The sequence below is a fragment of the Bubalus kerabau genome, chromosome 4 (assembly GCF_029407905.1).
Source record: "Bubalus kerabau isolate K-KA32 ecotype Philippines breed swamp buffalo chromosome 4, PCC_UOA_SB_1v2, whole genome shotgun sequence".
Taxonomy (NCBI): domain Eukaryota; kingdom Metazoa; phylum Chordata; class Mammalia; order Artiodactyla; family Bovidae; genus Bubalus; species Bubalus kerabau.
In genome coordinates, this window is record NC_073627.1 from 166,708,479 (window position 1) to 166,852,657 (window position 144,179).

Sequence of the window (144,179 nt, forward strand, 5' to 3'; positions counted from 1 at the left end):
GTCATGTCCGAATCTTCAAGACCCCATGGACTGCAGCCCACCAGGCTCCTCCGTCCATGGGATTTTCCAGGCAAGAGTACTGCAGTGGGGTGCCATGGCCTTCTCCAACCCATCGCTAGCTACAATAATTACCAATTTATGGCTGATCTTGTTTCATCTTTGCCCCGACCCCCTTTTCATTCATCCAACCCCACACTGAATTCCTGAGAGCTTTCAAAGCAAGTCATGGAATCTTAGCCTGTGGTGATAACAACTGCTCACATTCTTTCCTGAAGACGCGACTCTCCTGTAACCTTACAGTTTGAGCATAGCCATCAAAGAAGGAATGGACGCCTTTTCCAAGGCATTCTGTTTGCAGGCTCAAGGCTGTTCATCAATCATATAAGAGGGTGATATTTTCTAGTCAAACTAAAATGACTCATCCAGCCAGAGGGATGGGCTATTGAGGACACATGACACCTTCCAGTTCAACAGGCTCTTTGGCTGAACACCTGTGTAGTCACTGTGTCATAAATCTCTCCCTAACCCTTTTGTAATGAGACCCTGTTTACCCAATCCTGAGCCTTACCATACAGTAAGAAATTATTTCAAAATTTATTGCAGGAAACCTCAGTTTTTGGAAAGTATAAATTTACGTAAAATTCAAAAGCAGGTCTTTAAAAGTAAAGCAAGCCATGTGGTAAAGGACTGGGATGGAGAGAGTGTGACTCTTTCAATCAGTAATTTTTCTTAAATAAGCAATCAAGCAGTTCTCCAAAAATATATGTGTTAGGGTGTTGAGTGCAGGAAATTGAATATTAGAAAAATATTCAAAACAATTAATTATCCAACAATTAGAGGATTTTGGAAATAAACTATGGAACATCCACACAGTAGAATATTATGAAGCCTTGTAGTATTATGGGGAAATGTTTGTGATATGTTATGTTAAAGAACATGTTATCTTTAAGAAATGAAACGGAAAAAAAAGAGATGGAACAACTTAGAGATTAAAAGAAACAAGAGAAATATTAATTAATTGCATTGAATTGTATTGCCTTTATAAGTCCAAGCATACACACCTGTGGGTGTAAGATTGAAGAAATCTGCATAATGACCAGTTTTGAAAGACACTATGGATTTTTTAATTAATTTATTTATTTTAATTGGAGGCTAATTACTTTACAATATTTTGGTGGTTTTTGACATACATTGACATGAATCAGCCACGGGTGTACATGTGTCCTCCCACCCCGAACCCCCTTCCCACCTCCCTCCCCATCCCATCCCTCTGGCTTTTCCCAGTGTACCGGCTTTGAATGCCTTGTTTCATGCACTGAACTTGGACTGGTCATCTATTTCACATATGGTAATATACATGTTTCAATGCTATTCTCTCAAATTGTCCCACCCTCGCCTTCTTCCACAGAGTCCAAAAGTTTGTTCTTTATATCTGTGTCTCTTTTGCTGTCTTGCACACAGGGTCATCGTTACCATCTTTCTAAATTCCATAAAAATGCCTTAACATACTGTATTGATGTTTTTCTTTCTGACTTACTTCACTCTGTATAACAGGCTCCAGTTTCATCCACCTCATTAGAACTGATTCAAATGCATTCTTTTTAATAGCTGAGTAATATTCCTTTGTGTGTATGTACTACAACTTTCTTATCCATTCATCTGCTGATGGACATCTAGGTTGCTTTCGTGTCCTAGCTATTATAAACAGTGCTGTGATGAACATTGGTGTACATGTCACTGTGGATTTTTTATCACTATTTTTTAAATGTAACAGTGGTATGTTATTTTTTAAGTTCTATATTTAGAGATGAACTGCTATGCTGATGGGATATAAGACTATAGATGAAACAAGTTAACAAAGTTTGAGAGTTCATTACATTCTCTAAGTCTGCGCAAATTTAAAATTATGCATTGCAGAAGGAGTTCCCTGTTGATCTAGTAGTTAGGACTCCATGCTTTGACTGCTGTGGCCCAGGTTCAATCCCTGGTTGGGGAACAGATCCTGAAAGCCTCAATTCATGGACAAAAAATAATAATAAATAAGACAAAACACTGTAAAAACATGTTTACATTTGAAAACAGTATATATGATCCTATTTATTAGTTTTAGCTATTGTTTTTCTTATTCTTCAATATGAAACATGATAATCTTTGAACACTTTTTGTCATATTTGATTTAACAATTTGAATGCATGAGACAAGAAGGAAGGCAGCAGGCACAACCATGAAAAAAGCTGTTGAGAAAAACAGGATTCAGCAAAGACTGGTAGGAACCCCCTAGGGCCAAGATGGTGGAAGATTTGACTTTCAGGAGACCTTTAGCCTCAACACCTGATCATTGTAACAAGACAGCTAAACGGCGTACTAAAGATGCCATGGCAGCTCCGAGGCCTACCATAAAAGGCCAAGAAGTGGGCGGTGGTCCGATTCCTGGAAATCCCCACTCCTTCCCCAGAATAGTTAGAATATTCCTCCCACTCCTTAGAGTATAAAATTACCCAGCCCATAAAAACTAACATCTCCATACCCCAGGGCCAGTCTCACTTTCAGAGACAGACTGCATTCTGCCTATGGAATGTGCATCTCTCTAATAAACCTGCTTTCACTTTACTTTGACTTGCTCTTGAAGTTTTTCCTATGTGAAGCCAAGGACCCTCAGTTAGCGGCCCATCCCAGGAACTCACCTGAGACTTGAAATATTCTCTTGCCCCTGCCCCTTCTCTTGCAATACTAATTTATAACGGATATTAATCATCAAAAAAAATTTTTTTCTCATTATTTCTAGTAAATCACTGTGTTCATAAACTGTTAAAAATAGCCATGTAAGATGATGTCAGGTACTTGTCACAAACTAAATTTGTTGGTCTTCTATTGACCTAAGGCGCATACACTAGTTATGAAGTGACTTTTATCTTATGGCCTGGGAGCATTTTATGCCTGAAGCAAGAAAAGAGAAGAGCACAATGCTTTTGAAATCCTGGGCTTTCACGTTTCAATACAAAGCTGCTGCTGCTGCTGGGTCACAAACAAAATAAGTCAGCAATCTGAATCTTCTAAAAGACGAGTGTAGACAAACAAACAATATATATAAATATATACATATATATATAGTTTGCAAATATATAATGTGTGTTTTATATATATATATGCAAACAAAAACTTACATATTTACATATATATATATATATAAATGATTTGGATAGTCTATAACATTTTAGAGACAGTTCTGCCAAAATCGGTAAGAAAACGCAATTTTTCCAGGTACCAGTTTTGCTTTTGCTCTGTTAAGGCAGCTGGCTTTATCTTAGTTAGGAAAAAGTAAATCACCAAGACATTACACTTCCAAGCTCCTGAAAGAGGCCTTTAAGACTGAAATGGGCTTTCCAGAAAGTGACTGTACGAGTAAAAAATGGAATGAGGAAAAATCACATCTAACATACTTCCCATACCAGAGCCCCTGTGGATAGATGTGTGGTGCTGTGTAACTTGATTTTGCTTAAAAGCTCAACCACAGACCTTGTACGGAGCAAAGGGAACAGTCTGGAAACTGGATTTTTGTGATCCTGCTTGAGTTCTCCAAGGTTCCAAATTGTTTAACTGACTAGAAAGTTCTGCTTTGCTTCTAGTACTGGTCTCTCCTCCCTGACCCTCTCAACTACAGGCCCCGGAGCCCCATTTGGGGTAATTAAGTTCTGTCCTGCTCCAGCTCCTGAGCCCAGGTTCATCCTCTGACTTGAGTGAGTCCCACCCCCACCCACCCCTCCAGCCACCAAACCCTGCCCCACAAAAGGGTCTGGAGGGGGCCTTGTTGCCCTGTCGCCAGATGGATGCAAGGGGTAGAAGTCTTCTCCTCTCACTCTGACACAGCGCAGGGCTTGGTGGGCTCCTGGGCACAAGGCTTTTCTGTGTTCCTCATTTATTTGATTGTAGGAAACAGCCTTCCCTGAGTTCCCACAGGCAGATTCAAGCAGTTGTTAATTATGGAAAGGAGGGGATGTGAGACCAGGGTGAAATAGTCAAGAGCAGCCTTGGGGTAAGGTCCTATTTCTCCATCAACAGACAGACACACAAGACGATATCTTTGAGATTTTCTACATATATACTAAAACTCCTCCAGGTGAGAGGAGTTAATGGTATGCTGCCCACAAGCCTGTAGACCCCTGACCAGTTCGACCTGAAGTTTAACGCGGACTCCCACTTACCTCACCACTAACCCATCAGAGGAATGTCTATGAGCTGATCACACCCTCTTTGAACAATTACTATAAAATGTCTATTTTCCCAAGTTGGGACATGTAGTTTTGAGGGCATTAGCTTGCTGTGTCCCCCTTGACCTGGCAAAGCAATAAAGTTATTCTTTTCTACTTAATCTAAACCTCTGTCTCTGAGATTCGGCACAGAAGTACAGAGAAGCTGAGCTCTCAGCATCAACTCCTTCTCTTATCACCTCAGGATTTCTGTTTTCTTTTCCTGATTGCTACCCTGGTCAACAAAAAGGGGACGACAGAGGATGAGATGGTTGGATGGCATCACCAACTTGATGGACATGATGAGTTTGAGCAAGCTCCAGGAGTTAGTGATGAACAGGGAAGCCTGGCGTGCTGCAGTCCATGGGGCTACAAAGAGTCAGACACGACTGAGTGACTGAACTGAACTGAACCCTGGCCAGCACCCAGAAGACAGCCCTGAGTCTCCCCGACTCGTGACATCCTTCTTCCTCTAGTAAGGGCAGGAAGGGCTCTGGCTCTCTATGTAAGGGACCACTTGGAATCACACTGCCCCCTGGTGGGTACCATTCTTCCTGCCTGAACATCCCTGCAGCCAGCCCACCCCTCCCTAAGTGTAGTAACCAAATATATCCTCAAACGAGGATTAAACTGTAATTTGCCACACCTGTAAAAAACATAATTAGAACTGTGGGATATTCCTGGATGGTGTGCCAACTGATAAATTTGTAGGCTTTTTACAAGTTGGACTATTAACACTGTCATTATTAAAATTTAGTAATGTGTAGACAAAATTAACTTACATTAAAAACAAAGGCCATAAATACTCAAAACTCATCACTTTTTCATAATCTTACTAAATTTTAATATTTTCTACACTTATGAGTTACTTATATCTATTGTTATCTGGATGGTGGAAATTACTCCACTTATCAAATCATGGTTAAACTGCAACCATAGGCTGGCTATGGATATAAGAGTTCAGCAAAAATGAGTGAAAGCATTCAGTGAGAATCAGCTGGCTATATGGAATTTAAAATAAAGAGTATTGTATATTTTATTATTGTTTATAAGTCGTGTGCTACACACCCTTTATATCAGTAAAATTTATAAACTGATACCATTTTTTATTCAGAGAGTTGTTCAAAGTATTGAAATGGGCCAGTTCTAGAGGCCCATTAATTCTCCTAGTTCTGCAAATGTCCCGCTGCTGACTTTGAGAACTGGCTGGATGGTGGGACGCTTGTGCCCCAACTCCTCCTGATTGACCTTATCCAGGTGGAAGGATGTCATCAGCATAACAGACCTGGCCTCTTCAGCTTCCTGACCCATCCCTCCCCCGGGGGAGGTGAACTGACTTCCCTCGGGGGGAGAGTTTAGGAGGAGAAAGAAATCATGCATGGCCTAGCTCCTGCTTCTGTTCCTCTTCTTAGAAGCCACCCACAGCGGGCATCTCCCTCCACCTGAGGAAGCCTGCCGTATTCTGGCATTGCCTGAGACTGATGAATAAGTTGGTCAATTCCCGGAGTTTGGTATTAAGAACCCTACTTGCTCAAAGATAGAAGCCATGCTCACAGAATGTCTTGCGTCAGATATTGTACATACCCAACATAAACCATGGAAAACAAATATTAATGACCTGGAGTGTTTAAGTAACTTTCCCAAGGTCACAGAGTAACAAGCTAGTTGTCTGATTCCAAAGCCTGTGCTCTTTCCAGCACCTTTTCCCTCATTCCCCTTTCCTTTCTCTTTCCTCCCACCCCCAGCCCTCTGGGCTTCTCTCCACTCCTTTCCTCTCTCTCCTTCTCTCTCTCACCCATCCTTCCACCACTACCTTCCCCCACTGCCACATTTTCTAGCCCTTGGACACTACAGAAAATCTGAAATCTCAGAGGTTTTTATACATACATATAATTTTAGAATTTATATATAATATGTATGAGCTGTATATTATATATAAATTTTAAATAATAATAATAAATAAATACATCAAAATTCTGCAACATCTTATCCCAATAGCTGGGCCCTCAAGAAACTTGGCAGCAGGCAGTAGGAAAACTGTGGCCGTCTTGTGAGTGTCCGCCTTGGGTTTCTCGCGAGGAATGGCTAGCGTCCCGTTCAAGATCCTGGAGGAGATCACGAAGAAGTGAGTGTGAGTCGAGAGGGCCCACAGGACTGCGCCAAACCAGGGTCTGTGCAGGCTTGACCTGGGGGCTGGACTTGCTGCGGAAACATGGCCTTTCCTCAAATAGAGTGCTTCCTGTTAGCGCCACAGCGAGGTTTCTTTCTCAGGGGCCAATGGTTGTGTAACAGGTTCAGAGATTGAGCAGTTTAGAAATTATTCAGGGAATGATTATGGGAAGGGGGAGGAAAGACTATATGCAAATTAGATATATTAATCAAATGCATTCTCAATTAGCATAATATCCTCAAGGGGGTGAAAACTGGTTCTCAAGGGAGGGGATGAAAAAAACCTCTTTTTACTTATAAAGCATAGATAATAAAACTTAAACAAATACACTGTATGTCTTTGGCATTAAAATTTCATGAAGGGGATATTTAGAAAAACACTAAATGGCTCCTTAGGGGAGCAATAGTTTTTTTAAATGGTTGAAAAATAGTGATGTCTATACAGAGCCTAGCAGACCATGTGCCACATGGTAGGTATTCAGAACATGAGAACTGCCCGTGCTGTTATCACGGATGGTTTTTCTTACGATGGTCCTACAGGCTAACTAGAGAGCTAGGCCATTCCATCATGATGAGGGTGGAAAAGGGGGTACTATGGCCCGTTCCCAGGTGAAGTTAGCTGAGGATGGGGCCTGCATGAGCCAGAGGCCCAAACTTCCCAGGGTTCTGGACAAAGAGCAGATTCTTCTCTGGGATGACCCCTGGGATGCTCAGGAACATGTGTGCAGGATGGTATTAGAAGCCAAAGAATAAGGGACAGCACAGATGTTTGTGAGCAGTGTGAAGCCCATCCCAATGCCCCCACCGTCCTCTGGGGAAAGGACGCTTGCCCAAATTCAGTTTCCTCCTGCCTGAGAACTCCACTGCTGAGTTGTGTGCACCTGCCTCTGTTTCTCCTTAGAGAACCTTGCTTCTAGGAGGCACTCAATATTTGAGTTAATACAAGGCTGGAGTAAATATTGAGCAACCTCTCACGCCTGCTTCACGTGCTCTGCAGGTTCTAGGAAAATGAAATTACCCAGTGATTATTCTTGAAGTCTGTATTTGTGTTACTTTCAATGTACAAAGTGTTTTCATAAATAGTATCTTATTAAATCATCATAATAACCTAGAAAGGTCAGTATTCTATTATCACTTAAAGGGTAAAGAAGCTGAGGCTTGGAAAGTTGACTCCTTGTTTTAGTTATTGCACTCTTTTTTATTTTTTAGGCCATGCTGCATGGCATGCAGGATCCTAGTTCCCCGACCAGAGATCAAACCCATGCTCCCTGAAGTGGCAGCATGGAGTCCTAACCACTGGACTTCCAGGGAAGCCCAGTTATTTGTCCTCTTTGTGTGCTAAGTCACTTCAGTAGTGTCCAACTCTTTGCAATCCTATGGGCCGTAGCCTGCCAGGCTCCTCTGTCCATGGGATTCTCCAAGCAAGTATACTGGAGTGGATTGCCATGCCCTCCTGTAGGGGAACTTCCCAACCCAGAGATCGAACCTGCGCCTCTTACATCTTCTGCATTGGCAGGTGGATTCTTTACCACTAGCGCCTCTTGGAAAGCCCAATGTCCTCTTTAGCTGCCCAGTAACAAGTGGCAGAGCAAACCTCCTTTTTACTACTCTGCACCACCTCTGATATTCCTTTCCCACAGAGGATGGTAAAGCTATGGAGGAAAAGTCATACACTGGAATTCTGGGACTCCCAGAGAGGGATATGGTAATATCTGAATTGACACAATCAAGTTGTGCCGGAAGGGGAGTTATCTTCATGGAATATGAATCTAGCATATGGCAGAGCCTGCTGAGGCTGGTCAAACTATCAACTGCCAAGTTACATGGAACTGAAAAGCCATCAAAATAGCGTATGGAAGCATCTCAAGATGCTCTGAAATTTGGAACATAAAAGACTTAGGGCACAATGCAGAGAATAAAAATATGATACAAGAAAAAATAAATGACTGGGTACACAGTTGGTGCAAATTTTCATTTCAGGGCCACAGCTTCAAATGTAGGAATGATGGATATTTGACTAAGAATGGAGAACATTTTTCAAAGACTGAAAAGAATGTGTTTAGTCAGAGACCAACTCATCTGGCCAAAAGGGCTGTAAATGGAAAACAGATGGGAAGGGAGGAAAAAAAAAATCACCTAGATAAAATGAAATGGGTTTCCATGGATGACATGAAGGAGGGCCTGGGAAGGATTTCAACAGTGAGGGAAACAGTGAGGCAGGTGCTGAGTGATTCAATGAGAAAACAATTGGGAAGGACATCAGAAACAAAACGTAGGCAGCAGATGTCCAGATAGCATACCCAGAACATAGTAAGTAACCTTGAGATTACAGCACAGTGTGACAAACAAGACCTCACAGATACCGGGAGAGTTGGCGGGGTGGAACCGGTCCATGGGAACACAGTGATAGAAGGGTGTGCTGTACACAAAAGACCCGTTGACAGGAGACGGAGCAGCATTGTAGGCTGTAATAACAATAGATGCAGAGGAATCCCTGAACACTTGGATGAAGATGAAAGGAGAGAGGAACAGAAATGAGGTTTTTATGGAAACTGAGCTGAGACACATGGGGGAAAGCCACAGAATTGGCAGAGCACACACGCTGGGGATAACATTCTGGATATTTCATTCAGATAAAAGCAGAGTTTTTCACTTGCCTTCCCAACAATTTCACATCCTAGATGGTAGAGGAAGGAATAAAAATAACTCTGCTCTGACTGATTCCAACCAGTGGGAAGAAGCCATTTGTCAGAGAGGAAGGACTGAGACCCTGGGAGACCATGTCATCTTCAAGGGAAGACAAGGATGAGCTAGATAAAATGTGTATAGCAGACTTTAGGAAGCTAGACTTTAAAATATTTTTTAAAAAATAAGCATAATTCCACAAGTTTCCAAAAGAAGACAGTATCAGGAAGTGCTCTGAAGCATGACTTGGGGCAATTCCAATGAAGAGAAAAGAGGCGGGGAGATTCTTAAACAAATTAGAGCAATGGCACAGAACCCTTTAAACTAGAATATAGAAGGAACATTCAAAAAGATGAAGGCAAGTGATAACTCTACGAGAGTGACATAGAACCACACAAATAGTAACAGAATGTTAAAGTCTTGGAGCAATCAAAACATGCAAATCTGGTAAGGACCACAGAATGTGTTATGGGACCAAAGGAATTGTGATAACGGATGGTAGAAAGGATGTACTGTTCCTCAAAGTTCTCTTTTGGGCCGTGAAAAAGACTGTAATTGTGGGGCTGAAAAGACAGAAATGGGTAAGAATATGTTGAAATCCAAGTTTGGGGAAGATGTTACTGATCCCTTTTGGAATCTGATCTGGGATCAAACTTGGTTGTCTCTGGTCTGTGGATCAAGTGGCATTCTTTTGCCTATCTGAACACTTTCTTTCTTCTTCCTAAGTTAGCAAGTTGATCTTCAAATTCTTCTAGGAGATTGTGGATATTATTGTTTTGGATCAGAAGAATTGATTCCATTTGGGTCATCTTCGTACTCTCACTATCAGAGTGTTTTTAACTATTAAAATATGTCTAATTCAAGATTTTAAAACTAGCTAATTACAGAAGGACAGTTTCTAACATCCTTAGCAGGATACTGTTTATAATTTGAGGCCATGAAATCTTACTTAAGGTATTCCACCTTTACCAACCCAAATTGAAATGTTTTGGAGTTTTGTAAGAGTCTAGAGTGGTTCATGGGAAATAGATGGAGAAACAGTGGAAACAGTGTCAAACTTTGTTTTTTGGGGCTCCAAAATCACTGCAGATGGTGACTACAGCCATGAAATTAAAAGATGCTTACTCCTTGGAAGGAAAGTTATGACCAACCTAGATAGCATATTCAAAAGCAGAGACATTACTTTGCCAACAAAGGTCCGTCTAGTCAAGGCTATGGTTTTTCCTGTGGTCATGTATGGATGTGAGGGTTGGACTGTGAAGAAGGCTGAGTGCCGAAGAATTGATGCCTTTGAACTGTGGTGTTGGAGAAGACTCTTGAGAGTCCCTTGGACTGCAAGGAGATCCAACCAGTCCATTCTGAAGGAGATCAGCCCTGGGATTTCTTTGGAAGGAATGATGCTCAAGCTGAAACTCCAGTACTTTGGCCACCTCATGTGAAGAGTTGACTCATTGGAAAAGACTCTGCTGCTGGGAGGGATTGGGGGCAGGAGGAGAAGGGGACGACAGAGGATGAGATGGCTGGATGGCATCACTGACTCGATGGACGTGAGTCTGAGTGAACTCCGGGAGTTGGTGATGGACAGGGAGGCCTGGTGTGCTGCGATTCATGGGGTCGCAAGGAGTTGGACACGACTGAGCGACTGAACTGAACTGAACTGAGAGTGGTTTCTCTTGAAAGAACTTAGAAAAATGAGTGTCACTGTCTTCTGTAAAAATTATGGTGTTCCCTCATAGTCAATACATCATTTTATGGATTTATAAAACAGGCAAAACTGATCTGCAGGGAGAGAAATCATAAATAGTGGTTGCCAGGATGGACAGGGGCAGGGAGAGAAGGGAAGAGACCACAGTGAACCTCGTAGGGTGAAGGTATACTCAGCTGCAGTACTGGTTATATGGATATCTATATTTGTCAAAACTCATGAAATTGTCACTGGTATGCAATTATGCTTCTATAAATATATAAAAAAATATATAATAAATCTGGGCAGTGATATACAGTGGAAAGAAGAATGACATTCTCCCATGACTGGACAGCAATCAAAAGAAGTTAAGAACATCAAGGAATCACAGAAAAGCAGTGTCAGAACTGTGGATTAGCTGTGCTCTATCAGTAGATTTAGTGAAGTCAGTCTTAGCAACACTTTTGCCTTGCTAATTTTCTATTGGCAAAGACTTCTATAGCCACCACTACCCTTTCTCCTTGCTACTCTGGAACCCTAACCCCTGGTTCGCAAACTTCCATGCACATAAATAGCATCTTGGATGCTTGCTCAAAGTGCAGACTCTGACTTCATACCTGGAGATTTTGATAGAGTAAATTTAGGTTCGTGTTTAAAAACCTCCATCTTAGTGAACGTCGTTGGTGAGACTGATATACGTAGTCAAGGGACTCATGCTTTGAGAAATATTTTAAATAATCAAGTCATGACACTAGTTCCTACTTCTCCTAATTTCAGGTTCTCCAGGAAACCTTCTGATAATATAGCCTTTTCCCATGACTTCACAAAGAAAAGACATTGCTTATGTCCATACGTGTATTCCAGCCCATGTGACAGAACTGTCATTCTAAATAACAAAGTCATTGGTCTTATACCTCAATCTGATGCGCTTAAGAAATAATGGTTTGCCCCTTATAAATGGATATGCTAACCATGTGAAAAACCATACTTTTGGCATTGAGGGACAGAAACATGCCAAATTTATGCCAAATTTAAATAAAGAGTATTTACAAAATTTCCTCCTTAAAGAAATCCTATGCCTGACACCATTATGGCTGCTATGTTCTTTTTTTTTTTTTAATAATGAACTTAGTTTTTTTAGAGTAGTTGTAGGTTCACAGCAAAATTGAATGGGATGTACAGAGTTCCCATGTATCCCCTGTCCTCTCCCACATACAACTTTCCCATTATGGACATTCTGTACTACAGAGGTGCACTTGTTATGACCAATAAAACTACACAGACACATCATCATCACACAAAGTACACGGTATAAATTAGGGTGCACTCTGTGTTGGACACTATGGGTTTTAAACAAGTACTATGCTCTAAGTAATTAAGCTTAACAACAGACATGTAAGTATAATATTTTCATTTTAAACTTAATTCACAAATGTTCAAATAATTTGTGTCGTGGTTTATTTTTCTAATTCTAAATAAAGCTGATTTATTGAAATTTTGGAAAAATGAAAACACATTCATAAATTGCAACTTATTACCCTGGGCTAACCACTGCAGATGACACCACCCTTACGGCAGAAAGTGAAGAGGAACTAAAAAGCCTCTTGATGAAAGTGAAAGTGGAGAGTGAAAAAGTTGGCTTAAAGCTCAACATTCAGAAAACGAAGATCATGGCATCTGGTCCCATCACTTCATGGGAAATAGATGGGGAAACAGTAGAAACAGTGTCAGACTTTATTTTCTTGGGCTCCAAAATCACTGCAGATGGTGACTGCAGCCATGAAATTAAAAGATGTTTACTCCTTGGACGGAAAGTTATGACGAACCTAGATAGCATATTCAAAAGCAGAGACATTACTTTGCCAACAAAGTTCCATCTAGTCAAGGCTATGGTTTTTCCTGTGGTCATGTATGGATGTGAGAGTTGGACTGTGAAGAAGGCTGAGAGCCGAAGAACTGATGCTTTTGAACTGTGGTGTTGGAGAAGACTCTTGAGAGTCCCTTGGACTGCAAGGAGATCCAACCAGTCCATTCTGAAGGAGATCAGCCCTGGGATTTCTTTGGAAGGAATGATGCTCAAGCTAAAACTCCAGTACTTTGGCCACCTCATGTGAGGAGTTGACTCATTGGAAAAGACTCTGCTGCTGGGAGGGATTGGGGGCAGGAGGAGAAGGGGACGACAGAGGATGAGATGGCTGGATGGCATCACTGACTCGATGGATGTGAGTCTGAGTGAACTCCGGGAGTTGGTGATGGACAGGGGGCCTGGCGTGCTGCGATTCATGGGGTCGCAAAGAGTCGGACATGACTGAGGGACTGAACTGAACTGAACCACTGTGAACATTCTGGTTCTTTTCTTTTCTTCAAGTCATTGTTCTGTCTTTTTGTGCATGTATTTATTGCAGTGGTGGTAATGGCGGTTGTTTATTTCCTTACAAGACCAGGATTGTAATACATAAATTATATACATATATTTTCCTAACACTGTATCATTGCATCATATTTTAATGGTATCACATGTGCTTTTGTTTATTGCTGTCCATATCATTTGGCAAACTTTCTATTAGACTATTTAACTTTTTCTTATCAGTTTGTAAGTGTGCTCTATTAACTAGAGATATTAACAGAACACATGGTTTCTTTTTGTCTTCATTTGAATTCTGCTCTATCTTTTCAAGAATGAAGTACAGCCGGAGCACTGGCCCCTTTCTATAACTACAGTACAAATTTACTATTATTGAAACATCCTTCTCCCATTGATCTGAAAGGGTCACTTTGATCACATTCTGTTTATATAGACTAGTGGTTAATAGTGAAAACCCTGGGATCGGATGGCTGCTGTCCTCTTCGTCGTCGTTTTCTGTGAGGTTGCGAGTGATCGGGGGCAGTGGCCTTCAGTGTGTAGCAAATCGTGCAGAAGCGACAGCTGTCAGTATTACACTGGCTAAACGCTCTCCCCTGTTGTGGTTTTTGTTTGTTTTCACATCCTGCTTCATTTGCTGAGATCAGTCTCAGGAAGCTTTGACCTTTGCTCTTTGAATATTTTCAACTACTTACCTCCCTAGAAACAGTTTGGAAACTCTCTCAAGATAAATGGAGCTCTCCAAATTATTTGCTCCACCAAAGAATGGGGTGCTCCACCCTCCCCACCACCCTTAAAAAATTGCCAAACATTCCAGCCTCTTTCCTGGGATATTAAGGATACAGCAGGTGGTTACCATGGAAGTGACATGCTGGACTCCTGCATGCTCAATTCACCATGGTAACCTGAAGGGGCACTGCAGCCATGAAACTCGGTCCCGCCCAATCCAGGAGCTGGAGGTGGCAAATTCCACCCTCAGCTAGCACACCTTTGCCAAATCAACACTCCAACATCCCGAGGTCCTTCAGTTCACAACCCCACCCAATTCTTTGCATCTCAAGGCTAACTCTTTTTTTTTTTTCCCTAAGGCTAACTCTTGATAGCATTGCCTCTGCTCTGAGCTTGCAACTCACAGAAAAATCTACCTGTGTTTGTTTCTGTCAGTCCATTTCCAGATGCTATAGATACAAAATCTATGTATCACAGGTTTAGATACAAAATGGTCCAGCACCACTCTTGGGATTCTGTTGGCTGAAGTTCAACTTCAATATGGGAGGGGAACCACATAAGGCCCTAAGTACCAATGAGCTGGTTCACTGGGAACATTTTTGTGTAACTATCACATCACCTCCTTGGTTTTCCAGAACTCTTATGTTAGCCTTTTTTTAAAAACTGGATTATTTTAAAAAGATTTCAAGGAGAAAAAAATGATGAATTCTTAGTTACAGTTTATCTTCTTCAAAATGGAAGTTAAGTATTTATTTTGAAGGTGGCTATGGAAATTATTTTTGCTATTTATGTCATTCTCTTTTTATATATATGTATTATGCATTTATAATAATTTACTGATTCTCCAATCCTCTGAATATCACTTAATTGAAAGAATAACTTTTTTGACCATGAGATCCTTCAGAATAAGTATATATGTAATTCCTTAATTTAATAAACATTTTTAAAATGCCACTTATGTGCTAGGTCCTACAATAAGGTGCAGACAGTTTTGATTCAATAGTCAGGAACCACAAAGCATTTTTTTAAAGTGCATTAAGCTCTTGTTAAATGCCTGGTACTATAAGGGATATAAAGGATTATAAGACACAGTGCCGTCCTCAAGGGGTCTTAGGAAAATCAACAAATGTAATAAAAATGAATATCCAACATCCTCATGCAAAAGAATGAAACTGGACTCTTACCTAACACCATATACAATTAACTCAAAATGGATCAAAGACCAAAATGTAAGATCTAAAACTATAAAACTTTTAGAACAGGGGAAAGCTTTATGACACTGGATTTCATGATTTCTTGGACATGAGACCAAAAGCAGAGTCTACAAAACAAAAAATAGACCAATTGGACATCATTAAAATTTTTAAAATTTGGTATATCAAAGGACACTGCTATGGTCTGAATGTCTATGTCCCCTCAAAATTCGTATGTTGATCCAAACCCATAAGGTGATGGGTTACTAGGGGGTGGGCATTTGGGAGGTGATGGGGTCATGAGGGCACACCCTCATGACTGAGATCAGTACCCTTACAGAGATCCCTTCCCTCCCCACGTGAGGACACAGCAAGAAGATGCCATCTATGAACCAGGAAGTGGGCCCTCCCCAGACACTGAAGCTGCTTGATACTTGAAGTCCTTGATCTCGGACTTCCCAGCCTCCAGAGTGGTGAAATACAAATTTCTGTTGTTTGTAAACTACTCAGCTTATGGTAATTTTGTTACAACAGTCCAAATGGACTAAGACAGACACTATTACTAGAATAAAAAGACAACTCACAGGAGAAGATATTTGCTCTCATTTATCTGACAAGGGATTAACATCCAGAGTATATAGGGAACACTCAGAATGCAATGACAAAAAAAAAAACCAAACAACCCAACTCAAAAATGGGTGAAGACATATTGGACAGACATTTTTCCAAAGAAAACATACAAATGGCCAGAAAGCACGTGATTAAGAAGTTCAGCATCATTAATCATTAAGGAAATGCAACTCAAAAGCACAATGTGATACCACTTCAAACCCATTACGATGTCTATTATTAAAAAAAAAAGTTTTTGCAAGGATGTGGAGAAGTTGGAACCCTAGTGCATTGCTGATAAAAATGTAAAATGGTGCATCCACTATGAAAAACAGTATGGTAGTTCTTAAAAAAATTAAACATATAACTACCATTTGATCCAGTGATTCCACTTCTGCTTATATCCCCAAAAGGACTCAAAGCAGAGATTTGAACTGATATTTGCACACCTATGTTCACTGCATTATTCACAACAGAAAAACCCAGAAACAACCCAAATGTCCCTTGGCAGATAAATGGATAAACAAAAGGTGGTATATACAAATAATGGAATATTGTTGTTGTTTTTCAGTCGCTCAGTCACGTCTGACTCTTTGCAACCCCATGGACTGCAGCACGCCAGGCTTCCCTGTTCTTCACCATCTCCCAGAGTTTACTCAAACTCACATCCGTTGAATCAATGATGCCATCCAACCATCTCATCCTCTGTCGTCCCCTTCTCCTCCTGCCTTCAATCTTTCCCAGCATCAGGGTCTTTTCCAATGAAATATTACTCAAACTTAAATGGGAAGGAAATTCTGATACATACTGCAACATGGATGAACGTTGAAGAAATTATCCTAAGTGAAATGAAGCAAACACAGAAGGACAAACACTCTATGGTTCCATTTAAATGAGGTACCTGGAGTAGTCAGCTAAAGAGCCTCCTGATGCAAGTGCAAGAGGAGAGTGAAAAAGTTGGCTTAAAGCTCAACATTCAGAAAACGAAGATCATGGCATCCGGTCCCATCACTTCATGGGAAATAGATGGGGAAACAGTAGAAACAGTGTCAGACTTTATTTTTTGGGGATCCAAAATCACTGCAGATGGTGACTGCAGCCATGAAATTAAAAGACGCTTACTCCTTGGAAGGAAAGTTATGACCAACATAGATAGCATATTCAAAAGCAGAGACATTACTTCGCCAACAAAGTTCCGTCTAGTCAAGGCTATAGTTTTTCCAGTGGTCATGTATGGATGTGAGAGTTGGACTGTGAAGAAGGCTGAGCGCCGAAGAATTGATGCATTTGAACTGTGGTGCTGGAGAAGACTCTTGAGAGTCCCTTGGACTGCAAGGAGATCCAAGCAGTCCATCCTAAAGAAGATCAATTCTGGGTGTTGATTGGAAGGACTGATGTTGAAGCTAAAGTCCAATACTTTGGCCACTTGATGTGAAGAGTCGACTCATTGGAAAAGACTCTGCTGCTGGGAGGGATTGGGGGCAGGAGGAGAAGGGGATGACAGAGGATGAGATGGCTGGATGGCATCACTGACTCAATGGACATGAGTTTGGGTAAACTCCGGGAGTTGGTGATGGACAGGGAGGCCTGGCGTGCTGTGATTCATGGGGTCGCAGTCGGACACAACTGAGCGACTGAACTGAACTGAACTGAGAGTAGTCAAATTCAGAGACAGAAAGGTGGGTGGGAGAGCAGAATGGAGAGTTATAGTTTAAGGGGATACAGACTTTCAGTTTGGGATGATGAAAAAGTTCTGGAGGTGAATGGTGATGGCTGCACGACTATGTGAATGTCCGTATACTTACTGTCATTGTATATATTTAAAAATGATTAAAATGATAAATTGTATGTTATATATTTTACCATAATAAAATTAATATAGACTAGAAAGTGGTAAATGCTGTAAGAAAGGCACAAGCAACCTTTTGCTAGGATTTCCTCTGTCATTGTACCTAAAATTTCAATTCTATTTCTATCCTGATACTTTCTTTCTTTTTTTTTTTTTTGGTAAGAAACCTGAGATTTTATTCAATTTGCAAACGAGAAATTTAGCATGCCTCAGTTTCATGGATTATGGCAGAAGACAGGAGACTCCTTGGTTTTAGACCCAGGACATTGTTATGACAAAATAAGGTGTCAGCATTGCATAAGCAGCAATCTGACTTCCAGTTCCCACAGGGTGACAGCAGAAGGGTCAGGTGACATCTGTATTGATGTATACTGTATCATATGCAAGGAACCATGAGCTTAGGAACTCAGGTTCTTGATGAGCCTAACTGACCTAGTTTTTCTAGAGAAGATGCTATCTCTATCAGCTCTATTAATATTATTTAAAATAGTCCAAAATAAAGACAGTGTGTGAGTGTATAAAGGGAGACCCGGGAAAAATGTCTCCCAACCCAGTGATGTGGGATGACGCAGGAAGAAGCCCATATTTACTGGTTACTATTTCCTTCAGAATTTCCATGTTGAGAAAAATTCTCTTTACACATTATATATTTCCCTTGATTTCTGAATCCACTTACCTCATTTTCTATTATGAAATTGGACTCAGAAAGGCTAAGATCACGCAGGATTAAAAGCCAAATGGTTCATAATCTGAACTCTGTCTCAGAGCACATTCTTTTATCTTCAAGCTGCAAACCCTGATCTGAGTCCACTGCAACCAGAATGGATTCCTCTTTTAGTAAATGGCCTCATCATCCTCTTAGTCACAAAGTCTGAACCTTGGGTAGTATCCTGGATACATAATTTCTTTTCCTCTTATTCTTTAGGTGAAAATATCAATAAACTTTCCACATTCATGAGCTTCTTTCATATGTCAATGCTACCACCTTGGTTCAGGCTTCCCTTCTATCTCAAAAGGACTTCCGTAAATAAAGCTTATTTGGAATGCTATCTTACTGCAAACCGTTTTCAGCATTCTTTTCAGAATTGAATTAATATTTCTAAAAGAAAGACAAACTAGGCTATGTCCCTGAGGAAACTGTACCATTTCTCTTAGGATGACTTCAGCTTATTTTTGACATGAAGGCACTCTGTGATGTCACATTTACTTCATTCACTAACCCCATGTCTCTGCTCTCCTGGACTCACTCTTCATTCCAGCCGTTCTTATTTTCTTGCACTTACCCTGCTGCTGCTGCTGCTGCTGCTGCTACTAAGTCGCTTCAGTCGTGTCCGACTCTGTGCAACCCCATAGACAGCAGCCCACCAGGCTCCCCCGTCCCTGGGATTCTCCAGGCAAGAACACTGGAGTGGGTTGCCATTTCCTTCTCCATATCCTGATACTTTCTTAATCCCCACATCAGCTTTCTTTGTTCTTAGCTATTTAAGATTCTATAAATTTACATTTATTTTTATTGTCTGCCTTCCTCCTTAGAATGTAAGCTCCATGAAGGTAGAAATTGTTGCCTGATTTATCTGTTGCTTTATCTGCACTGACTAGAACATATAATAAATGCTCAACAAATATTTGTTGAATGAATGAAAAGTGATGAGGGAACTGAAAGGAAGGAAAAATGTTTTACTGGGCAGTTGACGGGACTCTTCAAAGAAAACGTGGGTATTAAATCTGGCTTTCAGGATGAAAAGGACTTGAATTCTTGAGAGGCAAGATTGATATGCCCATTAAATTGACAAAAAAGAAAAGTACAGAACTTATTCAGTGTTGGCTGGAGGGTCAGGGAAACTGGTACTTTCAAACTGTGTTGATAGGAAGTTGATAAGAATATATGTGGCAATTTGGATAGAATTTTGGTAAGATTTGTTATATTGAAAATCCACATTCTCTTTTGACCCAGCAATCTCACTTCTTTGCATCTTTCATGGAATAATTCTCAGACATGTTCACGGAGGAGGGAAACTGAGGCACAGAAAGGTTAAATAACTTGACCCGAGTCATTTCATAATGGATATAAGGATTAAAAGTTAATACATCACACATTTAGAAAAGCACTTAAACACATAATAAGCACTCTTCAAATGATGACCCACATTATTATTTATTGGCTAAATGTAATTTTCCTGTGAATTTTCTGTGTAAACCTAACTGGATTGTAAGGCTTTCCTTTTCAATTTGTATGACTAATTTATATAGTAAGGATATTCAATTTGTCACATCTTGGGAACATTTTTCAGTTTGCTGCATGCTTTTCATTCTGTTTACACTGTTACTATAATGAGACAATGAAATTTTTATGTAGTCAATTCCATTATGGGTATTTTTTTAAGCTCGAATATTTGCTGCCAATTGGAAATTTGACAAACACTTGCTTCTTATTTATTCTATTTCTGTAGTCTGATTTTTTATATTTACTAATCAATTCAACCAATTGTGGTGCTGGAGAAGACTCTTGAGAGTCCCTTGACTGCAAGAAGATCAAACTAGTCAAGGCTAAAGGAAATGAACTCACACTCATGCCCATTGAGTTGGTGATGCCATCCAACAATCTCATCCTCTGTCACCCTCTTCTCCTCCTGCTCTCAATCCTTCCCAGCATCAAGGTCTTTTCCAGTGAGTTGGTTCTTTGCATAAGGTGGCCAAAGTATTGGAGCTTCAGCTTCAGCATCAGTCCTTCCAATGAATATTCAGAACTGATTTCCTTTAGGATGGACTGATTTGATCTCCTTGCAGTCCAAGGGACTCTCAAGAGTCTTCTCCAGCACCACAGTTCAAAAGCATCAATTCTTTGGTGTTCAGCCTTCTTTATGGTCCAACTCTTACATCCATACATGACTGCTGGAAAAACCATAGCTTTGACTAGATGGACCTTTGTCAGCAAAGTGATGTCTCTGCTTTTTAATACGCTGTCTAGGTTTGTCATGGCTTTCCTTCTAAGGAGCAAGCGTCTTTTAATTTTGTGGCTGCAGTCACTGTCCATAGGGATTTTGGAGCCCAAGAAAATAAAATCTGCCGCTGTTTTCATTTTTCCCCATCTACTTGCCATGAAGTGATGGGACTGGATGCTGTGATCTTAGTTTTTTGAATGTTGAGTTTTAAGCCAGCTTTTTCACTCTCTTCTTTTACCTACATCAAGAGGCTCTTTAGTTCCTCTTTGCTTTCTGCCATTAGAGTGGTATCATCTGCATATCTCCTGGCAATTTTGATTCTAGCTTGTGATTCATCCAGCCTGGCATTTCACATGATGTACTCTGCATAGAAGTTAAATAAGCAGGGTGACAATATATAGCCTTGACGTACTCCTTTCCCAATTTGAAACCAGTCCATTGTTCCATGTCTGGTTCTGGTGATATATCTTATTTTAAAATTTATTTATTTATTTGGAGCCTGTGCTCTACAACAAGAGAAGCCACTGCAATGAGGAGCCCATGCACTGCAACTAGAGAGTAGTTGCATTTGAGGCAACTAGAGAGAAGCCGTCATGCAGCAATGAGACCCAGTGCAGCCAAAAATTAAAATAGTTAAATAAAAATTATACATATATATATATTATATATATATATATATATATATATATATATATATATATAGTGTAACAGCTCTGCAAAACACATATTGCATGTATTGCAGAAGCACAAATAATAAACGGGTCTGGGAAAAGGAAAACATGCTTTCCATTTAAAGTAGAAAAAACTTTTTAAATGCTCTAAAGTTTCTTTAGAGAAGCCCATAGGATTACACTAATTTATTCAGTTTCATTTATGACAAGATACTATAATTTTTAGAACATGTGACCAATACAGAGATTAGATGACCAGCTGTGAAAGGGAGATAGAGAACTGAAAAGATGTTGGATGCCTGTGTCCATCTCCAACCTCATTAAAAGCCAATCAGGCTTTTTTGCCTTCCTGGAATCAGCCTCGGTCCCGGCACATGGCAGAGACCTTTGTAGTAACTTCCTGAGGGCAGAGATTCAGACAGCCATCAAACATAGTTCAGTCAGTCACTTCAGTCACTCAGTCGCGTCCGACTCTTTGAGACCCCATGAATCGCAGCACGCCAGGCCTCCCTGTCCATCACCAACTCCCGGAGTTCACCCAGACTCACGTCCATCAAGTCAGTGATGCCATCCAGCCATCTCATCCTCTGTCGTCCCCTTCTCCTCCTGCCCCCAATCCCTCCCAGCAGCAGAGTCTTTTCCAATGAGTCAACTCTTCACATGAGGTGGCCAAAGTACTGGAGTTTCAGCTTGAGCATCATTCCTTCCAAAGAAATCCCAGGGCTGATCTCCTTCAGAATGGACTGGTTGGATCTCCTTGCAGTCCAAGGGACTCTCAAGAGTCTTCTCCAACACCACAGTTCAAAGGCATCGATTCTTCAGCGCTCAGCCTTCTTCACAGTCCAACTCTCACATCCATACATGACCACAGGAAAAACCATAGCCTTGACTAGACGAACCTTTTTTGGCAAAGTAATGTCTCTGCTTTTGAATATGCTATCTTGGTTGGTCATAACTTTCCTTCCAAGGAGTAAGCGTCTTTTAATTTCATGGCTGCAGTCACCATCTGCAGTGATTTTGGAGCCCAAGAAAATAAAGTCTGACACTGTTTCTACTGTTTCCCCATCTATTTCCCATGAAGTGATGGGACTGGATGCCATGATCTTCGTTTTCTGAATGTTGAGCTTTAAGCCAACTTTTTCACTCTCCACTTTCACTTTCATCAAGAGGCTTTTTAGTTCCTCTTCCCTTTCTGCCATAGGGGTGGTGTCATCTGCATATCTGAGGTTATTGATATTTCTCCCAGCAATCTTGATTCCAGCTTGTGTTTCTTCCAGGCCAGCGTTTCTCATGATGTACTCTGCATATAAGTTAAATAAACAGGGTGACAATATACAGCCTTGACGTACTCCTTTTCCTATTTGGAACCAGTCTGTTGTTCCATGTCCAGTTCTAACTGTTGCTTCCTGACCTGCATACAAATTTCTCAAAAGGCAGATCAGACACAGGTAGGGCCTGGCATATAACTGCTTCCCAATAAATACAGGAAAATAAATGACAATAAAGTAATTAACACATAAACATGATTTCAACAAAAAGCCAGCTACGCTTTTTAGCTCAAAAGACAAGTCAGGTATACTTGCAATATATCATGTATTAAAATCAGCTTTAGCTAGTAATAAAAAAAAAACCTGCTAAATGAGAAAAGGAATGTTAAATTGGAGAAAAAACAAAAGAACCAAAACTATTTAAACATATTGAACTTTAGCAAAAGGTCTATTTCACAACTTGTTTTGTGAAACAATTTTTCTACTCTCTTGCAAAATTAATGAGAAATTCAGTTGAAATGAAAAAAGAGAGACTGTTTGGTTATATAAACGATACTGTTTAAACATAAAACATGTGAACCTTGAGCCCCTGACCCCGTGGCCAGCTGACTGCACCACTGCATCAACTTTTCTAATCACAGTTAGATAGCTAAGCTGAGAAAAGTAGTTTCAGAGGTATTCATGTAATGTGTATAAGAGTTAATGGGCTTCCTAGGTGACTCAGTGGTAGGGAATCCACCTGCCAATGCAGGAGACATAGGTTCAATTCCAGGGTCAAGGAAGAAATGGCAACCCATTCCAGTATTCTCGCATGGGAAATCCCATGAACAGAAGAGACTGGCGGGCTACAGTCCATGGGGTCACAAAGTCATACACGACTTAGTGACTGAGCACGCATGAGCACACATACAAGAGTTGAAATTCCAAGAGTTAAGAACACCTATGGACTTCCCTGGTGGCTCAGATGGTAAAGCGTCTGTCTACAATGTGGGGACCCGGGTTCGATCCCTGGGTTGGGAAGATCCCCTGGAGAAGGAAATGGCAACCCACTCCAGTGTTCATGCCTGGAAAATCCCATGGACTGAGGAGCCTGGTGGGCTAGTCCATGGGATCACAAAGAGTCGGACATAACTGAGTGACTTCACTTTTATTTTCATAAGGCTAAATGGCTTTCCAAAAGAATGTAACAAACTGTAAAGTCACCAGAAAACTATGAAGACATTTTTTGTCATACAGTTTTATTATTTATAATTTTATAATATTATAATAATTTATAATATTATTGGAGGTGAGTCTTACTTGCTCATTTTAACACATAACAATATCACCTTGTTTTAATATGCCTTTTTTTTTTAACGAGTGGCTGAATTTTCCTTTCACCGTTGAGTTCTTTCTCTGTTCCTGGCACTCCTCCTGGTGCTTACAGAATCTGAACAAGTAAAACAGACAAAGATCCCTGTCTTCTAGCATGGGAGAGAGACACTAAAGAAACATAATAAATAAATAAACAATATAGTGTCTTCAAAGAGGAGGAGAGCAGGGTAAGGAGTATAGGGAGTGTTGATTGGGAAATGGACATTGTCATAGCAAATAGGGTGGTCAAGCGGTCAGAGCAGGGTTCATTGAGAAGTTGAATATTTGAGCAATAATTGGAGGATGTGAGGGAGAGAGCCAGTACAAGACTGTCTTGGGAAGAAGAGATCAAAAGACCAGATTACAGTGGACCTGGTGAACTCAAGGGACAGCAAGGCTGCAGCGGATTGCACCTGGGGAAATATATAGCTGATGACATCAGAAAAGTAACAAAGAGGATGGAGAGAGAGGAGCGATGTAAAGATTTGAGATTTTACTGATTGAAATAGGAAGCTAGTACAGGGTTTTGAACAGTAATGAACTGATCTATATTTTAAAAAGAATATAGCTATTAAATCTAGAATAGACTATAAGGAAGCAAGAGTGGAAACATGATAGGCACTTGAGTGCAGTGACCGTGGTGGCAGAGGTGAAGACAACGCATGGCCTCTCGGCATGACCTCTCGGTAACGGTGGTCTAGCCACGATCACCTCTGAATGTCCAACCTGCCAGAAAGAGAGACCAGAGATGAATTCCCAATCTGGTACTATTCTCTGAGGGACCTACTGGTCACATGGCAACAAGTTGACTTCATAGGATCCTTTGTATCCTGGAAGGCCAAGCAATTTGTTCCCACAAGAACAGATAATTATCCTGAGTACAGGTTTGTATTAAGAAGTACAAGAGCTTCAGCCTCTACCATTCTGCAGTTTACAGAGTGCCTGACACGTAGACCAGAACCCTACCCATAACAGCATCCAACCAGGGGACCCGCTTCACAGTGAAGGAGGTTTGGGAGTGATCCCATGTTCACGGGATCTATTGGTCTTACCACACACCACCTTCCCCAGAAGTGCCAACCTGAGAGAGTGACGGAACAAGCTGCTGGTGGGGCAGATGAAGTACCATCTCAGGGGCAATCCTTTTGGCTCAGCTGGTAGAGAATCCGCCTGCAATGTGGGAGACCTGGGTTTGATCCCTGGGTTGGGAAGGTGCCCTGGAGAAGGGAAAGGCTACCCCCTTCAGTATTCTGTCCTGGAGAATTCCATGGACTGTATAGTCCATAGGGTCTCAAAGAGTAGACACGACTGAGCACCTTTCATTTTCACTATCAGGGGCAATACTGTGCAAGAACAAGGCCTTCTTCTCCAGGGTAGAACCTACAGACTGAATAAAAGTGTCCTACAGGGTACTGTGTCCCCAGCAGGAAGACCAGATGGTCCAGAAATCAAGACAGGAAAGCAGGAATGGGCCCATTTACCACTCCCAGTGACCCACTGAGGACCTTTCTGGTCCCATATCTTTGAAACCTGTGCAGTTAGAAGTCTTGGTCTTCAAAGGGGGAGTACTCTGTGAGGGGACACAGCAATGGTCCCAATGAACTACAAGCTGCAGCTGCTACATGCATGCCTGCATTCTCAGTTGCTCAGTTGTGTCTGACTCTTTGTGACCCTATGGACTGTAGCCCTCCCAGCTCCTCTGTCCACGCGATTTCCCAGGTAAGAATCCTGGAGTGAATTGCCATTCCCTTCTTCCGGGGATCTTCCCAACTCAGGGGTCAACCCAGGTCTCCCGCACTACAGGCGGATTCTTTACCATCTGAGTAACCAGGGAAGGCATGTGGGATCAGACACTAACTCCAGGTAGTGCCAGGACTGAATCACACTGTAGGATGCCCAGCTGGTGTCCACAGAGAACTGGAGAATTACTTGGTGTGGAGAAAGAAAACCCACCTATTTGGTGATCACCTCAGATATGCAGATGAAACCAACCTTATGGCAGAAAGTGAAGAGGAACTAAAGAGCCTCTTGATGCAAGTGAAAGAGGAGAGTGAAAAAGTTGGCTGAAAGCTCAACATTTAGAAAACTAAGATTGTGGCATCTGGTCCCGTCACTTCATGGCAAATAGATGGGGAAACAGTGGAAACAGTGGCTGACTTTGTTTTTTGGGGCTCCACAATCACTGCAGATGGTGATTCCAGCCATGAAATTAAAAGATGCTTATTCCTTGGAAGGAAAGTTATGACCGACCTAGACAGCATATTAAAAAGCAGAGACATTATTTTGCCATCAAAGGTCCATCTAGTCAAGGCTATGGTTTTTCCAGTGGTCATGTATGGATGTGAGAGTTGGACTGTGAAGAAAGCTGACCACTGAAGAACTGATGTTTTTGAACTGTGGTGCTGGAGAAGATTCTTGAGAGTCCCTTGGACTGAAAGGAGATCCAACCAGTCCATCCTAAAGGATATCACTCCTGGGTGTTCATTGGAAGGACTGATGTTGAAGCTGAAACTCCAATACTCTGGCCACCTGATGCGAAGAGCTGACTCATTTGAAAAGACCCTGATGCTGGGAAAGATTGAGGGCAGGAGGAGAAGGGGATGACAGAGGATGAGATGGTTGGATGGCATCACTGACTCAATGGACATGGGTTTGGGTGGACTCCAGGAGTTGGAGATGAACAGGAAGGCCTGGCGTGCTGCAGTTCATGGGGTCGCAAAGAGTCGGACACAACTGAGCGACTGAACTAACTAATAATAATTTGGTGTTCAGAAGAAAATATTAAAAGTAGTAATAGAGCAGTGAGTAGAGGAGACACAATAAGAGTTTTTCCTATTCTGTTCCTGTCCTTATAAGAAGAGACAGAGGGACAGATATACAAGAGGAGAACATCAGATGATGATGGAGGCAGAGATCAAGGTGGTGCAGGAAGCCACAGAATGCCAATGATTGCCAGCAAGCCACCAGAAGCTAGGAGGAAGCCACGAAGAATCCGTGTGTCAGGTATCAGAGAGAGCATTGCCTTACCAACATCTTAATTTTGGACTTCTAGCCCCCAAAACTGTGAGACAATAACTTTTTGTTGTTTTAAGCCACTCGGTTCGTGGTACTTTGTTTTAGCAGTCCTATGAAACTAACAAGGTGTAATCCAGGGAGATTCAATAAAGGGACTCTTCACAATGATGTAGGGAAGTGTACAGGCACACTACAAGGGCAGGACAGCACCCTGCAGTGAGAAGTAGGGCCCTCTAGGGAGCACTCACCAGAACCTGGAAGGACAGTCACATGGAAGGCCATACAGAAGCAATTATCCTGTATCAAGAGCACTGCCAACTACACACCTAATTTCACTCTCCTCCCTCAGTCCTCTCCTGCTAAGACTCCCTGAGAAGCCAACTGTGGAAACCCATACAGGGTAGTCTTCTTGGGACCAACTGCAGGGTGAAGAAGGGGTAAGAAAGAAGATGGGGAAGGGGGGACTTCCCTGGCAGCCCAGTGGTTAAGAATCTGCCTTGCAATGCAGGAGGGCTTCCCAAGTGGTTCAGATGGTAAAGAATCTGCCTGCAATGTGGGAGACCTGGGTTCAATCCCTGGGTCAGGAAGATCCCCTAGAGAAGGAAATGGCATCCCATTCCAGTATTCTTGCCTAGAGGATTCCATGGATAGAAGAGCCTGCTGCGGCTGCTGCTAAGTCGTTTCAGTCGTGTCCAACTCTGTGGGACCCCACAGACGGCAGCCCACCAGGCTCCCCCCGTCCCTGGGATTCTCCAGGCGAGTACTGGAGTGGGGTGCCATTGCCTTCTCCGACAGAAGAGCCTAGGGGACTATATAGTCCATGGGGTCGCAAGGAGTCAGACAAGAGTGAACCACTAACACTGACGCTGACTGACTTTCAAGGCAGGGGCTGTGGGCCTGACCCCTGGGTGGGGAACTACGATCCCACGTGCCACAACTAAGCCCACGTGCTGTAACTACTGAGGCCATGAGCTACAACCAGACAGTCCTTGTGCCCCAGTGAAAGATCCTGCATGAGGAAATGAAGATCCTGCATGAGGAAATGAAGATCCTGCGTGCTGCAGTTAAGACCTGATGCAGCCGAAAAAATATTTTTTAAAAAGAAGGTGAGGGAGGGGAATGAAAAATAGCTGGCACATTCTCTGTAGCAAGTATATCTTTTTTCAGCACTATTGATCTTCTTCATGTTCTTTAAAAAAAATAGTACTTATCAGTACCCCCTCTGTTATAATTTTGATTTTTAGTTTATTATCTATTATTCCACTAAAATACAAACTCCATGAGGGCAGAGACTTTTCTCCTTATTGTATCCTCAGCACCTAGAACAGCTTCTGGCATGGAGAAAGTCTCAAGAATTACCTGATGAGTGAATGAATGGCTTGGACTCTGGCATTTTCTACCCCAGTATTTTCTAAGTCAGTAGCTGTTGCATCTCTGCTTGCTCATCTTCTTCCCTGAAATCATTTGACCAACTTCCAAAAATGCAAGTAAAATTCCCTGGCTTGTTATCAAGTATTTGGAAGTAATGACAGCCTTCCATCTTTATATTTTGGCTCAACAGCTACTGAAGAAGCTCAAGGCCTATCCTACAAGGCTTTGCTCATAAGCACCCTCACCTTGGTGGCCTTTGCACTGGTGAGTTGGAGGGGGTCCCATCATCTGTTATGTGAACTGTGGGACTCTAGGCAAACACACCTATATCAGACATGGAGGCATATAGCCTGCCCAACTTGTACTATTTAGCCAAGATAATAAAAAATAATAATTTCAGGTAGAGCCATGAAAAAATTTAAACAAGGGTTCTATTGTAGATGGAATTTGACTGTGTGGATCACAACAAACTGTGGGAAATTCTTCAAGAGATGGGAATACCAGACCATCTCACCTGCCTCCTGAGAAATCTGCATGCAGGTCAAGAAGAAAGTTAGAACCAGACACGGAACAATGGACTGGTTCCAAATTGGGAAACAAGTACGTCAAGGCTGTATATTGTCACCCTGTTTATTTGACTTATACGCAGAGCACATTGTGCGAAATGTTGGGCTGGATGAAACTCAAGCTGGAATCAAGATTGCCAGGAGAAATATTAATAACCTCAGATATGCAGATGACACCACCGTTATGGCAGAAAGCAAAGAAGAACTAAAGAGCCATTTGATGAAAGTGAAAGAAGAGAATGAAAAAGCTGGCTTAAAAGTTAACATTCAGAAAACTAAGATCAGGGCATCTGGTCCCATCACTTCATGGGAAATAGATGGGGAAACAATGGAAACTGACTTTATTTTCTTGGGCTCCAAAATCACTGCAGATGGTGACTGCAGCCATGAAATTAAAAGATACTTGCTCCTTGGAAGAAAAGCTACAACAAACCTGGACAGCATATTAAAAAGCAGAGACATCACTTTGCCGACAAAGGTCCATCTAGTCAAAGCTATGGTTTTTCCAGTACTCATGTATGGATGTGAGAGTTGGACTATAAAGAAAGCTGGACACCAAAGAACTAATGCTTTTGAACTGTGGTGCTGGAGAAGACTCTTGAGAGTCCCTTGGACTGCAAGATCAAACCAGTCCATCCTAAAGGAAATCAGTCCTGAATAGTCATTAGAGGGACTGATGCTGAAGCTGAAGCTCCAATACTTTGGTCACCTGATACAAAGAACTGACTCACTGGAAAAGACTGATGCTGGGAAAGACTGAAAGCGGGAAGAGGAGGGGACGACAGAGGATGAGATGGTTGGATGGCATCACTGACTCAATGGACATGAGTTTGAGCAAGCTCCAGGAGTTGGTGATGGACAAGGAAGCCTGGTGTGCTGCAGTCCCTGGGGTTGCCAAGAGTCAGACATGACTGAGTGATTGAACTGAACTGAATTATAGATGGGCTTCCCTGGTGGCCCTAGTGATAAAAGAAACCACCTGCCAATACAGAATACATAACAGGGTTGATCTCTGGGTTGGGAAGATCCCCTGGATGATGGCATGGCAACCCACTCCAGTATTCTTTCCTGTAGAGTCCCATGGACAGAGAAGCCTGGCAGGCTATAGTCCATAGGGTAGCACAGAGTCGGGCATTGCTGAAGTGACTTCGCACGCACGCACTACTGCTGCAGATACCACATAGTTTGGTGGGGCTCAGATATGAGGTTCCATGGAAAGTGCCTTGAATGGTGCCTTGCCTAAGGGTTAATGTATGTTTATTATATATTCTTAAAGTTGCTGGAGAAATTTGAGAAAGTTAATTATGACTTGGGCCTGAATGATGAAAAGTTGGTCATTCAAACATCTGGGAAGAGAATTTCAAGCTGAAATAAACTCAAATGCAAAGGCCAAGAGATTAGTACCAGCCTGGTCTGTTCGGGGTATGAAAGAAAGGTGGTGCAGAGGGATGATGATGAATGAGAGGGAGAAGGGAAGAGATAAGGCCAGAGAGTTTGGCAGATCATGTGACCTCCCCAAGGTCAGGTCAGTTAGGTTCAGTCGCTCAGTCCTGTCCGACTCTTTGCGACCCCAGGGACTGCAGCACACCACACTTCCGTGTCCATCACCAACTCCCAGAGCTTGCTCAAACTCATGTCCATTGAGTCAATGATGCCATCCAACCATCTCATCCTCTGTCGTCCCCTTCTCCTCCTGCCTTCAATCTTTCCCAGCATCAGGGTCTTTTCTAATGAGTCAGTTCTTTGTATCAGGTGACCAAAGTATTGGAGCTTCAACTTCAGCATCAGTCCTTCCAATAAATATTCAGGGTTGATTTCCTTTAGGATTGACTGGACTGATTTCCTTGAAGTCCAAGGGAGTCTCAAGAGTCTTCCCCAACACCACAGTTCAAAAGCATCAATTCTTCGGGGCTCAGCTTCCTTTATAGTCCAACTCTCACATCCATACATGACTACTGGAAAAACCATAGCCTTGACTAGATGGACCTTTGTTGGAAAAGTAACGTCTCTGCTTTTGAATATGCTGTCTAGGTTGGTTATAACTTTTCTCCCAGGGAGTAAGTGTCTTTTAATTTCATGGTTGTAGTCACTAACTGCAGTGATTTTGGAGCCCCCCAAAATAAAGTCTGCCACTGTTTCCACTGTTTTTCCATCTATTTGCCATGAAGTGTTGGCACCAGATGCCATGATCTTTGTTTTCTGAATGTTGAGCTTTAGGCCAACTTTTCCACTCTCCTCTTTCACTTTCATCAAGAGGCTCTTTAGTTCTTCTTCACCTTCTGCCGTAAGGGTGGTGTCATCTGCATATCTGAGGTTATTGATATTTCTCCCGGCAATCTTGATTCCAGCTTATGCTTCATCCAGCCCAGCGTTTCTCATGATGTAGTCTGCATACACGTTAAATAAGTAGGGTGACAATATACAGCCTTGACGTACTCCTTTTCTTATTTGGAACCAGTCTGTTGTTCCATGTCCAGTACTAACTATTGCTTCCTGACCTGCATTCAGATTTCTCAAGAGGCAGGTCAGGTGGTCTGGTATGCCCATCTCTTGAAGAATTGTTCACAGTTTATTGTGATCTACACAGTCAAAGCCTTTGGCATAGTCAATACAGCAGAAATACATGTTTTTCTGGCTCTCTTGCTTTTTCAATGATCCAACAGATGTTGGCAATTTGATCTGGTTCACGGTTCACATATTGCTGAAGACTGACTTGGAGAATTTTGAACATTACTTTACTAGTGTGTGAGATGAGTGCAATTGTGTGGTAGTTTGAGCATTCTTTGGCATTGCCTTTCTTTGGGATTGGAATGAAAACTGACCTTTTCCAGTCCTGTGGCTACTGCTGAGTTTTCCAAATTTGCTGGCATATTGAGTGCAGCACTTTCACAGCATCATCTTTTAGGATTTGAAAGAGCTCAACTGGAATTCCATCACTTCCACTAGCTTTGTTCGTAATGATGCTTCCTAAAGCCCACTTGACTTCACATTCCAGGATGTCTGGCTCTAGGTCAGTGATCACACCATCGTGATTATCTGGGTCGTGAAGATCTTTTTTGTACAGTTCTTTTGTGTATTCTTGCCACCTCTTATTAATATCCTCTGCTTCTGTTAGGTCCATAGCATTTCTGTCCTTTCCTGAGCCCATATTTGCATGAAGTGTTCAAGGTCAGGTAAATTTGCAAGGTCAGGTAAGGAGTTTGAATTTTATTCTTAAGTATAATTAGGTTTTAAGAACAGATGTGACATGATTTGTATCTGAAAAAGACCACTCTGACTGCTGAGGAGGCTGAAAAAGAGTAGAAGCGGAGAGACCACTTTGGAGGCAGGTGAAAGATGTTGAAAAGACCCTGATGCTGGGAAAAGTTGAGAGCAGGAGGAGAAGAGGATGGCAGAGGATGAGGTGGTTGGATGGCATGAGTTTGAGCAAGCTTCAGGAGTTGGTGCTGGACAGGGAAGCCTGGCATGCTGCAGTCCCTGGGGTCACAAAGAATAGGTCATGACTCTTGGAAAGATGAACTGAAATGAAAGATATTGATGGACTAGCCTAGGGTTTTAGAAGTCGAAATGGTGAGAAATGGCTGACTTGGGGATATAACTTGGAGAATAAAGTTGATAGGACTTGGTAATGGATTAGATGTGGTGGCTGGTGTGGGGAAGAAGAGAGGGAAGAGACTTATCAGGCATGATGACTAGATTCTTGGTCTGAGCATGTGGGTAGATGGCGGTGCCATGAACTATGATGGGGGGAAACTGGGAGAACAGGATTCAGGGGGAAGGGAGGCCCAGAGGGGGTCAATGGTTCTGTTTGGCCATGTTAAGTCTCAGAGGCTAATTATATTTCAAGTCAAGATATTGTGTTGGGACTTCCCTGGTGGTCCAGTGGTTAAGAATCTGCCTTCCAAATGAGGGGGCGAGTTGGATCTCTGATCTGGGAAACTTAGATCCACATGCTACAGGGCAACTAAGCCTGTACACTGCAACGAAAGATCCCATGTGCCGCAGCTAAGACCCAGCACAGCTAAATACATAAATATTTTTTAAAAAGATACTGTGCAGGCAATCAGCTAACGATAGCTAAGGGGAAAAGTCCAGGAGAGAGGTATTTCAAAACAAGGGATAAGATGAGATCACCTGGTGACTAACAATAGATATAGGGAAATACAGAGGGTGGAGGGTTAGATGCTGAATTACAATACAGGGAGACGTGGTCTGAACAGGACAACAGGAGGTTAGTGGAGAGGGAGGCTGGTCAAGCAAAGTTCCATGGAAGAATTAGATCTGAGCTCCTAGAATCCACAGAAAACCAAGCAGTGACATTTTATCAGTGAGGATGCTGGTATAGTGGGGGTAATTTGCAATTAGTCACACAGCTAGTGACAGAACTGTAACTTTGCATTTGAATTACTTTAAGTTAAATGTGCAGCCGAACCCAAGGCTCCCACATTGCAGGAGGTTTCTTTACCAGCTGAGCCAGAAGGGAAGCCCAAGAATACTGGAGTGGGTAGCCTATCCCTTCTCCAGGGGATCTTCCCGACCCAGGAATCGAACCCTGGTCTCCGCATTCCGGGCGGATTCCTTACCGCCTGAGCTGTCAGCTGCTAAGTCACTTCAGTCGTGTCCGACTCTGTGCAACCCCATGGATGGCAGCCCACCAGGCTCCGCCATCCCTGGGATTCTCCAGGCAAGAACACTGGAGTGGGTTGCCATTTCCTTCTCCAATGCATGAAAGTGGAAAGTGAAAGTGAAGTCGCTCAGTCCTGTCTGACTCTTCGCGACCCCATGGACTGCAGCCTGCCAGGCTCCTCCATCCATGGGATTTTCCAGGCAAGAGTACTGGAGTGGGTTGCCATTGAGCTATCAGGGAAGCCCCTAAATGTGCAGCAGGGTACGTAATTAAGAGAGAGGAATGCCAGGCACCTAGGAGCATGGACTTTGGAGTCATTCTGCTTGGATTCAGATTCTGGACCTGCCACTTAGCAGGTGGGTGACTCCAGGTACCTTTTTCATCATCTCTGTACTTCAGTTTTCTTATCTGAAATGGGTGTACTACAAACAGCTATGTACTTATGGGCTACTAACTCTGTGCGTTCTCGTACAAAGATTTTACATACATTATTCAACGCTCCCCTCCAATAATCAATGAAGTTGAGGCTTGTTTCTTCGTGCTAGGGCTGCATCACGCAACACAACAAAATCTTTGCCTTTGTGCAGCTTGCCTGTGATTTATTGAAGGGAGAAAGATGATAAACCCAATAAATATGTATTAATGGGACGACAGAGGATGAGATGGTTGGATGGCATCACCGACCCGATAGACTTTAGTTTGAGTAAGCTCCGGGAGTTGGTGATGGACAGGGAAGCCCGGCGTGCTGCAGTCCCATGGGGTCGCAGAGAGTCGGACACGACTGAGCGACTGAACTGAAGTGCTATAGAAGACACAGCAGGGTAACGGAACTCGGGAAGTTGCTGTTTTAAGTCCGGTATCCAGAGTCGATCTCCCTGAGAAGGCGACATCTGAGCAAAGATTGGAAGGAAGTGAGAAGTCGAGCCACCCAGGTATCGAGGAAGAGGACTCAGAGCGGAAACAGCAAGGGTGAAGGTAGACTCTCAGGTTGAGAGCATTTGCTGAACATCCACCAACAACGTCTAGTGCAAGCCGAGAGAATAAGATGCAAGAGGTAGGGGCTGTGTATCCAGTTCTAGGAACTTTGACTTTTACTCATGAGGCGCCATTGGACACATCTGCCTGGGGAAGTGATATAACTTGATCTTATATTTAGGCGCAAGGTCCATTAACGTGGTCTGGCGCTGAAGTCAGAGATCTCAGGATAAATGAATCCCAGCATAAGGGTTCAGCCACATAGCAAGCGCCCTGCAAGCGCTGGCCCACTACGCTGGTTGCCCGCGACCCTCTCACTTAAACCTCGCCTCGACCTACCGTCCTCTAGTTCCCCAGTTCCAAGGCTCGCCAGCCACTCTGTCGTGTCTCCACGTAGCGCTTCCCCGGCTACGGATTGCGCAACTCAGGCAACCGGGCGGAGTCTGCACGTAGGCGGAGCGACAGCGAGCGGGAGAAGGCCCCAGAAACAGACGAGACGAGGAAGCCCTGAGCGCCCCCACAACAAGACGCCCACTGACTGCGCCTGCGCACGCGCCATCCAGGCGGCCGGCATTCCAGAGCGGCAATCCACCCCGCCCCAATTCCGGGGCGGAGTTCTTGGTTGCGCCTGCGCACAGCCTCGCCGCACCCTACGCCTGCGCGCTCCGCCAGCCCGGCCCCATCCCCCCAGGTTTTTAGGGTGGTGGGGGGAGGGCGAGTCTCGGCGAGTCACGATGATGGCGGCCACCAGCCTGTGGTGAGCTAGCGGATTCTCTGCTGTTTTCGCAGAGCCCCTCGCGCTCACGACAGACCCACTGGCTGGTAACCGGGCGCGTGAGGAAGCACGGTGGCCCGAGCTCGCGAGGAAGGCCGCAGTCGCGGAGGCAGCGGCGCGGCCGGGGGCCAGGGCTGGGGGAGAGGCCGCTCTGCAGGGCGAATGTGACAAGCCCCCACCCCCACCGCCTTCCTCCCGAGTGCGCGAGGAGCGCGGGCGACCCCGGGGCCCCGCCAGGCCACAGACCCCGCCCAGCGGCCAGCACCCGGAGCAGGCCCGGCAGCGGAGCTGCGCGGCGGCACCATGCTGGTCACCCTGAAGACCCTCCAGCAGCAGACCTTCAAGATCGACATCGACCCCGACGAGACGGTGAGTGCGGCGGGGCGCGCTGGGCCCGGCCCCGAGCGGGGGCGGTCCGCGCGAGGGGCCGGGAGGGCCTGGGCTGGGGATGGCGCGGCGGGACCGCGTGCGGGGCCTCGACCTCAGCTTCGAGCGGAGCTTGAGCAGGTAGAGCCGCGGTGCACCCGAGACGGCATGGCGAGCGGAGGGTCTAGGGACCCGGGCGCTTATGAGGCCTGCGGGCTCCGGGCGCGGGTAGGGCCAGGGACCTGGCAGTGTGCGGCCCACTGAACCTTCAGGGTGGGCTGTGGGCTTTGTGGCAGGAGTGAGGGGAAGCAGTGGTCGGACACTGAAGCCAGGGTGGCATATGGCGTGAAGCACACGTTAGCGGGGCACCGGAGGCCTCGGCCTGGGCGCTCTCGGTGGAGGGGCCAGAGGGGGAGGGGAGGTCAGGGTGGCCTGGGCGGTCGATCTGGGCTCCCGGGTGTGGGTGCACAGGTTAGGGAGGGAGAGGTAGGCGTCGCCACTATCCCTGCGTGGACCTGGTTAGGCGGTGAGGTCTTGGAGGTGGTAACTGGAGATAATGAGCCTTAAATAAAATGGTATCAGGTTCCGTCAGCCGCAGAGTGTGAGTGTGAGGGGTGGTGAAAATGCCTTTTTTGACCTCTTCGCCGCAGAATTGGTGACCCTTTTATTTGCATAAATCTTGAATCGTTTCTCTGCAGTTCTCCCGCCACCCAGCCCACACCCATACGTAGATTGCACTTCGAGGCCTTTTTGGTGGTGAAGGTTGTTGCATTAGAGCCCTTCCAATAAAATCCAGGCGCAAACTTAACTCCAGATTAGCAAGTTCCTGTGTTAGAAGCCTTGAAATTGTAGGATCGGAAGTCTGCACCCAACCCTCAAATAACAGCCTTTCAGAAGAGAAATAAAATAAAAACTCTGAATCTCTTCTGTAAACTCTTGAACGACTCGAACTTCACGTGTTAAATTTTCATGTCATCCTCTGTATTTGTGACTGCAAAAAGCCATTGTGTTGAAATCAGTACAACTTTATGCCAAGATCTAAAAATTGCCATTCAGTGTAAACTGACTTCTTGTGTGAGTCTGTACACCTTTGAGGTTGTCACAGTGCTGTATTTACAGCAGCAACTTTCTGCCCGTCTGTATTTTTCAAAATAATTGATTCAATTTTGGTGGATGTCGGGGGCCTTCAGTTCAGTCGCTTAGTCGTTTCCGACTCTTTGCGACCCTATGGACCGCAGCATGCCAGGCCTCCCTGCATCACCAACTCCCGGAGCTTACTTACTCATGTCCGTTGAGTCGGTGATGCCATCCAACCATCTCATCCCCTGTCGTCCCCTTCTCCTCCTGCCTTCAATCTTTCCCAGGATCAGGGTCTTTTCCAATGAGTCATTTTGCATCAGGTGGCCAAGTATTGGAGTTTCAGCTTCAGCATCAGTCCATCCACTGATATTCAGGACTGATTTCCTTTAGGATGGACTGGTTGGATCTCCTTGCAGTCCAAGGGACTCTAAAGAATCTCCAACACCACACTTCAAAAGCATCAATTCTTCAGCGCTCAGCTTTCTTTATAGTCCAACTCTCACATCCATCCAGGTCTACTTGGTGTTGGTTAATTAAATAAACCTGAGCTCCCATTTGCGGCTCTAACATAATTTGCTATGTACCTATTTTACAAAGACGTGAAGATTAAATAGTATTTAATTGGTGGTCAGTAAATGAAATCGATTATTAATCAATGGGTACCTTTGAGGGAGGAAGTTTTCTACATCTTGAATTATTTAAAAATGTAGTTCCCAAGCTTTTTGAAATTGTGGCACAAAATGATTTTAGTTCAAGGCACTTAATTATATGTGTAAATATGCTACATTATAAATTCTTAAAAGGTGCAAGAGATACCAAGTTTTGATGAGAAATTCAGTGTCCTCAAAATTGACAACACCTGTGGATCACTGTTACTAACATCAAATTCTTCCTGAATATTCCTTTACTGCTTATTGTGTACTTATAAGTTAAAGGATGGAAGTGAAAATGCAGCTGTTTAATGTTTTCAGCCAAATTTTTCCATAAAATAGCTATTGACTTTAGTTTTTTGTAATGTTGGTGCTGCAGGAACTTTACCAACTGGTATTCACAATTAGTTCCAGAATTATTGAAACCTAAAGGTTTGGGGGGGGGGGTGTGGGGGGTGTTTTATATTTCTGGGTTTATTGAAGATATGCAGTGACTTTCTACAGCTCCACTGAAACATTTATGTTCTACTAGATTTGTATTGCTCTTTAGGCATTTTATGCATTCATTATCTTAGAGCCAATATTGTGTTTGTATAGATAATTAGCTATGTTACTATTTGTGTTTGTATAGATAATTAGCTACGTTGCTATTTTCCATTTTATTTATATGAATTATAAACATACTTCTGAAGGTAGATTTTCAGAAAGCTTAGTTACAGAGTTGCTTCTTCAGTTTTTTGTTGCTGTTTGTCCAAGTATAATTGTGCCGCTGTTTATATAAATGTAAAACCTAACATTGTTAGTCTGGGACAAGAAATGAAAACATTTAATTGGGATATTCTGGAACATTTACTTTAAAATGACTTGTGGGTTTTTACTTTAATGGACTTAAATTTCAGAAATGGGGAAAACATTAGAGCTATTTTAATTGCATCTTTATAATGATTTTTAAATTAACATTTATTTTTAATACCGTATTTGAGAGCTTTCCAGTAAGAAAAGAAGCAATGAAAATTATATAATTATCGGCAGACTGTAAGTATCCTGTTTGTGAAAACTAGATAGCCAAGGATATTAAGAAAATAAATTTAAAATAAAGGGGAAAAAAATAGGATTTTAGTGAGACTTTTAGGGAGATTCACATAAAATGAACAGATTTTGGTGTCTGAAACCTATGTGTAGGCCACTCAGAGGTTTGATTTTTTACCTAGAAGTAACTAAGGAACCTTAAATTACTTAAGTAACTTGAAATGGCTGGTGTAGAAACTCTTGTGAGCTTGAGAGGAGTAGGAGCAAAAATGAGTGAAAGAGGACTGAGAGATAAGAGGAATCATGGGAGTGATTCGTTTGCTGAACAAGTAAATGTTCAGTGAGCTTTGACTGGCAGAACCAGAGGAATGCAAGGACACGGGAGACATGGTCTGGGGCTTTTGGGGAGACATATTTACATAGTCTTAGCTCAGTCAGTGGCTATAGCATAGGAGACGGACACAGTAGAAAAAGCAAGATTTGTTTTTAAGGTGTTCTTACTTGCTTTGGTTTTTGAATGTTAAAAGTCCTCCCCTGCCTTTTTGTTTAAAACCAGTGAAACCTTAACGTTGCCATTTTGTGCCATTTCCTTGACCATTGCCCTTCACTGCCCTTCGTGTTAACCATTACAAAAATCTTTTTATTATTAGAATAATAATTCATCTCCTCTTATAAAATAACTGGGGGAAAAACAACAGTAAGTTTGAGGTGAGACATGAAGTGCACAAGCTGAAATACTACATAAGTCACAACAAAGCTATGTGTATACATTGGAAGTTTTTGATAAGACAGTTACTAAAGTACAGTAGTTTTAATTAGTATAGACAGTGTATTTGATGTTCTGTACAGTACTCTGCAAAGAATTATCTCACTTTGTGATACATTTGTGCTGCAAAATACTGCTTGAGTACTAGTTCTGTATATAGGATTTACTAGCCATCATTTTTTAGCACATTGTTCCCATTGTGACTAATTGTATTATAATAGAGTTGTGCTAGAGATAGTGCCTTATTATGGAAGTTTCCTAGATTATTAAAACCTTTAAGTTGTTAACGTATTAAAATACTATATCACAGAGGTAAAACTAAGGTTTCTTGGTATTTTGGTAAAACAAAATACTGGAAGTACCTGGGAAACCTGGCATGGCTTGCATCTGTACTTAGCACACAGGAAGCATTTAAGGGAGCTTTCCAGGTGGCTCAGTGGTAGAGAATCCATCTGCTGATGCAGCTGATGTGGGTTCAATCTCTGGGTCAGGAAGATCCCCTGGAGAAAGAAATGGCAACCCCTTTCAGTATCCTTGCCTGGGAAATCCCATGGACAGAGGAGCCTACAGTCCATTGGGTTGCAAAGAGTCGGATATGACTTAGAGACTAAACAACAGCAACAACAGTTTGGTAAAGATCTTTTGAATGAACTAAATACATTTTTTGGTGAATTGCCAAGTCAGTGATCCCTCAATCTTTGCATGTTAATTTATTTAATATTGGTTGAATACTTACTAAAAATGTCAGGTCCTGCTGTCATGGTGTGTACGTTATAGTGGGATAAATCAGTTCAAAAACAAGTTTTCAAAACCAGATAATGGTAAGAGTTATGTAGAGAATTGAAATAGGGTGAGGTAATGTGATAGTGCATGACTGGGTGGCTACTTTTAAATTGACTGGTCACAGAAGACCTTTCTAAATAAGGTGACATTTAAACTGAGATCTGAATAATAAGCACTCAGAGATGGGGAGAGTGTTTTCTTTAGGGAAAGACTTTCAAGGGTGTGCGTTGGGAATCAAAAAAGGCCTGTTTTGTTGTTCTAGTAGGTGAGGGGAAAGAGAGGTGAGGGATTAGAGTTAGGCAAGAGGCCAGGGCCTGTAGGGCTTTGTAATAAGCTGGAGATTTTCATTGTAAAATAGAAAGCCTTTGGGGGCTTTTAAGCAGAGCAGAAAAAATATTTCTTTTATGATTTGGAAAGGTTACTTTGCTGTCTGGAGAACAGACAGTACGAAGAGCAGTGAGGCTTGCACAACAGTCTCAAGAGTTGAAGTTTTGACGAGGGAAGTAAGAGTAGAGATATAAAGAGAGTTGGAGGGATTTGAGATATGGTTGGAAGGGAAGAGCTGATGATGGGTTGTAGTGGGGGAAGTAGAGAAATCAAAGATTAAGTAAAGGTTTTAGTTGTATAACTTGTGTGAACACCATGTTCTTTGCTGAGACATGGAGGGTTGGGAGAGGAACAGGTTTAGGGATTGGGGTAGGAACTCAAAGACTTACATTTAAGATGCCTGCTAAACATTTAGGTGGAAATGACAAGGAGATTTGATACGAATTTCAATTCCAGAGGGAAATTTGGGCTGGGGTTAGAGACATGACAAGCCACATGTGTGTTTGACCTCAGTCCATAGGAATGGATGAGATCATCTTGCCTCAACCTTTTTCAGTGCCCATTCTGGACAAAATTGAGCCCAAGAGCCTAAATTACCCCTTATAGCTACTAGAGTTGAGGAACCTTGGTGAGAGTGGAATGGGATGGGGCTTAGGGCTGAAACTTGGGGTGCTGTTCCATGTGAAGACTGAGTAGTGAAAAGGTCAGGCAGTCAAGGAGCAACCTTTGAAGGAGGAAGAATCCAAGAGAAGAAAAAAGTTTCAAAGACAAGGAAAGGGTCAAGTGTATCTGCTACTTGCAAAAATGTAAGATGAAAACAAGGAACATGACTTTTGGTTTTGGCAACTTGGAGGTCATAAGTGACCTGGGTGAGTAATCTCCTTGAAGCGGTGGGGCCAGAAGTTAGATTTGAGTGAATTGAGGAATGCATGGGAGACACGTGAAAACAATTGCAATAATTCTGAGTGTCACAGCCTGTGGTAGGCATTGTTTAAAAAAAACAAAAAAAAAACAAAAAACCAGAATTGTGAAAAATATGTAATAATGTGTGTTTTAAAAAGAATTGGAGACCAGCATGATTAGTAACTTCTCTGGCCTTGGTAGTTTCACTGTCTTTGAATGATGGTCTTGTCCACAGTCTGATCTCCATTCATTAATTGCACATCTGGTGACCTTTCCTTCTACTTAACTCATTTATTCAGACCCAGGAGTGGTAACTAGCTCTTATCACAGCAAGTAACTGGAGCTCTTCCTCTTGTCCACAGTAATCTGTTTTTGGTACCTCACTTTAACGTTCCTCTGTTTCCAGTTCTTAGGAGACTTAGAATCCATTTGATCCATACTGCTTTTCTCTGGCCCTCCCCTCGTGTTACTGCTTCCACTTTTGCCCAGCTAAAATAGAGCCAGTGGTTATAATCTCTCCCTTGCAAGGGTCAGGTGTAGCATGTCTCTTGAGCCAGGCCGCCTAACTTTCAGTCCTGGCTGTAGCACTTGCCATGTGATGTGACCTTTGGCAAGTTACCCAGTTTTGTGCCTGTTTCCTCATCAGTAAAGTTGAGAATACAGCCACAGAAATACTGCCGTCTCAGGATCGTTTTGAAGGTTATGTGAGTTTGAGCTAACACACAGTATGCTTGGTGACAGTGCTAACAACATGGCCCCACTCGCACTCCACCCGACAGCCTCTCTTGATTGTGGGGATAGCTTTGTATTGTGCATAGTGCTATCTAAGGCCAGTTCCTTCACTTTCCCACGACATCCTAAACTCATTTATAAAGGACGTCACTCCATCGGGTCTCCTTTTCTTCATCATTGATTTTTCCATTTCTAGAGTTATCTAAACACTGTCCTTGTTTTAATAAAACCCTCCCTTGTCTCCACATTTGTCTACTGTCCCGTTTCCCCCTCTTCCTTATAGCAGAACTTAAGGGTAGCTCTTGAATCTGTTTGCTTTTTTTTTTTTTAACATCTTGCTCTTTCAAATACATCATACTGTTCCTAAGCTAGAGGAGAGCTTTTCCCCACTTTGTAGTTGCCTTGTATCTTTGAGTGTGGTATACTTAAATCTGTTTTCTCATGGGTAAAATGGGAGTAATAGTAATTTACGTTCCTCATAGAGTTGGTGTGAAAATCAGGTGAGATCATGGATCTGAAAATTTGAGTAAATTGTGAAATCAGAAATCTATGCAATTTTTAAAAAAAACATCCTGTTTTTATCAGTTTTCCATTCATTGTGATCAGTGTTTTCACTGTCCTTTTTGAACATGGTTTGTGTGAGATATCTTTATTTTCTCAGCTTGATGTAGTCAGCAACTTCAGTGTTGAGAGCAGTATTCTGCCATTTTAGTCCTGGAAATTGAGATTATTTGATAGATAGTATATAAAATTTCTTTTGCTTTTGGAAAGAAATGTTATAAATTTAAACTTGGTATAGAACAGTGAATCCTGCTGAGGGACACCACACGTCTGTTCCCTATAAGTTTGGATAAATACATTCCTTGTATTTGGCTCTCTGACAGCTAATTTTATAGCGGAATGAACTTTATAAACCCTTTAACATTATATATACCTATTCCAGCAGAGGAAGTAGACCAGCTACAAATGACTAATATGTATGCATAGGTCCTCGATGCTTGAGCAGTTGGATAACAGTTGTTGTCTCTCCCTCTGTCCTGTCCTCTGCATGTCTGGTTGTATTAGATGGGTGGCTTTATTTGTCATGTATTAGATCCGTTCTCTGCCTGTATAGGGACTTTAAAATTTATAAGTAACTTGGGAATTTCTGCTTTACTGTCTTCAAAGTCTGTGTCTGTTTTGATCTTGATGAGACCATACTGTTAGGAATGTATTTATAATATTGTAGAATAGATTAAACTGGCATAAATAGATAGGCTTTTTTAATTTTTTTTAAAAAAAAAGACAAAAAGAAAAGACATTAGTAGCTGCTGTTGGTTACCAGGGGCTTCCCTGGTGGCTCTGACAGTAAAAAGTCTGCCTGCAATGCTGGAGACGCAGACTGGGAAGATTCCCCTGGAGAAGGGAATGGCTGCCCACTGCAGTATTCTTGCTGGAGAATTCCACGGACAGAGGAGCCTGGAGGGCTATAATCCAACAGCTTTCCGTTGTAGAGTTGAACACAACTGAGCGACTAACACTTTGAGTACTTTGGCTTTAGGAGCCTAATTATCATAGTTTCTGTTGGGGGAGAATGGATTATGAATTTCAAATTATACTTAAAATAGTAACTTTTAGATCGTAACCCTAATTTGAAAATTAGGGTTACTGCCTTTGTTTACTGTTATCCACACATTGTTAATACTGTAATCTGAATTATTTTTTCAGTTAAAAAAAAAAAATTGTACCACATTTTTTCTTTCCTTTGGTCCAGTGGGAAGAAGTTTCCTGCTGCATTAATGTCAGCTGACATCTTCATAATCAGTTCTGTTTTTAGAATTACCTGAAACCCGCTTTGTGGGAAGGATTCAGGAAATACTCTCGGGTGCCTGCACTAGTCTCCCAAATGGAAGGATACCACCCAGGGAACCAAAAAGGAAAAGTTTTGCCCATAGTGTAAATGTATGAAATCCTTTTGTAAACATATTTTGCTTTAGGTCTCTGTTTCCTTTTGCTAATGGAGGCTTCACTGGTGGCTCAGATGGTAAAGAATCTGCCTGCAATGTGGGAGACCCAGGTTCGATCCCTGGATTGGGAAGATACCCTGGAGAAGGGAATGGCAACCCATTCCAGTACTCTTTTCTGAGAATTCCATGGACAGAGGAGCCTGGCAGGCTACAGTTCATGGGGTTGCAAAGAGCCAGACTCGACTAAGTGACTAACACATACATAATGGTTAATGGCTAAAACTTACTTGCTGTTACTAATTTTTAATTTGCTAGGCTATGTAGTGTTCAAACTATCCAGAATTTTCAGCTTTAATGAGATCTCATAAATTGCAGTGTATTCTTGTATAATATTAGTAATGGTTGGAAGAGGGTACCAGGAGGTGTTTTTTCTTTTAAACTACTTACATTTCCCCTCATTACTAAAAACAATCGAGACTTGTTATAGTAAGTAAAGTGTATAAAGAGCAAAAGGCTTTAGGCCCCTGGTCTAAGTAACCACTGTTGAATTCTGTATATGCTGCTTGTCTTTTTTTTTTTTTTTTTTTTTTTTTTTTCAGAAAAATGTGTGCGTATAATACATAAAAACAACAACACTATGTATTTAAAAATCCATTGCTTTTGTCCTTAAGGTGAAGGTGAAGACGCTCAGTCGTGTCTGACTCTCTGCGACCCTGTGGACTGTAGCCTACAAGGCTTCTCCGTCCATGGGATTCTCAAGGCAAGAATACTGGAGTGGTTTACCATTTCCTTCTCCAGGGGATCTTCCCTATCCAGGGATCGAACCCGGTCTCCCGCATTGGAGGCAGACGCTTTAACCTCTGAGCCACCAGAGAAGCCCTTTGTCCTTAAAGATAATTGTAAATATTCCTTCCAGTCATTTTAATGTACATGCATTCTGTTAATTTCTCTATATAGTCACTGTTCTTATTGAATTGTATAACAATACAGCTGTATGCATGAGCAATAATGTATTTTACCATTTCACCGTTGATGGATATTTAGGGTTGTTTGCAGTATTACAATAAGTAGTGTACTACACATATTTCATTCATGTATCTTTGAAGTATTTCTGTGAACATCCCTTTAGTATTGATTCTTAGAGGTGGAATTTTTGGGTCAAAGGATGGCAGATTGCCTCAAAAATGCTTGCATCAGTGTTCACAAATCTCAACAGTATTTGTTGTTTTCAAATACTAAGTCTGTCTGAATAACCAGCCAGGATTCAAATAGAGATCTAACACAGAGTAAATGAGTTAAATATTGTGAGGCTCTTTGTACACTGCCTGACACATGGTAAGTACGTAGCACCCATGAACTAAGTGATGTGTAGGAAGACTGACTTGTAAAATGTTATACTACTATGGAGATAAGATTTAAAAGACATTACTTTTATATCTGAAACATACAACTTAAATTCGTGGAAATAACTACTTTTAATGGTGGTTGGCCTGAACTAAGATAGTGTCATGGGATACAATATAGTGTTCACATTGGAAAGTAGTTAGATGATAAGTTGGAACCACTGGATTTAATGTGAGGAATATTGGAGAAGTGAGAGATAGCTACCTCAGAACAGAATGGGATGAAAAGGATAACTGATCTGCTTTTGTGTTGGCCTTTTTCAGTAAACTATTATGATTGTCTCCTTTTGGGTAAAACGATGTTAGCTATGTCTAGTAGGTGTTGAGTATGTTTTTCTTTTAAAATGCACAGTTTCATAAAAGAGAAGTATGTGGCTAGGAAAAAAAACTAGATTTATTGAGTCTTAACCATATTCTGTCTCTAATCAGTGGTAAACTAACATCCTTTATCTAGGGGGAAATAAGCAGCAAAATGAATATCCCTGCTTCAGCCAGGAGAAACTTGTTGTTTACTCTGATCGTAGTGCTTAGTATTAGGCCCATCCTTTTGAGATAACTTACTGGAAGCATTGACACGGGGCTCAGCACAGTTTAGTGCAGTCGCTCAGTCATGTCTTAACTCTTTATGACCCCATGGACTGCAGCATGCCAGGCTTTCCTGTCCTTCACTGACTCCCAGAGCTTGCTCAAACTCCTGTCCATCAAGTTGGTGATGCCATCCAACCATCTCTTCCTCTGTTGTCCCCTTCTCCTGCCTTCTCTTTCCCAGCATCAGGGTCTTTCCCAGTGAGTCAGTTCTTTGCATCAGGTGGCCAAAGTATTGGAGCTTCAATTTCAGCATCAGTCCTTTCAGTGAATCTTTAGGACTGCTTTCTTTTAGGATGGACTGCTTTGCTTTGCTTTCTTTGCACTCCAAGGGACTTTCAAGAGTCTTTTCCAACACCACAGTTCAAAAGCATCAATTCTTCAGCACTCAGCTTTCTTAATGGTCCCACTTTCACATTCATACATGACTGTTGGAAAAACCTTTGCATTGACTAAATGGACCTTTGTTGGCAAAGTAATGTCTCTGCTTTTTAATATTCTGTCTAGGTAGATCATAGCTTTTCTTTCAAGGAGCAAGTGTCTATTGATTTCATGGCTGCAGTCACCATCTGCAGTGATTTTGGACCCAAGACAACTCCAGTCTCTTCAACTCTTCCCATTGTCTCCCCATCTATTTGCCATGAAGTGATGGGACCGAATGCCATGATCTTAGTTTTTTGAATGTTGGCTTTTAAGCCAGCTTTTTCACTCTTCCTCTTTCACTTTCATCAAGAGGCTCTTTATTTCCTCTTCACTTTCTGCCTTAAGAGTGGTGTCGCCTGCATATCTGAGGTTATTGATATTTCTCCTGGCAGTCTTGATTCCAGCTTGTACTTTATCCAACCCAATATTTTGCACAATGTACTCTGCATATCAGTTAAATAAACAGAGTGAAAATATACAGCCTTGCCATACTTCTTTTCCTATTTGGAACCAGTCTGTTGTTCCATGTCCAGTTCTAACTGTTGCCTCTTGACCTGCACACAGATTTTTCAGGAGGCAGGTAAGGTGGTCTGGTATTCCCATCTCTTGAAGAATTTTCCACATTTTGTTGTGATCCACACAGTCAAAGGCTTTAGTGTAGTCAGTGAAGCAGAAGTAGATGTTTTTCTGGAATTCTCTTGCTTTTTCTATGATCTGATGGATGTTGGATCCATTAATTTGATCTCTGGTTCCTCTGCCTTTTCTAAATCCAGCTTGAGCATCTGGAAGTTCACGGTTCCCATACTGTTGAAGCTTGGCTTGGAGAATTTTGAACATTACTTTACTAGTGTGTGAGATGAGTGCAATTGTGTGGTAGTTTGAGCATTCTTTGGCATTGCCTTTCTTTGGGATTGGAATGAAAACTGACCTTTTCCAGTCCTGTGGCTACTGCTGAGTTTTCCAAATTTGCTGACATATTGAGTGCAGCACTTTCACAGCATCATCTTTTAGGATTTGAAATAGCTCAGTTGGAATTCTGTCACCTCCACTGGCTTTGTTCATAATGATTCTTCCTAAGGCCCACTTGACTTCGCATTCCAGGATATCTGGCTCTAGGTGAGTGATCACACCATCGTGATTATCTGGGTCATGATGATTTTTTTGTATAGTTCTTCTGTGTATTCTTGCCACCTCTTCTTAATATCTTCTGCTTTTGTTAAGTCCATACCATTTCTGTCCTTTATTGAGCCCATCTTTGCGTGAAATGTTCCCTTGGTATCTCTCATTTTCTTGAAGAGTTCTCAAGTCTCTCCCATTCTGTTCTCTATTTCTTTTCATTGATCACTGCGGAAGGTTTTCTTATCTCTCCTTGCTATTCTTTAGAACTCTGCATTCAGATGGATATATCTTACCTTTTCTCCTTTGCCTTTTGCTTCTCTCCTTTTCTCAGCTATTTGTAAGGCCTCCTCAGACATTTTGCCTTTTTGAATTTCTTTTTCTTGGGGATGGTTTTAATCACAAGCCTCCTGTACAATGTTGCGATCCTCTGTCCATAGTTCTTCAGGCACCCTATCAGATCTAATCCCTTGAATCTGTCACTTCCACTGTATAATCATAAGGAAATTGATTTAGGTCATACCTGAACGGTCTAGTGGTTTTCCCTATTTTCTTCAATCTAAGTCTGAATTTTGCAATAAGAAGTTCATGATCTGAGCCACAGTCAGCTCCTGATCTTGTTTTTTGCTGACTGTATAGAGCTTCTCCATCTTCAGTTACAAGGAATATAATCCATCTGGTTTCGACATTGACCATCTGGTGATGTCCATGTGTAGAGTCGTCTCTTGTGTTGTTGGAAGAGGGTGTTTGCTATGACCAGTGCATTCTCTGGGCAAAACTCTGTTAGCCTTTGCCCTGCTTCATTTTGTACTCCAAGGCCAAACTTGCCTGTTACTCTGGGTATCTCTTGACTTCCTACTTTGCATTCCAGTCCCCTGTGATGAAAAGAACACCTTTTTTTGGTGTTAGTTTTGGAAGGTCTTATAGGTCTTCATAGAACCGTTCCACTTCCTCTTCTTCAGCATTAGGGGTTGGGTCATAGACTTGGATTACTGTGATAGTGAATAGTTTGCCTTGGAAATGAACAGAGATCACTCTGTCGTTTTTGAGGTTGCACTCAAGTACTGCATTTTGGACTCTTTTGTTGACTGTGTTAGAGAAGTTGTAACTACATTGGCTGCTGGACATAACCTTTCCCAGAGAAGCCATGTGCAAGAGTTGCTACCTTTTCCTCCTTCACGACATCTGAAAAGAAGGCTTTTCTGTATAAGCTGTTTCAAAATGGTGCTCAGCTTGATTGGGTTATAGAAGACTTAAAGTAGTCTAGAAACCATCCTTCAGCAAATACATTCTGGTTGAAATGCCTATAGGATATCCAGTGAAGATTTCTAGTAGAGTTGGATATGCAAAACTGAAGGTCAAGGGAGAACTGGGCTAGAGATACAGGTGACATCCGATTGGTCCTTAAAACTAGAAGTAGATGAGGTAGATTATCCTGGAAGAGTGTGTAAAAGAAAATTCAGTCAAAAGCACAGCCTTGAGTAACACTTAAAGGTCTGGGCAAGGGAGGGGATTTCAGAATGAAGGGAACAGAGGTAGGAGGAAACCTGGAGGAGTTGAGTGTTACGGAATCCAAGGTAAGACAGTGTGAAAGGGCGAAATGGGTCAGTGCTGGCAGCTGTGGCAGAGGGCAAGGAATACTGTAGAGAAGGATTAAGACGTGTTGGGTGCTGATGCTGCTAAATTCAGGGGTACTGGGGAGGGCCACCTTATTGTCATTGTAGGAGTAGCGCTGCTGCAGAAAATAGGCAGCAAAATGAGAACGAAGTCCATGCTTCAGTTTATCCGCATTGTATTGCGCTCTTGAGTAAGAAGTATGCAGTTGTGAGTAAGTAAAAGCAACGTGTAGTTAACTTTTTTGAAAATTGCTTGAGTCTAAGGGGAGGAGAGTGTAACTAGCAGGGGACAGATTGGGGGAGGGGGTTGTTTTTAAGAGGATAGAGAATTAGGTCTGTGTAAATGTGAATGGAAATGAACTGGCCTTGAGGGAGAGGTTGAAAATAAAAGTGGATGAGGGGATAGGAAACATAATGAATCTAGCAAGGTACTGGAGAATACCGGAGGGACAACAGGAATTAGATTTGAAGAGAGGGATACCTTTCATTTAGTAGAGAAGAAAACGGAGATTAGGTGAATGGATGGAAAAAAACCCCATGTGTCAGTTTGGAAACAGCGAGTTGAGAGTGTGAGCTCCTGGGGTGTTGTCTTGAATGTGTCTTGAATGAAATAGGATTCAAGTGGTCATCTGCGGGGAGGGGGCAAGTGTCGGGAATCAGATTTAGAGGAGAGTATGGATTTGAAACACAACGTCGTGGAGGATGGAAGAGAGGGTTAACCAGGGGAACAGAAGGATTGGGGATGTCTTTCCTTTTCTTCAGTAACATTTAGAAGACGGTGAATGTGGATAGGTAGCTGGTTAGGTATTAAAGGTGAGATTTGTTAGCTAAGTAACGTAGAAGTGTATGACACCACAGAGTGGTTGAAGTCAATTTTGAGTACTGAAAACTTCAGCTGCGTTGGCCCACATGTGGAAATGTGCCTGGCAGGAGCAGTAGGAAGACAAGTGTGTCATGTTAGGAAGTGACAGAAGCAGTGGCATTATTGTCTAAGCTGAACAGAGCTGGAATGAAAGGAGAGGCTCAAGGGACCAGAGTCGTAATGAAGTGCAAGACCAGGTGTGGTGAGCAGTTACTGAGAGAGTTGATGGGAAGAGATTAGCACTTTTATTATGATTTTGAAGAGCATTTTGGGGATGATGAGATTCAACCTGTGTTCTAAATGGCTGTGAGTAGATGACTTAAATGGATTGGAAGTGAAGATCATTGGGTTGAGGTAAAGGAATAATGCCAGAAGCTTGAATGGGTCAGTGAACCTGGTTCCAAAGTCTAGCTCTGTTTTCTTTGATGCATGACCCAAAGTGGTATTGCCAGGTTGAATCTACACAGGCACTCCCACACACCCTCTGCCAAAATACTGAGACATTTTGGCATATTGTCCACAAAACATTATATCATTTGATACTCTCATTCTGAAAGTTTATCCCTCTCTTCACACTTAACACCAAAAATTATTCAAGACAATCTTTTCCAGTGTGACCATTATTGGATTAATGATAATCTGACATTAAACTTTGTGCTTCTGGTAATTAATGAGGTTCAGCTTTTCTTTTTATTGGGTGTATAGTTGTGAATTGCCTGCCTTGTCATTTGTGCATTTTTCTATTGCTATGGGAACCATTTTCTACTATTTCTCTTAATTTGTTTTATGCGCATTTTCCTTTCGGTATGTGTCTTGTTATTTCTGTTTGAATTACATGCTTCAGTTCAGTTCAGTTCAGTCGCTCAGCCGTGTCTGACTCTTTGCGACCCCATGAACCACAGCACACCAGGCCTCCTTGTCCATCACCAACTCCCGGAGTCTACCCAAACCCATGTCCATTGAGTCAGTGATGCCATCCAGCCATCTTATCCTCTGTCATCCCCTTCTCCTCCTACCCTCAGTCTTTCCCAGCATCAGGGCTTTTCAAATGAGTCAGCTCTTTACATCAGGTGGCCAAAGTATTGGAGTTTCAGCTTCAACATCAGTCCTTCCAATGAACACCCAGGACTGATCTCCTTTAGGATGGACTGGTTGGATCTCCTTGCAGTCCAAGGGACTCTCAAGAGTCTTCTCCAACACCACAGTTCAAAAGCATCAATTCTTCGGCACTCAGCTTTCTTCACAGTCTAACTCGCACATCCATACATGACAACTGGAAAAACCATGACTAAACGGACCTTTATTGGCAAAGTAATGTCTCTGCTCTTTAATATGCTGTCTAGGTTGTTCATAACTTTTCTTGCAAGCAGTAAGCGTCTTTTAATTTCATGGCTGCAATCACCATCTGCAGTGATTACATGCTTAGTTTGTTAATTTTCATTCAATAATAAATGTTTAGTGTTAGTCTGTGATTACTTTTTAAATCACATCATATAGGTATTAATGTATATAGAGTTCTCATTGTTATTTCTTAATATTCTTAATCACAGTTTTGATTTCTTTGAAGCAGTGTTATTTAGTAATAAAATGATTGGAAGGGTGTTTTGTTGTCGTTTGCCCTACTTTCCCTCTTGTACTCATATATATTTAGTGGTTGAGATTCTTGTGACTGGTTTCCACTTTGGGAAATAACAGAATAGCAGTGATGCTACTGACCCACTTCAGGAAGATGATAAGTATAGCAAGGGTGATTTATGTGACATTTGCAAAATACTCTGCTCTAAAGCTTGGAGTCAGAAGATCTGGGTCTGGATTTCAGCTGCTGCTTTTGCCAAGTCACTTCAGTCGTGTCCGACTCTGTGCGACCCCATAGACGGCAGCCCACCAGGCTCCCCCGTCCCTGGGAGTCTCCAGGCAAGAACACTGGAGTGGGTTGCCATTTCCTTCTCCAATGCATGAAAGGGAAAAGTGAAAGTGAAGTCTTTCAGTCGTGTCTGACTCTTAGCGACCCCATGGACTGCAGCCCACCAGGCTCCTCCGTTCATGGGAGTTTCCAGGCAAGAGTACTGGAGTGGGGTGCCATTTCCTTCTCCAGTGCATGAAAGTGAGAAGTGAAAGTGAAGTCGTGTCTGACTCTTCGCGACCCCATGGACTGCAGCCTACCAGGCTCCTCCGTCCACTGCTTACATTACAGTAACAGTGTGATTTGGGGAGGAGCCCTCCCTTTTGTATCCATGATAGTTTTCCACGTAAAGCTTAGAACTATCAACTTGTACAATTTTCAGAAGTATTCTGGGAATTGGAAGAAATGACATTTTCCCCCTTGATTCTTGGGCATTAAGTGAAATTTAGTTTTATGATGTCTCTCTTTTTTTAACTTCTATGCCACCCTACTTAGGAAATAGTTTACATTTGTTTTCTGAGTACTTTATGATGAACCTGTTGTCATGTAATTTTAGAGATAGAAAACCATAAATATCATCCGTTCCAGTCCCTCTTTATAGATGAGACTGATGCTGAGAAAAACTGAGCAACTTGTTCGAGATCAGTTAAGTAATACAGTGGTTCTCAACCTTGGCCAAACTTTGAAATCATCTGTGAAGCTTTTACAAAATAATGATGTCCAGACCCACACTCAGAAATTATGTTTTAATTGGTCTTTATAGAGCTCCCACAGGTGATTATAATGAAACATTAGCCACTTTTAAGGTAAATAATTTGCTTTTTGACATTCACATTTAACTTACTTTTTATCATTGTAGACAAGACCACCTTATTTCTTAAACCTTTTAGATTAGAGAGCTTTACTTTCCTACTCTGTGGGAAATAAACCCATAAACTTTATAATGAGAATCATAGTTTCTGCTTTTGAAACATTTATTTTGAATAGATTTTTAAAGTCAATTAAAGTCTTTTAAGGAAAAAAAACCTGTGTAACAGATGGTAAAACAGTTTATACTTAACCATATCTAATAGTATGGGTTATCAATAGAATTTTTTAAAATAATATTATGAAGACATGATCTTTTAAGTTTTTGGAATCAATAATATGTATAAAATTTTTATGTTGCATCACTTGTTCAGATTCTGGATTTTCCTTTGTTTATATTTTTTTCAAATATTTTAAAATTTTTCCCGTAGGTGAGAGCACTGAAAGAGAAGATTGAATCTGAAAAGGGTAAAGATGCCTTTCCTGTAGCAGGTCAAAAGTTAATTTATGCAGGTATGAATTAAGTACTGAAATTAACATGCCATTTTCATGTGTACTGTGATATCTTTTAGTTTTAGAAATTGCCATCTTAAGAATTGTAGCATATAAAAATTGATTGTCAGAAACACTGTAGAGATAAAAGCAGAGAATGAACAGTCATTTGAATGTTCTTTTATTAATATTCAGTCCTCTATTTTTCACATTTGCTTTATGTATTTCTCCATCCAGTAATGCTAGTTTTGCTTGTTAGTTTTTTCTTCTGTAAGCATTGTGTAACTGGCTGTATTTGTTTTGCTTTGTTTTTTGAATTAAAAAATGTTATTGGATTACTTTGTGTGACATTGTTTAAGTGTAAAGTATACAAAGTGTTAACTCTGATACATATTGTAATATGATTGCTGTTGTAGTGATATCTACCACATTACAGAATTAACAATATTATTGTCTGTATTCATTATACTGTGCATTAGATCTTTATGGCTTATTTAATACTCATTACACGTTTGTACTCTTAAACACAATCACTCTTATCTCCCCCATGCCCCAAACCCTTGGTAACTACCAAGGTAAAATAACTTTTTTTTTAAAGTTCAGAGTTTTAAATTCCACATACATTTCCACATATAAGTGATATCATACTGTGCTTGACTTATCTTGCTTGGCATAATGTTCACAAGGTCCATTCATGTTGTTGCAGATAGGAAGTTGCTGTCTTTCTCATGGTTGAATAATATTGTATATACCCAAAGAAGTGAAAAACGGGATTTTGACAAGACATATACACTCCCATGTCTATAGCAGCACTATTCGCAATAGCTAAGATACGGAAACAATCCAAAATGGCCATCAAGGGATGAATGAATAAAAAAGACATAACTCATACACACAATGGGTCATACAGTAGATCTATTTTTAATTTTTTAAGGAACCTCCATATTCTCCATAGTGGTTGGACCAATTTACATTCCCACCAACAGTGTGTAAAGATTCTTTTTTCACCATAACCTCACCAGCCCCTCTTGTCTCCTTCATCAAGCTATTCTAACAGATGTAAGGTAGTATCTTGCTTTGGTTTACATTTCCCTGATGCTTAGTGATGTTGAGCATCTTTTCATCTGTCTCTTGACTATTTCCACATCCTCTTTGGAGAAATGTTGATTTATATTTAATCTGCCAGTTTTTAAACAGATTTTTTTTTTTTGTTATTAAGTTCCTTATGTATTTTGGATATTAGCCACATAACTGACATGGTTTTTGAAATTTTTCTCCCATTCTGTAGAATTCTTTTCATTTTGTTAATTGTTTATTTTGCTATGCAGAAGCTTTTGAGTTTGATGTAGTCCATTTGTTGAATTTTGTGTGTGTGTGCTTTCTTCGTGATTCCCAAAAAATTGTTGGTAAAGCCACAATTGCTGGCTTTTTTCCTTATGTTTTCTTTCAGGAGTTTTATGGTAACAGTCCTTATGTTTCAAGTTAATCATTGTGAGTGGTACGAGATAGGGGTCCAGTTTTATTGTTCTGCATGTGTTTTCTTTAGTTTTCCCATCAAACTGAGCACCTTTTGTAATCTGTTGAAATGTTGTTTTATTTTTCGTCTATGGTAGGTCTTGGTTGTGTGCGTGGGCTTCCTCTGGTTGTCGGGAGCAGGGGCTGCTCCTCGTGGTGTGTGGGCGTCTCGCCGCAGTGGCTTCTCTCGTTGTGGAGCACAGACTTCAGGCTCAGGGGCCTCAGCAGTTGCAGCGCTTGAGCTCAGTAGTCGCAGCTCGCAGGCTTAGTTGCTCCGTGGCATGTCAGGTCATCTGGGACCAGGGATCAACCCAGTGTCCCTTGCACTGAAAAGTGGATTCTTAACCACTGGACCACCAGGGAAGCCACAAGTTTATCTGTTTTTAAATAAAATGCCAAAATTGACTGAAGAATATAGAAAACCTTATGTCAAAAGACACTACAATAAATGACAGGGGAAAAAAAAGATTATTATTCAGATTATATGAAGAGCTCTTGACAAATCAGTAGGGAAAAGGATGACCCAATTAAAAAGCAACAAAGGATATGAATAGGAAGTTGCAAATTAACTAGCCTCACTGGTAACCAGGAAGATGTATGTTAAAAATAGATTTAATAGGTGAATTTTATGGAGAAAATTCTTATCTGTGTTATTTAGAAGAAATACTGAGCACTTTGAGTGCGGATGTCAGTAAGATGGATCTTGACTTACCCCTGGATTCTTGTCTGTTTTTGGATAGAGATTTTGTAGTACTTTCTTAACTGAGGTAGTTTAGAGGAAACACCAGCCCTGTGATGAGGACTCAGAAGCCTGAAGAGGCATGGGTAGTTGGTGGCAGATATAAAACTAGAATTTCTGGTTCCTACTCTTGGCTGTTTTTTTCATTCCTATGCAGACAAAGACACTATTCCCTTTTGTCTTAATGCTTGCAGCTTTTAAGTCAATAACTTTAAAAATGGAAAACTAATTTCAAGGAAAAGGAAGCCTGAAGGAATTGTGACCTTACATCTGTCATTCTGCATGACTGAAGTCATACAGTCCATGTGGCTTACTCAGTTCTGTATCTTGACATTTCTGTGTCCCAAGTCATTATGAGTATCTTACTTTTTATGGCAGTGAAACATTTCTGTGTTGCAGGTATCCAGTATTTGTGGGAGTAAGGAGTACTTTTCTCCCTCCATCAAGAAGGTTTATAGGTTATTCCCAGTCCGGGTTGGGGGTGGCTCTTTGAGCGTCTCAAAATTGAATTTTATTTGTTTTCATGATCTCCCATTTCTCAGGACCTAGTTAATATCTCCTTACCCAGCAAGTCTTTTTTTTTAATTACAAATAATTTTTAAGAAGTGCTTGGGATTCAGTTATCTACAGACAATGTATGTGTTTGCTGTCTTTTAGTCAGGTGCTCATGTCTTTTTAACTAATCTTGTATCCATTTATGTATATCTTGGCTGATTGGTTAATGTTTTTCTTTGGGGAAAGTTTTAATTGATAAAATTAATGTTTATGATTGTTTTAACCTCAGTGTAAGACAGTTTATGGTGCCTTTAATAATATGTTTTTTTCTTAATGTACTAGGCAAAATCCTAAATGATGATACTGCTCTAAAAGAATATAAAATTGATGAGAAAAACTTCGTGGTAGTTATGGTGACAAAAGTAAGTTTCAGCCTCCTTGTATATATCTTTATCCATGTGAGTTTAAAAAAAAAATCCCAAGTCTTTCTTTACACTTACTTTTTAAGTGAAAACAGTATATATACATCCATAGTGGCATGCACTTAATAGTTATTAAGTGTGTTAACAGTTTGCTTTGAGTCAACCATAACATTAATAGTTTTATGTACTTGTAGTTTGAGCATAATTTTAAATATGTTGATACATGTGAAATGTCCTGTTAAACATCATTAGGTATTGTTGGATTAGTAAAATCACAAAATATGTAATTAGAGAATGTGATTTTTCAAATGTTTCGTATTTTATAGTTTTTATTAAGAATGCCTTAAAAGGACTTGGCTAAATGATGTACTAAATCTAACAAATGCCTCAAGGCCAAAAAGGCATATAGACTAAAAATTTCAGTGATATTTTTTAGTCAATGAGATAGAGGGAAAGACAGAAAGATAAATATGCAGTAGAGTGTTAAGACAATAGAGGAATGGTGGTACTTATGACGCTCATTTTTAAGATTGAATTATGATCTAAATTCTGAGCTCCTAATAATCTAGGAATAATGTTACTTGTAAGCACCCAAACTAAATTTAAATAGGTAATTGAAAACCAGTTTGTCAAAGACTTTTTAAATCTCAAAGGAATATATGCAGTAGAAAATAAGAGTTGAACAAACTAATTTTGTAGTAAGAAACAAAAAACAGCTAAACATTTCATATGTATTGGGGTTAATTTTTAAAATATTTTGTTATATATATTTAAGCACTTAATTATTAAAATATTAAACATTAAATACAGATTAACAGAATCATATGAAGAAACTTTGTCTCAACTAGTTTTTTCGAAAACTGATAAAATGCACAACATAAAATGTACAAACTTAATCATCTTTAAGTGCATGGCTCCTTGGCATTAACTACATTCACATTGTTATGTAGCCATCACCACCATCCATCTCTAAAACTTTTTTCATTTTCCCAAACTGAAACTCTGTACCTGTTAAAGAGTGAATAGCCATGCCGTGCCCCAGCCCGACACCACTGTTAGCTTTTCTGTCTGTGTATTTGACTACACCTTATACCTCATATAAGTGGAGTCATACCGTATTTTTCCTTTTGTGATTCCTTTTGTGACTTGTTTATTAATATTTTCCTTCATAAAATGTCTTCAAGGTTTGTCCGTATTATAGCATGTGTCAGAATTTGTCCTTTTTAGGGCTGAATAATATTCCCTTATTTAATTTTATCATACATAGTATGTCTGGTAGCCACAGACATTTGGGTATGTATTTGTTATGGTTTTATTTCCTTTAGTATTATGGTAACCTTGACTGTTAAGAGCATAACTAAGTAAGCAGGCTGCGTCTCAGAATAGGTGCATGCGTTTGAAAAACAGCTACTTGGAGCCAAGCAGATTCTTATTTTACATAGGCCAGCTTTTAGAAGGGGAAGAAGACTGCTACAGTTAAACATTTTGGAAGCAGTGAGAAATTCCCTTATTACAAAGAAGAGAGAAAAAACTATTAATATCAAAAGTTAAGCAGAGGACCTTTGAAAAGCAGATGGGTTTGGTACTATTTAGAGTGAGGTTTGAAAAGCTGTTTGTGGCAACAGAGACCTTGAGGACATGGTATATTATAGTATTATATTAATCACTATACATATATAATATATATATAACATATATATAATCAGTATTATATTGATCTTAAGGGAAATAGTAAATGGACATAATGCATTTAAATTACATTCTTATCTACTTGGAGTTATAGAACATTAATCATTTGCAGGAAATTACATTGGCAATAAAAATCACAGAGCCAAATTCAAGACTCTTAATATAGGTAAAGGAGGGATGCTACATCCCATCCCCCTACCTGCACAAGACATTTTTTTCCAATACACTCTATACTAGCTCAGTTAGAATAAGACACAGATCCACTCATTTACAGTTTGTTCCTTTTTACCTTAGGAAAGTTATGAACTAAGTAGGTCGTGAGCATTGATAGGCCTTCGGAGAAAGATAAAACTCATATAGTGTGATTTTTATACATATGTAACTGCGTTTTGCTTGGTGGGAATGCTTATGGCTCTGATTTTAGTTCAGAAAGTGCTGAGCGTGCAGTTATAACATTACTTGGCCTCTGTTTAACTATATATACATCTCAGAAGTAATGTTAGTCTCTTTGTACTTAAACCCATTGGCTTCTGGTCAACATTGGGATTTTTTTCCCTCTTCTAAAATACAGCAGATTATCTGGCATGTTCATTAATCATACTTCTGTGTATACTTTAATTTCAAGGAAGTTATTTTCATAATGCTTTCAAATGACGATAAATACTTGGAAGTTGTAACCAAGAAACTTCAGTTATGAAGTTTGGGGGGTGAATTATGTGTTTCTTTTATTTTTTTGGATACACACATGCTTTATGTTTTAAAATATTTGCTTTTTTGATTCTTTTTCATAATGATCCTAAGAATGAAATCATTGGCTAGAACTGAGATTGGTAGTTGATATATATATGCTCTTAGCAGCTTTGAATGTGTAACATAAATAATGATTCAGATTGCTGCTGTTGATCGCTCATTATGTCACCTTACAAAATTGCTTTCAATCTAAAAATTTGTGTTAGTATTGTTATGTTTGTTTATAGCATCCAGAGGTCAGATAATAATGTAGTATTTTGTCGTAATGCATGACTTTCTTTGTAATGTGTTTAGCCGAAAGCGGTGACAACACCAGCGCCAGCTACGACTCAGCAGTCAAGTTCTGCCGCCGCCGCGGTTAGTTCCTCCACAGCGCCAGCTGTGACGCAGGCCCCAGCCCCTGCCCCCACTTCGGCTCCCACTCCCACACCTGCGTCTGTCACTCCAGCATCGACGACAGCGTCTTCTGAGCCTGCACCCGCTAGTGCAGCGAAGCAGGAGAAGCCTGCGGAGAGGCCAGCGGAAACCCCAGTGGCCACCACCCCAACGTCAACCGACAGGTAAGAGCGGGGCTCCAGGAAATTGCATAGGCGTGTGTTCATAACAGGTACTTCGTGCGTGTATTTATTTTGATTATTGTGTGGATCAAACAAACTTTCTATCTAAACTTTGAACCCTGACTAAAATAGTATGCTTTTTATGTCTGTTTAAATTTCCATAATCTGGATTTTTTTTTTCTCTCCCAGGGAGAAAGGAAAAAAACTTTTGTATAGAAAAGTTAGGAAATACAAATGATGCAAAAGAATAAGAATCATAAAATAACCTGACAGTATATTATAGCTTGACATACAAACAACTTGACATTGTCCCCCATCATTATTTATTGTATATTATTTTACTATGGTCACATCTGTCATCTACATCTTTCCATATCAGTAAGTTTTTCCAGTTGCTACATAGTATTGTGTTCAGGTCTGACATTTGTTTGGTCTTAACCTTAGAAAAGAAATTAACATCTTTGGATTTTTCCTCATCTGTAAAGTGTGGATGGCAGTAAAAACTACATATTACAGTGCAAATTCCACTCCTTAATATCTACTGTAGAGAAACCAAACTTGTGCACAGGGCTGTATTGCTTGTAATTGAGGACACATTGGAACTAAGTTAAATTCCGTTAGTAAGAGCATGACTTGACTTGTTATTTGTTCATATTAGAGAACTGTGCTTATTCATATTGAGTGATAGTTGCTTAGTCATGTCCAACTCTTTGCGACCCCATGAATTATAGCCTTCCAGGCTCCTCTGTCCATGGAATTCTCCGTAGTGTGGCAGTAAATAGGCAGCATCAACATCACTGGGAGTTACTTTGAAATTAATTCTTAGGCTCCACCCCAGACCTCTGTAAATCAGAATTCTCGACTTGGGGGTCCTAGAAGTCTTGTTTTTTAACAAGCTCTGCTAGTGAATTCTAGTAGAGTCCCCTAGGGAAATAGTGAAAGAGAAGCCTGGCCTGCTGCAGTCCATGGGGTCTCAAAGAGTCAGACACGCCTTGAACGACTAAACAGTAAAACTGGTGAACTCTTAGGCTTCCTAAAGTTTAAGAAACTCTAATATCCAGTACTGTAGCCCAGGTAAAGTATGCAGTATATATGCATATTAAATAAATGTGGTTTCAAGGCTTTGTTAATCGAGTGAAAAGAAGCAGATTGCAGAACAGTAGAGTCAGTAACCATAAACCAAACAAAAACCACATGACAATATTCATTTTTCTGTGGGTTAGCATGTTAATGTGTAGAGAAACAGTAGCAGAGGGACCTCACACTAACTGATAAGATGGTTTCCTCTGGGGAGGGGGAGGAGTGTGGAGGTAGAATCAAGATTTGAGTGGTGGTTAAACGGTATCTCCATGTTATCTGTAAGGTTTAAAAAGAAAAAAAGTGTGCAAAAATAGCACAAATTGTTTTATAAAAGAACATTAATGAAGGGTCTAATTAATTCTGCCAGGTAATAAAATGTATTATGCATGGTCAGTCAGTCAAAGTTCAGTCGTTCAGTTGTGTCCGACTCTTTGCGACCCCATGAATCGCAGCACGCCAGGCCTCCCTGTCCATCACCAATTCCTGGAGTTCACTCAGACTCATGTCCATCGAGTCAGTGATGCCATACAGCCATCTCATCCTCTGTTGTCCCCTTCTCTTGCCCCCAGTCCCTCCCAGCATCAGAGTCTTGTCCAATGAGTCAACTCGGCATGAGGTGGCCAAAGTACTGGAGTTTCAGCTTTAGCATCATTCCTTCCAAAGAAATCCCAGGGCTGATCTCCTTCAGAATGGACTGGTTGGATCTCCTTGCAGTCCAAGGGACTCTCAAGAGTCTTCTCCAACACCACAGTTCAAAAGCATAAATTCTACAGTGTCAGACTTTATTTTTGGGGGCTCCAAAATCACTGCAGATGGTGACTTCAGCCATGAAACTAAAAGACGCTTACTTCTTGGAAAAAAAGTTATGACCAACCTAGATAGCATGTTGAAAAGCAGAGACATTACTTTGCCAACAAAGGTCCATCTAGTCAAGACTGTGATTTTTCCAGTGGTCACGTATGGATGTGAGAGTTGGACTGTGAAGAAGGCCGAGCGCCTAAGAATTATGCATGGTAGTGATTGCAAATTTAGAATGGCTCTTATTAGAACGGCTACTTGATGAAATAGTAGTCTAGAAACAGACCAATATACATACAGGGACTTAATAGGAGATAAAAATAATTTCAGACCACTCTGGGAAATGCTGTTGGGGTAAATGTCTAGTTACCTGGAGGTCATCTTATAAAAATAAGTTTTATGGACTTCCCTTGTGGTTTAGTTGTTACAGCTCTGCAAGCAGCATGGGTTTGATTAACTGGTGGGGGAATAAGATCTCATATGCTGCATGCACAGTGTGGCCCAAAGTAAAAAGAGTAAATAAATTTTAAACAGAGAAAGATTTAATGTAGAAGTGAAATTGTAAACTAGAGGAGAACATGGGAAAAACAATCTTAACACAAAAAAGTCATGAAAGAAATGATTAATAAATTTGAGTACAGAAAGAATTTAAAGATTGGAAACCAAACAGGTTCTTATTAGTTTGGTTTGATCAATTAAATGGAAAGTCATGCCTCTCTGGGAAAAATTGAGGCAGTTGTAGTTCTTCTGACATGCAGTTATTCCAAAGCACAACAGTAAGACACAAGTCAGTATATAGAAACTAGTGGTAGTGGTTGTCTCTGGGTAGGGTCCAGGGCAGGAGAGTTTCTTTCCATATATGTGTGTGTGTATAGTGTTGAATTATAGTTCAAAAACTTCATTTTGAAGTTTTGCCTTCTACACATTAGTTAATGAAGGTACGTTAAAAATTATACCACATGCTGCTGCGTCGCTTCAGTCGTGTCCAACTCTGCGTCCCCATAGACGGCAGCCCACCAGACTTCCCATCCCTGGGATTCTCCAGGCAAGAACACTGGAGTGGGTTGCCATTTCCTTGTCCAGTGCATGAAAGTGAAAAGTGAAAGTGAAGTCTCTCAGTCGTGTCCGACTCTAGCGACTCCATGGACTGCAGCCTACCAGGCTCCTCCGTCCATGGGATTTTCCAGGCAAAAGTACTGGAGTGGGGTACCAAATGCTAGTTTTACGCTTACCAGTCATGTGGAGTGTTAGGATGTCAGGCACTTTTTGGCAGCAGTAACCCTGCCCACAGAACCTGGGGATACAAGGATACTATAAGTAATTTATGAATTCAAAGTTGGATATTTCCGTTGTCTTGCTGTGCTGTAGGGTTTTCTCAGAACTGAAGTCTACTGAGTTTTGTTTGTAAAATTGGGACACAGGTATATGTGTATATTGTGTCTGTGTATGTTGTAATTTAAATTGCTAACTGCTGTCTTGACCAGTTTTGTGAACCTCATTTTTCTTTGGCCTTCTCTTCCTGGTCTTTCATCATCGTATTCGTGTCTACTTTGTTTTCTAGACTCATCTTCTTCAGTTGCCTAACAAAAACTTAATTCTTTTGTTTTTTTAATATATTTGGGAGATCAGGAGATGCCTCCTCTGCCTTTTTTTTTTATATATATATTATTTGGCTGCAGCAATTCTTAGTTGTGGCATGTAGGATCTTGTTCCCTGGCAGGGATCAAACCCAGGCCCCTTACATTGGGAGCATGGAGTCTTGGCCACTGGGCCACCAAGGAAGTCCCATGAAAACTTAGTCCTTTTAAACTGGTTTAAAACTTGGTTATAGCTCGGGTCTGTCCTGCCTCTGCATTTTTTTATGCTATGTTCCTTGCCTGAATACTTTCTTGCAGCTTCTGTTTTCGGAACTTAACTATAAGATCTAAGTGAAATTCTACTATATAAAGACTTCCCAGGCCTTTCCAGCCAAATACAGTTTCTACATGTGCTGTTTATCATGTACAGCTTTTGGTATTTCTTTGACTGTGATTTGACTTACAGATTATTTGTAAGTTATTTAAATGATGGATTTTCAGAACAGAATGAGTATTAAAATTCTTCCCAATCCATAAATGTTATGGATAAAGCTTTGGGTTTTAATCTGGAAGCCTTTTTAAACACTGTAGCCAGACTTATACATTTAATTAAAACCAAGAGTCTGTACAAATTGGACAGCTACTAAGCTTTAAGGTAAATTTTACATACTTTCTGATACATGATTTTCTAAAAACATTTTACAGTACATCAGGTGATTCTTCTCGGTCAAACCTTTTTGAAGATGCAACAAGTGCACTTGGTAAGTATCTACATGGTGAATTACTTTATAAGAGGGAAGAGGCTTCATTTCTCTAGATCATTTTCATGGTTGCTTATAATCAGGTGGTTAAATGATTTAGATAATTCAGTGTTACTGAAGACTTTGTAAATTAATGTTCTATATATTGAATCATTTAAATTGTGCTGTTAAGAGTTAAGCATACTTCTTTCCTTAAAGCAGATATATTTTCCATTTTCCAAATATGGGTTTTAAAATGAAGTTTAATCTGTGTACACATTTATTAGGAAGTGTCTTTGAAATGAGTATAAGATGTTACTAAATCTGTCTCACATTTCATCTTTATTCATTCATCTCCAGCCTTTATTCCAGGTTGTAGCCCTGTAGGTCCCCATCTGCATCTTGTTGCTTGTATTGTACTTACAGTGAAAATGCTGTTTTATCCTGACTTTTTACCTGTTGAGTAATGTCTTTCCATCTTCCCTTCACACGTACATCTGTCAGAACCAGTTTGGGTGTTTTGCCCGTTTCCCATTGTAACTGTCCCTGGGTTACAGTTGTAACTGGGTTACGCTGTGACTGCCCTGGGACAGTGCCTGCTGTAGGTGCTTGTTGTCGATGGTTAGCTGGCAGCCCTGCTCCTGCCCTTTGGTACTTTTCTATACCACAGGAAATGGTGGGGAGGTGGAAGACTGGAGCAGGCGGGGGTGCAGCTTCCATCGAGTATGGGCTTCTGGATGCCCTGTTAGCCGCTGCAGCAGCAAGTTTCCAGCAGCAGTAGTATCACGCAAGATACGGGTTGGCCCTCTGACCTAATTGAGCTTGAACTCTATGATGCCCTGATTGCCATGTAAAAAGCACAAGGTGCAAAATAGTTGTTTAATCAACCTAAGATCACCTGGGTGTACCAAACCCGCATTCATACCTGTGAGGACTTTTTTCTGGGATTACCCTGCTACCATACGAGTATGAGTTAAGTGTCTAGTAAGCAGGAAAACAGAAATCACTCTTATTTCAAACAGTAAAAGCTTAATCTTAGGAAATTGTTACACAGGTTCTGGAACAGCTCAAGATTACCCAGGGATGTGTAAAATGCTCTGTAGCCTCAGAGCTGAAACCAGCCTACACTCCCCCCTGATGCTGTTGGAGGCTCTGGCTGTCGCTGTTAAGCTTCAGTTGGAATGCGTTGATGCTGCCTGGCAGGAGCCCAGGAATGCACAGCTCTAGTTGCTCCTGCTGTGGTCTCTGGTGGTGATGTCTTACCTTTTACATCTGCATCTCTTAGAACTGCTATTATGATCTCAGGATCCCTTAGCCCTTTAATCTTTAATTTATCCAGTCTTTATGTCGATACCCTGCTTCTTTAAATGTTTCTTCTTTGGCTTCTGTGACGCCTCTCTTTTCTTGAACTGTATCTCTGATTGTTCCTTCCTCAGGCTTCCTGGTTAATTCTTTGTATCTTACCTGGCCCTTAAATGTATGGGTTTTTTCTAGGGTTCTGCTCTAGGTCATTGTTCAAAGTTCAGATCATGGGAATAGTAAATAACCACCCATACACAGTTGACCCGTGAATAACACAGGGGTTAGGGCCATCAACTCTGTGTAGTCAGAAATACATCTATAACTTTACGGTCAGGCCTCTGTCCATGGTTCTGCATCTGCAGATTCAACCAGCCATGGATCATATAGAAGTATGCTAGGAATGCAGTTATCCAATTATTTGTGGACCTACACAGGTAAACCTACATTGTCAGCTGTACTTTTAAGGATTCTCAATGTTAAAATTCCAGTACACATATCCCTCTGACTTCTGAGACTCATTCTTTAAGCTGCCAGCTGGAAAACCTAAAACCTGCATAAACTCCTTAGATTCAAGATTGACAAATTTTTTATTCCTCCATCTGATTCTTCTCTTTTGTTCCTTTCTTGCTTCCATCATCATCCATGCTCTACCAAAGTATTAGCATCAACTTTGACCTCTTCCTCTCTAGACCAATGAGACTAGGAGTCCTACCGATCTCCTTCCTAAAGTCTCTGGAATCTTTGTTTCTACTACCACTTAATTGCCTCAGCTGACGTCCCTCCCTTCCTGATGCTCTAGTATTACTCTGTTAAGTGGTCTATTCCTTGCCACAGTGGAGTTTCTAAAAGGCAGGTCTAATGAGGTCATTGTTCCTTTCACAACACCTCCTATCCTATATGATAAGTTCAGAATTCATTCTTAATCACATTTTCTTCACTATTTCTTCTGTCTCATTAGCTCTGTCTGATGCTGTCCATTGTCCCTAATTTTCCTAGGAGTCATTTCCCTTGTACCTTTAGGATCTAAAATGTACCAAGCCTGCATGTAGACACTTCTATTTGAGTTTTTATAACTTGACTAATTAGGCATGGCATTCAGGATTAGGTGTGGGAACTCTAGGGTCTAGACAGCTTGTGTTTGTGTCTGCACCAGGGCTTAATAGCCATTGATCAAATTGTTAATCTTTCTAATAAGCCTCAGCCTCATAGAATTCTTGTGAGAATTGAGTGAGAAAAACACTGTTAAAATAGTATAGTTCTGATACTCCACAGCACATAATTTTATTATTGATAATGTTTTCTTTATCTGAGAACTAGATTACAGAAAGTATACTGACACTTGAGTGCTTTGTGCTAGAATTGTATCAGTGGGTAATTAGAAGTTTGAAATAGCTTAAGTACTTAATGGAATAGGAAGGGAAAATTCATTAAACAAGATACCAAATGTTGAATTTGCTCAGTGATACTTAGTTTTTTAAGCTATACTTTCATAGCTGTTAGAACTTTATTGAAAATTTTGCTATCAACAAAGTAAAAAGACAACTTATGGAATGGCAAGAAAATACTTGCAGCCATATATATGTATATGATAGGTTAACATCCTTGATGTATAAAGAACTCATACAACTCAATAGTTAAAAAAAAAAAAAAAAAATGGGCAAAGGAATTGAATAGATACTTCTCCAAAGCAGATATACAAAAGTCCAACAGAAATATAAAAAGATGCTCATCATCACTAGGAAAACTTGTTAGGACAAATTGTTAGGAAAACTTGCTTTAAATCAGAGTGTTGTCTGATATTTCCATGAAGAGTGAGTTGAGGTTGGAGAGATCTCTGGGAAATGATTTACAGAGATAATTTACCATTTTATATGGTATGAGAAATTCTGACTTTCTCGCTTCCAACTCGTTTTCCCCTCTGCTTTGATAATAAAAGGTGTCAAAGGAAAACAGCTTATTACAGCACAATTGATTGCTTGAAATGTCCCCACTTCTTGCTTTCAAAAATCATTTCATCCATCTCCTCTTCCAGGTTGCCAGCCTCTGTTATATGTTTGTGCTACCTTTGTGCTTGATGTTTCTATTCTGTGTTTAACATACTGTATTACTTTCCCATTGCTGCTCTGTATCACAGCTTAGTGGCATAACGCAACACATTTATTATCTTATTGTAGTGCTGGAGGCTAGAAGTCTGACGTGGAGCTCACTGGACTAAAATAAAGGGACTAAATCATTGGGCTAAAATCAGAGCTGCATTCCTTTCTGGAGACTCGAGGGGAGAATTTGTTCTGTGTCCTTTCCAACTTCTAAGAGACTGACCACATACCTTGGCCATAGCGCCTTCCTCTGTCATCGGAGAAGCACATAGCATCTCTGCCCCTGCTTTTTTCTCTAACTTGCCCCCACTTATTTCTCTGACCCTCTCATCTGCTTCCCTCCTGCTTTTAAGCACCCTTACCATTACATTGGATTACCCACCCAGGTAATCCAGGATAATTTCCCTATCTTAAAGTCAGCTGATTAGCAACCTCAATTCCCTTTTGCTTTGTAACCTAACATAGTTTCTAAGGATGGGAGGAGGTGGATTATTCTCCCTACCACATGTGTGTTGTAGTAGTTATATGTGTGTTTTACTTACTCATCGTTAGGTATTCCTAACACTGTAGTGCCTGACAGTGTATACATACATACATACACACTGAAATTATGTGGAGAATGTTTGTTTATTAAATTTTCTTTCTCTTTTCCTCTTTCCCTTCTTCCATCCACACACACATCTTTTTTTAGTGACAGGTCAGTCTTACGAGAATATGGTAACTGAGATCATGTCAATGGGCTATGAACGAGAGCAAGTAATTGCAGCCCTGAGAGCCAGTTTCAACAACCCTGACAGAGCAGTGGAGTATCTCTTAATGGTGAGAAACATTTTGCTTTCTTTGTTCTAGTTGTTTAAGGATGAAATCTCAAAGAAACAGAAATTTTAAAGAAACAATAGCAGTTCATAAGATAATGGTGATGTATGCTCATTTGCATAATGCTTTTATTGGGTTGGTTTAATTAATTCTTTTATTGACATTTATTGGGTTTTCTAAAAGTTCTTTTGGGGTTTTCCATTACATCTTACGGAAAAATCAGAGCAAACCTTTTGGTCAACCCAGTATTTTTCTTAGTGAATTAACATTTTCTGTTAATAAAGTATAAGTGAAAGTGAAGTCGCTCAGTCGTGTCCGACTCTTTGCGACCCCGTGGACTATAGCCTATCAGGCTCCTCCGTCCATGAGATTTTCCAGGCAAGAGTGCTGGAGTGGATTGCCATTTCCTTCTCCAGGGGATCCTCCCGACCCAGGAATCGAACCCGGGTCTCCCGCATTGCAGGCAGACGCTTTATTGTCTGAGCCACCAGGGAAGCCCCAAACAAAGACCGGTAATGCATTGGCCGGGAAACGAACCCGGGTCTCCCGCGTGGGAGGCGAGAATTCTACCACTGAACCACCAATGCTGCTAATAAAGTATAACCTCTTCTAAAAGATTTGTGATAAGACTTTGAATCAGAAAATGTGACTAAATGGATTTTAAAATTGGCTATCCACTTGGAGTAGTAGTGTCTAACCTAGTTACATCATCGTCTAAGGATGAGAGCTGTGTGTTAAGAGGGCTAGGGGTGGGGCAGGTTTTAAAACTAATTGAATCCAACATTTTAGTAGCTCTTTTTGCCTGCCAAACATGATCCTGAATGTACTATGTAGAGTGAAAGTTTCAAGTTGGAAGTCCAAGTCAAATTTTGTACTATGTAAATTTTTGTAATTAGTTGCTAGCTTTTAAAAATTGGGAGAGAGTGCTGAAAATTTCTGATAATCTGATTTATCTGGACAACTCAGATCCCAGATTTTCACAAGGGTTTAGGGAAAATTTTAGGTTGTAGACTCCTCTACTAATAAAAGTTTTTGAGAAATAGATTGTTATGGGCATGAACTGAAACCCTTGATATTTTATGACAATGAATGTCTGTTTTACAAATGTGACGCAGATCAAAAGTAAATTGTAAAAGTTTGCAGTAATATTGTATCAATTTTTTAGTCCTAAGATTTTATTCTGCAGTTGTCGTAGGTGTGTTAGAATATTATCAAAAGTCTGAATTACCCTAAACATCATCTCAGATCCTAACTCCTTGGAGAATACCGTCCACAGTTCAGTCCATTACCTTGTTTCTAGTTGCGCTTCTGGTAGAAACTCCTTTTCAGAGAGTAGTTTCAGAAGAGTCCCCATCATGAGCAGATAATTGCTTCTCTTCCGGTCATTTCCTGCTTACTGGCATGAGGTTCAGAAAATCTTAACATATCATTTTATCTTTTGAATTCTTTTTCCCATTGTCCACTTGAAAGTGTGTAAAATACTGACAGTTCATTTAATTATCAGTTTGAAATTGAGGAATCATACTGGATTGAGAGTTATTGTGGATCGGTTTATGGTTGCCCCTCATTCCTCCCCAAAAAATGTGTATTACATAAAAACATTGCCTTTCCTTTTATAGAAGGGCTTTAATTTATACCTGATTTTGGAATTCTGCATAATTTTAATGTGTTATCAAATATTTTGACCCAGTAGATTTAAAATTTTGAGGTTTAAAAAAAATGAATTACTGTTTTCACAGTTGCTACTATTTAGCATCAAATGCAAATAAATAGATGAGAGGTTCATGGAAACAGTTGATCCTTTACTTTCAGTTGAAGCAGGCACCTGTTTTGATGCTTTGAACTGTTGCTAGTTTTTGATAAATCTATATAAGTGAAAGTGAGTGTGTAGAAAGAAGAAGTAATGATCTAACAAAAAGCTAAGTCCTGTGTGTGAGAATTTTAGGTAGATCTGTTGTAGTGGTGATTAACTTTTACTTTAGCTAACTTGTTTGAGAATTTGATGGAGGCTTTTGGACCCTCGATCTGTATATAGTTTGTCTACACTTGATAGCTCTTCATTTAAGGGTTTGAATTGGTGGGTGGTTCGCAGTGCCTAGAGGGAACATCTAATATAGCAATTATTATCCTGCTATTTAGTGTCCTTCATTCTCTATATGTTTATGATTTTGGCCTCTGATTTACTGGGAAGTGGAAGTGATTACTAGTACCATCTCATATTTATATGCAGTATTTTCTCCTCTATTCCCTTTCCAAAACCTATAAAGATTACATAAAAATTTGATAGCTATATGTGAGAAGTCTTATAAATCATTTTTATCAAAATAGGGTATTCCAAAAATCTCAGTGCAGTTTTAAGTTATAACAACTTCAGAAGATAAATGTCACAAACTTAGAAAAATTATCACCCAAAACTTTAAGATTCTTTTATACCCATTTACTTTTTCCTTTCTTTCTTCCTTTGGGCCATACCATACAGCTTGTGGGATTTTAGTTTCCTGACCAGGGATTGAACCCATGCCCTTTGCAGTGAAAGTGCGGAGTCTTAACCACTGAACTAAAAAGTCAGATATGTCCTAATAAGATTTGTGTTGATATTTTGAAAATTTAAATAATTAGCTTTTTAATGTTAGACAGTATTATATGTAAGTTTAGGATCTTGCCTGATACTTTGGTGTTAGATATTAATATGTGTTGCTGTATAAACATCATTTCATGATTTTTTTTAATAAAATTCCTTTATGTCTTAGATCTACACTGTCTAGTTGGGTAGCTGTTGAGTACTATTAAGTACAAGTAAGTTAATACTTAACTCTTTTTTAAGTGTCTTAGTACCATTAGCCACATTTCAAGGTCTCAGTAGCTACTTGTAATGGGTATTTTTATTGGACAACATAAATATAGAGGTGTTCCAAAATGGTAAGTTCTGTTGGGCAGTGCTGCTGTATATAATAGCAATATGGATCCATCCATACCACATTGAGGCCATTTCTGATCTTGAACATGTGCAGATTTTGTTTGTCTTTATCCTTTGCTTTGAATGAAGCAGACATCTGTTTGATGCTTTTAGAAATTAGACAAGGATATTGAATAGACTTATAAAGTCTCTTATTCTGTGTAATATTTAACTAACTTTGAATGATGAGCTATTCTAAAGCTTGGGAATTCTGTTACAGGGAATTCCTGGAGATCGAGAAAGTCAGGCTGTGGTTGACCCCCCTCCAGCAGCTAGCACTGGGGCTCCTCAGTCTTCAGTGGCTGCAGCCGCAGCAACTACGACAGCAGCAACTACAACAACAAGTTCTGGAGGTAAAGTGGCATCTTTTGATGGGGAAGAAATGGCTATGAGTCTTCAGTGTAAAATAATTTAACCTGAAGTACTTTTGAGGTGAGGTTCATTCTCAGAGCATCATAATTCTTAAAATCTCTTTTAGTGTTAGAGAAAGGCCCAGAAGAAACTATACTATGTGGATATAAAAGATACACTTATATTAAACTTCATCTCTGCAGTTTTGGTAAAGGACATATTCTGTTTAGCTCATTCTAAGGAAGAGATGCTTCCCAGCTTGCATTTAGTGTTATATTCCGAAGCCATTCGGAATAGTTTGTGCACCTTGTCTCTTTCTCTCCCTATAAATATCATAAAATATAATTCCAAAGCCAGTAGGATCTTAATGGTTATTATAGAACCAAGAAAATGAAACCTAGTATATTTAATATCTTGTATCTAGAGGTGAGAGCAAAGCTTGAATTCAAGTATCTTTACTGACTAGCACCCAAACTTGGGTTGGCAAAAGTTTGCCTAGAAAGCAAAGCCTAGAGCCTGTGAGAGGCCTGGGAATGTTCACTTTCATTCCTTCTTCTGTAAAATTGATAAAGTAATTCAAACTGTTAATTTTGAAGGGATCATTCCTTTATGTATTTACTAGCTCTAATTATGGCAGTCAGTTCTGGTTCATAAAAATCCCTAAGCACTTTGTGTACAGTCTCCCAGAGGATAAGCTTTCATTTCCTGAGATTCAGCATGGAAATGGAGGAAGCAGAGCTGTGGTTCAGGTTTGGGGTACTGTCCCGTTCAGTGGCACTTATTGGATAACTTAGTTTCTGAGTCTTGTTTTCTTCTGTAAAACTAGTGTTACACAAAGAAGAGTAAATAACCATGCTCTGTGGCCATTTTAATTTGAACGATTGTCTTGAATAATTCAGGAGATAAGAACATACATTAGAAAATTCTCACTAATCTTCGTAACCTCAAAAGCATAATTCTTTCGTATACAATTAAAGAGGGTAGGTTTTTTTGTGTTTCTTAGTTTTGGTATATATATTTCTTAGGAACTTTTGCGTATCAGAAACAACTTTTAATACTTTTTATAGAGTATATGCAGGGCACAGGTTCTCAGTATTATTTGATAAATTGAGTGCCCAAGGCAGTTGTAGGAAAACTTCCTTCTTTTAGTGTTCTGTTCTCTCTACATTGTGTGCTCTGCTGAGTCGCTTCAGTCGTGTCTGACTCTTTGCAACCCCATGGACCGTAGCACGCCAGGCTCCTCTGTCCATGGGATTCTCCGGGCAGGAATACTAGAGTGAGTTGCCATGCCTTCCTCCAGGGGATCTTCCCAACCCAGGGTTGAACCTGCATCTCTTATGTCTCTTGCATTGGCAGGCAGGTTCTTTACCACTAGTACCACCTGGCAAACCCACTCTCTACCTGAGCTAGTAGGAATAATTTCTGCAGTATAAGACTTGCAAGTTGGTATAATTTGAAGATTGTCATTACTTACTTCATTTTATATACATCTTAGAACTCAAATCATTTTTTTTCTTCACAGTGTTTGCTGTCTAAATTATGTTTGTTATTGTTTAAAAATATTCCTGTTTATTTTAGGACACCCTCTTGAATTTTTACGGAATCAGCCTCAGTTTCAACAGATGAGGCAAATTATTCAACAGAATCCTTCCCTGCTTCCAGCATTGCTACAACAGATAGGTCGAGAAAATCCTCAGTTACTTCAGGTGACTGTTTAATCAGTTTCAAAAATGGTTAGGATGTTTTACATTCTGTACAAGTCAATGGGCACTCCTTCCCCTCTACCAGGTGTATAAACTGTTCTTCCAAGCTACCCTCAGGAGAATGTTATAGAGGTACTGACTGATAAAAAGAGAATTGGGGGTGGGGGGTGGTTAATTTAGTCAAATACTAAGTTTGGGAAACACTTTATTAAAGAATATGAGAAACTCACGCAAAAAGAAATGTTTAATTTTCTAAATCTGTTTTTCTCAAGCTTATTACTTGAGGCGCAGTGCCTCCTAGAAAACACACCTGTAGGCTTACTTTAGTGCTCAGGCCATGAAGTATTTGAGTTTTGTGTAGCGTTCCACTGCCTCCTAGTTGTGGAAGATAAAAGTATATAGACATAAATATAATTTTTCTTTTAGCCATCAAGTAGTTTTTTAATAGTAATGGGGTAATGGAGTGTTAAGAAATTGAATTCTTTTAATTCTTCACTGTTTACCTCCTTCAGAAATACTGAGTTTCTTTAATGCACAAGAAATCACATCCTTCCAAAGACCGACTAATCCAGAATCATTCTAAAATAATGAAATTGCAGAGTTGTAGCTTTCCTTTTTATTTGTATTAGAGTTCTTATTTTCCTGGAGGTACTTTATATCAACGTGTTGTTCTTTTGTTCTTTAAATCACTGCAGCAAATTAGCCAACATCAGGAGCATTTTATTCAGATGTTAAATGAACCAGTTCAAGAAGCTGGTGGTCAAGGAGGAGGGGGAGGAGGTGGCAGTGGAGGAATCGCAGAAGCTGGAAGTGGTCATATGAACTACATTCAAGTAACGCCTCAGGAAAAAGAAGCTATAGAAAGGGTGAGTTTAAGTAAACCTTAAAAATTCAGTTCCTAGTCACACTAGCCATGTTGCAAATGCTCAGTAGTCACTGGGGCTAGTGGCTCCTGCGTTGGGTAGCCTAGATATAGAGTATTTCCATCGTGGAGGATAGCTCCTATTGAGCAGGGCCAAATAGATCATTATTCATGTAGGGATTGCAGTGGAGACAGTCTCTTCTCAGCCCTACTCTCCATCATGTTCTTTGTGAAGCCCAAGGACCAGCATTAAATACCAGTCTAGCATGAAATTGTTATAAATAAATCAAGCTAAAGATTTCATTGATGTTTTAAAATTCAAGAGGAAAAAAGTATATGCTCAATTCAAGATTATCCTTTTTTAAATTTATATTTCAAATTTTATTTTACTGTTGTCTCTAAGTGTAAATATGTGTGTGTGAATTACATACAGTATGTATAGTGAGTATCAGAAGCTGACCCTTGGACCCTCTCTCACCCTTATCAGGTCAGCCCATAGGCCGTGCCAGTGCAGTGGCCTGGTCTCTGTGATACGGTGACCAGCCATCGTCTGCTCTGGGCCCCATGTAAACAGAGAATCATAGTGCTTGCCCTGTCTTATCTTACAGAGTGTTTTGAGGTAGAAATCAGAGAAAATGCATCTTAAATAACTTAGAAAAGCATCTGAGCTTTGTCTTTATGACATAACATATAAGTGTTCAAGGTTTATAACTGGTATTTCTTAAAAGATAATTTATATATTGTGCTGTTTTACCCCCTCAAATAATAGAAATGACAGTTGACAATTGCCTCACTTGTTCTATAGCAACTTTTTTTTTTTGAGACTGTCAGTTCTTGATTTCTGTGTTGGAGAAATTTTCTTTTTGTTGCTTTTGCCTTTGGTGTTGTACAAGAGAACATTGCCTTACCCAAGGTCAGAGGACTTGAGCCTGTGTTTTCCCCAAAGAGTTTTTTATAGCTCTTATTACACTTACGTAATGAAAAATATCTATGCTCCATTTGAGTTAACTTTTTGTTTATAGTGTGAGGTATAGGAGTCTAGATTGATATGTTTCGCCTATATAATATCCAGTTGCCCAGCACCATTTATTGAAAATACTTATTTTTATTCTTTGACACTGTTATAAATAGAATTGTGTTATTTTTATTTATTTATTTATTTATTTTTGGCCACACCAACACATATGGGATCTTAGTTCCCTAACCAGGAATCAAACCCATGACCCCTGCATTGGAAGCACAGAGTCTTAACCACTGGACCATTGGGGAAGTCCCTAGAATTGTTTTCTTAATTTCAGTTTTTGGATTGTTCATTGTTATATGGAGATACAATTTTGTGTATCATGCAGTTTTGTATACCAAAACTCAATTTTGTTTGCCTTCCTGAACTCAGTTGTTAAATCTTAATTTGTGTGTGTTCCTTAAGATTTCTATATGTAAGATCATTTGAAGGTAGACACAGTTTTGCTTCTTTTTCAATTCAGATGTCCTTTGTTTATTATTATTTACATATATACTTACTTGCTTCATTGTCCTGCTAGAACCTCCTCTATTGAATAGCAGTGATAAGAGCCAACATGCTTATCTTGTTCTAGATAGTAGAGGAAAATGAAATATTAAGTCTTTCACCATTAAGTTTGATGTTAGCTGTGGGTTTCATTAGATTCCTTTTATCAGGTTGAGGAAGTTCTCTTCTATTTCTGTTACATTGGATGTTTTTATCACAAAGGATGTGAGGTTTTGTCAGATTGTGTGTTGAGATGATCATGTGATTGTGCCCCTTTTTCTGTCAGTATGCTTTGTTGTGCTGACTGGTTTTTCTGTGTTGGCTCAGCCTTGCATTCCTGAGGTGAATCCTCTGTGGTCGTGGTGTTCAGTGCTCTTTATGTGTTGCTGGAGTTGGTCTGCTGGTGATTTGTTGAGAATTTCTGCATCTTCATGCATAAGGAGTATTGGTCTGTAGTTTTCTTGTGGTGTCTTGGTCTGATTTTGGTGTCAGGCTAGTACTGGTTTTATGGAGTGAGTTCCATTCTCTTCTCTCCTTTGGAAGAGTTAATGAAGAATTGGTGTTAATTTTTCTTTAAATTGCTGGTATGGTTCACCAGTGAAGTTATCTGGGCCTGGCTTTTGAGGAAGTTTTGTGATTACTAATTAAGTCTCTTGTCATAGGACTTGTTCAGGTTTTCTGTTTTTTTTTTTTTTCCTTGAGTCAGGGTGGTTTTTGTTTTTCTAGAAATTTGTCTGTTTCATATATGTTGTCTAATTTGTTGGCATACAGCTGTTCTTAGTATTCCCTTATTGTTGCTTTCATTTCTATAAAAAGTAATTATAATGTTCCCACATTTATTTCTGATTTTAGTCATTTGAATTCTCAGATTTTTTTTTTCTTGTCAATTCGGTAAAGGTTTGTTAATGTTGTTGATTTAAAGGGAAAAAAGCAAGAGTTTTTGGTTTTGTTGAGTCTGTGTTTTTCTAGTCTCTATTTTATTTCCTTCTGTTTGCTTTAGTTTCCTCTTTTTTTTACCCCCTAGTTTCTTAAGATGAACTTAGATTATTGGTTTACTATCTCTTGTTACATAGGCATGCCTTGTTTTATTGTGCCTCTCTCCGTTACATTTTGCAGTTAATTCCTTTTTTACCAATTGAAGGTTTTTGACTGTCAAGATGATGGTTACTTTTGACAATGAGTGTTTTTAAATTAAAGTATATACATTGGTTTTTAGACATCATGCTGCTGCACACCTAACAGACTACAGTATAGTGTAAACATAACTTATATGCACTGGAGAATCAAAAATTCTTGTGACCTGCCTTATTGCCGTATTCGCTTTATAGCAGTATTCTGTGACCGAACCTGCATTATCTCTGAGTTATACCTGTAGATATTTACAAGTAGAAACTTCTGCAAGAACTGCTACAGCAACATGCCATAAATTTTAGTGTATTGACATTTTATTTTCATTTATCTCAGAGTATTTTCTGATTTTGTCATTTTTTGATCTGTAGGTTTTTTAGGGTTTTATCAATTTCCACATTTATGAATTTTCCGAATATCCTTCTTTTATTGATTTCTAAGTTCATTCCATTGTGGTCAGAGAACGTAATTTGTGTAACTTTAATCCTTATAAATTCGTTGGGGCTTGTTTTGCGGCCTGACATGGTCTTTGGAGACTGTTCTGTGTATCCTTAAGAAGGTGTACAATTTGCCATTCATTGTTCGGTGTTCTGTAAATGTTAGGTCTGGTTGGTTTATAGTATTTTTCAGGTTTTATACTTGCATGTCTTCTGCCTTCTCTTATCTGTTACAGAACTTGGGGATATTGACGTCTCCAGCTATTGTTGCATTTTTCCCTTCAAGTCTGTCAGTTTTTGCTTAATGTATTTGGGGGCTTTGTTGTTCTGTTTGTTTATAATGAAGTCTTTTTGATTGTTTTATCATCATAAAATGTCTTTGTTTTAGTAGCAATTTTAATCTTAAAGTCTGTTGTCTGATGTTAATATAGCACTTCAGCTCTCTCTCTGTGATGATTTGCATGGTGCATGTCCTTTTCCATCCTTTCACTTTCAGCATACTGTGTCTTTGACTCTAAATGTGTGTCTTACTGTAAAGCATAAACAGTTGGATTGTGCCCTATTTACCTTTTACTTCAGCTAGCCCAGCTTTAATGTGGACAAGACCTAAGTAACAAAATCATTTTTGAGTTTCTTGTCCTTATATGGATGAGTATAATCATGCTGAATTAGGAGTTTTGCCTAGTTTTTAAAGGCCCTTTCTTGATATAGTCTAATGCAAGGGACAAATGTATGGAACCTGGGGAATTAGATTAATTCACCTGAGTGTGTTTAAAGGCTTTTAAAAGCAGTGATTATTGAGTTGCAAGTGATTTTCAATAGACTAGGAAAATTAAATGGATCATATCACCTTTTAAAATGCTATAAAAATTAAGCAGATAAAAACAATATTGTAGGTCTTGATTTCAAAAGTATGTCATGTAATATTACTAATAATTGACCACCCATTTTTGTAGTATGAAGTGTTTCATAAAGCAAGGAGGTTAAGTTTGACCCTAATTAAGGATATGGCTTTTTTTTTTTTTTTTTTTTTTTTTAAACAAATAATTGGATTAGGTAGTTAAACTCACCTCCATCTCTGGTTGCTCTCATCCATAGCTTCACCACTTATGTACTGAAAGCCATTGGATTTACAGATTTCTGTAGGGTCATTTATTTTTAAACTACCACAGCAGCTAACTTTTAGTATTAATGCCAGTGAGTGTTATCAAAGTATCTATTTAGCATCAAAATTTTAACTAGGAGCAAAGAATTTTGTAAGTGGTTACAGGAAAGGGCCCCAAGTTCTATCTGCTGCTGCTGCCGTGAAGTCGCTCAGTTGTGTCCAACTCTGTGCGACCCCATGGACGGCAGCCCACCAGGCTCCTCTGTCCATGGGGTTCTCCAGGCAAGAGTACTGGAGTGGGGTGCCATTGCCTTCTCCAAAGTTCTATCTAGCTCCTTGAATTGGACAGCAGCTCCATAATCAGGGATGAATTCATATAAAATTCTCAAGGTTTTTTGCATCCCTTATAGTATGTTTTCAAACAATGATGACCTCATAATATGTTTTCTTTCTTTCTTTCAGTTAAAGGCATTAGGATTTCCTGAAGGACTTGTGATACAAGCATATTTTGCTTGTGAGAAGAATGAGAACTTGGCTGCCAATTTCCTTCTACAGCAAAACTTTGATGAAGATTGAAAGGGACTTTTTTTTTTTAATCTCACACTTCACACCAGTGCATTACACTAACTTTGTTCACTGGATTGTCTGGGATGACTTGGGCTCATATCCACAATACTTGGTATAAGGTAGTAGATTGTTGGGGGTGGGGAGGGAGGGATCTAGGATATAGGGCAGGGATAAATACAGTGCATGTCTGCTTCAATTAGCAGATGCCGCAAATCCACACAGTGTGTAAAATATTATACAACCAAAAATCAGCTTTTGCAGGTCTTTATTTCTTCTATAAAACAGTAGGTAACTTTTCCTAGGTTTCACTCTTTTTAGTGTACTAGATCCAGAAATTTAGTGTAATGCCCTGCTTTATATTTCTTTGACTTAACATTGGTTTCAGAAAGAATCTTTGCTACCTAGAATCTACAGTCCCTATTTTATGGCAACACTGGATAATGGCTTTGTGAAATTGGGGGAAAAAAATGGGAGTGACTGTAAACAGAAATGCCAAATTATTGATGGTTATTGTTGCTGCTTCAAATAAGTATAAAATTAATGTGTAAGAAAGCCCATTCTTTCATGATAAATACTTGGGGTTGAAGGGGGGAGATGGGAGAACATTTTCTTAAGATGAAAATAATTAACTGCTATTTTAAATTTCTTGATCATTGAATGTGAGACCCTTCTAACATGATTTGCGAAGCTGTACAAGTATAGGCAGAGTTATTTTTCTGTTTACATTTTTTTTTTGGTTTATTTTGGGGGGTAAATTGGTAGCTGCCTAATTACTGTTTACTTCATTGTTATATTGCAGTAAAAAGTTATAAAAACCACGGTTGCATGTTTGCTTTTGATGTATCCCTTTGTGGAGTTAGCACTTTGGGGCCAATGAAGAAATGCAGCATTCACTCTCCCTGTCTTCCCCTTCCCTCAGCAGAAATGTGTTTGTCAGCAAGTCGTGAATTCCAACTGCTGCCTCTTTTAAAACCCACAAAATGCTGATTCAGTTCAAGATTAATGCAAATGTCTCAAAACTGGGTTTCTGATATTTGTAAATGTTTTTTCCTTAATTAGATAAGAATGTATGACCATTAAAGTTGTTAGGATTATTTTGCTTTTGAAAAGAGAAGGTGGACAGAACTACAATCCAGCATCTTTTATTGCATTGGAAAGACTGGCAAAATCTTTTGGAAGGGTTGGGAGATGCAGCTGGAATAGTACTTTGGAAAATATACAATCAAGATATCTCATGGCATATTAAAAGAAAAATCTTAATAGCAATGTTGGCTTTTATTTGGATTTTTTTCATCTCAGCTTTTTTCTTTGGAATCTCCTTTGTTGGCATTGTTATTTGATCATGAAGAGGGGGCAGGTGTGTCTACTTGTTTTATTTTTTTCAGCTCTCTTTTCCTGAGTATTAAAAAGACTAAAGAAATAATTTTTTTTCTACCATCTTATACTGAGTTAAGAAGATGAATTTGCACAGATTTTATCCTACATAATCTCTTAATAATCCTTAGCACAGTTTGGTGATGACTTTTAAGCTTTTACATCATGCACTCATAACCTATCTCTTATGAAAATAAAAAAATTATGATTTTTTCCCATGTTAATCATGTAGTTTAATCTTCATGTGTTTATTCCATAAACACAACAAGACCTTTGGACTTTGTATTACCTGTATGTTTTATAATGGATTGTGCAAAAATGTCTCAGAATAAAATGAGGATTTGTAAATATGTTCATCTTTCGAGGTAGAGCAATGAGTTGGGAAGAGGGATGGCATTTCTGGTGAGATAATGGAGTATTCGTTTATTTTCACGATATTTTATCTGCTACTTAATTGCTTAGAGCATAGTGAAAACTAGAAAAGGAGAGAAAAAAACAACCAGCAGCCACCTCTTCTTTTCTCTGGAAAGTGACAGCAGGAGGTGATCGATCACATGGAGCTTTTGTCCTTGGACAGCAAAACTACAAATAGTGGGATTAATAATCACCAGAACACAGTTCAGGCCACGTTTTGGCCATTCTTTGCAGTGCTCTGTTTATCTGCGGAAAGAATCAGCCGTGACACCATGAAAGAAATGGGCTTTATGTGGCCTTTTGCTGTTACCTTTTAATTTACAAACATTTTGGTAAGTCTCTTAATCTAAGTGCTACATGACTTTGGAATTTTTGCCTTGGAGGTATTCTGTCATCTGTTTCTTGAAATCTGTTGATTGTTCAGTTGCTCTGTGGAAGACCTGAAGAAGCTTAAGTTTATACTTGTTAAACTCTTACTGCCGTCTAGTCAAATATATTTTTACATTGTTTAAAAATACTGAAGTGTTCCACCATATGATTTTTTTTCTCCTGTACTCAATGGCTAGGATTCTAGAGAATTAATTATAAAATATTTTCAATATATCCAACATGGCATTTCTCATTTTTTAAAATTATTTTACTGTATAGAATCTTAGATTGGAAATGGATAGTGCCCCATCACTGATCCTTCTGCTTTCTTTGTTGGTGGTGAATTAGGGTGTGGAATGCCCTGCACTAGGTCGGTTTTATTGGGTCTCCTGTTTGTGTTCACAGTGAAAACATCAACACAGAGATGGGACACTTCCTAGAATGTATATATCAAAGTTCATGGGGGCTTTAGAGATGTCAGGGAGTTCTCCCTTTTCCAAACCTCTTTTTTTGTTTTTTTTTTTTAAACATCAGCCAGCCTGAGATAGCTAATTACTCAAAAGCAAGCAGTTTCCAGGAGTCCTTCCTGGCCACATCTGTGTTCTGCTGAACTGCCTGCTGTGCGGCTCAGGTACAGTGTGTTCTTCCAGTTGACTTCCCACTGTCCTTTTTGTTCCACTTTGTTCTAAGCCCGGGGCCAGCAAACTGCAGTCTCAGGAGCCAAATCTGGCTCGCTGCCTGTTGTATGAGCCATGAGCTAAGAATGGCCTTTACAGTTTTCAGTATTTTGTTTACAAAAAGGTGAAAAGATTCAAATTCCAGCGTCCATAAATAGTTTTGTTGGCACACAGCCATGCTCCTTTATTTACATATTATCTATAAGCAGCTACTTTTTTGCTAAAGAGGTTTGCTGTTGAATAGTTGCCACAAAGACTGTGGCCAGCAAAACCTAAATACCTTCTGGCCCTTTACAGAAAGCTTTCCATCCTTGTCTTAGATTGCACCTATCCCCATCATATGTTAAATTATGATGCTTTTCCCCCTTTTATTTGTCATTCTGGGCCTCTTGAGGTCTTAACTTCAGTTTGCTTTGCTTGTGACCATCATGGGGTCTTTCAGAGGTGTGGTATCACCCCCACATATTCATTATCAAAGGGAGGAGCGCCTGGTGTGCTAGTCTGGCATGTTTGTGATGTTTAAAATTATTCTTTGCTATTGCTATACTATTTCTTGTGCTTTAGTAAGATAACTAAATAAAGCACCAAGTGAATAAGAAAGTGCTATTCTCAGTTGTGTCCAACCCTTTGCTACCCTGTGGCCTGTGGCCCACCAGTTTCCTCTGACCATGGAATTCTCCAGGCAGGCATACTGGAGTGGGTAGCCATTCCCCTTCTCCAAGGGAAATCTTCCCCACCCAGGGGGTCAATCCTGAATCTCCTGCATTGCACGCAGAGTCTTTACCATCTGAGTCACCAGAGAAGTCCAAAATTCAGCACTAAGCGGTGTCAGAAGCACTTTGCATAGTGATGACTCAGTCAGAACAGAAAAGTCAAATGAATGCATCTGGGAATCTTTGGGCCCTGGGATCAGACTTGGGTCCGTAAGAGGGAGCATCTTAACCACAGCTGGAAGAGTGGACGGAACCCTGGAGGGAGGGGGAGAGCAGTTGGGAGCAATGGTGACAGGGAGGTAGGGAGCAAAGCTTGGACTTCGGGAAGAGCGCTGTGCACTAGCGTTTGGGGAGCCACACCAAATAGTGACAGATTGGTTATAAAAGATCTTCCCTATCATATAGTTAATATGACAAACCTGGTCCCTCAAGAAGGGTTTGCACTGTGAAGAGGAGGCTAGGAGGACCAAAGAAGCATCACTGGTGACGAATTTGTTTCACATGTGCTGTGGATTCCACAGTGAATGGGAATGTGATCTTTGCCATTGAGCTCAGTTTACTATGACAGAGACTGAATGCTAATAGATCCTTCAACAGATACAGCGTAGCTGGAGCACAGACTTCTGCCTCCTGTCGGATGCAAACTTTTTCTGTTCTTGTTGCACTAGTAGGCTTTCGTCCTCTCTCCTCGCCTGGCTCAGAATGAGTTACAGATGTTGGTAGATTGTGTTCTCTCCAGACCATGAGGTGGTCTTCAGGTACCTGGCGAGCTTGGCCTCCCAAGGAGCCATGCCAGTTTTTTCCAGTGTTTCAACTGTTAGGTTTTCTGTGATGAAAACTGAGCACTTCTACACTTAAACTGGCTGTAGATGGCTTCCTGTCAATGGTCTTTCACACCTAAAGCCTGCGTCTGCCAGGACTGCTTGTTGGGCTGCAGCCTTAAGTCTCAAAGGGTATTTGAAGTGGATCCTGAGTTTTGTTATTGACATCTTCCATCTCTATGACAAAGTCCACATTTGTCTCAGAATTCTTAAGAGTGTCTGGCAGTAAATCACAGAAATCAGCTGGGTTTTATCTGCCAACAGATTAGAAGAACATGATAAGTTACCTCAAAATTGGTTAAAAATTGGATGAGAATGAAAGGGGCTGGTGAGGCTATGCCTTAGAACAGCTTAAGGTTAGAATTTGTATGTGGCAGGGGATGCATTTATGAACCCTGAAGTGACTTTTTTTGTTTTTCTTTGCAGCTTTTTTACATTTTAGTCCTATTTGTTGATGGCATTTTGTGGGGTTTCCTTTGGTTTTGTTTTTGTTTTCAAATTTCTTTTTGGTCAATAAGGTTGCTTCTGCTTGTTTGATTCATTTAAGGTAATATTTATCTCCACTTTAAAATAATTTTGTATCTTGAATTTTGGGGTTATAAATTTTATGCTATGTTTGCATTTTTGCAAAGAACCTTAATTTTTTCATCCTTACACAATTTCAGACTTACAGAAAATTGTGGGAACAGCACAAAAAGCTCCCAATTAAACCACCCACTACTTCCCCACACCCGCTTAAGTTTTGCAGTTGTCCTAGTAATGTCTGCCATAGCAGAAGGCTTCAGTCGAGAATAATACACTGCATTTGGTTGGTTTCCAGGCTATACAGTCCTTCCTTGATGTTTGGGAGCTTAACTTGTTTTTTTGGGTTTTTTTTTGAGATTACAAGGTGCTTGTCTTATGCAATGTCCCTCAATTTATGTTTGGTGTTTCCTCATGACTAGACTCAAATTATGCATTTTTGGAAAAAGTACTGCTATGCCCTTTCCAAATGACATGGCTTCTTTATCTTTTTTTAGCATTCACTTGTATTCTGACATTCTCTTTGCCTCATTTGTAATCTGCATTCCTGTATGGACTCTATTCCTGTTTTATTCACTAGTACATAATCCATCATTATATTGATGCTCAAATTATCCTGTTTTTTTCTAAGATTTATTTCTTTGGAGATGGAGCATTTTTAAAGCCTTTAATTTGTTACAGTATTGTTTCTGTTTTATGTGTTGGTGTTTTTGGCCATGAGGCATGTGGGAGCTTAGCTCCCCGACCAGGGATTGAACCCCCACCGCCTGCACAGAAAAGTGAATCTCAGCCACTGGCCTGCAAGGGGAGTTACTGTCCCGTTGGTTTTGTTCTTAAAGCTAGTGTCTGTGTTTGGCATGTCCTTATCACTCTTTTGAGTATTTCCTTACTTTCTCACACAATAATATATTTCAGGCTCTTGTACTGGGTTGGCCAGATAGTTTGGGGAAACCGGAGTGAACTTTTTTGACACACCCGGTATTCTCTGTGCACCAGCCCTGGAATTTGCCATTTTCTGCAGGAAGCTCTGGTTCCCTTTCATGCAGATTTATGTAGAAACCAGCACTTTGTTCTAGGTGTGCAGAGTTGTTCCTAGAGTCTCACTGCTCCCAGGCATTTCAGTAGACATGTAGAAAATAAATACACATATGCAAACAGTACATCTGTATTCCTATGCCTGCACACAGATACTGAACATGAGTTCACACTGGTATTCCCTTCCCTTTTTTTTGTAACAAGTTACCATCTTTTATTGAAGTACAGTTGATTTACAGTGTTGTGTTATGTTCTGGTGTACAGCAAAGTGACTCCAGTATATATGTATACACATATATGTAATATATTTTATATATATTTTTTCATATTTCCCATTCTACGATTTTCCAAAATGTAGTAGTTGTATCTGTTTAGTTTATCCGTGCCCCCCCCCCCCCCACTGCCCCTTCCCTTTTGGTAAGGAAAACTTTGTTTTCTATGTCTGTGAGTGTGTTTCTTTTTTGTGAATAACTTCATTTGTATCATGTTTTAGGTTCCACATATAAATAATATGTCTTTTTCTTCCTGACTTCCTTCACTTAGTATGATAATCTCTTGGTCCATCCATGTTGCTGCAAATGGCATTCTTTTCTTGGACACTGAGAGACTTAACTGCCATTATGCTCAGTATGTTTGCTTACCTGTCACCTCCTCTGTATATAAACAATCTGTTTAGCCACTCAGCTGCCTAAGTGTGTGTTTCCGGTGCTAGTGGTGGTCGGGGAGACAGCAGGAGGAGCAGACAAGTGGAGGGGAGTGCATCCCCAGGCTGGACTATTCATGGCTCCCCCAGAAATGTGCTCCGCTGTGTCTTTGTCTTGGCACATGCTACTCTCCTCCTCATGCATTCAGCAACTAATGAGCAGTTGCCCAAGGCCTGGCAAGCATTCGGTTTGACATTGTTCCCACCTCTATTACTGATTCCTCAGTGTTCAAAACCATACAAGACCCCATTTGATCATGACCTCCTTTTCCCTCCAATTTGAGCCAGAGACCTGACCTCTCTGTTCCCTCAGCCACTTGCATCTACTCTGAAGGTGGAAATCCTGAGTTGAAATCGTCTATTTGTGTCACCCATTAAACTATGCACTGAGTGAGCAAGCATCTGACGGGCTCTCTGAAGTCAACGCCTGTGTCTTTCATCTCCGTATCCTCAGGACGAGGGGAGGGTGGGGGTGCTGGCAGCACCGCACGGGTCAGCAGGCAGCGTACAAATGATTGGGCCGACCTTGGTCGTTTCTACTAGGGTTCCGGGTCCTTACCAGGCCTGTCATCCCCTCAGTTCTAAAAGCCAACTTAAGAAGTTTAGGGGCAAAGGACAGAGTCCCAGAGTCTGCTCTGTTTTTCTCTTCTCAGCCCAGGGACCTTGGCACCAGATTCTGAAGACCTGACACATAATACTGTCAGCTGGCTGGTTGTAGGGGCAGCAGAATTCTGTTGACAGATTCCAGATGGGTCCGCATCTGAGACATAAACAGAGCAGACCGACAGCTGCAGTCCCAAGAATCTCAGGCTGGGGCAGGTCAGAGGGACCTGAAGATCTGGGCTTGGAGTTTGGCCTGGATTTCTGTCTTCACGCCCCATGCCAGCTCTGTGACTCCAGCCTTGTGTCCAGGTTTCCTCCTCTAAAGCAGAGCCCACCTCAGAGCTTGCTAGTAGGGGTCAAGGGAGAGAGTAGATTGGAAAACATCATTCCCAAGGCCAGGATTGTTTGATGTGGTTGCAGACTGCCTGTCCTGGAGGCTGGGAGTTTTTTGCCTTTCTGCAATGTGAGGAGTGGCTGAATGATTATCAGTGGTGCTGGGTGCACCTCCTTGATCCCTGGGCGCCTTGGTCCTCCTTAGCTGTTAGCAGCTCAGCATTCCCATGGGGGCTGGTGGGCTTCCCATTCAGCTGGTCAGCATGGCACAAACATTGGCAACACCACATAAGCTTTTCATGTCTACACACTTCCTGAGCAATGCTGGCTTTTCTCCTGTCAGTTTCTAGGCCGAGGAATTGGCAGCTATGTCTCTGAATCGAATTTGGCAGAGAACCCAGCACAATTGCCTGACAGACGACCCGCTGCCCGTCTCACCCATCCCTCGGGACACTCCATGTGCCCTTTAGATTTCCTCTGACAGTCTCCAGTGTGCCAGGGGCATAGGAACTCAGACTGGAACGGGCCTGTGGGTGCCACCCAGGGACCAAGCACCAGGCCGCTTTCATGCCTCATCTCTAGCCTCCACTTGAACACTTCTAGCGATGTGGCCCTCACTACCACCAGCTCAGACCTCCTACATTCCAGACACTCCAGGATTGTCAGGCTCCCCTCTCCCCTCTTCCTGTCCGGGTAGTAGGCCATCCTCAGGGCCTGGTTCCCTTCTAGGGGTTACCCTGAGTCAGTGGGCCAACCTCTCAGGTCTTTGAGAAGAGTGACTGTGCCTCCCAGACCACCTCCCACCCTTACCCTTTGGCCAAGTCTCCTCCATGCTGAAAAAAAATCCCTCACTTGGAATGAGTTACGCCAGTGTTAAAGAATCTGCCTGCAAAGTGGGAGACCTGGATTCAATCCCTGGGTTGAGAAGATCGCCCTGGAGAAGGAAATGGCAACCCACTCCAGTAGTCTCTCGTGGAGAATCCCCATGGACAGAGGAGCCTGGTGGGCTACAGTCCAGGGGGCCGCAAAGAATCGGACATGACTGAGTGACTAAGCACAGCACACATGACAATGTTATGCTGATGAACGCAATACTTGAGGCAGGGTGTAAGCACTGCAAACTGCTAGAGGAGCTCTTACCTCCCTTGTTCTGTGCGTGATATTTCCATTAATGCTGCCTGAATTTGAGCTTGCTGGTTTGACAGGCCTTGGGTTGAGCAGCTGTGCTAATACCAAAGTTTTCAAGATACCCATGTGCTTGGAGTCCACATCTGACCCATGTTACAGAAGCATAAACAGCCTCCCCAGGCTTGTATATGTGTGTGTGTGTGTGTGTGTGTGTGTGTGTGTATATATATATATATATATATATATATATATATATGTCTCCTAGCTACTGAACAAAAGCTGTTTTCACAGAGTCCTCTTTGGGCCCAAGAGAAGGTGGCTAACCTCTACAAATCCAAGTGTCTCACCCTGTGCTGCATGCTTTACCTATACTAGTGTTATCGCCAATTTACAGATGGATTAACTGAAGTTTCAGGGATTCCCTGGTGGCTCAAGATGGTAAAGCGTCTGCCTGCAATGCGGGAGACCTGGGTTTGATCCCAAGGTCAGGAAGATCCCCTGGAGAAGGAAATGGCAACCATTCCCCTACTCTTGCCTGGAAAATTCCATGGATGGAGGAGCCTGGTGGGCTACAGTCCACGGGGTCGCAAAGAGTTGAACACGACTGAGTGGCTTCACTTTCACTTTCACTGAGGTTTCAAAAAGGCCAAAGCTACAGTTACTAAGTTGCAGAGCCAGGAGGCAAACACAGGTCACCCTTGGTGATGTTGCTTTGTTTTCATCCCGACCTTTTCCTATCTCCTGAATTAAGTCTCTTTCCTTCCTGTGATTTTTAAAAAATTCCTCCTTGCTGTTTCGACAGCTATTTGCTCCTCTGATGATTTGCTTAGCAGTTCTTAAAATGTGACTTGAAGACTGCTTTCGAGGCATCTATGACATCAGAACCATTTTCATAACAACACTGACCCTGCTTGCTATTTTCACCCCCCTGCCTCTGCCACACACACAGGTACACCGTGGAGTTTCCAGAGGTTGCACAGAATGTGACGTAACAGCAGGTGGAATGAGGGAGCAGCTGTGGGAACAGCTGCCTTCCACTAAGCCAGATAACAGAGAGGTTTGTGAAAATCAAACAACACCATTCCTGTCACTGATTTCTTCAAAACTTATTTTTCACAAAGATTAAAAATAACATGTAGTAGGTTTATTTTAAATGAATTAACTTTGGGGGACTTCCCTGGCAGCCCAGTGGTTAAGACTTTGCCTTCCAATGCAAGAGGTGTGGATTTGATCCCTGGTCAGGGAGTTAGGATCCCACACACCTTGTGGCCAAAAAATCAAAACATAAACAACAGAAGCAATATTGTAACAAATTCAACAAAGACTTTAAAAATGGTCCGCATCAAAAGAAATCTTTTTAAAAAATGAATCAGCTTTTAGAACTTCTCAATTTTAATTTCTAATTAAGTATTGGTAGATCTAACCAACACAAAGAAAAACTCTTGAGTTTTTCAGTTTTTAAGAGGGAGAAGAGGTCCCAAGACTAGAAAGTTTGAGAACTGTTGTGTTAGATGGTGGTTTTTCCACTCTAGTCTTGTTAAATGACCCCAAATACACTATATGGGATAGTCACTGGCGTGCTGGTGAAAGATTTCCTCCTGTCTGCTGCAGACAGGGTGGGGATACTGATACCTGGAGCTTGTGTGCTGGCTGCCTGCCAAATGCCTTCCACTCCTGCTCTCAGGGTAATGAAGGCTGAACTTCTCTGATTGGCTTTCCGTGCCCTTTATAGGCTTGCTTCAGCAAATGCCTTCAGCCCATCTCCCCGCCTCTCCAACATATGCAACACGACTCCATTACCCAGGCCTTTCCACACCTGTACACACACTTACATGTGCTGGTCACTCTGCCTAGAAATTCTCCATATTCCTCTCTCCTCATCTGAACTCCTTCCCCACCTTTAAAACCCGCTTCAGCATCTCAAGCTCTGAGAAGGCGTTCTTGCCCAGGAGCCCGTAGAGGGCTACTCACTTGTTCTACTCTGAACATGCACTGCACTCATTGCATATCTGACCATAACTTCATTTGCACATTTGTTTTATGGACATCACGTCAAAGCCAAAACAAAACTTGCCAAGTCAATCATCAGCAGTAGGAGCTCGGCACCCATGACTTACAAGGGAACTGGAAGGAACTGTGCTTTGGAGCCCTACTGCAGGTTTGGGGTGGAAGGGAGGCCGCTCTAGCGTTGCAGGGGGAACTTAACATGGAAAGCCCAAGTTGAGAGATGGGGAAATGCCAAGACAGGCTCTCCACCATGCCCTGACACGCCCCCTTGTGGTGAGGGAGAGCTATGCAGTGTTTCAGGTGGGAGGATGGGGATGAACCCCGCAGGTTAGGGGGAACCAGCATCTCTGTGTCCAGGAAGAGATGAAGGCTCTGTGGGGAATCCAGCTCAAGGGAGGCTGGGGGAGATGCTGGTCTAGAAAAGCCATCCCCTAGTGGTCCTCTGTTGCCCTGAGGAACGCTGTGGTTCTGTTTAGGGGAAAGGACAGAAGGGAACTAAACCTGCAGGACCATGGGCACTAGGCTTGATCTACATTGACTCATTTAATCCTGCCATGTAGATGAGAAGCCGAGGCTCAGAGAAGGTGACATAACTAGAACATAGCCCAGGGAGGATGGGGACCTGTCTCCTGGCCACCCTTGTGTCCCCCTTTATGCTGATTTTCTGTCTATGTGAGCACTGGGGTTGAGGAGACGTTTTGTTGTCATCTGAGATGCTCTTGTACCTTGCCCTCCTATGGCACGCCCGGAGGGAGGAACCCAGGGAAAGCTCTTAGGATTTGGAGTCAGATGGGTTTTTTGTTTTTATATTTCTCTTTCAGATATATGTTACAGTCAGTACATGGAGGGAGGTGGGGGTGGAGAAAACCCTCCCTTTAGAAGAATCAGCCTGTTCACCTTTGAAACCCAGCCACACACAGACAGGGTCTTCCAGCCTTCTCCTGGGTGCTGTGACGGAGACATCCCGGGCTGACCTGTGACACCACCTGAAGCCCTCTGCTCCCTGCCGTCTGGCCCTGACCCAGGCTGTGCGTCACTTTCCAGCTGAGCTGATGGCCCTCTCTTAACCACGGGGATTCTCCAGCCACACGCCCCTGCAGCCATAAGTATTTACTCAGCACCTACTGTATGCCAGACACAAGGAGAAGGCTGAACAGACCAGTTGCCCCTAAAGCTATGCTTTGATGTTTTACGTTCGAGGCACATAATAGAATCTGGATGATTCTATTATGGAAAAAGGTAGAGTTATTATCTTTTTATCTTTTAAGTTATTTATCTTTCTAAAAAGAAACACAAAAAGAAAAAACAAGTCTGCGCCCTATTGCTTCATTGGAGAACCACTGTAGGTTTTGGTTTTTTTCTTAATGGGGCTGGTGAGGGGGAGGGTCATTTATTTATTTTGTTTTTAGCAAAGGAGACAGCTGTGGTCAGATCTGTTTTCAAAGAAATAAAGATAATTATATGGCTTCTCAGCCCTTCCTTACAGCCACACTACAGGAAGCCGGAAGCCCACTGCCCACTAACGTGGAAGCTTTCTCTGGGTCCCAAGCTTGGAACTGGTCCTCTTTGCCCTGCTGGGTCCTCCCAAGGGAAGACAATGGCAGATAAAGTGGCTTCTCTCTGGTTCCAGGAGCCAAAGGAAGTGTCAGTTGCTTCTGGGAAGGAATATGACCTTCTCTGAGGTAGGGAGCATAAAATCAATGTAGTCAAAACACCATCCCAACCAACCCCTTCTGCTTCCTGGGAACTCTGAGGACAGCCTTGTGGAGTAAAAAGATCCCAGTCTTTGAAATAATGCAAGTGAATAAAAGTCACTCAGTCATGTCTGACTCTTTGTGACCCCATGGGCTATAGAGGCCATGGAATTCTCCAGGCCAGAATACTGGAGTGGTGGCTGTTCCCTTCCCCAGGGGATTTTCCCAACCGAGGGATCGAACCCAGGTCTCCCACTTTGCAGGCAGTTTCTTTACCAGCTGAGCCACCAGGGAAGTAAACGTGTGTCTGAATCCTGATTTGGCCACTAATTAGTCCTGTGATCTTGGCCAACTCACTCAAATATTCCGAGCCTAAGTGCCCTCATCTGTAATGATAATAATTATTATTTACACCGACCTCACTTAACAGTGATAAGCTGTATTACAAAGCCATAGCCTAAGAAGTAACTCAGGAGAAAGTAGACAAACAGAACAAAGCCAGAAATCCTGCAGCAGACCTAGGAACATAGGAGAGAGAGCTTGACACACGAGGGAAGACACCAAAATCAGTGCACAGAGGATGGAGTCTTTAGTGAACGCTGCTGGGAGACTGGCTTCCATCTGGACAAAAATAAAGTCATCTCACACACATGCGTGCCTGTCTTCAGCTGCGTGGGTGCTCAGTTGCTTCAGTCGTGTCAGACTGTTTGTGACCCCGTGGACTGTAGCCCTCAGGCTCCTCTGTCCATGGGATTCTCCAGGCAAGAATACTGGAGGGGGTTGCCATGCCCTCCTCCAGGGGATCTTCTCCACCCAGGGATCAAACCCAGGTCTCTTACGTCTCCTACATTGGCAGTCAGGTTCTTTACCACTAGCGCCACCTGGGATGCCACCTTCAACTAAGACCTAAATGTAAAAGAGAAAGCTGAAAACGAATTAAAGGATGTTTTAGGGACCTGTCTGAGCAAGAGATGCCATCATGGGAGTGGACATTTGCCCAAGGAGAACCAAAAAGCTCGTCCAGCCACACAGTTTCTGCCCCAGAGGAACCAACTCTACCTTCAACCAGCTTGTGCTAGAGGTTGTTCACGAGTGGCAGCAACTCGCCACCACTGTCCCGGTTGCAGATAATCCAGAAGACGAGGCTTTCCGGTCGGGAGGACAAACCACTGTAACAGATGCTGTGCGTGTGCAGAGGCGCCCACACTGAAGGCTGGCGCCCTCGCGGGGGGCAGCCGCGCCCCCAGGAAGAGGCTGGTGAGGGGCGCCATCCTCGCCATCACCCGAGGTAATGCCTCGTGCCCCTGGATGGCAGCCCCCTCCCACTCCCTGGTCCTCCCAAGGGCCCTGGGAACCGATGCGGCCACACCAAACCCAGCAAATGCTCCAAGGCCCAGAAGTTCAAGAACACTGGAGGCCAATGCACCAGCTAAGGCTTTAGGAATTAACCTCAGATCCGGCCTTGTTGTGAAAAAGATTTTGGATGTTACGAGGGAGAAAAAAAACTAGTAAAAGGAATGTGAGCATCGTTTTCACAAGGCAACCCCAGAAGGATAGAGGTGCACGTGTTGCCTTGTAGGAAGGAGCCAATGTACTGTTTTGGGTGGAGGAGGTGGGCTGGAGAGAAGGCAATGGCAACCCACTCCAGTACTCTTGCCTGGAAAATCCCATGGATGGAGGAGCCTGTTAGGCTGCAGTCCATGGGGTCACTAAGAGTCGGACACGACTGAGCAGCTTCACTTTCCCTTTTCACTTTCATGCATTGGAGAAGGCAATGGCAACCCACTCCAGTGTTCTTGCCTGGAGAATCCCAGGGACAGGGGAGCCTGGTGGGCTGCCGTCTATGGGGTCGCACAGAGTCGGACACGACTGAAGCGACTTAGCAGCAGCAGCAGCAGCAGGTGGGCTGGACCAGGCTTCTGGCTCGGAGGGTACCGTGGAGTCTGGGGACTTGAAACATTCAGGGCCTCTCTGCAGGTGTCCCTCTCCCCAAGGTTGGGACCCCAGGACTTCACCCTGGCCTAACTGGACTTGCCCTGGTGGAGCAGCGCACTGCCTTTGAATTTCAGCCACTCAGACTATTACGTCTCCCGGATAGAAGATGCACCTCGGCTTGTGTGCAACTGCAGAAGCCCTTCCATTCCTGCCTTTCCACTGGCTGCCAGGAGACCTGAGCTGTCCATTATCTTTCAGTGGGGGAATCCATAGTATTGGGTGGGCCCACAAGTTCATTCAGGTTTTCCAAAAGAAGTTCCAGAAAAACCCAAACCAACCTTTGGGCTAACCTTTACTTAATGATAGATGCTTAATACTGTCATCTTTTTTTTTTTAATGTATTACTTATTTATTTTTGGCTGTGCTGGGTCTTCCTTACTGTAGGCAGGCTTTCTCTTGTTGTGGTGAGCAGGCTTCTCATTGCAGTAGCTACTCTTCCTGCAGAGCACGGGCTCTGGGGCACCCGGGCTTCAGCAGTTGCAGCGCATGGGACTCAGTAATTGTGGCTCCCTGGCTCTAGAGCACAGGCTTAATAGTCACACCACACAGTCTTAGTTGCTCCGTGGCATGTGGGATCTTCCCAGATTAGGGAACGAACCCCTGTCTCCTGCATCGGCTTGCAGATTCTTAACTCCTGGACCATCAGGGAAGCCCTAATACTGTCATCTTTAAAGTTACAATTACTCACCACCCCACCCCCAGTCTCACATGCCTGTTACATTCATGGCCTGCCCGCACACTTCACCCACAAGTACAGGACCCATTCATCAGTCCATAGCCACCTCATGTTGGCGCCTGCCCATGCTTCTCCTTCCACCAGTGATGGGCTCTTCCTTGCCGGCAGAGTGGGGACTCAGGCAGTCCCGAGCCCCATTTATCTACCTGCTTTCTTGGACCATTCCCAGGACCAGCTGCCGCAGGTAAGGTTCCCAGGAAGCAAGCACTGAAATGGAGTTCCAGGGGCAAGAGATTTGTTGGGGATCAGCAGAGGAGGGAGGCAACTGCGAAGCAGCCTGATGAAGCCTCTACCAGTCCGCAGGGAGACCTGGAGCCAGCCTTGCTGGGCAGAGCTGTCCCACGTCTGACAAGTGCCTGGGCCTCTGAGCCACAGTCCCCTGCCACATCACTTGGTCAGCAGGTGTGGCTGCCCCCGGGAAGGGCTGCTCTCTGCAACTCGGCAGCAAGTCCTTCCACAAACGGGAATCTGGGGGCAGTCCTGGAAATGTCGTTTGTGGGTGAAGGCAGACTGTGTGGATAATGATAACGGCCCATGTTTGCTCCATGTTTACAGGGCCGGATGAGACTAAGGGCTCTTTATGCTCTAGGGAAGGGACCATCATTATGCCCAAGTTTGTGTGCCCACATGAAGAAACCGAGGCACAAAAAGCAGAAATGATTTAGGCTGCAGAGCATGCAATGGGGTTGAGAGTCCCTCTGGAGAAAATTTTTTTTTTTTTTTAATTTGACTAAACTTCTTTGGAATAATTTTAAATTTTCGGAAAGTGGTAACTCAGAGAGCTCCTGTTTATCCTTCTTTCAGTGTTCCCTGATGTTAACATTGTACACAGCCACGGTACATTGTTCACAACTGAGGCATTAGCACATTACGGATGATTAAATCACTGGCTTTAGGCGGATTTCCACTGATATCCTTTTACGGCTCCAAGGTCAGATCTCAATGCCACCTTGCATTCAGCATCCCTGAGATTTGGACTCTGCCATGTAAACTTTTGACCCAGCGGCCCTCCTGCCTGCTGTTCCCACAGAGGCTTTGTGGCCGTAAGCCCTTCAGGTGCCACTCGCCGTCCCAGGTGTGTGTGGGCAGGCTCAGAGTGCGGCGCGCTGACTAGCTCACTGTTTTCTTGGTGAGTGTCTCTTCTCTGCTGGTGAATGGAAAAAACTCCCACCAGGCCCAGCTCGGTGAGATGCTTGTTGTGATTTGCCTCTCAGATGGTTCCTGGTGCTCTCCGGTGTGTGTGGGGGTGGGTGCCTTATCGGGGCACCCAGAGCTGCTTCAGGCTTGGCTCCAGGTGCGCCCAGCAAGCACACCCCTCTCTCTCTGACCCACCCGGCACCCGGCCTCCCTGGCCCTGAGGTCTGGCGTGAAGCAAAAAGGAATTAAGTAGGGGATCCCTGTTCTCCTGCCCACACACTCAGCCAGCTCACGGACCTCCCAGGTGCCTGCTGGCTGTCTGTTCTGGGTCCGGAGTCCCATAGTGGCTGCCCCCTGAGAACTGGGGTGCTCTGAGCACCCACCTTTGTACTATGGAAGGAAAGAGACTGAGCTTTACTGGTCGGGAAGTGGGAAACGTGCAGATTACTTGCACTCGCTTCCAAAGCTTGGCTACTTACTGCTTGTGAGGCCACTGCATTATTTCAGGTCCAGTTTTCTCATGGAATTCACTAAAACAGCATCTTGCTTAGTGGTTAAATACGGTAGGCCAAAGGCAGATGATTGGAGTATCTGCTGTTTATCAGCTGTGTGACCATTATCATGTTACTTAACCCCTCTGTGCCTCACTTTCCTCATCTGTGATGTGGGGAGAATAACATCCACTTTAGAGGGCTCTTGTGAAGATGAAGGGAATGAACAAATGCACACCATCTGCTCCTGCTGCTGCTAAGTCGCTTCAGTCATGTCCGACTCTGTGTGACCCCATGGACTGCAGCCTACCAGGCTCCTCTGTCCATGGGACTCTCCAGGCAAGAGTACTGGAGTGGGGTGCCATTGCCTTCTCCAGCACACCATCTAGAACCATGCATCCAGAACAATGCCTGGCATGGATAAACTCTCAACAAAATATTAGGTGGTATCGTCTAATTCACATGGAGGTTTTGTTTGTCATTGTTCAGTCACTAAGTTGTGTCCAGACTTTGTGAACCCATGGACTAAGCGAGCCAGGCTTCCTTGTCCTTCACTATCACCCAGAGTTTGCTCAAATTCATGTCCATTGAGTTGGTTTTGCTATCTAACCATCTCATTCTCTGCCACCCTCTTCTCCTTTTGCCTTCAATCTTTCCCATCATCAGGGTCTTTTCCAATGAGTTGGCTCTTCGCATCAGGTAGCTAAAGTATTGGAGTTTCAGCTTCAACATCAGTCCTTCCAATGAATATTCAGGGTTGATTTACTTTAGTGTTGACTGGTTTGATCTCTTTGCAGTCCAAGTGACTCTCAAGAGTCCTTCTCCAGCACCACAATTTGAAAGCATCAGTTCTTCGGTGCTCAGCCTTCTTCGTGGTCCAACTCTAACATCTATGTATGACTACTGGAAAAACCATAGCTTTGACAAGACAGACCTTTGTTAGCAAAGTGATGTCTTTGCTTTTAAATATGCTGTCTAGGTTTGCCATAGCTTTCCTTCCAAGGATCAAACGTCTTTTAATTTCATGGATGCAGTCACTGTCCACAGTGACTTTTGAGCCCAAGAAAATAGTCTGTCACTGCTTCCACTTTTCCCCCTTCTATTTGCCATGAAGTGATGGGACCAGATGCCATGAGCTAAGTTTTTTGAATATTGAGTTTTAAACCAGCTTTTTCACTCTCCTCTTTCACCTTCATCAGGATCTAAACATGAATGTGTAGAGAGAATCAAATGAGATCATTATTGTAAAGTGAAAGTGAAGTCGCTCAGTCGTGTCCAACTCTTTGGGACCCCATGGACTGTAGCCTACCAGGCTCCTCTGTCCATGGGATTTTCCAGGCAACAGTACTGGAGTGGATTGCCATTTCCTTCTCCAGTGGATCTTCCTGACCCAGGGATGGAATCCATGTCCCCTGCATTGTAGACAGATGCTTTACCATCTGAGCCACCAGGGAAGTCCATTGTAAAGGTGCATTGTAATTGGCAAAGCATGCTAAAAATGACTTGCTATTATTTTTCTTTCAGTTTATTGACATAAGTGACATATAGCCCTTACAAGTTTAAGGTGTATAGCATAATGATGATTTGGCTTATATACATTATAAAATGATTATCACAACAAGTTTAGTGAACACCATCTCATATAGATATAAAATTAAAGACAAAAAATCTTTTTCTTTGTGGTGAGAACTATTAGGATTTACTATCTTAACAACTTTCATATATAATGTACAGCAGTGTTAATTATATTTATCATGCTGTTCATTATATCACAGTACTTACATATCTTATAGATGGAAGTCTGTACATTTTGACTGCCTCCATCCAATTCCCCCACCCCAACCTCCACCTCTGGTGACAATGAATCTGATCACTTTTCCTATGAGTTTATTTGTTGTTTTTGAAGTATCGTTGACCTACAACAGTATGTTAGTCCCTGGCACACAACACAGTGATCTGATATTTCTGTACATTTCAAAATGGTCACGATAAATCTTTGTCGCCATCTGCCACCATACAAAAATATTAGCACATGATTATTGACTATATTCCCACATTTCATCTCCTGTGACTCACTTATTTAGTAACTGAAAGTGTTTGCCTCTTAATTTCCATCACCTGCTTCTCTCTTCCCCCCAACCCTAGTGCTATTATTTTTTAAAACTATTGTATCAGGAGACACAAGTAGCCTATAGGAAATCATTGTCCATCTGAGTCAGATTACCATGGCCGAGTACAACTGGAAAATGGATATGAGTCTATGAAGTCTACACTCTTTTATGGAGCCCCTATGTGTTGTATTTTTAGGCATGTTTGCTTATATTTTCTCATCTAATCATGGCAGTCCAACTTGAATGGCTATTTTTATCCACACAATGGCTGTCCTAACCTCAAATATGTTCCAGTCCCTCAAGAAACAGGAATCAACCTCAATCCGTTGATATTTACTGAGAGTCTCCCATGTCTAGAGACACTTCTAGGTGATGGGGAGTAAATACGATGGGTCCCTGCCCTAAAGGAACCTGCATTCCAGGGCAGGTTCAGTGAGTTGTGGACCAATATGCCGGTGCTTTGCCTGTCTGCCCTGGATCCTTCCCTGTCCTCTCTTTGCTCCACTCTGGACCACAGAAGGCTTCCCTTGAAAAGTAAATTTCCCTGCCTGTCCAATCCGAGTGAGTCCCAGGGACTCTGGCAGCTGCGCTCAGACTTCCAGCGCACTAGACTGGGTAATGGTAGGTCTGGAGTTGCGCAGTGGGGAGCCTCCTTGAGTGACGTTAGCAGTTCCTTGGAGAAAAAGAGTTTTGATGATGCCTTCTTCATCTTGAACCCAGCTATGTCTGAAGCCGGGGCTCCCCCTGGGCTAACAAAGTCTCATGTTGTCTGAACGGTGGCCTGAAACAGTCCTCACAGATTCATTGCCTCCCAGGGTGGCAGTGAGGATTAAGTGAGAAATTCCACGGAGGGACTCTAGCCCAGTGCCTGCACCTAAGCCCCAGCCGCGGTCAGCTCTTAGGATTAGCTTCATAAAAAGTAACAGTTGTTGTCGCCGTGGCCAGCGTCGCTGTGGTTGTCGGCTATGTCTGGGTGGAGCAGGCTTGCAGATGCGGCCCAGGCAGAGCTCCAGCTGCAGAGATGTGGGGTAGCCGCGGCGGGGGCTCCCCGGGGCCGCGTTTGTTTGGAAGCTGCGTCTCGGTGTGCGCTCACGGCGGCTTCCCTGTGCGCCTGTAATGCCGTAATTGCAGCCTTCCCAGCTGTCGGCCGTGGAGACAGCCCAGAAAATGAGGTTGGCTCGGTAAATATTGAACCAAATTATGCAAATAAGCTCCACGAGGGACTCAGCTGCCGAGACAGGGTCTGATTGGTGGGTCCTGGCCCAGCTTGCAGGAAAGCCCTTCCTCTCCCTCCTTTCCCACATTGCTTTGTCAGCTGGAGGCGGCCACCTGGGGTCCTCCAGAGAGGCTGGGGTTGGGACAGCAGGGGTCACCCCTGCCCACTCTCGCTGGCCATCAGGGGGTGAGGGCAAGCTCTGTTCGCAGTAGTGTTTACTTGCTGCCACGTCCGCATCTCACTCCCAGAGAGGCTGCCTTGGCAGGTGAGTCTGTGAGGGCACACAGCTGGCCTCTCTGCTGGGTGTCCCAGCTGCTGCAGGTGGAAAAGGGACAATTGGGTCCCCGTGCTCCTGGAAGTAAAGCTTCGCGGTGGCTCTACCCTGCTGGCAGGTCCTGAAAAACCACTGTGGTGGCCCAGTTCAGTGTGGAGGACCTCAGGATTGTAGAAGCAGGAGTTAGGGTGCAGGTGGGGAAATAAAACTGGGACTCTTCTGTGGTCACAGAAGGGGATCTCTGTGGCCTTAGCAGGAATGAATATACACCTGGGTACGTCTGTCAAGAGTGGTCGTGTGTGCGGAAGGTCTGTGTGTAGGGGGAGGAGATTCGGCTGAAGGAACCGGGCAGGTGGCAGCAACAGCCTTGGGAGGGCCATGATGGGACAGATGGCTGAGGTGGGATGCTCTAGATCCTGGCCCTTCCCCGGAGACCACCCCCTGAGAGCCTGGGGCTTCCAGCGAACCGTATCGCAAAGGGACATGGGCTACACTCCTTGAGACCAGATGCCTGGGTGGAAAAGTTGGACTGTGGTAAGGAGGATTCTCTCAGCTCCTTCATGGTCAGCTTGAAGGGGCTTTGAAGGGCTGAGGGCAGCAGGAACAGAGTGTCGCTTTGGAAGTGTAAGCACCTGATGCCCTGTGTGTGCTGCAGGGATCCCTGGCGATGGGCCTGGGTGCTCTCAGCGGACACCTGCAGCGGTGGAGAGCATGGCCCAAAGGTAACAGAGACATCACATGTCACCAAAGGACTGGAGTGGAAGAATGTGGGGGCCGTGTTTACGAGTTCTCATGAGTCAGCCAGGGATGCCTGTCCAGAATAAACAGTGAGACTTGGGGTGGGTGGAGAGGGCTCAGCCTCTGGGTCAGCAAGCAAAGGTATTAGATTAGTTTCCCATTTCAGCTGCAACAGATCCCCACAAGATTAGCAGCTTAAAACAACACAGATTTATATCTTACAGTTCTGGAGGTCCAAGGGTCTCACGGATCTCAAATCATGGTGTTGGCAGGGCTGTGTTTCTCTCTGCAGGTGCCAAGGGAGAATCTGTTTCCCTTGCCTTTTCCATCTTCTATAGGCTGCCCACATTCCTTGGCTTGTGGCCACATCACTCAGGGCTCTGCTTCCATTGTCACATCTACTCCTTCAACTGACTCTCATGTCTCCCTCTTATCTGAACCTCCTAATTACACTGGGCCTGCCTGGATTAGCTCCTTATCCTAAAGTGAACTAATTAGCATCCTTAATTCCCCTTTGCCATGTGACTAACATTCACAGTATCTGGTGATTAGGATGTGAACATCTGGGTTGGGGGGAAGGGGTGCATTATTTTGCTTATTACTGGCATAAACTTAAAAAATTAAGTTATCACTATTGAGTGTAACCCCAAGACTACCCACACAGTTTGGCAAGGCCTGGGGAAACTAGGTTATGCTTAGAAATATGTTTATGTCCGTAAAAATAAAATGAAGATGGCCTGTCAAAGTAAGTGCTGGTGCACGTCATAAACATACAATTAGAAACTACAGGTATCATGTTATTCTTTTCTGTGTACCATCTCTTGTTTTGGCCACACCACGCAGCATGTGGATCTTAATTCCCTGAGAAACTGAGTGTTAGTCGTTCAGTCGTGTCCGATTCTTTGCGACCCCATGGACTATAGCCTGCCAGGTTCCTCTGTCCATGGAATTCTCCAGGCAAGAATACTGGAGTGGGTAGCTGTTCCCTTCTCCAGGGGATCTTCCTGACCCAGAAATCAAACCTGGCTCTCCTGCCTTGCAGGCAGATTCTTTACCATCTGAGCCACCAGGGAAGCCCTATCAGGGATTAAAACCATGTCCCATGCATTGGAAGCATGGACTCTTATTAACCACTTGGACCATCAGGGAAGTCCCTGTACCACTTCTTGTTCATTATAAACTTTAGAGAATTTTTCTCCCCTGGTTTTAGTAAGAAAGTTATTGATCTGTTTTGCTGTGTTGTGGACAGGCCAAGCTAAGAGGCAGCTATCTGTTTTGTTTTTTCTTATTCTAATCTAATCCTTCTTTCATACCAATAATCAAAACCTTTCTGACTTTACAATTGCATGTTCCTAAGTGTTTCTACTTTCAAATTCAGAAAAGATCATCTTCATTTGAAATCACCCTAGCAATGGGAAGGGTAGATGGGTAAATCTAGGGAAAACAGAATTATCTATAAGGAACTTACAACTGGGAAGAGAAACAGATGAGTTCACCCAACAACAAAAATATTGTTCTTGCTGCTAATCAGTTGTGGGGTAGCTGGAAACACCCAGAAAGTTCTGGGGTTTTTTTCCATCCTGCTTAAAATAGCCTCAGATGTAGAGGTCTGGTTTGACCCCCATCATGGACCCTCCAAGCCGGTTTCATTATCCATTCCTCGCTGCATTGGTCCCTCTTTACCTCTTTAGGCTTATCTCTCTTTGCATCCCCTCAGGCCACCTGCAAGGTCCAGACACATGGAAGAGCCATCATTTTTGGAAAACCCAGCATTCTCACACCTACCGGTCTTGGCAACCTCTCCCTTGCTTGTCTGACTAGTCATCCTGCAAGGCCCAGCTCAAAATTTCGACCATTCTGTGCAGAACAGTGCCCCACACTCAAAGACTGGGGAGTCTAGACCTGTTGGCTGAGAGCAAGGGAGGAGAACTGGATCTAATGAGGAAGGGTTTTTTTGTTTGCTTGATTTTTTTTTATTTCTGGCCATGATGTGTGGCTTGTGGGATCTTGGTGGGCATTGAACCTGTGCCACCCTGCAGTGGGAGGGTGGAGTCCTAGCCACTGGAGTGTCACAGAACTCCCCAATAAGTGAGTTTTAAAATCATCATCAACAGCCTTTACTCCTTACATCCAGTGCAGTCCTGAGACGAGCGTGCAGTGTGCATGGCCTCATGTTCTTGTTTTGTGCTGTGACCTCTCATGGCCTTAGGAGTGAAATCTTAGCATCTCTACTTCTCAGCTGCGCAGAATTTAAAGCAATTAGGAACATGCCCTAAATGGTAGAGTTGTCAAGTGCAAAGCCAGGCCCCAAGGCCTGTCTGCTGATCCCCATGCCTAAGACCTCTGCATAATCCTGCTTGTGCACTGGAGGCAGAAGCCAAGGGCATGGGCCATCCAGGAGGTGGCCTGGTACGGCAGACCAGGTATGAGCACTGGCTGGAGAAAGCCTTAGTTGAAGTCCCAGTGGGGCCATGTGGATGCTGCGGCATCTCGGTCAAGTCACTTGGCGTCTCTGAGCCGCACTCCACTTCCTCTGGCCTGTCTCACGAGCTTGTTGAAAGGACCAGGTGGATGATGCCCAGGAGCACCCAGGTGCTCTTTCTCAACTGAGCATCAGGGGATTTTTATCAAGGGGCAGCAGGAGAGGCTTGCCGGCTGAGATAGCAAAACAGAAGCAGGAACAGGCAGCCTCTGTCCTGAAGCCCTGGGGGTAGGTTCCTGGGCAGAGAGAGTGAAGGCGCAGAGGCCCAGCTGCACAAGCACGGGCCTTCCCAGGAGCTCCAGCTGCAAGGACGTAGGCGGACAGTCCTTGGCTCGGCCACATCCCGCTGCTCAGGGAGTCAGCTCTCTGTGTTAAGGGGGAAAAAAGCCTCCAGGTAGAAAAATCCAGGCTTGCTACAGTGATACATTTTGCTCTAGAGAAGGGTTTCTGATCGGCTCCCTTTCACTGAGCCATGGGGAGAGCTCACTCAACCTGCAGACAGCCAGCCGAGTAGACCTGGGGTCTGACCCGCAGGGATCCTGGGCTGGGTAGTGTTCTGTCTCTGAATCTTGGCCTTGTCTTCCTCATCTGTAACACTGGATGGGGTTTGTCCTACTGCTTTGCGTGGTGGAGGAGTAGATGGAATAAAGAAAATCAAAATTATTTCTAATTTGTAAAGTACCTATAGAAGAAACCAGCAACTGTGGTCTTTGATGGGGTGAGGAACTGGATGACTAAGAGACAGGAGCTGGAAGGGGGTTTTTCACCGTGTGCCCTGTATATGTTTTGGAACATGAAAGACATTCATTACTGAAAAAATAAGCTTAGAAAAAAACCAATAAAATCAGTAAGAAAGTCAAAATCAATAAAAGCAAATGACGGCCATTGCTGTCAGCAGCAACATCGACACTATCATTACCTAAAAGGCTCTTTGCCCATAATCTTCTTAGTCTAGCCTCACCTGGAACTAAGAAAACTAGTCCTCAGGTCCCCACAATTCCTGGGCTCCCCCTGTACCATGCTGTCTTCCGAATTCCTCTGCCTCTGCAAGGATCCACGTCTTTGGAAAAAGTAGGTGGAGAAATTCCAGCTTAACACAATTTGCCATAGAAGAGTAAGCAGTCATTTACGAGGAGCTGGAGCCCTTCCCAGTGACCCACAGGGATTTCCAAGAGTACTGCTGACAGACAGAAGATGCAAGGAAATGGGTGATCTCATTTTCTAAAACAAAGACCAGTAGAGCACGGCCACAGATAACAAACTGTACAGGATTGTATGGGTGTGGGGGAGAGGAAGGCCATCTACCAGAAGGGGAACAAGGATCACCGGTGGGGCGTGGATGGGTTGGGGGATGGCAGTGAAACTGGTTGATAATTTAAAAAATTAATAATACCTTCTCATTTATGAAAATTTACAGGTACCTGTGTGTATATGAATGTGTAAAGATGTACAAGAAAACTAATCACCAGCATTAATTGTGGTTAGCTTAGAGTATGAGGTTTTAGGTGACTTTTTTTGGTCCATATATTTATATGAATAGTTCCAATTATTAAAAGTCATCATGTTATTTATGTGCTCAGAAAAAAAATCCAATTTCAATGTGAAAGATAAACCAGAACAAATAACTAATAGCTGGATTTACAAATAAAGTCAGAATTCTTTTTAAAATTCAAATTGAATGATTCCAAGTTTGCTTATGAAGTCCCCCACTTCCTGGTTTCCCATATTCTGATCAACTCAAAATCCCGGAGGTGGGTTTTTGACTCCATTGGGAGCCCTGGGGCATCCTTGCTGCCACCTGTGGGGAGCAGGCCACTGTTGCCTGCCTCTGTGTGTGTGCTTAGGGGAGGGCTGGCTGCTCGCGGTGGCCCCCACTGGACTCTCGGTCCAGCACCATGTCGAAATTCTCAGTAAGAGTTGAGGCATGCAGCGTTAACTGCTGCTGCTGCTACTAGATTCCCGGGGCGTTTCTCAGCATGGGAGGCTGTCTCTCTTCAGTGTCACCCCTGGGGGAGGGCCACTACAGAAGCCAGCTTCCAGAGGAGAGTGCCTGAAAGACGGGCTCTTTAATTCACACACACACGCACACAAACCCCACAGTACTCAGTGCTCCTAGACCAGCCCAACCTACCACCTGGGGATGCTCACTGTTGGATGTATTATTGTTTAAAATATTTGAACTCCTCCCTTATAGAGCCCCTCCTTATGGAAGGTAGCATTTTTGACCCCACTGATGTTGGATTTGTCCATGTGACCTGCTTTAGCCAATGTAATGCAGGGAGAAATGGCACATGCAACATTCAAGTCAAAGTCTCTCTTGATCCCATTACCTTCCTTTATTGCTCTGCTGCACAAATGGCAACGTCTCTGATGGGGGCTGTTCCGTCAGCCTGGATCCCAGGGCTATGACCAAGAATGACCAGCCTAGGCCTGAGTACAAACCAACCTCTGTTGTCAGCCACTGCAGTTTGGGTTATTTTGTTACCACAGCATAACTTAAGTCAACTAACAGAACCTCACAGCTAGGAAGAGTTAGGCTGAGATTTAAACCCACACCAGTCAGGGCCCGGATGGGAGACAGAAGCCAGCTGGACTGCTATAACAGAATGCCACAGACTGGGTGGCTTGAAAAACGAATACTTACTGCTCACAGTTCTGGAGGCTGGGAAGGCCAAAGTTAAGGTGCTGGCAGATCCATGTCTCCTGAGAGCTTGTTTCCTGGCAGAAGGGGTTAAGGAGCCCTGTGGGTCTCCTTTATAAGGGCACTAATCCCATAGATGAGGACTCAACCCTCATGACCTGACCTTAAGCATCTTCCAAAGAGCCCACCACCTAATTCCATCATGTTGGAAATTAGGATTTCAGTATGTGAATTTGAGGAGGTGGAGGGACACATTCAATCCATAACAACACCTCAGATATGTGAAGACTGCATTTGACACAAAGAATGGTTAACTAGGTAATTAGAAAAGAAAAACCCTAAGAAATTACAGAGGTAGCAATTCCAGGAAGCAATTACAAGAGTGGACCTCTAGAGTGGAGGGAACAAAAGGAAGATGCTGTAATTATTAAAACCTAAAAAATCAGAGGAGGTGGGACTTCCTTAGTGGTTCAGTGGCTAAAACTCCATGCTCCCAGTGAAGGGGGCCCAGGTTTGACCCCTGGTCAGGGAAGTAGAGCCCAGATGCTGCAATGAAGAGTAATGCAGCAACTAAGACCCAGTGCAGCTCAATAAATAGATAAATAAAAGTTTAAAAGAACCTCAGAAAAGGGACCCTGTGGAGCTGCAACACAGTTCTCTGAGCAGGGAGTGCTGGCTAGTGCTGGTGCTGAGTTACCTGAGGTAGACACAATTACCTGTGAGTGTTAGGAAAATGCAACCCAAATTCTGTGGTGGCTCAGTGGTAAAGAATCCACCTGCAATGCAGGAGACAGATGCAGGTTCAGGCTCTGGATGGGGAAGATCCCCTGGAGAAGGAAATGGCAACCCACTCCAATATTCTTGCCTGGGAAATCCCATGGATAGAGGAGCCTGGCGGGCTACATTCCATGGGGTCGGAAAAAAGCCAGACATGTCTTAGGGACTAAACAACAACGGCAACAGGAGGAACACTCACCCCTGCGTTGCAGAAGCAAGTCTGGGTGATTGACCCCAGCAGGAGGCAGGCTGGAAGGAGCGGCCTCTGCCCTCTAGCGCCCCCTGTGGACAGAACTTGCCATCAAGAGAACCAACTGGCAGAGCAGAAGGGAAGTTTGCAGGCTCCCAGCCTCAGCATCATAAAGAAAAATGGAGAAGGGTAGGTGAGAGGCAACACACTAATATGAAACCAAAGCACCAGCACTCTTTAAAAATTGTTTAAATTTCATACAGTTTAAAAAGTTGCTCTCCATTTGCAGTTATCACAAAATATTGCTATATATACCGGTATTGTCCTGCACCTGTCCTGCTCTATGTTGTACAACGCATCCTTGAGCCTATCTCACAGTCAGTCGTTTGTACCTCCCACTTCCCCACCCCTGGATTGCCCCCCACCACTGGTTACCAGAGTTTGTTCGAAGCACCAGCACTCTTCATGATCCTCAAAGAGAAGGGATTTTTCCAAAGGCTCAGAGCTCCCGTGAGATACTACCATGTCCATCTTTAGGCAGTTTATCCAGAGCAGAGGGAAGGGAATGATCTTTCTGCCAGCTGTACAGACTGGGAAGGAGGAATGGCCAAGGAGCAGCCTTGTCCTGCACCTGGTGATTGTTCCATCATCACTCTCAGGCCCTGGAGAAGGTGCCCTGCTCTGAACCTCATGCTTTCGAGGGCATTTGGCAGATACACCTACTGAAGAACACGTGGGCGCCTCTGTCACTGGGACCTGGTGCTCAGTCATCTGTATCTGCTCTTATGACTGACTCCAATCAGGCCTCAGGGAACTGAGTCTGCAGATTTCCTGCTCTATGTCCTCAAATCAAAAGGCAACCGAGCCTACATATTGTGAAGGTTTATGGATGTGCTGCTGCTGCTCTTGGACATGGATCCTGCTCTGGAGGGTGGGGAGGATTTGAGTGTGAAATTACCTGGATGGAAGATGAATGAATTCACTTTTAAGACACTTATCCTCAGGACTTCCCTGGTGGTCCAGCAGTTGAGTCTGCCTGTCAATGTGGGGGACACAGGTTTGATCCCTGGCTCGGGTGGATTCCACATGCCATGGAGCAGCTGAGCCCATGAGCCACACTACTCAGCCCCTACTCTAGAGCCTGCAAGCTTTAACAACTGAAGCCCATGCGCTCTAGAGCCCATGCTCTGCAATAAGAGAAGCCACTGCAATGAGAAGCCGTCATACCACAACTAGAGAGTAGCCCCCACTTGCTGTAACTAGAGAAAGCCCACACAAAGCAATGAAGACCCAGTACAGCTCCCGAAAAAAATTTTTAAAGGCTTATTCTCTTGCTCTGAACAAGCTTTTCAGTCTACCTGCTGATTTTTGCTTTTGGTGTTTGTGCTTTCAGTGTCATATTCAGAAAATCATTGCCAAGATCAATGTCAAGGAGCTTTCCCCGTTTTCTTCTTGGAATTTTATGGTTCAGATGCTATGTTGAAGTCTTTAATCCATTTCAAGTTAATTTTTGTGAGTGGTGTTGGATCGTGCCCTAGTTTCATTTCCTGTTTGTGGTTATCCAGTTTTCTTAACACCATTTATTGATGATGCTATCCTTCCTCTATTGAGTATTCTTGAATCCTTGTCATATATTAGTTGACGTTATATGTAGAGGTTTATTTATTGTTTAGGGTTCCACTGGTCTATGTGTCTATTTTTATGCCAATACTATACTGTTTTAATTGGGTTTCCCTGGTGGCTCAGATGGTAAAGAATCCACCTGCAATGCAGAAGACATGGGTTCAGTCCCTGAGTTGGGAAGATCCCCTAGAGAAGGGAATGGCTACCCACTTCAGTATTCTTGCCTGGAGAATCCCAAAGACAGAGGAGCCTGGCGGGCTACAGTCCATGAGACTGCAAAGAATCAGACATGACTGAGTAACTAAGCATGTGCACTGTTTTAATTATGAAATCTGTAGTATAGTTTGAAGTCAGGAAGTATAATGTCTCTGGCTTTGCTGTTCTTTCTCAGGTTTGCTTTGGCTGTCAACAAGCAGAGCTACATCAAACTAAAAAGCTTCTGCACAGTGAAATAAGCAAAATGAAAAAATAACATACAGAATGGGAGAAAACATTTGAAGAGCATATATCAGATAAGGGGTTAATATCCAAAACATAAAAATAACTCATACAACTTAATAACAAAAGACAAACAGAACACAAAAAACAATCCAATGAAAAAATGGGCAGAAAAACTGAACAGACATTTTTCCAAGATATACAACTGGCCAACAGGTACATGAAAAGGTGTTCAACATCACTAATCTTCTGGAAAATGCAAATCAAAACCACAATGAGCTATCACCCACACCTGTTAGAATGTCTATTATAAAAAATACAACAGATAACAGGTGCTGGCAAGACTGTAGAGAAAGAAGAAAACTTGTTCGCTGTTGGTGGGAAAGTAAATTGGTAAAACCACAGTGGAAAACAGTATAGAGCTATCATATGACTCAGAAATCCCAATTCTGGTCATATACTCAAAGGAAATGAAAACAGGGTATCGAAAAGTATAGCTGCACTCTCTTGTTTATTGCAGCTTACTCAGAACAGCCAAGATAGAAACAACCCACTGGTAGGAACAACCCAAGAGTTCACCAGTGAATGAATGGATGAAGATGATGTGGTACATATATACAATAGAATATTATTCACCCATGAGAAAGAAGGACATTCTGCCATTTTCAACACTGTGAATGCATCCTAAGGCATTATGCTAAGTCAAAGATAAATCAGATAAAGACAAATACTATATGATTTAACTTATATGTGAAGTCTAAAAAAGCTGAACTCAAACAAACAAGAGAGTAGAATATTGGCTATCAGAAGCTTGAGGGTGGGGTGGGGTGAAGGAATTACAGATACATTATATCTGTAATGTATTTCAATATATCTGTACTCTGATTTTGTTTTGAGAATACATGGGCAGAAGAGGGAAAAGATAGAGAACAGGTAGTAACAGGCAGATTTGGCCTTGGAGTACAGAATGAAGAGGGCAAAGGCTAATAGAGTTTTGCCAAGAGAATGCACTGGTCATAGTAAACACCCTCTTCCAATAACACAAGAGAAGACTCTACACATGGACATCACCAGATGAACAGCACCAAAATCAGATTGACTATATTCTTTGCAGCCAAAGATGGAGAAGCTCTATACAGTCAGCAAAAACAAGACCAGGAGCTGACTGTGGCTCTAGTCATGAGCTCATTATTGCCAAATTCAGACTTAACTTGAAGAAAGTAGGGAAAACCACTAGACCATTCAGGTATGACCTAAATTAAATCCCTTACAATTATACTGGAAGTGACAAATGATTCAAGGAATTAGATCTAATAGACAGAGTGCCTGAAGAACTATGGATGGAGGTTCATGACATTGTACAGAAGACAGTGATCAAGACCATCCCCAAGAAAAAAAATGCAAAAAGGCAAAATAGTTGTCTAAGGAGGCCTTACAAATAGCTGTGAAAAGAAAAGAAGCCAAAGGCAAAGGAGAAAAGGAAAGATATATCCATTTGAATGCAGAGTTCCAAATAATAGCAAGGAGAGATAAGAAAGCCTTCCTCAGTGATCAATGCAAAGAAATAGAGGAAAACAATAGAATGGGAAAGACTAGAGATCTCTTCAAGAAAGTTAGAGATACCAAGGGAAAATTTCATGCAAAGATGGGCTCAATAAAGGACAGAAATGGTGTGGACCTAACAGAAGCAGAAGATATTAAGAAGAGGTGGCAAGAATAACAGAAGAACTATTCAAAAAAGATCTTCATGACCCAGATAACCATGATGATGTGATCACTCACCTAGAGCCAGACATCCTGGAGTGTGAAGTCAAGTGGGCCTTAGTAAGCATCATTATGAACAAAGCTAGTGTAGGTGATGGAATTCCAGTTGAGCTATTTCAAATCCTGAAAGATGATTCTGTGAAAGTGCTGCACTCAATATGCCAGCAAATTTGGAAAACTCAGCAGTGGCCACAGGACTGGAAAAGGTCAGTTTTCATTCCAATCCCAAAGAAAGGCAATTCCAAAGAATGCTCAAACTACCGCACAATTGCACTCATCTCACATGCTAGTAAAGTAATGCTCAAAATTCTCCAAGCCATGCTTCAATAGCACATGAACTGTGAAATTCCAGATGTTCAAGCTGGATTTAGAAAAGGCAGAGGAACCAGAGATCAAATTGCCAACATCTGTTGGATCATCAAAAGAGCAAGAGAATTCCAGAAAAACATCTATTTCTGCTTTGTTGACTATGCCAAAGACTCTGACTGTGTGGATCACAACAAACCGTGGAAAATTCTGAAAGAGATGGGAATACCAGACCACCTGACCTGCCTCCTGAGAAATCTGTATGCAGGTCAGGAAGCAACAGTTAGAACTGGACATGGAACAACAGACTGGTTCCAAATTGGGCAAGGAGTACTCAAGGCTGTATATCATCACCCTGCTTATTTAACTGATATGCAGAGTACATCATGAGAAATGCTGGGTTGGATGAAACATAAGCTGGAATCAAGATTGCCGGGAGAAATATCAATAACCTCAGATATGCAGATGACACCACCCTTATGGCAGAAAGTGAAGAAGAACTAAAGAGCCTCTTGATGAAAGTGAAAGACGAGAGTGAAAAAGTTGGCTTAAAACTAACATTCAGAAAACGAAGTTCATGGCATCTGGTCCCATCAGTTCATGGCAAATAGATGGGGAAACAATGAAAACAATGAGAGACTTAATTTTCTTGGGCTCCAAAATCACTGCAGATGGTGATTGCAGCCATGGAATTAAAAGATGTTTGCTCCTTGAAAGAAAAGTTATGACCAACCTAGACAGCATATTAAAAAGCAGAGACATTACTTTGCCAACAAAGTCCATCTAGTCAAATCTATGGTTTTTCCAGTGGTCATGTATGGATGTAAGAGTTGGACTATAAAGAAAACTGAACACCGAGGAACTGATGCTTTTGAACTGTGGTTTGGAGAAGACTTTTGATAGTCCCTTGGACAGCAAGGAGATCCAACCAGTCAATCCTAAAGGAAATCAGTCCTGAATATTCATTGGAAGGACTGATGCTGAAGCTGAAACTCCAGTACTTTTCCACCTGATGCAAAGAACTGACTTATTGGAAAAGACCCTGATACTGGGAAAGACGGAGGGCAGGAGGAGAAGGGGATGACAGAAGATGAGATCATTGGATGGCATCACCAATGTGATGGACATGAGTTTGAGTAAGCTCCGGGAGTTGGTGATGGACAGGGAGGCCTGGTGTGTGCAGTCCATGGGGTTGCAAAGAGTTGAACATGACTGAGCAACTGAACTGAACTGAATTATCAGGGAGACTGGATGAGAGGCCATTTAATAATTCAAGTGAGAGATGATGGAGACCTGGACCAAGATGTTAGCACTAGAAGGGGAGCATGGTTGAATTCTTGATATCATATTCAGGTGGAGCCAACAGCAGTGCCTGATGGATAAATGTGAAGAGGAAGGGAGGCATCCAGGTTGATTCCAAGGTTTTTGCTTGAGCAATTGAAGGATGAGATTCCTGTCAGCTGAACTGGGAAAATCTGTGGGTGGAGTAGATTGGAAGAAGAGCAGTTCACATGGTGATGTTGAATTTAAGCAGTCTATTAGATGTCCAAGGGGAGATGTCAAAAGGTTTGCAGAGGAATCTGAGCTGAAGATAAACATGTGGGAGTCATTAGCTTAGAAATGATATTGAAAATAAGATCACCAAGGAGTGTAGCTAGAAGAGAAGAGAAGAGAAAGTACTAGGCCTGAGGCCATTCCAAGGGGGAGAGAGAGAGAACCAAAAGAAACTAAGAAGGAGCTACTGGTGAGGTAGGAAGTGGAAAACATGAGTAAGATGACCCAAAAGACAAGTGAAAAAAGATCAAGGAGGAGGGAATAAATAACTATGTCCAATGCTGCTGATAGGTTAAGTAACAGAAGGAATGAGAACTGACCACTGAATTTTACAACACGGAAGACATTAGTGATAAGAATGTTTTGCTGGGGGCTGCTGGAGAGGAAGTCTAATTAGGGTTGGTTTAAGACAGAATGGGACAGGGAGGGCTTCCCTAGTGGTCCAGTGCTCAAGAATCCAGCTGCCAATGCAGAGGACATAGGTTTGCTCACTGGTCCAGGAAGATCCCACATGCCTTGGGGCCGCTAAGCCTGCGGATCACAACTGCTGAGACTGAGCTCTAGAGCCTGCGAGCCGCAGCTACTGAAGCCCACATGCCTAGAGCGGGCACGCTGCAACTAGAGAGTAGCCCCCTGCGTGCCACAAGACTGTATTACTGCGTGAAAGACCACACGCAGCAATAGAGACCCAGCACAGGCCAAACTAAAAATTAGAAAGAGAGAGAGAAAACAGGGAAAGAGAAATGAGAGAAGACAAGTATGGCCGACTTTGGTAAGCAACTCTACCTGGAAAAGGGAGCAAAGAAGGGGGATAGGGCAATTTTTTTCAAAGATGGGAGAAGAGTAGCATGTTTTTATGCTGATGGAAGAGTGAAAAACTGATCATGTAGGAGACAGGGGACAAGAGTTGCTAGAGTGATATTCTTGCAGGGCACACAGCGAGACGCTAAACCTCAGTCATTCATCGCCTTTGATCCTCAGAGTTGTAAATTTGGATTATTTAAATTTATTCAGTGTCGTAAAGCCAGATGGCACTTGAGCGCTAGGGCCATGTGTCTATTTTGGATATCTCCACCCTGATAGGAAGGAATCTGGGAACTTGGAAGACAGTTTGGAGATGGAAAAGACGGGGATAATTTTCCATAGTACTTGCTTAAGCACCTGGACACATCATCCTTAGCTCCTGAGACACCTGTGTGCTGGGTTTGCCAAGATCTTGGTTTACAATTCATGGGATTCTTTCTTACTCTCAGTGAGCAACATCGCTGGGACTCCATCATGCACTACCTCTAATCACTGGTGGTGTCTTGCTGCTTTCATCACGAGACAATGATTTAACCATGAAAAAGAGTAAGATGCCAAGAAGGTAGGAGGAGAACTTTGAGAGAAAGATATGGAGACCCAGGGAAGTGAGTTTCCTGAAGAATGCGGTGATTAACAGGAGACTCTCAGAGCGAGGTCAAGGGAGATAAGGACTGGTAGATGCCCACTGGGCTTGGCAGGAGGAGGCCATTGACCTTTGTCAGAGCAGTTTCAGTGGAGAGGGTGGGAGGAGACCTGGTGGCTGTGGGCTGCGAATGTGCAGGAAGTAAGGAGGTAGACCCAGAGCGCGAGGGGTATTTGTTCCATTCATTTGGCTGCTAAGTGAAGGAAAGAGATGTGATGACGACTTAAGGGCAAGGCAGGAGCAAGGGAAAGTCGTTTCAGGGTGGGAGATGTTTGAACCCAGAGAAGGGACCCAGGGAAGAAATAATTAAAGATCTGAGACAGAAAAAGAGGGAAGTCAATGGAAACAAAGTGTTAGAGGAGATAGAAGGGATTCAGAAACAGGTGAAGGGAAAGAAAGAAGATAAACAAAAATCCAGAGATACTTTGAGATGGAGAGAAGTTGGGCATCCCCTGGGTAGAGAAGGAGACAGAGTTCTGTAGGAAGAGGGGAAAGTCTGGGGTGTGAGAAGAGAGAAAACTTTTGAAAGGCCCAAGCAGCAAAGATGCAAGGGCCAGATAAAAGATCTTCGGAGCAATATCATGGGCCCACTGACTCGGTCAGTGTAAGTTTAGAGCCAGGTGGAGTTCCTTGCTCCTCCAGAAAGAGGTGTGTAGGTATGCTGAAGGACAGGGATGGTAACAAAGGATCCCTCGAGTAGGATTCATCCCAACCACAAATAAGGAATCTGTCTAGTATTGTGGATACATTTTTAATCGCTCAGGGATAGTCCATTATAATTATCTCTCTGATCTGTTGAGCTGAGGTGGAATGACAGAAACTCAGCTTCCTCTTTCCATCAAAGAAAAACCTGGGGAGTCAGAGATTAACTATTTAGAATAGTTCCAGACACCCCAGTCAGAAAAAAATTTGGCTAATGTGGGGCTCTTTGTAATAAAAATTGGCTAAGGAAGTTTCTTTGAGCACAGTAATGCTGGGGCTATGGAGTTACAAGGAAAAGGCTTACTATTTTCTTGATAGAAGAAATATATATTAATCCTATGAACAGTATGAAAAGGCAAAATGATAGGATACTGAAAGAGGAACTCCCCAGGTCAGTAGGTGCCCAATATGCTACTGGAGATCAGTGGAGAAATAACTCCAGAAAGAATCAAGGGATGGAGCCAAAGCAAAAACAATATCCAGTTGTGGATGTGACTGATGATAGAAGCAAGGTCTGATGCTGTAAAGAGCAATATTGCATAGGAACCTGGAATGTCAGGTCCATGAATCAAGGCAAATTGGAAGTGGTCAAACGAGATGTCAAGAGTGAACGTCAATATTCTAGGAATCAGCAAACTAAAATGGACTGGAATAAGTGAATTTAACTCAGATGACCATTATATCTACTACTGCAGGCAGGAATCCCTTAGAAGAAATGGAGTAGCCATCATGGTCAACAAAAGAGTCCGAAATACAGTACTTGGATGCAATTTCAAAAATGACAGAATGATCTCTGTTCATTTCCAAGGCAAACCATTCAGTATCACAGTAATCCAAGTCTATGCCCCAACCAGTAACACTGAAGAAGCTGAGGTTGAACAGTTCTATGAAGACCTACAAGACTTTTTAGAACTAACACCCAAAAAAGATGTCCTTTTCATTATAGGGGACGGGAATGCAAAAGTAGCAAGTCAAGAAACACCTGGAGTAACAGGCAAATTTGGCCTTGGAATACAGAATGAAGCAGGGAAAAGACTAATGGAGTTTTTCCAAGAAAATGCACTGGTCATAGCAAACACCCTCTTCCAACAACAGAAGAGAAGACTCTACACATGGGCATCACCAGATGGTCAACACTGAAATCAGATTGATTATATTCTTTGCAGCCAAAGATGGAGAAGCTCTATATAGTCAACAAAAACAAGACCAGGAGCTGACTGTGGCTCAGATCATGAACTCCTTATTGCCAAATTCAGACTGAAATTGAAGAAAGTAGGGAAAACCACTAGACCATTCAGGTATGACCTAAATCAAATCCCTTATGATTATACAGTAGAAGTGAGAAATAGATTTAAGGGCCTAGATCTGATAGATAGAGTGCCTGATGAACTATGGACTGAGGTTCGTGACATTGTACAGGAAACAGGGATCAAGACCATCCCCATGGAAAAGAAATGCAAAAAAGCAAAATGGCTGTCTGGGGAGGCCTTACAAATAGCTATGAAAAGAAGAGAAGCGAAAAGCAAAGGAGAAAAGGAAAGATATAAGCATCTGAATGCAGAGTTTCAAAGAATAGCAAGAAGAGATAAGAAAGCCTTCCTCAGCCATCAGTGCAAAGAAATAGAGGAAAACAACAGAATGGGAAAGACTAGAGATCTCTTCAAGAAAATCAGAGATACCAAGGGGACATTTCATGCAAAGATGGGCTCGATAAAGGACAGAAATGGTATGGACCTAACAGAAGCAGAAGATATTAAGAAGAGGTGGCAGAATACACAGAAGAACTGTACAAAAAAGATCTTCATGACCAATAGTGTGATCACTCACCTAGAGCCAGACATTCTGGAATGTGAAGTCAAGTGGGCCTTAGAAAGCATCACTACAAACAAAGCTAGTGGAGGTGATGGAATTCCAGTTGAGCTATTCCAAATCCTGAAAGATGATGCTGTGCAAGTGCTGCACTCAATATGCCAGCAAATTTGGAAAACTCAGCAGTGGCCACAGGACTGGAAAAGGTCAGTTTTCATTCCAATCCCAAAGAAAGGCAATGCCAAAGAATGTTCAGACTACCGCACAATTGCACTCATCTCACACACTAGTAAAGTAATGCTCAAAATTCTCCAAGCCAGGCTTCAGCAATATGTGAACCATGAACTTCCAGATGTTCAAGCTGGATTTAGAAAAGGCAGAGGAACCAGAGATCAAATTGCCAACATCTGTTGGATCATCAAAGAAGCGAGAGAGTTCCAGAAAAACATCTATTTCTGCTTTATTGACTATGCCAAAGCCTTTGTGGATCACAGCAAACAGTAAAAAAATTCTTCAAGAGATCGGAATATCAGACCACCTGACCTGCCTCCTGAGAAATCTGTATGCAGGTCAAGAAGCAACAGTTAGAACCAGACATGGAACAATGGACTGGTTCCAAGTAGGAAAAGGAGTACTCAAGGCTGTATATTGTCACTCTGCTTATTTAACTTCTATGCAGAGTACATCATGAGAAATGCCAGGCTGGAGGAACTACAAGCTGGAATCAAGATTGCCGGGAGAAATCAGTAACCCCAGATATGCAGATGACACCACTCTTATGGCAGAAAATGAAGAAGAACTAAAGAGCCTCTTGACAAAAGTGAAATAAGAGAATGAGAAAGTCAACATTCAGAAAATTAAGATTATGGCATCCGGTCCCATCACTTCATGGCAAATAGAAGGGGGAAACAGTGGAAACAGTGGCTGACTTTATTTTTTGGGGCTCCACAATCACTGCAGATGATGACTGCAGCCATGAAATTAAAAGATGCTTACTCCTTGGAAGGAAAGTTATGACCAACCTAGACAGCATATTAAAAAGCAGAGACATTACCTTGTCAACAAAGGTCTGTCTAATCAAGGCTATGGTTTTTCCAGTGGTCAGGTATGGATGTGAGAGTTGGACTAGAAAGAAAGCTGAGTGCCGAAGAATTGATGCTTTTGAACTGTGGTGTTGGAAAAGACTCTTCAGAGTCCCTTGGACTGCAAGGAGATCCAACCAGTCCATTCTAAAGGAGATCAGTCCTGGGTGTTCATTGGAAGGTCTGATGTTGAAGCTGAGACTCCAATACTTTAGGCACCTGATGCAAAGAGCTGACTCATTTGAAAAGACCCTGATCCTGGGAAAGACTGAGGGCAGGAGAAGGGGGATGACAAAGGATTAGATGGTTGGATGGCATCACCGACTCAATGAACATGAGTTTGGGCAAACTCCGGGAGTTGGTGATGGACAGGGAGGCCTGGCTTGCTGCAGTCCATGGGGTCTCAAAGAGTTTGAGATGACTGAGAAACTGAACTGAACTGATGAGTGTTCATATATATTATGCCCATGGGCAGATGTTTTGTTAGGAAAGATGCTTCATGGGAATTCCCTGGTCAGGACTCTATTCTTTTACTGCAGAGGACTCAGGTTTGATCCCTGGTTGGTGAACTGAGATCCCACAAGCTGAATGGCATGGCCAAAAAAAAAAAAAAAAGGAAAGATGTTTCAAAGAGAAATTTCCAGATCCTAGGTTATGCTTTTTCTTGCAACTGCCAAGTTGCAATTCAAAAAATCTTTACCAATTTCTTCTCCCACCAACACATGAATGTGCTCCCTTCCCCAAATCTTCCAATATTTAATATTGCTCTTTCATTGTTCTTTTAATATTTATTTTGCTAGTTTCTAGTAAAGTGCAACATCTTTTCATTTTTTTGTCAGCTGCTTGAATTCTGTGAATTGTCTGTTCATATACTTAACACATTTTTCTTATTTTATCCTAAAAACTGCAACCTTATGAGGGAGGTACTATTATTACCCCTATTTTACAGATAAAGAACTGAATATCCTATAGCCAGGGAATGATAAAGTTAACTTCCACTTGACAGTAAAACATAGTGGGAACAGCTCGTCCTCTGGAATCAGAATGCCACTTCTTAGCTGTGTTACCTCAGACAAATTACTTAACTTCTGTGTTACAATGTCCTCATCTGTAAGATGAAATAGTGTCTATCTTATAAGGTTATTGTGGGGATAAAATGAAGCAATCCTTGATAATGCTTGAATCATGTAATGTAATAGCACAGACTTCAATATATGTCAGGTATTATTAAAATTATAGAAAAAGACGAAGATCTGGAATAACTAGGAAAACATTTATAACACAATGGAAAATACAAAAAAAAAAAAAACCCACCACAAAATACTATATATTCTATGATTGCAAATTTGTGAAAACTTTTTGCTCATGGAAAAAGAACTGAAGGAAATAGCCACATGTAAAAAGAATTTCTTTGTTAGGGCGATCGGATTGTGGTAGCTTTAAAAATATTGTTTTATTACAATTAACAAAAAAGGAGCAGAGGAAAGGAAAGGGAATAAACTCTGATTATGGACTTTGTGCCTGAAGATATGAAGGGGGTTCATAGTACCCCCAGATCTGTGCCTCACCTCAAAAGAACATGGCTCTGATATGCCTGAGTCATGCTAGGCTAGTTGGCCATGCCTTTATCTCCCCAAAGGCTGCCTGGTGGCTTTGTCCCTCTAAATGATAAATAACAGCACTTTATCTCCTTAGTCATTCATTCATTGAATATGTATTTATGGAGAGCTTCCCGTGTGTTAGACAGCAGTGTGGGCACTGGAGATAGAATGATGAACAGACAGGGAACATCTTGGATGCTGACTTGTAAGAGGAATTGAAGGCAATAAAGCAACAAATATACAAACAAGAAACAACCAGATAGTACTAAGTGCTCTGCAGAGAATTAAAATCCAGGATTGTGACTGTGGCTGAGTGTGTGGTTCCTCCAGACTGGTGATCAGGCAGGAGGCACTTCAGCTGAGGATAAGAATGTACCAACCTGGGAACTTTCCTGGTGGTCCAGTGGTTGGGAATCTGCCTTCTAATGAAGGGGACGCATATTCAACTCCTGGCCGGGGACCTAGGATCCGACATGCCTTGGGGTCACTCAGCCCGTGTTCCTCAACTAGAGAGCCTGTGCGCCTCAATTACTGAGCCTGCGCCCCACAACTAAGATCCAACGCAGCCAGAAAGAAATAAATATTTTCGTAGAAGGAATGAATTCATACGTTGTAATTTCTTAAAAAAAGAAGAAGAAGGTCCAACCTGGGAAGACTAGGAGAAGAATAAATACCCTGGAGAGTGGACAGCATGTTCGATGGCTTTCAGGCAGAAACCTGTTTGGTGGGTGTGAGACATGAAGGATGGCTAATATGACTGGAGTGTGGTAGGTAAGGGGGTAAACAGCTTGAGATAAGGGCAGATCAGGCAGGACTCCATGAGGCAGGACAAGAATTTTGGAATTTATTCAAAACCAGGTGAAAAATTGCTGAAAGCTTTTTAAGTAAGAGAGTGATTTCATCTGATTTATGATTTTAGAAAGATCCTCTGGCTGCTGTGTAGCAAATGGATTGCAGGGAGATCAGAAGTGGGAACATCGGTTTCAAGGTTTTTGCAGTGGTCCAGGCAAGAGATGCTCAGAGGTTAGGGTGCTGGCAGTGGAGAAGGAGAGAGGTAGATATTAAGGTATCCTTTGGAGGATGAGGTAGACTTGCTGAAGGATTGGGCATGGGCTGTAGGAGAACAGAGAAATCAAAAATAATTCCTAGATTTTTTTTTTTTTTTTGGCTTGGGTCACTTCTTGCTATTTACTTTGTTGAGGAAAATTGGAGGAGAAGCAAATTTTTCAGGGGAGAAATTACTAATCTAAGTCGAAATGTCAAACAGAGAGTCAATTGTGTGAGTCGGACTTTTGGAGAGAAGTCAGGACAAGAATTGCAAGTTTGGACACCTCCATACATGGATGGCATTTCAACCAGGAGATGGGTGGCATTACCCAGGCAGAGTGTAGATGGAGAAGAGAAGAACTCAGGATTGAATCCTGGGTCCTTTCAAGTGGGGAGCTTAAGCACAGAATCTGAAAAGGAGACTGAAGAGGAACAGCCAGTGAAGCAGGAGGAACATCAGCAAGTGAGGGTTCACGCAAGCCAAGAGAAGGCAGTGTTTGAAGGAGGACATGGGTTAGCTTAAACATCAAGTGCAATGAAGACCAAAGTCACCACTGGATTTGGCAAAAAGGAGATCATTGAACCACCCTGCAGACACTGTGAACTTGAGAGGCATGCCAGTTTTGGAGCCAAATAGGATTTGGTTTGAGTTGTAGGTCAACCCGTTTACAAGCTGGACGACCTTGGACAGGTCATGTACTGTCTATAAATTTAGACAATGACATTTACCATACAGGATTGTTGTAAAGTTTAAGTGAGATAAAGTATATGAAATTGCATAGCACTTAATAGGCACTTGATACTTACTGATTCCCACTCTCTAGGCAGTTGTGAAAAGGCAGGGAACTGGGGATGGCCCCAGAGAAGAGGACTTGGTGTCCTTAGGTTCTGCTTTTGAAACCTCTGCAGTGCTTGTTTTCAAAGAAAAGAAAAGGATTATTGACCCAGAGGCCTGAGAGTGGAGGCAGCTGACTCTGCCCAAGAGGAAAATGAGAGCAGGTTTTTGGGCCCCATGCATGGCCTCAGGCATCCTTGCTAATAAACTCCTAGGTCATCAGGTTTCTACCAGCCAGTCACCATCTTCATTCCTGTAAGGTTCTGGGCTGAGCAGGACAGACTGAGGCCGAAGGTGACTGTGTCTAAACCCTTGAACAGTGTGTTCTGAGCAGACTTCATTCTCAGGGTCACACTCCGATGACCTGGATGAGTTTCCAGGACTCGTGAGACATCCCAAACCCTGTGGTAAGAAGACCATGGTTCCCCCAGCCTTTGCATGGAGAAACGTGGCTCAAACAGAGAAGGGGAGCCCATTTCAGAGCCACATTTGTGCTCTCTTCCTGTAGAAATGCAGCTGGGACCGCGGGGTGGAAGCAGGTCAGAGCAAGGAGTCACTTTGTGTTACAGCGGGCCTGTGAGCAGGTGGTGGATTAAGTCCTTGTCCCAAAAGGTCAGGTCTGGTGACATTCAGTTCTCAGTCCCCCAGGAGGTACTGGAAATGCCAGGGGTTGAGTGGGGAAACTGCTGACAGATATAAATAAGATTGAGCGCCAGGAAAGCAGAGAGGGGTCTGGGCCAAGGAGGGCATATACCGGGCACATGTGGCCACTGTGCCCCCCTCAGCCCAAGGCAGACATGGCTAATCCAGTATAGCTCCTTCCTCCTCAAACTAAACTCAGCCTCTGAGCCTAACCCAAACCAGCCTCAACACAGAGCTCCAAGCAGCCACTACCTATAATTTAACCTTGGCTTTCAAGACAAACTTAGTTTTAGTTGCTCAGTCATGTCTGACTCTTTACAACCCCGTAGACTGTAGCCCGCCAGGCTCCTCTGTCCATGAAATTCTCCAGGCAAGAATACTGTAGTGGGTTACCATTCCCTTCTCCAGAGGATCTTCCTGACCCAGGGATTGAACCCAGGTCTCCTGCAGCCACCAGGGGAGTCCAAAGACAGACTTAGTAAATATTTTTTTGCTAGGCCAGTTTCACCAACCTCTCTAACTAGTACTCAAATAACTTTACAGCCTGAGTAGAGGGGCTCTTGACAACGTTTTAATAATATCTTGTAGCACTTGGCCATCATATTCAATCCACCATCACATGAAACCTATTTTAGGAATAAGGGGGTTTTGGAATTGAACTTTCATGGGCCTCTCGAGCAGTTCTTTTCAGACTATCATCTTGGTAAAGGCAGAGTCTGATTTGTCAGTAGCTAGTCTAGGGTGGGACCTGTGATTGTACATTACTGACAAGCTCCCAGGGGCTACTGAGGCACCTGAGCTGCGGTCCACACTTTGAACAGCAAGGCAATAGGCCACATTAGGTGTTGACTCACAAGAGAAGAGAGGAAAATTTCAGACAAACAGGAACCTAATAGGGCTCACAGTGTTCTAGAGACAAGTTGGCAAGATCCTCAGCCACCTGGACAAGCAATCCAGGATGATGTAACTGCCATGCAGACTCATGTTGTGAAATAGATGAGTAGCTTGAAGAGAATTCACGCTCCCTACTCCCATTGCCTGGTGTGCAAGTTGCTGTTCATGAGCAGACAGGGCAATGGCAGCTGGGCCCCTTGCATTGTCATCTGGGGAGAGAGGCAGTGAATGGGCTGCCAGAAGGCTTCTTGAGTCAGCCGGGATGAGGGCAGGAGAAGGGGGAACTTGCAGTGTCCCAGGAGCAGAGATAGAACTAGGGGGCTGCACTCTTTACATTGGCAACTCCAGCTTTCTCGGGCCCAGTGGTAATCCTGGAACGGCAATCAATCAACCAGGGGTAACCTGTGTAACTCTCTTCTTTGCCTTCTCACTCAGGTTCTGCAGAACCTACCTGTTCAAGCAGCCTTTGCCGGTGGAGAGAAGTTGAGTGAAAGATGATTTGTTTATGGGCTCTTTCCATGCACATTTCATATTGAACTTGACTCTGGCTGGATTCAAAGCATATTTAGATAAGCGCCTGAAGGCCAAAGTTGTACTTGTTTACTAAAGGGGGCAGACAAGAACGTTGTTGGGGGGAGGCTTCCTTGGGGGTTCAGAGGTTAAGATGCCGTGCTTACACTGAAGGGAATGCGGGTTCAGTCCCTGGTTGCAGAATTAAGATCCTGCATGCCTTGCCGCGAGGCAAAAACATTAAAAAAAAAATTTTTTTTTGTAAGGGAAAATGTAAAAAAGCAAACAAAAAATAAAACAAAAAACACATTGGGGAATAGATACCACCACACAAACCTCTTTGATAATCCACATCTCATGAGAGGCTGCATGGTGTGATGAAAAGGGAGTTTAGATTTGCATCTGAGCTCTGCACCTAACACCTCTGTGACCTTAGACACCTTACTTGATTTGTTTGAATCTTGTGTTCCTCATTAGCTAAATAGTATCTCCTCAAAGGCTTAATGGCAAAATTAAATGAGGCAATGGATATGCAAGGGCTGAAAGCACGGCCTGCCTTGTTCCCACCTTCAGAGGCCCCCTTCCCAGCTCCACTGGGCACTTACCCACTAACGACACAGTCCCTTCTGCCCAGTAAGAGCGGAGCAAGGGAGCCACTGACCCCGCCCAACCTCTGCTGGACCACCTGCCTCTTCCGACCCATTGGCAGCACCCCACCACACAGAGTCAGCTAATGAGAAATACGTACTTCTCCTCAACTGGAGAATAGAAATGGTGAGATTCACCTCCGGGCCCTAAGGGTTTCATGAGCCAATGGATTTGGAAATATCTAGGGTGACCATCCATCATCACGGGTGTCTAGAACTATCTCTGTTTGTATCTGATGCCCAAGTGTCCAATCTCACTTGGACACTTGTTGTTGGAAGCTCTTGTTGCTGACTAAATGAAGGCTGGAAACGCAAGAGTTGCAATGGGTTTTCTCTTTGCCCTCCATATTTGACGAGGCTTCTTTTTCCTACCCTTGTCTTTGTGGGGACAAGAGGAAATCCAGGGAGTTCTAATGATCGAAGGGAGAGAGCCTCTGGAACAGGAGGAAAAAACCTCCCTGATGGAAGAGTACTCTCCGGGGACCACGTCCATCGGTGCCCACCATCAGCTACCCGGCTCCATGCCAACCCTACCAACGCCCAGGCCACTGACTCACTCCCATCCAGGCCTAGACCTGTGCTCACACAGCGCATGGAGAACCCACTCCCCCTTGCTGGCAAAGGGGCAGCAAAGACTTCCTTGAGAGCATGGAGCCCACGTGGGCCTCCCCAAAGCCAGAACCTCGTTGGGCCTCAGGGATTGCTCAAGCAACTCTCTTCCTCCTCCTCCTTCTCCTCTTTTTTTTCCTCTTATGGAAGCTGTACTGAGATTAAGCAATGCTCAGGAATAACTGGGTCAAGTCAGCCATGTGTAGGGAGGAGGAGACAATGAGACTGCGTAGGTGACTGTGTTTCAGGCGGCCGACACACCATTAACCAAACAGGAAAATCGGGAATGTCTGCTTGCTGATGACTCAATTACCCATCACTTACTGGATCAAGCTCAGCTCCACTCAGAAAGCCAGGTCACCTTCCCCACCACGTCCCTCCACACCCCGCCCGCCACCCCAATCTTCAGCCACATGGAGCTTCTCAGTGCCCCTGGCCATGGCGACTCTTCATGCCTGTGCGCCTTTACCCTTCTCCTCGCAGCAGAAGGAACACTCCCTCTCTATTGCTCTGAAAACTCCCTACCTCTGCTTCTCTGCAAAGGTGTCTCCAGGCAGAGTCAGTTTCTTTCTCTTCTGTGCACCCAAAGCACAGAACTTGTGTTACCATCAGTGCTTCCCAGATCTTCTAGCTCATGAGCTATGAGCACCTCAAGGGAGGAACCGTGTCACACTCGTCTTTGTATCTGCAGAGCCCGTCACACCATTGGGTTCATGTGAGCTGCTAAAGAAGCATGTCAAACAGATGAATGAACAAATGAATGCATAATGGTAAGAGGGTTGGCTATGGGGTCAAGATACCTTGATTGGTACCAGCAACCATTGTGTGATCTTTTTTTTTAATTTTTACATTTTGAAAAATTATTTATTTATTTAGCCACATTGCATTGCATGTGGGATCTTAGTTCCTTGACCAGGGATTGAACCCACGCCCCTTGCATTGGAAGCATGAAGTCAACCACTGGACAACCAGAGAAGTCCCCCATTGTGATCCTGACCAAGTCACTTAACCTCTCCTAACCTCACATGCCTCATCAATACGATGGTAATAATGATACCCACACTGCCTACCTCGTAGGGCTGCATTGAGGACCCAGGGACATAATTTCTGGTAAAGCACCTTATGAGCTAAAAAAGGAGATACGTGCACCCCAATACCACAAAGTCTCCTAGACTGATCAGGTCTCCAAACTTTCACTCCTGAGCGAGGTGAGTACTGGAAAAAGGGGCCTCCCGCTCTCTGAACTCTCCAAGAATCTGTCAGCAGAAGGAGCTTTCAGTGCACGCACGGAGACAGATGTATGTGCTTATATGGAAATGTGTTTTTAACAAATATAACATGAGAATGGAATTCTTTTTTCCCCACATCAAGCCTTGATAGCTAATTAATTCCACCTGGAGGAAGGAGCCAGGCTCTGGGCAGAGAGGAGTCCTCCTTCCATGTTTGGGAAAGAATCTACGGTAGCTACCGCGTGGGCATCTGGAGAAAGGCAGCAGATACACCAAGTCATTGGTTTTGAAGGATCTCAGGGATTATTTAGTCTGACCTCATCCTTCATGGGCAACCCAGAAGGGGAGCATGTTTAGCTCAAGAAACTGAGACATGGCAGAACTGGGCATGACCTCCTTTCTTTCTGCTGTTCTTTCTCCTTCATAGCCAATTTTCCCGATCCCAGACTCTGATGACATTTCTTAGCTAGCGTCCATGGATGGTTGTTAGAGCAGACTGTGGACAAAGTTAATTATCCAAGGAAATACTGTGTATAGCAGGCTTTATTCTCCTCTCGGCAAATATCGTGCCCTCATTAATGCTTTCAAGGTGATGACCCTGGGCGCCCTCTTGCCTTCCTAATAATTGCCTTATAAATTAATTCCTTATACATCGCCTCTGAAGCACTGAGTGCCTGGGTAGACACCGAGCGCTGTGCTAAACTTTGCAACAATGAGGCACAATGTCTAAGACTGCAATGAAGGGCACTGCGGACTGGTTCCCAGGAGATCTGGATTCCGGCTCCTGAGCCTGCTACCAGCCAGCTGTGGCACCTTGACAGCACGCTTCCATCCTCTGAACTGCAGTTTTCAAATCTGTGAGATAAGGCTGAACTCCTTCGTAGTTTCAGGTCTATGAGATGAACTAGGATTCTGGATGCTTACGTGACAAGAATGGGAGGATGTTGCACCCAGATCTACTCTCTTAATTCATTAATCCTCTTAATGTCACTCCTGACTCAGGCTCGGTCACGGGGTGGGGTTGGGTCAGGGGCTGTGTTTCTTAAAGCATTTGAGCAGTGTGTTAGGCACGGTAATAGCTTCAGCTGGGAGCCAATTCAGGGAAGCCACTGTACCCTCCCCTCTTCTCTGTCATAAACCCCTGGATGCTGAGGGATCAGAACGCTTGGCTTTAGCCTCAGTCACAATTTTGGTTTGTTTGTTTAATGTTGTTCTATTATTCTTTCCCTTTTGCCTTATGTGCTTGACTTTGTTGCCACCGTCTCCCCTGGCCAACTCATGAACGCCTATGGCTGCACCTTCCACTGAGATGCTGAGGCTTCTCAAGCTATTCTCCTGGCCCAGGGCAGAACCTTGTACTCTTGGTTTGCCCACCCCTTGCTCTTCTCCCAGTCTTCCCCATATTGGTAATGAGGCCACATTCAACCACTTGACCAAGTAGAATACTAGACATTACCCTTGGTATCTCTCCTGTCCTACCTATCCCAGTTACCTCCTTCCTTAACCTAAATCATGTCCTTCCTTTCCTGTTTCTACCATTTTTGCTCTGGTTCCTGCTGTATCAACTCTCCCCATGACCACTTCTTTCCCCATATTGTTGTTCAGTCACTCCATTGTGTCTGACTCTTTGCAACCCCATGAACTGCAGCATGCCAGGCTTCCCTGTCCTTCACTGTCTCCTGGAGTTTGCTCAACTGATGTCCATTGAGTCGGTGATGCCATCCAATCCATCTCATCTTCTGTCATCCCCTTCTTCTCCTGCCTCTTAAACTACCTTCTTGACCACTGTGCTGCTAAATTGCTTCAGTCGTGTCCAACTCTGTGCAACCCCATCGACGGCAGCCCACCAGGCTCCCCCATCCCTGGGATTCTCCAGGCAAGAACACTGGAGTGGGTTGCCATTTCCTTCTCCAATGCATGAAAGTGAAAAGTGAAAGTGAAGCTGCTCAGTCGTGTGCGACTCTTAGCGACCCCATGGACCGCAGCCCACCAGGCTCCTCTGTCCATGGGATTTTCCAGGCAAGAGTACTGGAGTGGGTTGCCTTTGCCTTCTCCCTTGACCACTGTACCAGCCTCTTAACCTACTGTCTTGCTTCTTCCTTAGCATCTCTTCTTTCAGTCTATCCTTCACACTGGAGCTCAGGGCAATGGTTCTCATCCTTGATGCAATTGAGATCATCTGGGAGTTTTTCACCCACTGATGCTGGGATTGTACACCCACCCCAGGACTCTAATGTGATTGGTGTCGGGTGTGGCCCAGTATGGACAGCTTTTAATGTTGTCAGCTGATTCTAATGTAAAGTCAAGTTTGAGGGCTACTATGCTAAATTAATCTTTCTGAAACTGATTTTAGGGTAAAATCTAAACTGTGTACCTGGCATTACCTAACCATTCCCAACTAGGACACAGCCTCCCAATACCTTAACTTCAGATGATTACAGTCTATGGGCATGGATGAGACCTCCTCTCTCATAGAAGATGGAGAGAGGCAGAGAGGTGGATGCAGTGGTCCAGGTGTGAGATGATGGGCAAAAAATAAGGGCAGATAGGATAGAAGGGCGAGTTCCACTGACCCTTTTGTTCTGTCTCAAGCCCAGAGGCATCCTTAGTAAAAATGTTCCTGGATACAAAATTGGATATCCTTTCTCCTAATTCCACTTCATCGTATATCCTTCCAGCAAGAGTGAACTTGATGAAGCAAGCATAACACCTTAACTGTTGTCTTAGTGAAAGGGAGGGCAGGAAGGACAGCCCAATACCAGAGGGGGCCCCTGGAAAACCATTGTGCATGCACATTAAGTCCCAAAGATGGTCCAAAACAGTTCTTTGTTTCCCTTTCAAGTAGCCTCCTGGGCTTCTAAACCTAAGTTAGACATCAAGGTTGTCTTCTTCTCTCTGCTTGCTCCTCTTTCCATCAAACAGTCCTCTTGGGTTTTTATGTTTATTTAACATCTTAGCTCTCCCACTCCCAGGGTTCTGCTCATTTTTCTCTTGGCTCTGATTCATGCTTAACCAGTTGCGTACATCTGGTTTCCCTTGACTGAGCTGATGGGAGGTGAGCTGTAGGGACTCTTGGAACCCAGGTCTGCATGACTCCACAGTCCGTGTTCTTCCCGCTGTACCAAGCACCCTTTACTAACTTTAGTTTTCTTACAAATCAAGGCTTTTCCAAGAGCAGTCTAATCTGAACAGCATGAGGTCATAAAGCAGATGTGACCTCAGGAGTGAACATTTCCAAAGCCTTGTATTTTCCAGATCAACATCTTGCGGTGAGGGGTCACAGTTCTCATGGGATTTCTTAGAGGAGCATTTTTTTAGAGTCAGCATGAGGAAGCAGAAAGTTCAGGGTTAGGAGCCAGTGAAACAGCAAGAGTCCTCAATAACAGGCCAGGTCAGCTTGAGAAAGTTACCCTCTTTGAGCCTCATTTTTCTTGTCAATAACCAAAGATAATATATTGGCTTTTGTTCAGTTTACTGTGAAGAGCCTATGAAAGAATGTCTGGGAAGGTGCTTTTTAAACTGTGAAGAACTCTGAATGCATAAGGCCTTGCTGTTCTATCTGCAGATGCCAACAGTTGATGCCTGCCGTGAATCGTGAGCTGGAGACGTTAATTTCAAATGCCAAAACTGACCAGGCGTGGGCTTCGTCAAGTAGCTCGTATGGTTTTCTAACAAGGGATCATAATTTGTCTTGGGACATTCAAGAACTCTTGTAAAACGGTGCTGTACAGGATGTAACATATTGAAGATTAAGATACATGGGCATGATACCCAGATTTACAACATACTGGCTGTTTTGCAATTTGAAAATCTGAAACCAGATTTTGGAAAGCAGTGTTCCTCTTCCAGCCAAGCAGCACAGCCAAAGACATAATTCAAGGGAGAAGGTCCAATGGGTGCTTCTAGAGTCCAGTCTGGGTTGGTAAACCCAAATGTCCACAGGGTGAGGCAGGAGGGGTGAGGCAGTGGTGGGGTGGACTGGGCTTCTGAAGGATCATTACAATGGGTAACAGCTACTTAATAGCCACCCATTGTGGCCATGTAGGAATTGGGCTCCATGCACCAGACTTTCGGATTTTTCAGGAGAAGCTGGAAATATAGGTTTTTGTTTGTGCATGTATGTGAAATTTCCATTTTTAAATGCTGGCAGTGGAACAAATTTGAAACATGGGTGGGCCAAAGCAAACAGATGTGCTGAATGGATTTAGCCCTTGGGCCACCCACCACTAACTTCTAATCTGGGCCAACTGGCCACCCTTTAGAACTACCTGGGGGAAGGTTTCAGAAATCTCAATGCTCAGGCCTTATCCTGAACCAATTAAATCGGCATTTCTGAGAGTGAGACTCAGCATGTATGTAAATGAAAACTGGCCAGGTGATTCCAGTGTTCAGCCAAGTTTAATAACCAGTGCTTACGAGCCTTGCTACTTAAAATCTAATCCTTGCCTTAAAAACTATAGGACTGATAAAAGAAACTGAAGTAGATATAAATTAATGGAACGATATCTCCTGCTCATGGATGAAAATAATTAATGTTGTTAAAATGTCCATACTACCCAAATCTATAGATTAGACTCAGTCCCTATCAAAATTCCAATGACATTTGTTTTCACAGAAGTAGAATAAACTACCCCAAAATTAGTGTGGAAGTACAAAAGACCCTAAATAGCCAAAGCGTTCTGGAGAAAGGAGAATAAAGCTGGAAGCATCATACTTTCTGATTACAAACTATACCATAAAGCTATAGGAATCAAAATACTGGGACTTCTCTGGTCCCAGTGGTTAAGAGTCCATCTGCGAACGCAGGGGACACAGGTTTAATCCCTGATCCGGGAACCCAGATCCCACATGTCACAGGGCAGCTAAATGCACGCACCACAGCTGCTGAGCCTGAGCTCAAGAGCCCATGAGCCGCAGCCACTGAAGCCTGCACGCCCTAGAGCCTGTGCTCTACAAGAGAAGCCGTTGCAATGAGAAGCTCATGTACTGCAACTACAGAGTATCTCTTGCTTGCTGTAACTAGAGAAAGCCTGCACACAGCAAGGAAGAGCCCGTGCACTGCATCAGAGACCCAGAGCAGCCACAAGTAAATAAATAAATACTATGGCTTATGAAATACTATGAAACTGCCTTAGAAATACACACATAGACCAGTGGTACAGAATCAAGAGCCCAGAAATAAACCCACACATATATGCAAAGAAATAGAGGAAAACAACAGACTGGGAAAGACTAGAGATCTCTTCAAGAAAATCAGAGATACCAAAGGAACATTTCATGCAAAGATGGGCTCGATAAAGGACAGAAATGGACGGACCTAACAGAAGCAGAAGATATTAAGAAGAGATGGCAAGAATACACAGAAGAACTGTACAAAAAAGATCTTCACAACCAAGATAATCACGATGGTGTGATCACTGACCTAGAGCCAGACATCCTGGAATGTGAAGTCAAGTGGGCCTTAGAAAACATCACTATGAACAAAGCTAGTGGAGGTGATAGAATTCCAGTTGAGCTATTCCAAATCCTGAAAGATGATGCTGTGAAAGTGCTGCACTCAATATGCCAGCAAATTTGGAAAACTCAGCAGTGGCCACAGGACTGGAAAAGGTCAGTTTTCATTCCAATCCCAAAGAAAGGCAATGCCAAAGAATGCTCAAACTACCGCACAATTGCACTCATCTCACATGCTAGTAAAGTAATGGTCAAAATTCTCCAAGCCAGGCTTCAGCAATATGTGAACCATGAACTTCCAGATGTTCAAGCTGGATTTAGAAAAGGCAGAGGAAACAGAGATCAAATTGCCAACATCCACTGGATCATGGAAAAAGCAAGAGAGTTCCAGAAAAGCATCTATTTCTGCTGTATTGACTATGCCAAAGCCTTTGACTGTGTGGATCACAATAAACTGTGGAAATTTCTGAAAGAGATGGGAATACCAGACCACCTGACCTGCCTCTTGAGAAATCTGTATGCAGGTCAGGAAGCAACAGTTAAAACTGGACATGGAACAACAGACTGGTTCCAAATAGGAAAAGGAGTATGTCAAAGCTGTATATTGTCACCCTGTTTATTTAACTTATATGCAGAGTACATCATGAGAAACGCTGGGCTGGAAGAAACACAAGCTGGAATCAAGATTGCTGGGAGAAATATCAATAACCTCAGATATGCAGATGACACCACCCTTATGGCAGAAAGGGAAGAGGAACTCAAAAGCCTCTTGATGAAGGTGAAAGTGGAGAGTGAAAAAGTTGGCTTAAAGCTCAACATTCAGAAAATGAAGATCATGGCATCCGGTCCCATCACTTCATGGGAAATAGACGGGGAAACAGTGGAAACAGTGTCAGACTTAATTTTTTGGGCTCCAAAATCACTGCAGATGGTGACTGCAGCCATGAGATTAAAAGACGCTTACTCCTTGGAAGGAAAGTTATGACCAACCTAGATAGCATATTCAAAAGCAGAGACATTACTTTGCCAACAAAGGTCCGTCTAGTCAAGGCTATGGTTTTTCCTGTGGTCATGTATGGATGTGAGAGTTGGACTGTGAAGAAGGCTGAGCACCGAAGACTTGATGCTTTTGAACTGTGGTGTTGAAGACTCTTGAGAGTCCCTTGGACTGCAAGGAGATCCAACCAGTCCATTCTGAAGGAGATCAGCCCTGGGATTTCTTTGGAAGGAATGATGCTCAAGCTGAAACTCCAGTACTTTGGCCACCTCATGAGAAGAGTTGACTCATTGGAAAAGACTCTGATGCTTGGAGGGATTGGGGGCAGGAGGAGAAGGGGACGACAGAGGATGAGATGGCTGGATGGCATCACTGACTCAATGGACATGAGTCTGAGTGAACTCCGGGAGTTGGTGATGGACAGGGAGGCCTGGTGTGCTGTGATTCATGGAGTCACAAGGAGTTGGACACGTCTGAGTGACTGATCTGATCTGATCTGATCTGATCTGATATACAGTCAACTAATGCTCAACAAGGGAGCCAAGAATACTTAATGAGGATAGTCTCTTCAATAGATAATATTGGAAATGCTGTATATCCACATGGAGAATGAAACCAGACCCCTATCTTACATCATTTACAAGTCTTAACTCAAAATGGGTTAAAGACTTAAATATAAGACCTGAAACCATAAAACTCCCCAAAGAAAACATGGCAAAAGTTCCTTGATGTGGGTCTCGGCAATAATTTTCTGGGTGTGACAACAAAAGCAGAAGCAACAAAAGCACAGATACACACCTGGGACTACATCAAACAGCAAAACACTGTCAACAAAATGAAAAGGTAACCTAAGGAATGAGAGAATGTACTTACAAACAGAACATCTTATAAAGGGTTAATATCCAAAATTTATACAGAACTCATTTAATTGAATAACAGAAAAATCAAATAATCTGATTTTAAAATGGGAAAAGGACCCGAATAGATTTTTTTTTTCCAAAGAAGATATGCAAATGGCTAACAGTTACATTCTCAACGTCACTAATCATCAGGGAAATGCAAATCAAAACCGCAGTGAGATATCACCTCTCACCTGTTACAGTGGCTCTGATCAAAAAGCCAAGAGATAACAGGTGTGGGGGAAGGAAAACCTCTGTGCACTGTTGGTGGGAATGTAAATTGATATAGCCACAATGGAACAGTATGGAGGTTCTTCAAAGAATTAAAATAGAACTAACGTATGATTCAGAGATCCCACTTCTGGGTATTGATCCAAAATAAATGAAATTATTTTCATTTATTTTGGAGGTGCAGAGACATATCTGCACCTCCATGTTCATGACATCATTATTTATAATAGCCAAGAATTGGAAATAACCTAAATGTTCATTAATGGATGGATGGATGGATATAGAAACTATGAAAATGTACACACTCACACATATATAAACAAAATAGAACATTGCTGCTGCTGCTGCTGCTGCTAAGTCGCTTCAGTCGTGTCTGACTCTGTGTGACCCCATAGACGGTAGCCCACCAGGCTCCCCTGTCCCTGGGATTCTCCAGGCAGGAACACTGGAGTGGGTTGCCATTTCCTTCTCCAATGCATGAAAGTGAAAAGTGAAAGTGAAGTCGCTCAGTCATGTCCGACTCTTAGCAACCCCATGGACTGCAGCCCACCAGGCTCTTCCGTCCATGGGATTTTCCAGGCAAGAGTACTGGAGCGGGGTGCCATCGCCTTCTCCGAAATAGAACATTACTCAGCCACAAAAAGTAAAAGCTTACGTTTTGCAACAATGTGCACTTCAAGGGCATTATGCTAAGTGAAATAAGTTGGATAGGGAAAGAAAAATATTGTATGATCCCATTTATATATGGAATCCTAGTAAAAAACCCAAACTCATAGAGACAAAGAACAGATTGGTGATTTCCAGAGACAGTGGGTGGCGTGGTGGGGCTGGGGTGGTGGGAATTGGTAAAGGTGATCAAATAAGATGAATAAATTATGAGGGTCTAATGTGGCTATAGTTACCAATACTGTATTGTATACTTGAACATTTCTCTTTTTTAACATTTTATTTATTTATTTATTTTTATTTATTTATTTATTTTTTTAAATTTTATTTTATTTTTAAACTTTACATAACTGTATTAGTTTTGCCAAATATCAAAATGAATCCGCCACAGGTATACATGTGTTCCCCATCCTGAACCCTCCTCCCTCCTCCCTCCCCATTCCATCCCTCTGGGTCGTCCCAGTGCACCAGCCCCAAGCATCCAGTATCGTGCGTCGAACCTGGACTGGCAACTCATTTCATACATGATATTTTACATGTTTCAATGCCATTCTCCCAAATCTTCCCACCCTCTCCCTCTCCCACAGAGTCCATAAGACTGTTCTATACATTTTTTAACATTTTAATTTGTTTATTTTTAATTGAAGGATAATTGCTTTACAGTATTGTGTTGGTTTCTGCTCATCAACATGAATCAGCCATAGGTATACATACGTCCCCTGCCTCTGGAACCTTCCTCCCACCTCCCACCCCATCCCAGAAAATTTCTAATAGAGAGCAGACCTTAAAAGTTCACACTTAAAAGTCAAAATGTAACTATGTGAGGTGATGGATAATCTTATTATGGTAATCATTTCACAATATATATGTATATCAAATCATCACATCAAGAGGGAGAGGGCTAAGATAGCATAATGCTAAGGGAAATAAGTCAGGCAGAGAAAGACAAATATCATATGATTTCACTTCTGTGTGGATCTAAAGAATAACATAAATGAACAAACACAACAAAACAGAAACAGACTCATAGATACAGAGAATAAATAGGTGGTCACCAAAGAGGAGGAGAGTGGGTGTGAGTGAAATAGGTGAGGGAGATGAAGAGATACAAACTTCTAGCCGTGAAATAGATGAGTCACGGGAATGAAATGTACAGCATGGGGAATATAGTCAATAATACTGTAATAACTTTGTGTGATGATAGATGGTAACTAGATTTATCATGGTGACATTTTGTAATGTATAGAAATATCAAATCATTAGGTTGTGCACCTGGAACTAACATTCAATTATACATCAATAAAAAATTTTTGAATAAATAAAAATTAAAAATAATCACATCAAAATTTTAAATGAGCTTGACTAAACTCGTTCTTGTGGTGCACACGTGGCTGGTAACACTACAAAAACTACATCACGTCTTCTGCTGGGAAGCTATTGACTGAGTCCAACCTGCCTGCACTGCACTGTAGCTCCTGGTAAATTTCTCTGCCACCTGGAAGGCTGTTCCTTTACGCTAGCTTCTGACAAGTTTCTTTGCCACCAGTAGGCTGCATAATCCTGTAACAACCATGTGCTCTCCAAAAATGTTTGAATCTCTGCCTTGAAGGGGGTGTGAGGGGTGTCGGGGAGAAGGGGCCTTCCCAGGTGGCACTAGCGGTAAAGAACCTACCTGCCAAAGCCAGAGATGTAAGAGCCTCGGGTTTGATCCCTGGGTTGGGAAGATCCCCTGGAGGAGGAAATGGCAACCCACTCCAATATTACTGTCTGGGAAATCCCATGGACAGAGGAGCCTGGCAGGTTATTGTCCATAGAGTTGAAAAGAGTCAGACATGACTGAGGCAACCTAGCACGCACGCAAGCACTTGAAGAAGGCAGGGCTAGTGGGAAGAAGAGTCCTTCTGAGTTCTGGACTCTTTCCTTGTCCACTCTCTCTTGCAGCTTTAGGTAGCAACTTCTCTCTGTGTTTGCTGCTTCTGTAGTCTTCAGAGTTGCATTTTATCCCTCTCAATAATTATATTTTGCTAGTTAAGATCCTTTATAATTATATAGATATCTAGAGCAGTCAAATCCATAGAGACAGAAAGTAGAATAGTGATGGCCAGGGGCTGGAAGGGGAGAAGAAAGGGGAGAGATTGATTAATGGGTAGGTTCTATTTGGGAAGATGAAAACATTCTGGATTTGGATGCTGGTGACGGTGACATAGCCTTGTGAATGTACTTGGTGCCACTGGACTGGACACTTAGAGTCCACATCAAATTCTATAAGTTACCACAATTTTGAAAAAAGTTCTTTATGTTAAATTTGCAAATTATAGATGTAGTTTGTCTCCTGGCTGGAACTTGGCTGATATACCAGGCTACCGCAGAAGCCTCTTCAATGGCCTCTCCTCCTTCTGGCCTCTCACATGAATCCATCTTTCACTCTGCAACACAGTTCATGTCCCGGGCTTCCCTGGTGGTCCAGTGGTTAAGAATCCACCTTGCAATGCAGGGGACACCAGTTCAGTCCCTGGTCTGAGAAATTCCCACATGCCGCAGAGCAGCCTGTGCGCTAGAGCCTGTGGTCTGCAGCAAGAGAAGTCACTGCAATGAGAAGCCCGAGCCACAGCCAGAGGATAGCCCGTGTGCAGCAACAAAGACCCGGTGAAGCTATAAATAAGTACATAAGAGTCCATGTCCTTTTGTGGACCTCTGGCCTACCAGTCTCCCACTCCAAACCCTCCACTTTCCTTCCCTCCGCTGAGTGAGTGAGGCTCTAATCGCTGAGCCAGGCATTCAAGGCCTCAGCAATCTAATGCCATCTTGCCTTGCAAACCTCAGTTCTTGTTACTCCCTATCACTTCCTCTTATTTACGTAGCCAGATGATACCACCTGCTCTCCTCTCTGCTCACCCTGGCCTTTGCTTTGACTTCTCTGCACTTGCTGAGAGGAAACGGCTTTATCAGCTATGGCCAAGGTCACAAAAAGAGACCCGGGATATGATGTGGCTCCTATAATCTTGACCTACACTGCTGATAGTCTTGCTAAAAGAATTAAACCCAACCCCTTGTCTGGATCAGGAAATACAAAGGATTTCATGAAAAACATGAAGTACTACACCAAGAGGATGCAATGAGCAAAACTCTGTGAAATTCTATAGATCAGAAAGCTCGGGTTCATCAACTGATGTGTGTGTGTTAGTCGCTCAGTTGTGTCTGACTCTTTTCGACCCCATGGACTGTAGCCTGCCAGGCTTCTCTGTCCATGGAGTTTTCCAGGCAACAATACTGGAGTGGGTTGCCATTTCCTTTTTACGTTGTAATAAAATGAAGGAGATGGAGGAGAAACATAAAGACGGAAAAACATTTAAGAGACACATCTCATTTATTAAATGGTTCAGCTAAACTAAATTTTGGGATGCACATGTGGATGGTAAAACACTATTCTAAAAAATACCTGGGAGTGATATAAACAATGTACAAATTTTTTTATGGGGAAAGGAAGGGGATTGCAACCAAGTTCTTTTTTCTTGACCCAGACAGGGCTTCTTTATATATATATATGTAATTAATTAGACAGTAATTTGATTTATGTGGTTCCCTGAATCTGTGCTTTACGTTGTAATGTATGCTGAGTTGTTTGGTCATGGCTGACTCTTTGTAACCCCATGAACTGTAGCCCACCAGGCTCCTCCCTCCATTGGATTCTCCAGGCAAGAATACTGGAGTGGGTTGTCATTTCCTCCTCCAGGGGATCTTTCCGACCTAGAGATCAAACCCATGTCTCCTGAGTCTCCTGCATTGGCAGGCAGATTCTTTACCACTGAACCACCTGGGAAGCCTATGCATTGTAATAAATAAATAAATATATATATATATATATTTTAAAAATCCAGAAAGCAGAGAGGGAACTCGTTTCAGAGAGGACCTGCTGTGGGTGAGAGCACACTGGACTGGATTGGGAGTCATGATTTGGAATGCCATTGCCACTGCCACCAGAAAAAGCTCTCAGCTTCTCTGAGCCTCTGCTCCGCAACCCATGATAATGGACCAGAAGGATAGGTCTAGAAGTCCTAATCTCGCCATATTCTGTGGATTCTGTAGCTTTTGGCATATTGAGCCCATGAATTGCCTCAGTTTGCAAACTGATATTTCCCTGGATTATTGCTGAATTTCAAAAAATATTTTAGAAACAGATGCCTATAATCTGGGGGAAAAAACACATTCAACATGGCAGATGCTGCTAGAGGCCTTCTAATATCCATCTAGTCTCCCAGTCTCCTGACTAATGAAACCCTAACTATTAGGGGCAGCAACATACCCAGCAAAAACACACTGGATTTCCCAGATAATTATGCACAAAGGATGGCCAGTGAGGCCAATGAGTGGGACTTCCAGGGAATTGATTGTTTACTTTTCTGATAAAAATAACAGGCTCAACTGGCTTATGCTTTTTGCATTTTGATCCTCCCCCACTGCTGGCCTGAAACTAAGATGAAGGCCTGGAAGTGCCACAGGGTCCTTGAGCCTGAGAAGGAGGGCTGGGTGCTAGGTATGGCACAGCAGGCTGAATTCCCGATGGCATCACGGGCTCACTGCTCCATCTCAGGCTGCTGTTTCTAGATTTCCTAATGTGCTAAGGACATGAGACCTCCTGGTTGTTAAACTTCTGTGATTATATTTCTCTTTTGCTAAATTGCTTCAATCTGGTCTGACTCTTTGCAACCCTATGGACTATAGCCCTCCAGGCTCCTCTGTCCATGGGATTCTCCAGGCAAGACTACTGGAGTGGGTTGCCATGCCCTCCTCCAGGGGATCTTCCCAACCCAGGGATTAAACCCGAGCCTCTTAAGTCTCCTGCATTGACAGGTGGATTCTTTTCCACTAGTGTCATCTGGGAAGCCCATATCTGTGACCTGTAGCTAAATACCCTTTCAGAGAATTGAATACTTCTGCCTGGAGGAATAAAATGCTTTCAAAATGAAGGCAGAGGTTTCCCTGAAAGCTAGAAATTAACACCATGACTGTCACCTTTATACTTCAAGGGCAAATAAATAAGTAAAATTGTATCCATGTATGATGATGGATTTATCTAGACTAGTTGAGTCAATCGTGTCCATGTCACAATGTAAGCAAATAGCAAATCATGTTGCACACCTGAAATTTATACTATACTATATTATATTGAAATTTTATGGAGATGCATTAAAAACCTAAAAATAGAATTACCAAATGACCCAACAATTCCAATACTCGGCATTGGAAAACACCATAATTCAAAAAGATACATGTACCCCAGTGTTCATTGCAGCACTATTTACAATAGCCAGGACATGGAAGTAACCTAAATGTCCATTGACAAATGAATGGATAAAGAAGATGTGGTACATATATAATGGAATATTGTTGTTGTTTAGTCGCTAAGTTGTATCTGACTTTTTTGCAATCCCATGGACTGTAGCCCGCCAGGCTCCTCTGTCCGTGGGATTTCCCAGGCAAGAATACTGGAGTATTACTTGGCCATAAAAAGGAATGAAATTGAACCATTTGTAGTGATGTGATTGAGTCTAGAATCTGTCATACAGAGTGAAGTAAGTGAGAAAGAGAAAACAAATTAGCATATTAACATGGACTATAGAAACATGGTGCTGATGAGCCTATTTGCAGGGTGGAAATAGAGATGCAGACATGGAGAGCGGATCTGTGGACCCCAGAGGAGGGAGAGGGTGGGACAAATTGACAGAGTGACACTTCCATGACACACTACCATGTGTAAAACAGGCAGCAGGGAAGCTGCTGTGAGGCACCAGGAGCTCAGGTGCTCTGTGATGGCCTGGGCGGGGGCGGGCTGGGGGGGTATATGTATACGTATATCTGATTCACCTTGTTGTATAGCAGAAATTAATACAACATTGTAAAAGAATTATATTCAAATTAAACTTTTTTAAAGGAAAAAAAATTCTTTGAAAAAGAAAAAAATTGGGATCTATGCTGCAAGAGAATTTGAGAATCAATTTTTAGACCATCTTTGCTCTGGCCCAGAAGTATAAATGGCACCCGTGTAGGGTTAGGGTTAGACTCTCCTGGTTTTTCTGACTGATGGTCTGGAACAAAAGTTTCAGGAGAACAGAGATGCAGGTGGGTGAGTCTGAGGATTTCAACACTGTTCCTCAGGAACACACAACAATGAATGTAGAAGGGCTTTGTAAGCAACAGAGCACTGGGCCCTTGGATGGCTGGTTATTGTGGTTTTAAACTTTGCCAACAAAGGTCCGTCTTGTCAAGGCTATGGTTTTTCCAGTGGTCATGTATGGATATGAGAGTTGGACTATGAAGAAAGCTGAGCGCTGAAGAATTGATGCTTTTGAACTGTGGTGTTGGAAAAGACTCTTGAGAGTCCCTTGGACTGCAAGGAGGTCCAGCCAGTCCATTCTAAAGGCGATCAGTCCTGGGTGTTCTTTGGAGGGAATGATGCCGAAGCTGAAACTCCAGTACTTTGGCCACCTCATGCGAAGAGTTGACTCATTGGAAAAGACTCTGATTCTGGGACGGATTGGAGGGCAGGAGGAGAAGGGGACAACGGAGGATGAGATGGCTGGATGGCATCACCGACTCAATGGACGTGAGTTTGAGTGAACTCCAGGAGTTGGTGATGGACAGGTAGGCCTGGCGTGCTGCGATTCATGGGGTTGCAAAGAGTCGGACACGACTGAGCGACTGAACTGAACTGAACATGGTAAAAGTCAAATAGAGAGCCATGTGGGAAGAGCACTTAGTCCTGAGCCAGAAGGACTACTGTGGGAGCCCTGGCCCCAGTTTCCTGGCCAGGGGACCTTGGACAAGTTACTTAGATTCTAAGTCTCATTGTTTTTTGTCAGCAAGAAAGAGGAGGTTAATGTCAGCCTGGGCTTCCCAGGGGGCTCAGTGGGAAAGGAACCCACCTGCAATCTAGGAGACTCAGGAGACACAGGTTCCATCCCTGGGTTGGGAAGATCCCCTGGAGGAAGGCATGGCAACCCACTCCAGTATTCTTGCCTGGAGAATCCCATGCAGGGAAGACAGTCCATGCGCTGGTAAAGAGTTGGACACCTGAAGGGACTGAGCATGCGTGTACCAATGCTGGCCTCGAAGGACTGTGGGAGGCCTGGACTCAGCGGTGTCTGTGAAGGGCCAGCACAGCCTCATGGCACTGACTGGACGCTCTACAAACGTAAGACCCTGTCTCTTCCTCTCACGCACAGTAAAGTCTCAGTCAGCAACTCTCTAACTTTAAATGTTGATCTCAAGACCAAAGAGAACTTTAATTGTCCTCTGGTCCAGCCCCCATCTCAGCCAGAATCACCCACAATATCCCTTTGAATGGACCGCCAGCCTCTCTTTGCCCTCTCTCCAGAGGGGACACTCTTTATGCCCCAAAGCACTTCTTGAGGCTCTAGACATCTGTCTGTTGCTGCAGTATTTTTCTGAGCTGAGTTGAAATCTGGTCCTGATAACTTCCTCCCCAGTCTGTGGTGTTTTCTGAACGGCTTGAGCGCAGTTCCCCTGACCTCTGAGCCCTGTGCAGAGCTCAACTCCTCCCTGGCTCCCTGAAGGGGAGTCACTCTCTGCCAAGACTAAGGCACTCAGTGATCCATCCCCATTGGTCAAAACTGGGTCCAGAGAAGCCATTCCCCATGGGACCCTAGGGGTCAGATGCAGGCAGTAAACCTACAGACCACTGAATCTGGTCTGCAGATATGGGTTGTTGGTTTTATGTTCTATTTTTGCCTTCACAGTGCTTTTTTTTTTTTTTTTAATGGAATTGGTGAGAACATTTTAAAACCTGAAGATTTTATATTTAAAAAATCCAGGTTCAGGAATTCCCTAGCAGTTCAGTGGTTATAACTCTACACTCTCATTGCTGAGGACCTGGGTTCAATTTCTGGTTGAGGAACTAAAATCTCACAAGCCAGCTTGTGGGCTCTGGAGCATGGATTTAGTAGTCCTGGCACATATGGACTTAGTCACCCAGTGGCATGTGGGATCCTCTCGGACCAGGGATTGACTCCCCATTCCCCGCATTGGTAGGCGGATTCTTAACCACTGGACCACCAGAGATGTCCCCTCCTGACTGTCTTACACTCAGCTCGCTTACCTCATTTATATTTAATGCCTGATTCCTATAGGTTTACTACCTGCCTTGTTTAGCAGGGCCCCCATTGTATGTAAACGGTTCATTTGCAGCCAAGATCAAGGTAACCACACTCTCAAAAGGCAACTTGAAAATTGTCTAGAAAATTCCTTCATCATATTTGGATAACGCCTTTAAACATTCATCTTAAAGAAACACTTTCACATGTGCTCTACATGAAGAAGGAAAAAACATGGGTCTCCTGCATTGCAGGTGGATTCTTTACCATTTGAGCTACCAGGGGAAGCCCAGGTTCTATGTAGCTTAATTAAGCATTTCATCGCAGCATTGCTTACAATAATGAATAGCTAGGAGTAACTTAAATGCGTTGCCACTGGAGAGTGACTAAGTCCACCACAGTATCTCCAGGTCATAGAGTAATATGCAGCCATAAAATACAATAAGAATAAGATACTAAATTAAATAAGAAATAATAAGTGAATAGTAAGAAATCAGTATATGTTCAAACTTTGGAAAATCTGTAGTATATATTAACTGAAAATAATAAGTCACTGTGTGTGTGCTCATTCGTGTCTGATTCTTTGTAACCCTTTGGACTGTGGCCTGCCAGGCTCCTCTATTCATGAGATTCTCCAGGCAAGAATACTGGAGTGTGTTGCCATTTCCTCCTCTAGGGGATCTTCCCGACCCAGGAATCGAACCTGTCTCTGCATTGCAGGCAGATTCTCTACTGCTGAGCCATCGGGGAGGGTAATAAAAATATGATGCCATTTATGTTTTTAAAAACAGCATATTTACAAATATATATATGTATTTACATAATAGATAGAAAGGCTCTGGAAGGCAATGCATCAAGCTTATGTTGAAATGGGGCTAGAATTGGGGACAATAGTCAAGAAAGAGTTTGGCTTTCTTAGTATTTTGATTTTTTGTGCGTAAGTGAGAGTTGATTTATATATTCTTTGGATTGTTGCAATACAATTAAAAAGGCAATCCGTGCTCTGTACAGAAGCTCATTCCTAAGCTCAAGTCTGTGACCATGGGGAAATCAATCACCGTGAATCACATTCTGTCTGTGAACTTGGTGTGTTATGCATTCCTAGGGAAGTCATACCTCTGAGCAGTTTTGGTCAAGTTCCAATTTCAAATATGCTGTGTCCTCATAAATACACTCCTTCTCACCAGTTTGGAAAATACAGTCACTGTATACCTTCTACAAATTGCTGTTTCTAAGCAACTACATATCAGAGATACATCAAATTTACCGAAAATATACCCTGGAAGTCTCTGTGTGCCCAAACAGGACTCTTCATACATGGATCACTTCTGACCAATATAAATTCTCGTGGGCTCAGAGCATGGGGGAAATTCATCCAAGTTTTCCATCTCAGCTCCAAATGGCATAATGACAGCCCAGTTGGAAACAGCACTCAGAGGGCAGTGCCCTGTGGAGCTGTGCTGCCTGCTGGTCCTCACGTTCCTTCAGAAGCTGAGCCCTGAAAGCTTGGCTGCTGCCAGCCCTCCTCCACCTCTAGACTGACATCTGGATCCATGTGAGACAAGTCCAGGGAAAGGCTGGTCAGGGATTCCGACATCTGGCAGGAGGCTCGGATCCAAGCTGTCCGAGAGAAGATTGGGATTTGGTGTCTGGCGTTGACCTGCAGAGGACAGATGTGCTGCTCGTAAAATCATGGATTCCTTGGGCTAGACATGGCCTGCAGGGTAGCCTGACACCTAAAGAAGGCCTGGGTCCCTAGCAGGTCAAGACAAGCCCCATGGGCAGGCTCCCCCCAGAGAAGAGGCTCAGGCAAAGGAGTGGGATCAAATTTTGATTGGGTGAAGAGGGGCAGCACAAATGCCAATAAAATCCACAAGGTGATACCATTTCACATCCACTAGAATGGCAATTACAAAACAAGAACAAAAGCAAACAAAACATTGAGAAGTAGTGATCGTTGGCAAGGATGTGGAGAAATCGGAATCCTTATGCATTGTTAGTTGGAATGTAGAATGGTGCAGCTGCTGTGAAAACAGTATGAATGTTCCTCAGAATTTAAACATAGAGTTTAAACATCAGTTCAGTTCAGTTCAGTCGCTCAGTCATGTCTGACTCTTTCCGACCCCATGGACTGCAGCACACCAGGCCTCCCTGTCCATCACCAACTCCTGGAGTCTACCCAAACCCATGTCCATTGAGTCAGTGATGCTATCCAACCATCTCATCCTCTGTTGTCCCCTTCTTCTCCTGCCTTCAATCTTTCCCAGCATCAGGGTCTTTTCAAATGAGTCAGCTCTTTGCATCAGGTGGCCAAAGTATTGGAGTTTCAGCTTCAACATAGGTCCTTCCAGTGAACACTCAGGACTGATCTCCTTTAGGATGGACTGGTTGGATCTCCTTGCCGTCCTAGGGATTCTCAAGAGTCTTGTCCAACACCACAGTTCAAAAGCATCAGTTCTTTGGCACTCAGCTTTCTTTATAGTCCAACTCTCACATCCATACACGACTACTGGAAAAACCATAACCTTGACTAGACAGACCTTTGTTGACAAAGTAATGTCTCTGCTTTTTAATATGCTGTCTAGGTTTTAAATATGCTCTGTCTAGGTCATAACTTTCCTGCCAATGAGTAAGCGTCTTTTAATTTCATGGCTGCAGTCACCATCTGCAGTGATTTTGGAGCCCAAAAAAATAAAGTCTGCCACTGTTTCCACTGTTTCCGCAATTATTTGCCATGAAGTGATGGGATTGGATGCTATGATCTTAGTTTTCTGAATGTTGAGCTTTCAGCCAACTTTTTCACTCTTCTCTTTCACTTTCATCAAGAGGCTCTTTAGTTCTTCTTCACTTTCTGCCATAAGAGTGGTATCATCTGCGTATCTGAGGTTATTGATATTTTTCCCAGCAATCTTGATTCCAGCTTGTGCTTCTTCCAGCCCAGCGTTTCTCATGCTGTACTCTGCATATAAGTTAAATAAGCAAGGTGACAATATACAGCCTTGACGTACTCCTTTTCCTATCTGGAACCAGTCTGTTGTTCCATGTCCGGTTCTAACTGTTGCTTCCTGACCTGCGTATAGGTTTCTCAAGAGGCAGGTCAGGTGGTCTGGTACTCCATCTCTTTCAGACCCAGAAATTGCACTTCTGGGTATACACCTAAAAGAATTGAAAGCATATATATTTAAAATGAATAACTAGCCAAGTCCTAATGTATAGCACAGGGAACTCTACTCAATGTTATGTGATAGCCTGGATGGGAGAAGAGCTTTGGGAAGAATGGATACATGTGTATGTATGACTGAGTCCCTTTGCTGTCCATCTGAAACTGTCAAAACATTGTTACTTGACTATACTCCAACACAAAATAAAAAGTTAACAAAAGAATTGAAAACAGAGACTTGGACAGATATATAGATATAGATATAGATATCTATATACCAATGTTCATAGCAGTAATGAAAAGGTGAAAGCAACAAAAATGTTTATGATCAGATGAATGGATCAACAAAATGTAGTATACCCTTACAATACGATATTATTAAACCTTAAAAAGTGATGAAATTCTGATGCATGCTACAACAGGGGAGAACCTTGAAGACATTTTGCTAAATAAAATATGCAAGACATATTATACGATTTCACTTATATGAGATACTTAGGATAGTCAAATTTATAGAGCTAGAAAGTACAATAGTAAGTAGCAGGGAGTGTAGGGAGGAAGTCAGGAGGAGTTATTGCTTAGTAAGCACTGACTGTGGGAAGTTGAGAAGATGAAAAGTTTGGTGATGGATAGACGTGATAGCTGCACAACAATGTGGATGCACTTAATG

General features: G+C 42.5%; 1 protein-coding gene, 1 long non-coding RNA gene and 1 other non-coding gene across 3 annotated transcripts; 1 reads left to right on the forward strand and 2 right to left on the reverse strand.

Moving 5' to 3' along the window:
* The first annotated feature begins 35,037 nt into the window (after window positions 1-35,037).
* RAD23B (RAD23 homolog B, nucleotide excision repair protein) lies at window positions 35,038-79,337 on the forward strand. Its single transcript, XM_055579239.1, has 10 exons — window positions 35,038-35,459; window positions 52,819-52,900; window positions 55,971-56,050; window positions 58,784-59,049; window positions 63,207-63,262; window positions 67,331-67,458; window positions 70,632-70,764; window positions 72,341-72,468; window positions 73,161-73,331; window positions 77,967-79,337. Exons 1-10 carry the CDS (start codon window positions 35,394-35,396, stop codon window positions 78,078-78,080), a joined length of 1,224 nt encoding a protein of 407 aa, XP_055435214.1. The 5' UTR covers window positions 35,038-35,393; the 3' UTR covers window positions 78,081-79,337.
* LOC129650606 (uncharacterized) lies at window positions 36,217-36,874 on the reverse strand. Its single transcript, XR_008713867.1, has 2 exons — window positions 36,739-36,874; window positions 36,217-36,447 (listed from the first exon to the last, which is right to left on the reverse strand). It is a non-coding gene; the product is annotated as an uncharacterized LOC129650606 (long non-coding RNA).
* Window positions 67,972-68,042, reverse strand: TRNAG-CCC (transfer RNA glycine (anticodon CCC)). Its single transcript has one exon. It is a non-coding gene; the product is annotated as a tRNA-Gly (tRNA).
* Window positions 79,338-144,179: the final 64,842 nt, after the last annotated feature.

What these genes read in the sequence shown, in the direction of transcription:
- RAD23B (XM_055579239.1), top strand. Translation starts at nt 35,394, where the DNA reads ATGCTGGTCACCCTGAAGACCCTCCAGCAGCAGACCTTCAAGATCGAC. An exon ending in CAGTGGAGTATCTCTTAATG is followed by an intron (nt 67,459 to 70,631) that starts GTGAGAAACATT and finishes ATTCTGTTACAG; the next exon opens with GGAATTCCTGGAGATCGAGA. An exon ending in AAAAAGAAGCTATAGAAAGG is followed by an intron (nt 73,332 to 77,966) that starts GTGAGTTTAAGT and finishes TCTTTCTTTCAG; the next exon opens with TTAAAGGCATTAGGATTTCC.